Source organism: Enhydra lutris, unplaced genomic scaffold, assembly GCF_002288905.1.
Source record: "Enhydra lutris kenyoni isolate GAN:26980312 unplaced genomic scaffold, ASM228890v2 scaffoldscaffold35, whole genome shotgun sequence".
NCBI lineage: Eukaryota > Metazoa > Chordata > Mammalia > Carnivora > Mustelidae > Enhydra > Enhydra lutris.
The window spans coordinates 477,959-622,137 of NW_019154119.1; the positions used below are offsets into that span (position 1 = coordinate 477,959).

At 36.5% G+C, this 144,179-nt stretch overlaps 1 protein-coding gene across 2 annotated transcripts; it reads left to right on the plus strand.

The window, feature by feature from the left end:
- Window positions 1-2,638: 2,638 nt before the first annotated feature.
- LOC111154137 (mediator of cell motility 1) lies at window positions 2,639-112,413 on the plus strand. Of its 2 annotated transcripts, XM_022513547.1 has the most exons (9): window positions 2,639-3,039; window positions 52,024-52,105; window positions 68,244-68,312; window positions 74,565-74,677; window positions 76,564-76,675; window positions 91,586-91,728; window positions 99,780-99,856; window positions 110,278-110,382; window positions 111,741-112,413. In XM_022513547.1, the coding sequence occupies exons 1-9, from the start codon at window positions 2,979-2,981 to the stop codon at window positions 111,870-111,872; spliced, it is 894 nt and encodes a 297-aa protein (XP_022369255.1). In that variant the 5' UTR covers window positions 2,639-2,978; the 3' UTR covers window positions 111,873-112,413. The 2 variants fall into 2 exon arrangements, with proteins under 2 accessions (XP_022369255.1, XP_022369256.1); XM_022513548.1 differs by lacking the exon at window positions 68,244-68,312.
- Window positions 112,414-144,179: the final 31,766 nt, after the last annotated feature.

Below are 144,179 nucleotides of genomic sequence, written 5' to 3' on the forward strand. Positions count from 1 at the left end.
AAGTGTGTGGGAATATATTTTTAAAGTATTTATTTTTACATGAATGGTAGCATACTTTATACATTGCTCTGCAATTTGCCTTTTCCTTTTTTTTTTTTTTAGCTCTCTATACCAGTATACAGCACCACCTTATTCTTTCTAATGGGTGGATACGTAACAAGTCTCATATTGATGGATATTGTGGTTGTGCTAGTTGTTTGCTAATACAGACTGATGCAGCGAATATAGAACATATGTTGGGTTCTAGGACTAGTGGTGCCTTATTAAAGTCTGCTTTATAAGGACTCTCTTATTGAGGAATTCCATCTTACCTTTTGCTAGGACTGTTTATGGAGTGTCAAACCCAAATCCCTGGTGGATATAATGGAAATTGTTAATAATATGGGAATTGTACATATTGCCAAACAGTTTGACTAGTAAGAATAATCCTTTGGGGAAAGAAGCCTCCAGCAGAACATTTTCATAGGGAGGAAGCTTAAATTTAAATTAGGTTACTAGTTTGGAATGAGTCCTAGGATTGTTGCTAGGAGCAGAGGATAATGATAAGAAACAAAGATCAGCTTATAAATTGTTTTCAGAATATTTTCATTTTAAGTAAAGTGAATTAAAATGATTTAAATAAAATGATTCTCACAGGAAGCTTGTGAGTCAGATATTGCTGTTTGCATTTGACAGATGAGAAGACTGAGGCTTGAAAAGGTTACATTACTAGATGCCCATGATCACAGCTGGTGAGGAACAGAGTCATGACTCAAATCTGATTTTCTAGTTTGACCAGCCTGAAATATGAAGCTTTCTTAGTTCATTGTATCCAGTGTCCCTTCCACTCCTTGTTTTGGGTCATAGAAACAGAATAAGGAATCATTAACTTCAAGAGCTATCACTGCTTATCAATGCCATGTCAACCATATCGACCATTTTCCTTTCCTTGAATTTATGATGAAAGTTTACTAGTTTACCATGCCATCATTTACCACTGATTTTTGGTGCTCCGGGAAAAGTATGGTGGAATTACAGCTGCAACCAGCCTTTTTGTTATCTTTAAATCGGCTATTTGGCACATCCTTTTTGTCTTTTTCTGCATTACATGTTGCTGTTTTGGCAGGTTAGTGGCGAAGTGAGAGGGTTAAAAATTCAGTAAAGAAATACATATCGGTGGAGATTTAATCTAATAACTGTAGAAAAGGTGTGAAAGTCAGAAATGTTCCAGTAACTGATGAGGCTTTTAGGCCTGGGACCTCACACAAGATCCTTGGGGCTTAAAGTTGAAAAAATGGGAGGAGGGGTGGGAACAGGACAATAAATTAAAAATAAATATATTATGGCGCTAGGGAAACTTGAATATTAGGCAGCCAGATATTTGCTTTGAACTCTACCAACCATCTGTTTAGTATGAAATTCAGATATAACAATTTTATGGTTTTAACCCAAATCTTTCATTAAAGACATGCAAATTTCATTTATTTTCTTCCCAATTTTGGAATGATCTACTTCATAACACTTCCTCCGAGGTCCAAGATACCCCACTTTCCTGTGATTCTTCTGTAATTTTAAAGGAATTCTTTATTCCTGACACTTATGTGAAATACTGGGATTTATAAGAGAAGGAAGGGTTGTTAATAATGTTTGTTGTATGCATACTGTGTCAGGCTCTACATTTATTAACTCTTGTAATCCTAGGGACAGCTCTCGAATGAATATATTATCCCCTCTTCATAGATGAGAATAACAGGCTAGCTATATCACGCTTGAATCTAATTAGAGAGTTAAGGCATGCACCTACATCCGTATAAAATGAAACAAGATAAATGTTTACAGTGTCAAAGCCAAGATTAGGTGGTAAGGGTGGCCCCGTGAAGCAAAAACTAGCATTTGCAGAGACCACAGGCACACTACCATGTGCCTGCTTCTACAAATGAACTTCCCAGCGTGGCCACACGCTTGCATCCCTAGGATTGAGACCTTGGGGGTGTGAATCCACTGAAGATTCGTGTGTATGAGGAGGTGGGGGGGGAGGAGGAGACGGACTGTCCTCTTGGAAAGCCGCAACGGCGAGCCCTAGGTGCTCTTCATTTAAGGAAGTTGGCTGGGGGAGGGGGCTTGCCCTGCGGCTGCGTCCTGCCTACCCCCCCCCCCTCCGCCCGCAGCTCCCCCCTCTCAGCCGCTGCTGCCGCTAAACCCCGGAGAGCGGAGCGCGCACGTTGAGATTCCTCGGCGGGCCTGGCCGCGGCTGCTGGGCATGCTCAGTGGGCAGGACCCGTTAGAGTGGCGAGTAAGGAAGCGTTGGCTCTTCTCTGGGTCTGCCTTCCCCGGTTCAGGCCCCGGCCCTGGGCTTTTGTGTGCGCAGAGCTGCAGCCGCCGCTGCCTCCTCGCGGGGCCGCCCGACCCCAGATGCCGTCTGGCCTGTCCGGTTTCCGCCGTTAACCTCGCCGCGCGGCTGGAGGAGGAGCGGGGCGGGGCGGGGCCCGCGGGCCGGCGGCCGGGCGGGCAGGAGGGCCCTGCCGGGGGTGGGGTTGGGTGCGGGGAGTCCCGCGGGGGGTGGGGGGAGGGGGCGGGCGCGGAGTCACGGGGGTGGGGTCACCGGCGGTGGCTCGGGGAGGCCAGCTGGGAGGGGAGGGGGCCGTGGGGGCGGCTCGGCGGAACCAGCCGCGGCTGGGGAGCAGCGGCGAGTCCGGGGGCCGGGGCCGGGGCTTTCCGGGCTTCGGTGAAGCCGCCGCGGGCCCCATCTTCCGGCGGTCGCCGGAGTTTGTGGTGATTGTTGCTGCCGCCGCCACCGCCCCGGCTGCCATCTCCTCCTCCTGGGCCGCCGCCTCCTCCTCCTCTTCCTCCTCCTCCTGGGCCGGGCTGATCCCCTCCCCGCTGCCGCCTCCTCCTGGGCTGGGCCCGTGGTGTCTCGTCCCCTCGCGGAGCCGCTCCTGCCGCCGCCGCCGCCGCCTCCTCATTCATCCTCGTGCACCATAGGCGGCACAGGCACCAAGATGTCCAACCGAGTGGTCTGCCGGGAAGCCAGTCACGCCGGGAGCTGGTACACAGCCTCAGGTAGGGCCCCAGGCCGGCCGGCCCGTCTGCCCGCCGCCGCCGCCTGGCCCGGCGCCCGGCCGCCCGAGGTCGGCGGCCCGGCTCCGCGCGGCGGCGGGAGGACCGCGTGGGGAGGGAGCGGCCCGGAGGCCGGCCTCGCCGCCTCCCCCACCCGGGTGGCATCCCGCCGGGCAGCCCGGGGCCGGACGCCCTCTCGCTCACCCCGGAGTTGGGCGAGAGGGAGAGTCGCCGCCTTGGCAGCCTGCGCCCTCCCTCGGGACCGGGCTCGAGGCAAGAATGTGCTCCCGGAGCTCCCGGACCCGAACCTACTTGTCGCCTCCTGGGGCTCCGGGGAAGCGGGCGGCCGAGCGCTGCCACCCCCGGGAGGACGGTTCGCCCGGCGCCCGAGCCCGGCTTCCCCCACCCGGAGCCGAGGGAGGGACGCGCGTTCCTGCGCTCGCGGTTGCTCCCCGCCGGCGGTGCGAGAGGCGCCCGCGACCCGGGCGGTTCTCTGGGTCTGGCCGTGTGCGCCACGGGCTCCGCTCACCCGTCTCCTGCGAGGAAGTCTTCTCCTTCTTCCGCCGGCGGTTCGGAGACGGGCAGCGTTCCCCTCACCTTTCAGGTGCTCGGCTGTCTGGAAAGGAGTGCCGGGTAGTACTTTTTCACGTTGCCAGACGAGAGACGAGGTCTCCGCCTGCGAGATCTGGTAGAGGAGGGCCTTTTCTGGGCTGTGCAGCTCCTGTGTGTTGGGGGTAGGGTAGAAGTATTGCCAAGCAGTGGCTTGGGGTGGCCTCTCAGCTCTTTTGTCAGTGTTTTCATTGTTACTGTCATTCGCGGAAAGGGGCAGCTGGAGATGGCATCAGCACTTTGCTCAGCAGCCTCGCCAGTCTAGTCGCTCACCACCGAGCAGGTGCTGGAACTACCTAGCGAATTAGATTAGGGTCTGCGCGAATTTAGCCTTCTGTCGACACTGTCTGCAAACATTTCAGACGTCTTTATGTAAGAAAGCCTAGGGACTTTCCCTTTAACGAACGTCTTGTTAGGACGACTGTTTCCTGGGATTACTTTCAGGAGTCACATTTCTGGTAAGTTAACAAAGAAAGTTCCACTGTGATTCCTAATAGTGTTCAGTCATTTGCTATTGGCTTGTCAGTAGACTAGAGCTAACTTTAATGTGGATCGCATCATGCTTCCTTTTGCATATAGTTGGGTTGGGTAGTGCCATGGCTTGTGAGACAACAAAGATTTGGAAGAAAATCCTTTCTCTGAAGTTGCTAAACGGACTCACATATACATGCACTTTACTGACTCACTGAAGATTTGCTGTGTTAAGTAGACACAAAAGAATCCTAATGATTGGATTTGCAAGCCTAACAGGTAGCTGTATTTTTGTACTAAGCAAGTGACATTTGGCTTCCCTTCATGATCCTAAAGTACTTCATAAACGTTTAATCAATTCCCACAGTCTGAGAATGTCAGTTAAGCTTTTCTTGTTCTACATATGGGGATGTGCCCAAGACTCGGTAGGAGCCAGTGGCGGTACAGAAATTGAGAAATAGAAGAGTCCCTGGCTCCTGGGCTTGTCCTCCATTAAGTGCATTATTAGTATTCAATTTATCAATGCATAATTGTCTTTTCTGGGTTCCAAGTCAGTAAGCTGCTTTCTTCAATGTGTTTTCAAGTCTCAGTTTTCACTTTCATGGCCATCTTTTGATTTACTTCTTTTGGTTCTGTTTTCTATATCTTTCTATAAGTGTTTTATACTTTTTAATGTAGTTTGCCTTGAAATTTGGGCAAATTGATTCTGGAGGAATTTTTATAGATTCTTGAATATTCTTTGGGTAGTAAAATAAAGTATGGCTCACACTTTGGACTGAAAAGACTTCGTCAGTAATCTCAGTTATAAGAAGAATCCTTTAATCCAGCTCAAAACATTCTCTGATCATAGCTATTTATCAGTAGTGAATGAAAATGAACTATTTTCTTTCTCTTCTTACTTTTTTTTATGGTGTTACATTAGTTTTAGCTATAAAATATAGTGATTCAACAATTCCTAAAATGGACTATTTTCTTAAAAATTTGAAATGTAATCTTCTTTCCCTAAATTCTCAATGAAATCAATAATGCCATTTTGATAATGTGAATTGTCCTAGAGAAACTTATTGTTAAAAAATTCAAAGCATGTGGGGCACATGTGTGTGTGTGTCTATGTGTGATTTTAAACTTAAGTAATAATAAAGGGTGAATTTAAAGCAATGTAGTTGTTAAAGCTTATTTTATATTTTAAAAATAATAATAAATAATAAAAATAAATGAAGTAAAAATAGTTAAGTAAACTTTGACTTGGTCTAGTAACTTACTTAACAGTATCGCATTGTGCCTATGTTGGCAACATTGACCAATGGAAAACTTTTACTTGTGTTATTATTGTTTCCCTAGTGAACTTGCTGTGAAAACTTGAGTAATAGGAGAGACAGATGTGATTGTGGATTGTCATTCTATCCTTCCTACAGCATTCAGATCATGTCCATAGAATTAAAGTTTTTAGTTACTGTTATAAGTAAGGGTGAAATCACATTTGCTTCAGTTACATAGCTAGCTCAGAGGGAAAAAAAAGAGAGTGTGTGTGTAAGTATATGTTATGTATGTATACACATATATGCTTTCATTTTTATTTCTCTCTTGTTAATATACTAGCCCTTTGATAGAAGTATAAATTATTCTTTGTTCTCAAAGAATTTACAGTTTATTTGAAGTAGGTCTTAAGATAGCAGATAAACTTTGGATCCATTGAGGTAGTGCTTTTAGGAGTTCTGAGGATTATGGAATCACTTCAAAGTAGGATTTGAATTGTGATTTGAAGGAATGGTGTTTAGTTCTGTTAGAGAGGAGAAAAGAACATTGGGGAAAACTACAAAATACAGAGGCAAATAATGTAAGGAGGTCAATTTAATAAGAATGTAAGATTCGTACTGGAGTATATAGTTCTTGAGCCTGGAGTAGTAGGTTGGTGCTAGAGTATGGATGCCTGTGAGTGCTGTGCAGCATAGTGATTTGACTTACTCAGTAGGCAGTCAGGACCTAGGGAGAAGTTTCTGAGTAGGGAACTAATATGGAAGTAGCATTTTAGGAAAATTAATCTCCTGGGAAGGTTAATCCTCACTTCTTTACTCTTGTATAGCAGGGATCAGCAAACTATGCCCGCAGCCCAGATCCAGCCTACAGCCTTTATCTTGGTCAAGTCTACTAGCTAAGAACGGTTTGTAATTTTCAAAGGGTTTAAAAACAAACATAAACCAAGAAGTGTAGTAGAAACTGCCTGTGGCCCATAAAGCCTAAAATATTTATTATTTGGCCCTTTAGAGAAAAATATGCCAACCTGTAGTGTAGATTAGTGGTTTTCAAAGTGCTTTCTCTAGACCAGCAGCATAATGTGTCTGAACTCTGTATTTTCTCTATATTTTGTATAGCTTTTATTTTATTTCAGGCTCTTACTATCTTCTGTCAAGACAGTTATAACTGCCTCTTAACCAGTCTTCTTTCTCCTAGCCTTATCCTCCTTCAGTTCATCCTCTGCATCACTCCCTGAATAATCTGTCTGACCACATAATTCCTTTGCATAAATCTTACTGACCCATCTTGCCTGTTGGAAAGGTCTAAGTTTCTTCATGACTTGGCATCCTCCTATCTCTTGGGCCACTCCTTCTCACCCCATCCCAGTCCTTGTTTTTACCACCCTTAGGCAACATGTAGCAGCTGCAGTTGTTTCTTTAAGTACGCTGTGCTTTTACACAAGCTCTTTGCTCTGTTGGAATGCACTTTGCCTGGATGATTCCCACTCCTTTAAAGACTCAGGTGTTCATACCCCCACGAAGGCTGTCCTAATGCCTGACCTCTCCCAGGATGTTTTTGTTGTTCCTTTGTACTTCCATAATGTCCTGTGTGTATCTCTGTACATTTATTTGGTTTTCTTTATGTGTGGTTGTCTTCTTCTTCTTTCTTTCTTTTTTTTTAAAGATTTATTTATTTTAGAGAAAGAGGGAGAGAGTGAGGGGAGGGACAGAGGGACAGAATCTCAAGCAGACTTCCTGCTCATGACCCATGAAATCATGACCTGAACCAAAACCAAGAGTTGGATGCTGGACTGACTGAGCCACCCAGGTGCCCCCGTGTGTGTGGTCTTCTATAAGGTTAGGAACTCCTCAAAGCTAGGAACATTGTCTTGCTCTTTTTTTGTATCTTAAGTACTCAGCACAGTAGGTGCATAGTAGGTATTCAGTAAGTATTTGAATGAATGAATGAATGTTAAAGTGCTTGGCATAAAGTAACTATGGACAAAGATATTGATTGTTTCAATCCTGAAGAGCAGTGGGGGTGATAAAGGACTACTGCTGGTTAAGTCTCTGAGTATGGTATCGGTGAAGAATGTTGCTGGTGGGAAAGGATTAGAAATCCTGATTCACCAGTTGGATCCCCATTTTATCTAAGATTTTCAGAGAATCGTGACATACATATAGAAAAATGTACAACTAGATGAATTTTCACAAAATAAGCACATTTATTTAATCAGCACCTAGCTCAAGAAACATATCAGTACTGGAATCCCCAACCCTTACTGTGTTCCTGCTAACAGTAGAAAAGTTTTGTCTGGTTTTGAAATCTACATAAAATAGAATCATAAAGTATATCTTATTTGAGCTTCTTCTGTACGATATTAAATTTAGGAGATTAACGCTTGTTGTGGTTTGTTTCTTCTCATTGCTGTATTCTGTTATGTGAGTATACCATAGCTTATCCATTCTACTGTTGGTGGATGTTTGGTTGTTTTGCCGCAATGAGTTTATTTATGTATGTATGCAGGCTCCATACCTAGTGCGGGCGTGGAGCCCAGTGCAGGGCTTGAGCTCACGACCCTGAGATCCAGACCTGAGCTGAGATCAAGAGTTGGATGCTTAACTGGCTGAGCTACCCAGATGCCCCTGCAATGAACATTTTTGTACTTTTTTTTTCCTGATGAATATGTGTATGCATTTTTTTTTTAAAATTTTTTCATTTATTTGACAGAGATCGCAAGTAGGCAGAGAGGCAGGCAGAGAGAGAGGAGGAAGCAGGCTCCCTGCTGAGCAGAGAGCCCGATGCTCTCCCAGGACCCTGGGATCATGACCTGAGCCAAAGGCAGAGGCTTTAACCCACTGAGCCACCCAGGCGTCCCTGTATGTGCATTTTTATTGGTTATGTACCTTAGAGTAGAATTATTAAGTCATGGTTATGGTATGGTCATTTTTAGTAGATTCTGCTAAAGTTCTGGAAAGTGTTTTTACACATTTACACTCCCACTACCAATGTATGAGAGTTCTAGTTGTTCTGTATCTTTGTCAGCACTTATTATTGTCAGACTTTTTATTTTTAGTTATTCTGGACTGGTGCGTAATGGTATTGCATATAGTTTTAATTTTATTTTCCTGATGACTAATGAGATTGAGTGCCTTTTCATATTTGGGACCCCATGTTATTGGCCATTTGGATTTCTGCTTTTGTGAAGTATCTGTTAAGCCTTTTGCCCTTTTTCTGTTAGGCTGTTTATTTTTTCCATATTGATTTGTAGTTCTTAACATATTCTGGTTACTGTCTTGTTGGTTATGTGCATTGCAGGTGTATTCAACTCTAACTAGCTCTTCTAGGATCTTGGTGTTTTGGTGAATCTAAGTGCTTGATTTTAAAGTCTTGTTTATCAATTGGTTAGTGCTTTTTTGTTTGCATTTATGAAATTTCTGCTTGTGTCAATGTCATGAAGTTACTTTTCTGTGTTTTCTTTTAAAAGCTTTATCTTTTTGACCTTTCATATTTAGATCAAGAATTCATTCAATTGATAGCTGTATGTGTATGGAGTAGGTACATTACATAAATTTTTTTGTTGAACTAAATGTAGATACAGGAAAAATACACAAATCAAGTGTACAGTGTGATAAATGTACACAAGTTCAACATACTCTAACCTGCCCTTTAGATCCAGAAATAGAACATTTTCAGCATCCCAAAAGGATACATTACATTTTAATGTTCTTGAAATTGGTATATCTACGTCAGCTATTTGTATCCAAGTATGTGTTTAATGTGGGGACTCTCCCCCCACCCCCCGCACCTCCCCATGAAAATGGTTGTTATATTGGTGGTACCTCTTACAATTACTGGTGTCCTAGAAAGTGAAATGCTTTCAAAGAACATTCTTGAAATGTTTGTATGATCTATATCTTAATTGCAGTTTTACTTTTTGAGTTGTTTTCATTCATTTTGCCATATTTCTGAACATTTAATAAAATATATCTTGGTTCTGTAGTTAGAAAACCACAATTGTTTTATTTTTTTGATATGTGCCTTGAGTTTCGAGTGTCAAAATACATATTGGTGTGTAAAAAATTAAAGAACTAATAAAAATGTTCTTCTTTGAAGAAAAGAAGATATTTAGATTAAATATATTTAATATATTTATTATTTTATAGTAATATAAATATTTAGATTAAATATATTTAGATTAAAAATTAACTTTTTTGGATTACTAAATGTGGTGTTTTGTATGCTGATTTTTCTTTGCATTTCATCCTGCTGTTTTACTTGGAGAAGGGCAAGACAAAGAAAGAACAAACTTAATAGGCAAACTGTTGAGATTATTACTCTATTACCTCTGACTCTTTCTCACTTTCCTTCTTTTTTCTTATATAATTTCCAAATAAAAATCATCTTCTTTCCTAATTCCATGGTGTAGTTTGTATTTATCTGTTTTTGGGGTTTTGTCCTTTTGAAAGACAAAGATGAATAACAAAAGTGTCTTTCATTAAGCTTATTCCATAGGTGCATTACATATATTTGTATATAAGCTGTAATCCTCAAAAGGATCTTCCAAGGTTGGTATTATCTCCATTTATGGATGTGGAAACAATGACTCAGAGAGGTTGAGTAACTTGTTTAAGGTGTAGAAAGTGGAAGAGGGACTCTAGGGAGCAGTCTGTCTCCAGAGAGGTATGGTGAGATATGCTCTCCCAAACATTGACTTTTTCTGTTCCATTTCAGGTTTTTCTCAAACTTTTGATGTTTACCTATACTTGTATATGATTTATGGTTTATAAAGCATATTCTCATATATTTTTGATTTTCACAATAATCCTGTGATTAGGTATAGGATAGGTAAGGCAGGTAGGGCTTTAATCTACCCCCTCCTTGCTATCTTTGATGAGGAACTAAGACTTGGAGGAGGCTAAAACTGCCTGAGTCATACTACTGATAAATGTTGAGCTAAGATTTGAACAAAGGACTTCTGGCTGAAGTCTGCCGTTTTTTCTATTGTAGTGATGCTGGAGTAAGAGAGAAGTCGAATTGTTTGGAATCAGTAAGCATCTCTATAATTGTTAGGTAAATATCTTAGTTTATAGAATAATGAAAGTGTGACTAGAAACACTTAGGAATATTGGATATTATTCATGGAATATAAATACTGACACAGGATTTTTTTTTTTTTTTTAATTAGGCTAGTCCCAGAATTTGATTTGGGCCTAGCAAAACTTTTTTTTTTCTTAAGATTTTATTTATTTATTAGAGAGAGAGAGGGCGCAGAGCATGAGTGGAGGGGGTGTGGGGGGTAGGGGGAGAAGCAGACCCTGAGTGGGGAGCCTGATGTGGGGCTTAATCATGAGATCATGACCTGAGCTGAAGGCAGATGCTTAACCGACTGAGCTACCCAGGTGCCCTGGGCCTAGCAAAACTTGACATTTCTGGAGAGGCTTTACTTAACATTCAGTGATTCAATATTGAATAAACCGAGTTCTTTGTGAAAGGTACTGCTCTAGGGACTAGTTTTGTAACGGGAGATGAAACATAAAAATCCCTAGAGAGTGTGTTCTATTTGGAGGAGACAGACAATAAGGTAAATAAGTAAAATATATAGTATATTAGATACAGGAAAGTATATAATATTTGCTTTATAATAAAGCAAATAAAGCAGAGCTTGCTGGTATGTAAAGAGTTTTAAGGATGGCAGAGAAGTTTGCAATTTTTTAAATAACATTGAAAGGAAAGACTACACTTGAATGACATTTGAGTGAAGACTTGAAGTGGATGAGAGAGCGAGCCTTGCATTCTAGATGATTTTAGGGGCTGGAATAATTTTAGGCTGAGGGTCCTGCAAGTTTAAAGGTCGTGAGGCTAAAGCAGGCTTGGAGTGTTTGAGGAACAGTGAGGAGTCCTTGGCAACTGGCACGAAGTGACCTGGGACAGAGCAATGTGGGACAGAGCAAAGTAGAGGTTCAAAGTAAGTGGCTGGAGCAGAGGCACGGAAGTGTTGTGGTCGGGTGAGTCTTGAAGACCACTGTAAGGGCTTTCGTTGAGGAACTTTTGGAAGGTTTTGAGCAGGTGATGACATGATCTAATTCAGATTTACTAGAACCACTTGACTGCTGTTTTGGTCCTTGGGGAGTGGTGAAGGCTGTGGTAAGAGCAGAACTGGAGAGACCAGTTGAGGGAAAAGCTCTAGTCCAATTGGACTGAGTAAAGCAGGGGAGGTGGGTAAGAAGTGGTTGGTTACTGGATAGATTTTGAAGGTAGAGCTGAAAGGATTTGCTGCCATACTTGAAAGTGGGCTGTGAGAGGAAGACAAGAGTCATGGGTATTTCTTAAGGTTTATCCCTTAGCAGTTGCAGGAGTGGAGTAGCTACCATCTGAGGTAGGGAGGACTTAGAAAAAAATGGGGGGGAGGCATTAAAAAACGGCATTTTTTAATGCCTCCCCCCCCATTAATGTTAAGGATGTCAATTTTGGTTTGTTAAATTTTAAGATGTTTACTATACAATCACCTGGCTACATGAGCCTGGAGTTTAGGGGAGAGACCTAGACTGGAGATGTAAAATTGGGAATTATCATTATATAGATGGGTGGTTTTAAAGCCAAGTGTCTGGGTGAAATCACCACAAGAATGAGAATAGCTAGAAAAAAGGTTCATTACCTAAGCCTTAAAACATTTCCAGCCTGAACAGGTTGGGGAGATGAAGGAGATCACTTAACGAAGGCAGATTAAGCATCTCAGTAGGTGGAGAATGAGATATCCTGGGAGCCAGGTAAAGAAAATGCTTAAAGACATCTCAGCACAGTTTTCTTTACAGAAAAAACTGGGCGTTTTTTCTTTGACATACACATTTAAGTCTGGTCTAAGCTGCTGTAGTCTTTGACATCGTTTATAGTTTCCAGAGCTTCCTAACTGGTTGCCTAGTTTCCATTCTGTTCTTTACACCGCAGAGAGAGGGAGATCTTTTATTTTTTTTTCATTTTTAATTAATTAATTTTTTAAATTAATGTATAATGTATTATTTATTTCAGGGTACAGGTCGGTGATTCATCAGTCTTAACACCCAGCGCTCACTACAACATGTACACTCCCCAGTGTCCATCAGTCAGTCACCCTATTCCCCCCTCATCCCCACCCACCAACAACCTTCAGTTTGTTTCCTAAGAGTCTTGTATGGTTTGTTTCCCTCTCTGGTTTCATCTTGTTTCACTTTTTGAGAGGGATATCTTTTAAATATATGAATGAGATAATATTCTTTTCTCACAGCCCTCCCCTCATACTTAAAATCACATTCACAATTTTTACTGACGTTTAGAATGTCTTACATGCTCTGACCTCTGCTGCATAAGTTTCTGATTTCATCTCCTAGCACTTATCCTTTATGCTGTTCCGGCTGTTCTGGCCCCTTAACTATTTCCCAAATATGTCAGGCTTATTCCTGCTTTAGGACTTTTGCAGGTACTTCATAAGATTGGCTAGTTCTAGCTGAGTAGCCAAGGAAAGGATCTTTTTATTGATTCCCTTATTTTGCTAGTTACAACTAGGAGGAGAAATAGGAAGAGGTGAAAACGGGTGGGATAGCTTTTCCCAAAGTGTTCTGAGAAACAGTAGTCCCTGGAGATGCCTTTGCAGAAAGGCTTTATGGTCAAATAAGTTTAGGAAATGTTGCATCTGTTTTTCTCCCTTGGGCCCAGACAACTAACAATAGACTTGTTTTATGGCTCATTACATGGTCTATCTTGGTGAATGTTCTGTGTTCATTTGAAAATAATGTATGTTTTCTGTAGTTGTGGGGTGGAATGCTTCCTAAATGTTAATTAGGTTAAGTTGGGTTATTGTATTTAAATCTTTTATGTTCCTGTTGATTTTCCTTATTTTATTATTTATGTTAATTCCTGAGAGCTGTGATGAAATTGCCAACTATAATTCTGGATTTGTGTATTGTTGCTTTTAGTTTTGTTGATTTGTTGTTTCCTGTAGTTTGAATCTCTGTTATTTGATTTACATGTTTGGGATTGTTTCTTGAATTGACTGTTATTATGTATGTTCCTCTTTGTATCTGGTAGTAATTCTTGTTCTGAAGTATTCCTTGTTTTATATTATAAAGCCAGGCCAGCTTTCTTATGGTTAATATTTGCATGGTACATGCTTTTCTCTCTGGGTCATGGGTCACCGAGACTACCTTCAGGTTTGATGATTCCTTAGAAGGACTCAAAGAACTCAGAAATATATTTACAAGTATGGTTTATTACAGAGAAAGGGTGCAGATTAAAATCGAGGAAAGGAGAAGGTGCGTACAGTGGAATAGAGGAGAAAACAAGTGTAAGGGTCTAGTTGTCCTCTCAGTGGATTGCTCTGACAGTGTTTAATTCTTTCTTCAGTGATGCATGACAACAAAATGAAGTCCTGCCAACTGGGGAAGCTCATCTGGGCTTTGGTATCCAGGGTTTTTATGTGGTGGTGGTGGTGGGGGCCGTGGGGGGGGTACTATTGGGGAACAGTTGGGGGGGCAGTCTTGTAGGCATGAAGCACTGTTGTGACTTACCTCAACTAATCAGTTTTCAGCCCTTCTGTCTTTTGCAGAGCTCATAGTGATACAATGTGGTCCAGGGTACCAGGAAAACAAAAATAGGCATTTACCATAAATCACATTGTTAGTGTGAACTATCTATCTAGCAAGGCCTTAGGTATACAAAGACACATTTTTTTTTTATTGTGGTAAAATAAACATAGCACAAAATTGTCTATTTTATTAATTTTTAAGTGTACACTTCTGTGGCATTAAGTGCATTCATACAATTTGCAACTATCACCAACATCCATCTCTAGTATGTTTTCCCCAACTGAAAGTCTGTACCCATTAAACCCTAACTGCCCATTGACTCCTCTCCTCATCTCCTGGCAACCACCATTCTACTTTATCTGTGAATTGCCTATCCTAGGTGCCTGCCTCAGTTAAGTAGACTTATATAGTATTTGTCCTTTTGTCTGGCTTACTTCACTTAGCATGTTTTCAAGGTTAATTCATAGCATAGCATGTATCAGAATGTTATTTCTTATTTCTTTTTTTTTTTTTTAATTTTATTTTTCATAAACATATAATATCTTTTTATCCCCAGGGGTACAGGTCTTTGAATCGCCAGGTTTACACACTTCACAGCACTCACCATAGCACATACCCTCCCCAATGTCCATAATCCCACCCCCGCCTCCCAACCCCCCTCCCCCCATCAACCCTCAGTTTGTTTTGTGAGATTAAGAGTCACTTATGGTTTGTCTCCCTCCCAATCCCATCTTGTTTCATTTACTCTTCTCCTACCCCCTTAACCCCCCATTTTGCATCTCCTCTCATTTCTTTTTTTTTTTTAAAGATTTTGTTTATTTGACAGAGAGAGATCAGAAGTAGGCAGAGAGGAAGGCAGAGAAAGAGAGAGAGAGAGAGGGAAGCAAGCTCCCCACTGAGCGGAGAGCCCGATCCCAGGACCCTGGGATCATGACCTGAAGTGAAGGCAGAGGCTTAACCCACTGAGCCACCCAGGTACCCCTCATTCACTTATTGATAGATAGTTGGGTTGTTTGTACCTTTTGGCTTTGGGAATAGTATTGCTATAAATGTTGGTGTACAAGTATCTGCTTGAGTCCCTGCTTTCATTTGTTTTGGGTATCTATCTAGGAGTGGAATTGCTGGGTCATATGGTAATTCCATGTTTAGCTCTTTGGGGAATTAGCAAACTGATATTAACAGCAGCTGCACTATTCTACATTCTTACCAACAATGCTCAAGGATTCTACTTCCTTCACATCCTTGTGGACACTTGTTTTTTCCTTTTAATAATAGCCATCCTAATGAGTGTGAAGTTCTATAATTATGGTTTTAATTTGCATTTCTCTAATGACTAATTTATTTTTTTTTGAAGATTTTCTTATTTATTTGAGAGAAGAGAGAGTACACATGTGCAGGAGGGAGAAGGGGAGAGAGAGAGAGAATCTCAAGCAGATTCCTCCTGAGTGGGGAGTCCATTGAGGGGCTGAGATCATGACCTGAGTAAAAATCAAGACTTGGATGCTCTACTGACTGAGCCACCCAGGTGCCTGACATTATTTCTTTTAGCACTTTATAAATATTCCATTGAATTTTGGCTTGCACAGCTTCTGAGAATTCTGTGAGATTTTAAAAAAATATTTGTTTCTTTCAACAGAGTAGATTTTTTCTTTTCTTGTGGTTGTGTTAAGATTTTTTTTTTTTAACTTACTACCATTTTCTTGCTATTTTATCATCGTGTATGTGCCTTTGAGTAATCTCTGAGTTTATCCTTTTTGGAATTTGCCAAGTTCCTTGGATCCATGGGTTATAGTTTGCAGCAAATTTAGAAAAATTGTCATTTTAGTCATTATTACCTCAAATATTTTTTCTTTTTACCCCCTTTGTTTTCTAGACTCCAGTTAAAAGTATGTTAAATAGCTTGATACTGTCCTCTAGTTAATTGGGAATTATTTTTTTTCCTTTTTTTCTCTCTGTGCTTCCTTTTAGATAAATTTTTTTTAAAGATTTTGTTTATTTAGGGCACCTGGGTGGCTCAGTTGGTTGGGTGACTGCCTTCAGCTCAGGTCATGATCCCAGGGTCCTAGGATTGAACCCCACATGGGGCTCCCAGCTCCATGAGGAGTCTGCTTCTCCCTCTGACCCTCTCCCCTCATGCTTTTTCTCACTCTCTCTCTCACATGGATAAATAAAATCTTAAAAAAAAAAGATTTTATTTATTTATTTGACAGAGAGCAAGGGAGGGAACATACTCAGGGGAAGTGGGAGAGGGAGAAGCAGGTTTCCCTGCAGAGCAGGGAGCCCAATGTGGGGGGAGGGGGCTCGATCCCAGGACCCTGGGGTCATGACCTGAGCCTAAGGCAGATGCTTAACGACTGAGCCACCCAGGTGCCACGGATAATTTTTATTTTACTTTGTTTTCATGTTCACTGATTTTTTTGTCATGTGCAATATCTGAATTTGCATTTAATTCCATCAGTGACATCTTCTAAGTATAAAAAAGTTAATAAAATAACTGCTAGTTTCACCTGAATATTTTCTTATTATTTATTGCTGTTTTGGCTTTTTCAGCTGGTAAATTTATTTATAGGTTTAAAAAACATTTCTGTATTGTGTCCTAGAAATCAGATTGACCAGTGCTTATTCTTCTGGGATAAGTTTTTCGTGGTGAATAATACTGTTTTGCTTCAGAGCTAATAAAAAGAGTCAGCTTTCCCCCCTCTCCCTCCCTGAGATTAGGGCAACCTAGAAATTGAAAATACATGTGAATTGTAGCTTAATATTGGTTTAGGATTATTTTCTTTTAAATGGGATTATAAATTTAAAAATATTGTGAATACATTCAGACATTTTAAAAATTAAGGGATTAATTAAGAGGCTCATTCCTTTGTCACCCCTATATGTTTCATATTCCCCTTTTCTTAAATAGGTATGTGTTTTTATCAATTTCTTGAGCATCCATTGTTTTGTTAAGCATATACAAGCACATATGAATATATTGTCATTTCCTATACCTTTTCAGCAAATAGTAGTGTAGCATATTGTATAATTGTTCTGTACTTTTTGTACTTAACAAATTGAATAATTGAAGTTATTTTTGTGTTGTAACATGGAGAGTCATTCTACCTATCACACCCTCCTTTTTGGTTATTGCTTATTCTCATTCTTCAAAAGAAGATTGTTATGGTGTATTCAGTAAGGCGACCCAGAGTTGAATAGCTAAATAGCTAAATAATGTATTATTAGATCTCCAACGGTTATTTTCAGACTTTTCAGGCTGAGAGTCCCTTTACACTCCTCAAAATGACTGATTACCTCAAACAGTTTTAAAAAAAAAAACACGAATTATATCTATCAATATTTGCCAAATTAGAAACTAAAACTGAACTTTAAAAACATTTACTTAAAATATTTTAAAAATAAAAACCCATTACATGTTAATATTAATAGCATTTTTAATGAAAGTAAATTTATTTTCCAAAACAAGGAAGATATGAAAGATTGGCATTTGTTACATTTTTGCAAATATCTTTAATGTCTAGCTTAATAGAAAACAGCTGGAGTCTCATATCTGTTACTGCATTCATTTTGTTGTGATATATTTTTAACCTAAACCATATCAAGAAAATCTGGCCTCATGCAGATATGAATTGGAAAAAGGCAGAGTATTTTAGTGGACTTTTCAGATAATTATGGATATCCTTTTATGATGTTACACTAAAACTAAAGTTGTGGTTTCTAAAAATTGTTTTATTGAAATACAGTTGACATGGGATGAATTATACATATTTAATATACCTGTGAGATTGTCAGCATCAGAGTGGTGTGCTTCTAAAGGCAGTTTTAGAAAGATTAATTCCAATCTGGAATTTGAAAACCTAGCAATAAAAATTGTTTTTTTTTTAAGATTTTGTTTATTTGAGAGAGAGTGAGAGAGTAGAGACCGAACAAGTGGAAGGGGCAGAGGGAGAAGGAGAGAGAATCTCAAGCAGACTCTGCACTGAGTGTGGAGCCCAACACAGGACTCAGTCTCACAACCCGGAGACCACACCTGAGCCAGAATGAGGAGTCAGACACTTAATTGACTGTGCCATCCAGGTGCCCCAGTATTGAAGTTTTTCTACTGTTTTCATTAAGATCTGTCTATCTTCCACTTAAAGTGGATCTATATCTGTGCAGAATTTTTATAACACATGCATTAGTCATTTGGAAAATATTTGTTCCTTGGTTTATGCCGATCTTGCAAGTGTTACACATGTTATCATTCATCGTTAAAGAATCACATTTGTTAGTATCACCATTCTTATCAGAAAAGTCTCGTTGACTTGGGAAGCTTTTAAGCCCATAATGGTAGAAACAAATTTTGCAGAATTTCAGTTTTCTCAAAGCTTGAATTCGTAGTCAGCAATATATACTGACAGTTGTTTTCCTTGATGTGATAGGCTCACTGTTGATTTTCAAGGAAATTCTGCTAAATGCCCAAGATTAAGTAACCATTATTTGTCAGTCATTCTTTCAAGAAAAATGTTGTTCCATAATAAAGTGGCTAGGTCAGCTTACAACTCAGTCATGTCAGTGCTTTCCATTTCAGCACACAGAATATTGAAAAGTGTGTACTCAAGGCTTGAGATATAATAAAATGTGTCATATTTATAGCTATAGTTCATCAAAGACATCCCTAAATGAAACTGGCTTTTTTTTTTTTTTTTTAAGTTTGTTATGTGTGTGGTGGCGAAGAATGTAATGGCTGCTAATATTGTCTAGTACCCTTGCTAATAAGAGGCTTAACAGTTGGGGCGCCTGGGTGGCGCAGTCATTTGAGTGTCTGCGTTTAGATCAGGTCATGATCAATCGCTTCTCGGCCTTTTGGCTAAGATCAAGTGTAGATCAGGTCATGATCCTTGTGTCCTGGAATCGAACCTCATATGGGGCTCCCTGCTTGGCTGGGAGCCTGCTTCTCCCTCTTCCTCTACCCACCTGCTCATGCTTCTCTCTCTCAAATAAATAAAATAAAAAAAAAAGATGCTTAGCAGTTTTACCTACTTTTGAACCATCAGAGCAAATGTCAATACAGTGAAAGAAGCAAATAATATTTTTAGTATTATTTTGAAAATGATTTTAACTTCTGAAAAGGTCTCAGAGATCCCCAGGAATCTGCAGATGTTACTTTGAGAACTGCTGGGTTATAGAAATCCTTGCTTTTCCTTGGCATTTATATTAACCCTCCTACACCCCCCCCAAGTTCTCTATTGTAGTGACTGTCAATCTGTTTATCTTCATATACACTCCCCACCCCTCCAAAGTATATCCTGTACTATATTATATACTGCTTTTGTCGCTCATTTTGACCTGATTTTCAAGAGGACAATGATATACGTGATTCTGATATACTTCTTTCACCTCTGTGGTGAGGGATTATTGGAAACCTGCTGAATTAGAATTGCTGTTAAGTGGGACCCAGATATCTGCATTTTTACCATACACCAAAGATGGTTCTAATACACAACATAGAGAACTACTGCTTTGAGCCTTTAGGAAGAAAAGTGGGTTGCTCAGTGTAGAAGAAGGTATTACCATCATCAGTTTTGTATTTACTGTTCAGAGTAGATGACATCACCATTACCAGTTTTGTATTTATTGCTTAGAGTGAAAGGTGATATCACTGCTGTCATCTTTGTATTTCTAGCACCCAAAGCAGCATCTGGCACACAGCAGGAGCTCACTAAATGCTCATGACTCTTGTTATGTTATTTGTCTAACACTGACTTGCCAAATATATGATGATAAAGTTAGCTCTAAATTAAGTATTTAATTGTATTTCTTAGTGTGCTGTGAGAGTATGTTTTGGAACTTACAAACCAAGGAAATCAATGTGACTGTACTGCTTTAATGATTCCTGCTTCAATGATTTTTTTTTTTTTTTTTTTTTTTTTGGTATTTGTATTTAAGCTTCTGATTATAGGTAGCCTACATGATTTGGCTTATTCCTGCCTATTGTACATTATCTTTTGTCATCTCCCCCTTGTTTACTAGGATTCGTGGAACTGGTTATTTTTTCTTCCTGATTCATTTAACATGGTGAACTCTCTACTCAGGGCTATTTTACTCGCTATTCTCTCTTCCTAGAAATTTCTACCCCCAAGTCTTTTTTTTTTTTTTTTTAAGTTTTTATTTAATTGAACAAGAGAATGAGAGAGACCATGAGATGGGGGAGGGTCAGAGGGAGAAGCAGACTCCCTGCTAAGCAGGGAGCCCGACTGAGATTTGATCCTGGGACTCCAGGAGCATGGAGTATGACCCAAGCTGAATGCAGTTGCTCAACCAACTGAGCCACCCAGGTGCCCTCCACCCCCACTTGGCTCTTCTTACTCCACAGGTCTCAGTTCAGTTGTTAGATACTTGAGGTGCCTTCCCTGCCTTTTTTTTTTTTTTTTTTAAACTTTTGTCTTCTCCGGGTATCTGGGTGGTTCAGTCGGTTAGGTGTCTGCCTTTGGCTCAGATGATAATCCCAGAGTCCTGGATTTGAGCCCCATGTCAGACTCTTTGCTCATTGGGGAGTCTGCTTCTCGCTCTCCCTCTGCACCCCCCACTAGTACTCTCTCTCTCTCTCTCTCTCTCTCAAATAAATAAACAAAATCTTTAAACTCTGTCTTCTCTACTAGACAGAGTGGCTACAAAGTAATAGTTCTGTTTGATAGCATTGATCGAAATTTGAAGTTACTTTGTTTACCTATTTACTGTCTGCCTCCATTCTCTATAATACACGCTCCCTGAGAACACAGACCTGCCTTTCCTATTGTTGTCGCCCCAGTGTCAGAAATAGTCTTGGTGTGAAATAGGACTATTTTGTAAACTTCATTAAGTAAATAAATGAATTAATAAGTGAAGAGATTATTTGGAAGAAAATTATTTTGGTTATTCAGTATATATCTTAAACTGAATAGAAAAGGTAATGGCCTATTTGTTTATTTGTTTGTTTATTTATGAGAGAGAAAGAGAGAGAGAATCTTAAGCAAGCTTCATGTTCAGTGTGTCCTGACATAGGGCTTGATCTCATGACCCTGAGATCATGCCTGGGGGTGAAATCAGGAGTTGCTTGCTTAACCAACTGAGCCACCCAGGCACCCTATGTATTTGTTAATAATTAAGGACTTTATGTGAATAACTTTGTTCAGTTAGATTAAGTGAAATATCACATATGTATTTGGGTTTTCTGGTTTATAAAATTGCTTGTGGAGTAGATGGTGTAGAATTTTTTAACTGAGTTAAGACAGTTTGTGTTTTAGATTTCTATATAGTCTATTACCATTTTGTCCATCCGGCAGTAATGAATGGTTGTTTTGTACATTTAGTTAATCAGGAAGTATTCACTAAATACATGGTAGTGTTTTACTAAAAATCTGGGAAGTAGAAGATAAGTACAAATGAACCCTCACCCAGGTTCAGATGCTCCATATGATGGGGCTTCGGGATTCTCTTGAATGATTATAGCCAGCATATATTGAGTCTTTGCTGTATGTCAGGCATTTGCACTTGCATTTCTCTTTTAGTACAACAGCCCATGAAAATGATTAGATTATTCAGCCACAGTGTTGGTGCTAGTGTTCCAACCAGCTCGATCCACAGTTGGAGCTCTTAAGTACCACTCCATATTGCATCCCATACAAGGCTTTTAGTAAATTAACATCTTAGATAATTAAACATATATATTTCTTTGAAAATAAAATGTTAGGGAATCATTTAACTTGTAAAACATTCTGTTTTGTGGAGTTTCATGGCATAAGATCGATAAAGGCAAGATAATCATAAAAAAACTCCCAAATATGTAAAGTTCTTAACCCTGTATGTTGTATAAATTATATAGTGCACAATCTTTTAATATGCTGTCTTGTAATTAAAACACATTTTCAAGCGTACGAATTTTCAGTCGCTATCCATTGTCTATATGGGAAATAAGCAAACTTAAAAAAAATTTTTTTAGGATAATAATACTTACTATCTCACAGTTTCTGTGGGTCAAGAATCCATGTGTGGCTTAGCTGGCTCCTCTTGCTAAGGGTCTTCAAGCAAACTCCTTAATGTCAGCTTAAGGGGTTACTTTTTCTAGCTCCCCCTTCTCAACTATGCGGGCTTTTGTTTCATGCAACTGAGATGGTCATTTCCACATTTGTGCTTTTGTTTATTGCTTCCTTTTGTTTGGAAATACCCTGCCATCTTCTGCTTTTCTGGTTCTACCTTAAGACCTGAGTTAATTTATTTTTCTTCCTGACACTTTTCTTTCATCTGAACTCTTAAATCCCTCATTAGGCACTGTATTTTTAGCCTATCTTGTTTTATATAGCTATTTCCCCAACTGGATAAACCTCTTGATGGAAATGGCTGTCACTGGTATCTTTTTGTAGTTTGCGTCTTACACACAAGGAATTCAGTAACTGCTTGCTAGTGGAAAAGATAATAAAAAGCCATGTATGTAATGTCAGGAATGTTTTTAAATAAACATTTCATTTTGTTCATCTTGTCTCATTATAAATCTTAAGTTTAAAATCTGAAAATTTATATTATTGTAGAAGATTTTAGTGTTTAATTTTGTGAAGAAATGAAATGTTGGCACTCTAAATGGGAAAAAAAAGTATGTTATATGTCAGTCTGTATAAATAACAGGACTATGATCATAGTAATTAATATTTTGAGCATTTTTTTCTTTTTCTTTTCTCTTTTTTTTAAAGCAGGCTCCACTCCCAGTGTGGGGCTCAAACTCATGACCCTGAGGTTAAGAGTCGCGTGGTCCACTAATTGAGCCAGCCAGGCACCCCAATATTTTGAGTTTGTAGAAATGGGTATTTCTTTGACACTTAATATATGTATATATATATTTAAAGATTTTACTTTTTATTTATTTGACAGAGAGAGAGAGAGAGAGAGATACAGTGAGAGAGGGAGCACAAGCAGGGAGCCTGATGTGGGGCTCGATCCCAGGATCCTGGGATCATGACCTGAGCTGAAGGCAGATGCCTAAGGACTGAGCCACCCAGGCGGCCTGACACATTATATATTTAATTAATAATCAAAACAGTTTTCTCGTATACTCTAAATTGGCTTGAAAACATTCTTAATAAATGTGACTTATATTTATTTTTTTTAAAAAAATATATTATTTATTTGACAGAGAGAGTGCAGCTCGCCTGGTGAATTCAGTCTGTGAAAATAATGTGAAATATACATTCTAAGGACATAGCATTAGGGGTCACTAACAAGCCAAATTTCTAAAATGCACTAAAAAATATGTGCCCTTTGATTAAAAATATATGAAGGTAATTTAAAAAGAGCCCACCATGTCCAAAACATTGGATTGTACCTTCAAACCACTTTGGCCATGTGATGTAGACTCACTTTAAAACCACGTGGTTTTGGAGCGCCTGGGTGGCTCATTGGGTTAAAGCCTCTGCCCTTAGCTCAGGTCATGATCCCGGAGTCCTGGGATAGAGGCCCACATCAGGTTCTCTGCTTGGCGGGGAGCTTCCCCACTCTCTCTGCCTGCCTCTCTCCCTACTTGTGATCTCTGTCTAATAAATAAAAAAATCTTAAAAAAAAAAACACCCAAACAAAACAAAACACGTGGTTTTAACTCCGTTGGTTAAGGGTCTGCATTCAGTTGGAGTCATGATTCCAGTGGTGCAGGGCATCAGACTTCCCGTTGGGCGGGAAGCCTGCTTCTCCCTCTCTTTTTCTGGGGAGCCAGGAGCCCCTGACTTAAATTTCTTTCTAAATCTGGAGCGTACATGGAGAAAGCTTTTAAATTCAACTTGTTTATATTCTTCATTAGTGTTTTTCTACTTTCAACTCTATTTAAACATTTTAAATTTCCTGTGAGAATTTGCTTCCTTATTTGCCACTTTATCTTTACCCTACTCAGTGTTTTCTTGAGGAACACTAATTTCAGGAGCCACATTTATTGAAAGTAATTAAAATTAACTATAGTAAGAGTCTAGAATGAACTTAAACTTATCTTGTTCACATTTTATGGGCCACTTGAAGAGAAAGTGTTTTGAAAGTACAATCCAATGTTTTGGACATGGTGGTTTTTTTTTAAATTACCTTCATATATTTTTAATCTAGGGGCACATATTTTTTAGTACATTTTAGAAATTTGGCTTGTTAGTGACCCCTAATGCTATGTCCTTATAATGTATATATTTCACATTATTTTCAGCATTAAACATTGTTTTATTATTATTATTTTTAAGATTACTTGGCCATGCAACTAATTACTAACATAGTCCTGATCAGTGTTTTCATTCTAGGGCTCTGTTCACAAGATTTTTTTCCCTGAGACAGGCTAGCTTTTTATACTATTGGATTGACATTCTTCATAACCTTTGGAAATTCACGTGGATAAAATGATATTGATTGTGGACCCTGAGTGAATATTTCTGTTATGGCAAAAAACATTAAGTATTAGATACTACACACATTTTTTATATATTAAACGAAGGACTGATGCATTAGATTTTTTTCCTCTCCTGTATTTTTTTTAAAGAATTTATTTATTTATTTGAGTTAGGGAGAGAGTGAGCACACAAGCACAAGTGGGGTATGGGGTAGGAAGAAGCAGGCTCCCTGCTCACCTGATGTGGGCCTCAATCCCAGGACCCTGAGATCATGACCTGAGCTGAAGGCAGATGCTTAACCTACTAAGCTACCCAGATGCCCCTCTCCTATTGTATTTTTTGAGAAATGTTTGAGGAGGATTTACGTAATTTCAGCTGTCTTAATTTTGCCATATTTGAATGTGTTTAGAGTCTAGACTCATTTCTCAGCTCACCATTGCTGTGTACTTTTTCCTTTCTTTTCCTTTCAGTCTGTCTAGAGACTGTTTCTAGGCAAAGATACTTTGTTTTTTAGTACTCTGCCCACATATGGGGGGGAGGGGGAAGAAATTAAACTAGGACATTACTGCCATTTTCTAGATACCCACTAGGATGTGTAAACTAAGTACTGGTGAGATCTCTAGGTGGCATCTTCTCTGTCTATGCGGCAGGGCATGGATTTAGGAGTGTAGGCATTCACTTAATTGGAGGAGCGGCAGGCAAGGGAGAATCAGGCTCCCCAGTGAGCTCGATGTGGGACTCTGTTCCAGGACCCTAGGATCATAATCTGAGCCAAAGGCAGACGCTTAACTGATGGAGCCACCCAGGCATCCCTAAATTGTCTCTTTTGGTTTGTTTTATTGAGGTGAAATTCAGATAATACAAAATTAGCCATTTTAAAATGTGTGTTTCATGGGCATTTAGTATATTCACAGTGTTGTACAACTACCACCTGTATTAAATTTCAAAACATTCTTATTACCCCGAAAGAAATTTATTAAGCAGTTAACCTCTTAAGCCTATTAAGTTGCTCCCCATTCCCATGTACCTATAGTTGCTGTCAGCCATCAAATCTGCTTTCTGTCTTTATGGATTTACCTATTTGGGATATTTCATATAAATGGGACCATACAATATGTGACTTTTTTTTTTTAAGATTTTTTTTTATTTGAGAGAGAGAGAGTGATTGAATGAGCACACAAGCAAGGACAAGGGCACAGGGAGAGGGAGAAATAGACTTCCTCTCTTTCCTTCTCTTCTCTTCTCTTTTTTCCTTTTCTTTTCTTCCATTCTTCCTTCCTCCTTCCCTCATTCCTCTTCTTTTCTCTTCCCTCCCCTCCCTTCCCCTTCCTTCCTCTCCTTTCCCCTCTCTTCCCCTCCCCTCCCCTCCCCATCTCCTCCCTGTCCCCTCTACTCTCCTTTGTCTTTTCTCTTCTCTATGTCCAATGTGGGGCTTGAACTTACAACCCTTTATGGTCAGCCAGGTGCCCCACCTTCTATTTCTTCTTTTTTAAATAGCCATCCTAATGAGTTTGAAATGGTGTCTCAATGTAGATTGATTAGCATTTTCTAATTACTAATGATTTCAAACATCTTTTCAGGTGTTTATTGGCCATTTGTATATTTTATTTGGAAAAATGTTTATTCAGATCTTTTGCACATTTCAAAATTGGGTTGTTTGTCCTTTTGTTGTTGGGTTATAAGATGCATATATTCTAGGTATTAATTCTTTATCAGATATCAGTATTTTCAAGTATTTGCAAGTATTTTCTCCTTTAAGGTTGTTCTTTTCATTTTCCTGACAGTATCTTTTCATGTGTGGAAGTTTTTCATTTTGATGAAGTCCAGTTTTATCTATTTGTTTCTTTTGTTTGCTCATACTTTTGGTGTTCTATCTAATAATAAACTGTTAGCAAATCCAAGATCTTGATGATTTGTCCCCGCGTTTTCTTCTGAGAGATTTATAGTTTTGTTCTATTTAGGTTATTGGTCCACTTTGAGTTAAATTTTGTATATGGAGTGAGGTAGGGGTCCAGCTTTATTCTTTTGTGAATGTGAATGTCCAGTTGTCTCAGGGTTTAAGAGGTTCATCTTTCCTCATTGAATTTTCCATAGGTGTTTGGGTTTATTGCTGGACTTACAGTTCTATCCCATAGATATTTAGGTTTATTTCTGGATTTTCAGTTCTGTCCCATTGGTCTGTCCTTAGGCCAGTACCACACTATTTGGTCACTGTAGTTTTGTAGTAAGTTTTGAAATTGGGAATGTGTGTCTTCTACCTTTGTTCTTTTTCAAGATTATTTTGGCTATTCAGGGCCCTTTGAAGTTCCAAATGAATTTGAGGATCAGCTTTTCCATTTCTGCAAAAAAGGCAGTTGAGATTTTGATAGAGATTGCATTGGATCTGTAGATTTCTTTGGGGAGTATTGCCATTTTAACAGTATTAAGTCAGTATATACACAGGATGTCTTTATTTAGGTCTTTATTTCAGTATTATTTATAGTTTTAGTAGATATGTCTTTTACATCCTTGGTTAAATTTATTGCTAAGTATTCTTTTGAGTCTATCATATATGGACTTGTTTTCTAAATTTTCTTTTTGGGTTCATCATCACTAATGAATAGAAATACAGTTGATTTTTTTTTTTTTTGGTTGATTTTGTATCCTTCAACACTCCTGAATTCCTTTATTAGCTTTAATAGTTTTAATGTGGATTCTTTAGAATTTTTTTTATTCTTTAGAATTTTTTTTTTAAGATTTTATTTATTTATTTGACAGACAGAGATTACAAGTAGGCAGAGAGGCAGGCAGAGAGAGAGGAGGAAGCAGGCTCCCTGCTGAGCAGAGAGCCCGATGTGGGGCTCGATCCCAGGACTCTGAGATCATGACCTGAGCCAAAGGCAGAGGCTTTAACCCACTGAGCCACCCAGGCGCCCCAGATTCTTTAGAATTTTTTAATGTAAAATATCATGTCATCTGTGAGTAGGGGTAATTTTACATTTTCCTTTCTAATTTGGATGCCTTTTATTTCTTTTTCTTGCCCAATTACTTAGCTGGGAACTTCTAGTATAAAATTGAAAAGAAATGGCAAAAGTGGGCATTCTTGTCTTATTCCTCGTTTTCGGGGGAATGCTTTTATTTTTTTGCTGTTGAGTATATTAGCTGTGGATTTTCTCATAAATGTCCCTTTCTTAGGTCAAGGAAGTTTCCTTCTATTCCAGGTCTTTTTTTGTTTGTTTGTTTAATTTTATTTATTTATTTGAGAGAGAGAGTACACAAGCAAGGTGAGGGGCAGAGGGAGAAGCAGACTCCCCGCTGAGCAGGGAGCCTGATACAAGGCAGGATCCTGGGACTCCAGGATCATGACCTAAGCCAAAGGCAGATGCTTAACTCACTGAGCCACCTGGGTTGACCCTCCAAGTCTGTTTTTATCATGAAAGGGTGTTGGGTTTTGTGAAATGCTTTTTCTATACCAATTGAGATGATCATGTTTTTTTTTTTTTTCCTTTAATTTTATTAATGTGGTGTATTGCATTGCTTGGTTTCAATATATTGAACTGCCCTTGTAGTCTTGGGATAAATTCCACTTAATTGAGGTATATAATTCTTTTACTGTGTTGCTGGATTTCATTTGCTAGTATGTCATTGAGTACTTCTTTATATTCACAAAGGATATTGGTGTGTAGTTTTCTTGTGATGTCTTTGTGTAGCTTTATAATCAGGGTAGCCTCATAAAGTGAGGTAAGAAGTGTTCTGTACTCTTCTGTTTTGAGGGAGAGTTTGGGAATAATTGGCATTAATTCTACTTTGTATATTTGGTAGGATTCACTAGTAAAACCATTTGGTCCTGGACTTTTCTTTGTTGGGATGTTTTAATTACCAACTCAGTCTCTTTGCTTGTTATACATATGTTCCAATTTTCTATTCTTGAGTCCATTTGGATAGTTTGTGTGTTTCTGGGAATTTATCCATTTCATCTAGGTTATCTAATTTGTTGGTGTGCAGTTGTTCATAGTGTTCTCTTATAATTCTTTTCATTTCTGTAAGGTTGTTAGTATTGTCTCCTTTATATTGGTTTTTAAATAAAGCTTTTACTTTTTATTTTGTTAGTTTTTTTCTTGATTCGGTATGTTTCTAACTCAGCCCGGTTTGTTTCCCACACTTTAAAGGTGGAGGAGTGGGAAACATGACAAGTACAGCATCCAGAAGTGGCTGTATACTGGTGTTACTGTGCATCATTACAAGTAGAGTTAAGTTCATTAGACTCCCAGACCACATCCCAGCATTTGCATGAAAGATCATTAACAAGAAAGCATATCACACATGTAATTGTGTGCTATTACTAGTTTGTTTTTTTCTGAATCTGATAATAAGACTTTGTATTATTGACTCTTCTTCATGCTTCGTTTTAGTTGTATTTCAAAACAGAAAGTTTATTCTTCCAAACATTTTTCTGCATAAATGTGTCAGTCTTATGTTTATATCCAAGAAAGAAGGGTCTAGAGTCTTTATAGTTTAACAGAATACTCTCATCTTTTGCAGGATGTTATTAGCATCCATATGAACATATCAGTGTTAAGAATCTGAAAATATAAAAAAAGCAAGCAAAATTTTTAGATGGGGTGTAGCGAGAGTAAAGTCTGGTCTAGTTGATGCATTACTATATGAAGGAACTTTTCAACCTGAGATGTTGCTTCAGTTTGGTTAGGGTGTTAGTGGTGGCAGTAAAAGGTATTTTGCTCGTGTATCTACAGTGTTTTTTGTTGTTATTGTTGTTTTAAACTTTAAAATTTTTTAAAAGATTTTATTTATTTATTTGATAGAGAGAGAAAGATCACCAGTAGGCAGAGAGGCAGGCAGAGAGAGGGGGGGAAGCAGGCTCCCCATTGAGCAGAGAGCCCAATGCGGGGCTCCATCCCAGGACTCTGAGATCATGACCTGAGCTGAAGGCAGAGGCTTAACCCACTGAACCACCCAGGTGCCCCTCTACAGTATTTTTTTAATTGATCCCCACAGGGATGATAGTGCTTTCTGAGCATGAATGAGAACTATGTATGCTATTTGGTCAAGAAACATGTTAATAGATAGTTACCTCAAGACCCTCAAGCCGGGCTATGACAGTGCCCAGCAGTGAATGGGTATTTAATAAAATGTTTGATTATGTGGAGGAATCAACAAAACAAATGTAACAGTAAAATTGCCGAGTAGTTGTCTGAAATATGACAGAGGGTGAGATTAATTAAACTAACATTAACTGGAAGTTCAGCATATGCAACTTTCTGTTAAAATATTGGAGATTAGGAATCCTCCCAGAAAGTTTCTTGTGGAATTAATATAGTCTTAAATGGGTAAGTGGATGTAGTAACTAGCGTTTTCTATGTAAGAACCAGTATTGAATTATTTATGACACTTACCTAAAATAAACATTATTAGTAAATATTAATAAAAATATATTACCTATATAAGATCAAATAAAAATGTCTGGTATTTTAAACATTTTAGTAGTTCATCAGCCAACATTTCTCTACCATTTTTAGTTAACATTTTAAAGTTTTGTTTTTATAAGTATGCTGTAACCTGAAATGGGACTCTAGTATTTTCTAAATTCTGAGGAAAGGTTAAAAACTTGGAATGGTATTCTTATTAGAGAATGTATTTACTATCTCAAATTCTATCTATAGTGGATAGCATTAACTATAAAATTAAGATTTAAAAAAACCCCATAAACGTTGAATTGCAAAACTAGAATGTTCTTAGTTTATATGTTAAGAATTTGGGGGAAGTTATGGAGTTGAAGTGGAGGGATATGAAATATGGAGTGTAGTTTTGTTATCAAGGGGATAAAAAGTAAGAGAGAAGGAAGCCTCTTTGGTAATTAATCTGAAGCACTTCTTGGAAGATTTATCACTCTACAATTTGGTCACTAACAGGACACTGTCCAATTTAGTCATTAATAGAAGAAATAAACTAGGTTTACTGCTAGGAGAGGGAAACCTGCTAACACTCTTAGGAGTTGCAGGTAGTGCAAGATTCAGAGACTTCTAGGTTGGAAGATTAGGTTGAGGGGGTCCCTGGGTGGCTCATTTGGGTATGTGTCTGACTTTTGGTTTTGGCCCAGGTCAGGATCTCCAGGTTGTGAGACAGATTCCTGTGTCTGCCTGGCACTTAACACAGAGTCCCCTTGAGATTCTTTTCTCCTCCCCCTCAGCTTCTCAGCTTCTCGTCCTCCTCTTGTGGATGCCCTCTCTCTCAAGTAAATATATAAAATCTTAAAAAAACAAAACAAAAGAAGATCAGCATGAAAGCTCCTGAGCAAAGTTGTTAATGCCAGGATGGAAGCTGTTAGCAGTCAGTCCTGCCTAGGCACAGGCAGCTCTGGGTCTCTTGGTGTTCACTGCAGCCGGAAGGCTTTCAGGTCTGTGGATGTATCCTGTTGGCAAGAGAGACATTTTCAGATACCAGGATCATTTCACAAGATGAGATACTTGGAATTATTTAATTAATGTGAGATGGTTTCATAGGTTGGGGAAGCTATTTAAGGTTTTAGGAAGCAAATAAAAGATTCTTTGGTGAAGTGCTGTTATGTGACATAATTTCATTTATACTCTGATTCAGTCTTTTTGGGTTAGGCTTTGGGGAGCAGGGGCTGGTTTTTTATTAAGCACACCAACTGATTTTCTTGAATGTGGTTCTTGAACCACAGACTGAGACATACAGGCAGGACTCCTTACTCTTGGTTAGGACTTGTAAGTTTTAATTTCTGTTGTCTATGCATCCTGGTCAATCCCCCATTCCTCTGAGGCCTCAGATAGCTCTCCAGGATAATATATGAGAATAGATGTCAGAACAGTAATTTTATAGTAACTATTTTTGGAACTGTGTTTAACTACATAAATGTCAACTCAAAATTGTAAAAGTTTCCACTAAATACAAACATGAAAAATCTATCAAGTTCTGTTAAAAGATTATACTTCTATTAAAAACAGTTAGAATTAATCGACTGCCAAATGATTGGGACCTATTAACATCTCTTACATAGCACTTCTCATTTAATGAAGTTATGTCAATAACTACAAAACAATTCAGTGTTCATTATTGTTTCCATGTTCCTTTATAGAATTAAGTCCTCTATTATCCTATATTTATACAAAGCTTTTTTTCCATCATAAAAATACTTGGTTACTATAGAAAAATTCAGAATGTATAGAGTTGACCAAATAAGTATCCAGAATTTGACACCTCAAAATAACCATTAAAACCATTTACAGGGGCTCCCTGCTCATCAGGGAGTCCGCTTCTCCCTCTCTCTCCCCACTGTCTGCCCTGCTTGTGCTCTCTCACTCTGTCAAATAAATAAATAAAATTAAAAAAAAAAGTTTACAAATGTTGCAACATCTACTAAGTTAGGTTGCTTTTGCCTAAATACATTATTATTTTCAAAGATATTTAACTTAAAAGAGTTGAGAAAAGAAATTTTTCATAAATTTTAATTAAAACGTACGTGAGATTCTTGAAATCCATAAAGAACTAGCATCAGGTGATTTAGCTTTCTCTGGGACATGAATATCAGGCCTAGTTTTAATGGCAAACACTGATTAAGCTATTATTTAATCGCAAAAGTAGTAAGTATCACCTGTTATTCACAAGAATGGTGTCTGTTTGGAACTCTAATTATAAATCACCAAGTAATGGGTAGAAGTAGCTAACACTAGCTGATGAATGGTAAGTGTAAAATTCTTTTTATCTTAAAGTAAGTCACCATTTAGGCATGGTGAATATGTAAAGTATTTTCTGAATAAAACTGGGAATATAGTGTATAAACTGGGAATAAAAGGATGGTTTTAGGAAATAGGAGCCAACTGCATGTAGACTTTTGAGGATTTACTTTATTTTTCTCACTTTTCAAATGAGGTTAGGCCAGTTGAGTTAGTATTTGTTTAGAACTTTAGGAAAGGGTGAAAGAGTTGAGTTTTAGGAAATACGTGTTTTTTTTCTCTCCTTCAAATTTTTATTTAAATTCTAGGTAGTTGACATATAGTACAATAATGGTTTCAGGAGTAGAATTTAGTAATTCATCACTTAACAATACAACATCCAGTGTTCATTATGACAAGTGCCCTCCTTAATACCCATCTCCCATCTAGCCCATTCCCCACCCACCTCTTTTCATCAACCCTGTTTATTCACTCTCTTGGTTTTTTTTTTTTTTTTTTTAAACATTTTATTTATTTATTTGACAGAGAAAGACACAGTGAAAGAGGGAACACAAGCAGGGGGAGGGCAGCGAGCCCCATGCGAGGCTAGATCCCAGGACGCTGGGGTCATGACCTGAGCCGAAGGCAGACGCTTAAGGATTGAGCCACCCAGGTGCCCCTATTCTCTATCTTTTAAGTGTCTCTTACGGTTTGTTTCCCTCTTTTCCCCCCGTCCCCTATGTCCATCTGTTTTGTTTCTCAAAATACACGTAGGAGTGAAATCATATGGTATTTTTCTCTGACTGACTGACTTTGTTTAGCATAATATATTTAAGCTCTATCCACGTTGTTGCAAATGACAAGATTTCATTTTTAAAGATTTTATTTATTTATTTGACAGAGATCACAAGTAGGCAGAAAAGCAGGCAGAGAGAGAGAGGAGGAAGCAGGCTCCCTGCCCAGCAGAGAGCCTGATGCGGGGCTCGATCCCAGGTCCCTGGGATCACGATCTGAGCTGAAGGCAGAGGCTTTAACCCACTGAGCCACCCAGGCGCCCCAAGATTTCATTCTTTTTGATGACTGAGTAATATTCTGGTATGTAAATATACCACATCTTTATCCATTCATCAGTCGATGGACATTTGGGCTCTTTTCATAGATGGGCTGTTATTGATAATGCTACTATAAACATCAGAGTCCATGTACCTCTTCGAATCAATATTTTTGTACCTTTGGGTGAATACCTAGTAGTGCAATAGCTGGATTGTAGGGTAGTTCTATTTTTAACTTTTTGAGGAATCTCCATACTGTTTTCCAGAGTGGCTGCACTAGTTCTCATTCCCACCAGCAGTACAGGAGGTTCCCCTTTCTCCACATCCTTGCCAATATCTCGTTTCCTGAGTTGTTAATTTTAGTCCTTCTGGCAGGCATGAGGTGATATCTCATTGTGGTTTTGATTTGGGAAATACATGTGTTTGTATGTCTTATTCCATTTAATGCTAAGCCACCCTGTATAGGTACTTAGTGTTTTATACTTACTTTTATAGATGAGAAAACTGAAACTCAAAGTTTTTATTCAGGTGACAAACTTAGGTATTTTTGGCTTTGTTTCCATTTCTCTTACTCATGTTCACCATTGTCTGATAACTAAAGTTTGTTCCACCTGCTAAAACTCTGTGATTTTGCAGAAGTGGAGAGAATAGTGTAATGAATTCCCATTTACCTATTATAGAACTACAAAATGATTAGCCTACTGCCAATTTATTTTACCTGTATCCCCTTGCATTTGACCTCCCACATTATTTTTACCCCCATATTATTTTGACACAGAATATCATTTCATCTATAAACATTTCAGTATATAGCTCTAAAAGAAACTAAGTTTAAAAATTTTAAAACATAAATTACTAATATTATCACTGTAAAAAGTTACTAATTACTTCATATTCAGTTAATGCTCACATTTTCCTGATCGTCATAATTTCTTTTTAAACTCTTTTTAAGTTGGGATTCAGATGAGGCTCATATGTTGCAGTTAGTTAGTGTGTCTCATAAGTATTTAAAAAATGTTATTGTTTAAAAATTTTTTTAAAAATTTCTTTAGAGCAGTTTTAAGATTACAGCAAAATTGAGTAGAAGATACAGAGATTTACCATATAACCCCTTGATGTCTTCTTGTTCAGCCTCCATTTGTTGAAAAGAGTCTTCTCCATTTTATTACCTTAATTCTTTTGTCAAAGATCAGGTGACTGTATTTTTTGTGGGTCTATTTTTGGCTCTCTGTTTTGTTCCGTTGCTCTATTTATTTGTTCTTTTGCCAGTACCACTCTGTCTTAACTACTGTAGCTTTATAGTAAGTCTTAATGTTGGTAGTATCAGTTGCCCTCCACCTTTGTTCTCCTTCAGTATTATGTTGGCTTTTCTGGATCTTCTTCCTCTTCATATAATATTCAGAATCAGGTTGTTGGTCCCTGTAAGGTAACTTCCTGTGCTTTTGACTGGGATGCACTGAATCTTTACCTGAGATTGGCAAGAACTAATATCTTGATAATGTTGAGTCTTCCCATCCAGGAACATGGAGTATCTCTCCATTTATTTATTTAGTTCTTTGGTTTTCAGATTTGTAGTTTTCCTCATATAGGTTTCATACAATTTTATTAGCTTTATGCCCAAGTATTTCATCTTTTTTTGTACTAATATAAATGTGCACTGTGTTTTCATTTCACATTCTACTTGTTCATTGCTGGTGTATAGAAAAGCTTTTGTATTTTAACCTGTATCCCACATCTTTGCCATACTTGCTTATTTATTCCAGGAACTGTTGTTGTTGTTGATTCTTGTGGATTTTTTTACATAGATTATTGTGTCATTTGCTTAGATGGACAGCTTTTATTCTTCTTTCCCATCTGTATACTTTTTATTTCCTTTTCTTGTCTTAATGTATTAGCTGGGATTTCCAGTATGATATAAGAAAGCTGTGATAAGGAGAACTTTTTGCCTTGTTCCTGATGTTATATCTTTTGTTCAAATCTACACATTCCATTTCTATCTCACTTTTTTTAAAGATTTTATTTATTTATTTGACAGAGTTCACAAGTAGGCAGAGAGGCAGGCAGAGAGAGAGGAGGAAGCAGGCTCCCCGCCGAGCAGAGAACCCGATTCGAGGCTCGATCCCAGGACCCTGGGTTCATGACCTGGGCCGAAGGCAGAGGCTCAACTCACTGAGCCACCCAGGCGCCCCACCACTTTCTTCTTTTTCTTTTTCTTTTCTTTTTCTTGCAGTTTTGTTTTTGTTGTTGAAGAAACTAGGTCTTTTGATTTTTAGAGATTCCAGCAGCCTGGATCTTTGTGATTGGATCTCTGTCGTGGTGTTCAACATATTTTTGTCACATTTACTATATAAAAATAGTTGATTAGATCTAGAGCAGCATTGTCCAGTATAACGAAACCCATAAATTTGAGCCACGTATTGGTATTTTTCATGTATACACTTTAAAAAAATAAAAACAAACAGATGTGGGGTAACCAGCAAAAATTTTTTTTCAAGTGTCACTGTGAACTCGTGGACTTAAAAGATAGATACTCAAATTGTCCCATCTTTAGCCAGTGGGAACCTCTTTTTTTTTTTTTTTAAAGATTTTATTTATTTATTTGACAGACAGAGATCACAAGTAGGCAGAGAGGCAGGTAGAGAGAGAAGGAAGCAGACTCCCTGCTGGGCAGCGAGCCCAAAGCAGGCCTCCATCCCAGGACCCTGATATCATGATCTGAGTCGCAGGCAGAGGCTTAACCCACTGAGCTACTCAGGCGCCCCAGTGGGAGCCTCTTTAAGCTGGTTTTTGAGTCTAGACATGACCCTAATTGTCTTTGATAGCTTTCTTGCATTCTTGTCTATTCGTCTGTATTATCTAGGAAATCACACCAATGGAATATATACATTTATATAAAGAGATTCATTATAATGAATTTGTTTATGAATTTTAGAGGCTCACAACTTATCTGTCATGGGCAAGTTGGAGGCCTAGGAGCTAATGTAGTTCCAGTCCTCAAGACTCAGGAAGAGCCAGTGTTTAGGTTTGAGTCTGAGGGAACGAAGAAAAACAATGTACCAGCTTGAAGTCTGTCAGGAGGTGGAATTCCTTCTTATTTGTGAGAGGGTCCAGCTTTTTTGTTCAATTCTGACCTTCAGTTGATTGGATGGGGCTCATACCAACATCAGGGAGGGCTGGGAGGTATATGTTTTACTCAGCCTACAAATTCAAATGTTAATATCATCCAGAAACACCCTGACAGACACACCCAGAATAGTTTTTGAACAAATGTCTGGGCTCCCTGTGACTCAGTCAAGATGACATATAAAATTAACCATCAGATCTGGTATAAGATGTTCTATACTCATTTTACATGTTCTCCCCCAGATGTAGAATCAGCCATTTTTCCAAGGAGGCCCGGTCTTTACTGTCTTAAACAAAATCAAAGCATCAAAGTCTTATAAATAATGTTGGCAGTTAATAAATGACCTCTGATGATTCTTTTGATGATGAATATACATTGGGATTCATAATTTTCAAAGCTTTACTTTAAAATGCTTTGTTTTGGGATTTTTTTAAAATCAAGAAACTTGTAGTTTCTTAAAAGTCATTAAATTGTCTTATACAATACCCAATTTTCTTATTTCTTTTTTTACTTTTGGGAAGGAGGTTCTTGGTGTCCGCTGTGTTACTCCTATGTTGATCTTCCCTCCATCCACCCCTTCCTTCCTTCCTTCCTTCCTTCCTTCCTTCATTCCTTCCTTCTTTCCTTCCTTTATGTTCAATATGGGACGTGAACTCACGATCTGAGATTAGGAGTTGCCTACTGTGCTGACTGGGCCAGCCAGGTGCCCTCTATGTTGATCTTTCTTTCTTTCTTTCTTTCTTTTTAAGATTTTATTTATTTATTTGACAGAGATCACAAGTAGGCAGAGAGGCAGGCGGGGCGGGGGGGGGGGGAGCAGGCTCCCCACTGAGCAGAGAGAGCCTGATATGGGGCTCGATCCCAGGACCCTGAGATCATGACCTGAGCCGAAGGCAGAGGCTTTAACCCACTGAGCCACCCAGGCGCCTCATATGTTGATCTTTCTTAAATTTCTGATACAACACTCAAGGAAGGCATAGAATGAAAGGTGATATACCCCATAGCTATACCTAGTAAAGTGAATACAAGTGATTGGTAAGTATCTTTAAGCATCAATCTACATAATTCTAGGGGTGCCTGGGTGATTCAGTTGGTAACCGGACATGTGACTCTTGATCTCAGGATTATGAGTTTGAGTCCCATATGGAGTGGAGATTACTTAAAAATAAAATCTTAAAAAATATAATTCTACCTGTTGTTATATTACAGTAACCTAGAATTATAGACACAATTGAGTTTACCCTCTTCATTTTGTAGAAGGGGAAATTGAAGCCTAGATCTATAGGAATGTTCGTACTGTAACCTGGATCACTTGCTTTTTAGAGTAGGCAGTGTACTGAATAGGACAACTTCACAGCTCAGACACAGACTGGTGTGGCTCAAAATCTTGGCATTGCCATTTACTGGCTATATGAACTTGAGGAAACTGATTTTCTTATTTATTTGTAAGCTAGAAATAATAATAACTATATCATGGGATTGCTATGACAGTTAACCAAGAATAACATTTTAAGGAACCCAGTACTGTTCCTGTCATATTGTAGATACACTGTACATCCTGGCTATTCCTAGAGCACCTGGGTAGCTCAGTTGGTTAAGTGGCTGCCTTTGGCTCAGGTCATGATCTCAGGGTTTTGGGATTGAGCCCCACGTGGGGCTTCTGGCTCAGCAGGGAGCCTGCTTCTCCCTCTTCCTCTGCCTGCCACTCCCCTTGCTTGTGCTCTCTGTCAAAAGAAAAAGAAAAAGAAAAATCTTTAAATTCTGGCTGTTCCTGTCCTCGAGTTTGCAGTTCTTTTTGCCATATCATTACCTACTTTTAAAATTGAACATCAAGTATATCTAAAATAGCTGAAAACAGTACTTTTGTTGTATTTTTTACTGTGTTCATGTTATTAATTTAGCAGATTTTTTTAAATAGAATTTAAAAAATCTGGTCCCTCTCTGAATTTTTCTGGATGACAGTTAATGAAGTTCAAATTGAGATTTTACTTTTTATTCGAAGTACTTATCCAGAATAACTTTTGTTGTTATATCTCTATCATAATTGTTGAATATTAAACACAAATGTTTTAAATAATATTTTGTGTCATCAAGGTAAAATGTAATCATGTTCATGCTTGTATTCTGCTGCAGCAAACAGGGTAGTTTAGAAAGGCTATAATTAATAGATGTTTAAAAGTTGCTTTGATGTTCTTAGATGAAAGCTTGGCTACAATACCCAATGCTAGCATTTTAAATTATCACTGTCTTCTTTAACATGAACTATTGGCTTGAGTTCTATAGAACTAGCTACAGGATTGTTAATGTGTAGAGCATATTTAATGTAAAAGTGTAGAGAAAATCTTAGAGACTATTTATTTCCAAAAAACACACTCTCATATTCATGTTGGTTTTTATCTATTTGGATACAATTCCAAAAGCGTACTTGAATGTTGACTTTCTCATGATAGTAGTAGTTGACTTTCTTCATTGGGAGGTATAAAAATGTGATTGGTGATGCCTAAAGTTTTATTTCATAAAGTTAGTGAATTGTTGTATTTGAAATGTTGGGGACTTCAGATTGGGAGACCTAGAGACCTTTTTTTTTTTTTTTTTTAAATAAAAAGAGATAATGATAGTGCTGCTTTCAGCTCTTCTTGGAGTGTTTTCATTTGCCGTTTTCATTTTCTTATAATTTCTCTGGTCTCTCATACTTGTAAATTTATTTTCTACTTCTGGTACTGAAAACTAATTGCTCTCAGGTTTCTGATTTCTCATAATCATCAAATACATTGATTAGCATTTTCTCTTTTCTCATTGTGTTCATTCATTGCAGTGCATGAAAGTCTGTTAATCTTGAAGATTTTATCTCTTTGCTTCCCTTCTACTGTATTTTCCCTGTTTCTTGAGCTTTACCTCCTTTCCCTCCCTCACTGACTCAACTTCTTACTTGTGTGCTGAAGTGTCTGCATCTGAAGACACACTTTGAACAGTCGTGCTGTCATCATCATTCTGTGTGCACTCAGATGGCTCAGCCATTCTCCTTTCTCACCACTAATTAAATGACTCTGAAATCTGTGTTTCTGTCATTCACCCCTTTTCTGCACTTAAGGCTCTTACTTTTTAACAGTTCGACATCTTACATAGCTGCCTTACTGTCTCCTAAAACTTGCAGTGTGTCCAAATCAAAGTCTTCATTTTAGAACAAATTTCATGGTCTTCCCTAATTGTCATTGGTCTTGCCCCCAAGTTTAGTCATCACTGACTTTCACTCACCCCCTCCAGTTTATTTTGGTACAAAGTTCTACAAATCTGAATTTTGCTTAAAATACTTGGGGAAATGCTGGCTTGTAGCAAGTTAAGGTTGAGTGTTTATCTACCTATGTGTCTGTCAAATTGGCCTCAGTGTAGAGGGGTTTGGGAAGGAGTTTTTATTTCTTTAGTAGAATTTTTCTGGTGCTGTGGCTTAAAAGAATGTGCCAGTGACATTGTTTAAGACCTCTTAAAGATACTAGTTCTTGAGCATGGCCGAGGCTTTCAAAACTTGTCTGGTATGATCTTCTGGGAATGGGAGAGGTCCCACCTGGGTTTAAACCCAAGTATTTATTCTTCCATCTGGGAAGCTTTTACATTAAAGCCTTTGCTTTTGTGATAGTTCAGTGAAGACAGTCCAGAGGGTTTGGCAGAGTAGTAGATGCACACATATAACTCAACTTCCATGTTTAGCCACGTTCCTTAATCTTCAAACTTGGTTTTCCTCCTAAATTATCCATCTGTGAACTCCTTGGAAATCCTTTTATCTTAGTAGCTGTTAAGCCTGACTACCTTTTTCTTTTCTGTATATTTGATACCTGGCATGCCCATCTCAGTCCACATTAGGCGTGTTTTCTTGGCTAGTTATCAAAGAATAACTTGCTGAGATTCTTTTTGTTTACATCTTATGATTGCAAAATCAGAAACATAATTCTTAGATGGATGAGCAGGCACATGCATTACCAATGCTTAGTGAAAAGAAAACAGGCCTCAAACATGCCACAACAAAAGCATAAAAACAAAAATTGCATTCGATTATAGTTAATTACTTCAAAAAGCAAATTGGCTTCTCTGTATTATTTGGTAAATGATTGCTGAAAAAGTCAAGAGTGGAGAATTACTTGTCCCTGGGTGGGCAAGTGAAACAAAACAAAAGAAAACTGTTGAAACTATTACATTTTACATATTACATAAAGAAAGATACTAATAAGGTGTTTAATGTCCTCTTTTCCAGGTCATTCTTGTCTAGAATGTTTTCTTGTCCTCTGATTATATCCACCAGAAATTTGGTGATGGACATCATACTTAGGCAGCTGAAGTAAGAAAGGGGAACTTCCTTTTGCTAGTAGGGAAATCTTGTCAGATTGGTCTGTATCTTAATACTTTAATGTATATTCTATTGGTCAAATAGCAATTTTCAACAGTTGGGTTTTGGGTAACTTAGATTATTAATATAGGTATTGTCTTAGGTCTAACAATGATTTGTTAGCTGGGTTTAGCATTTGGAGGCTCTTTTTCCCATGTCAATTAAAGGGATGTCTGCAGCATCCCTCCCGCCCCCTTTTTTTAAAGCAGTCTCCATGCCCAATCTGGGGCTCAGACCTACAATCCCAAGACCAAGAGTTGCATGCTCCACTGACTGAACCAGCCAGGTGCCACATGCAGCATTATTTAAAAAAAACAAACAAACTTCTAATTGAAGTGTAGTTGACATATAATACTAGCTCTAGGTATACAACATAGTGGTTCAACAGTTATATACATCATAAAATGCTTTCTACAAAAAGTGTATGACAATAATATTGACTATATTCCCTATGCTGTATGTTTCATCCTCGTCACTTCTTTATTTGTAATTGGAAGTTTGTACTGTTGGGTCCATGGTCAAAGGAGTGAGACTGATACAAAGCGAAGGTCAAGCAAAACTTAATTTCGCGCCAAGCATCGAGAATCAAACTGACCTGCCAGGGCTGTCTCTTGCAAAGAGGTGACCACTCTCTGCCTTACAGACTAGCTTTTAAGGGCAAAGGCCATGTGGTTGGTCACACACAGGTGGCCAATGAGATTGTAACACACAGAGAAAGCTGCACAGTCATGCTAGGTCACACATAAGTGACCAATTGAATTACAATTTACCCTATAGTAGATATTTGAACTAGCCTATCGCCTTGGTCAGAATTGGCACCCAAAGGGCACCCAAAGGGCGGGCCCATACTCCTTATGCGCCCCCACTGATTGGATACCTCCACCTGGCCTGACCTACCCTTGTATTTGGGCTTTGTTACCTGGGACTGGTTTCCAGGGCTTGTTTTTAAGTAAGTTCCCTGAGGGCGGGTGGGGCAGGGTCAGGACGGAGCTGCTCTGGCTAAATAGGCCCTTTTATAGTACCTCTGTAAATAATTTTTTAAAAGATTTTATTTATTTGAGAGAGACAGTGAGAGAGAGAGAGGGCAAGAGCAGGGGGAGGGGCAGAGGGAGAAGCAGGCTTCCTGCTGAGCAAAGAGTCCGATATGGCACTGGATCCCAGGACCCCGGGATCATGACCTGAGCCAAAGGCAGATGCCCAATGACTGAGCTCCTTAGGTGTCCGGGAAGTTTGTACCTCTAATCCCCTCCACCCATTTTGCCCATCCCTTCACCTCTCTCCCCTATAGCAACACCAGTTTGTTCTCTATATTTATGAGTCTGTTTCTCTGTTGTTATTGCTGTCTGTTCATTTGTTTTTGTTTTTTAGATTCTAAATATAAGGGAAATGATAAGGTCTGGAGTATTTCATATAGTGTAATACCATCTAGATATATCATGCTGGCCGTGAATGTCAAGATTTCGTTCTTTTTTAAAAAAAGATGTATTTTTAAATTTTTGATTGAGACAGAGAGAGAGAGGGAGAGAGAGGATGAGGGAGCAGAGAAGTTTTAAGCCAACTCCATGCTAAGTGGGGACACCAACTTGGGGCTCGGTCTCACGACCCTGAAATCACAACCTGAGCTGAAACCAAAAGTCAGATGCTTAACTGACTGTGCCACTCAGGTATCCCATTTCATTTTTTTAAATGGCTGAGTATTATTCCACTGTGTATACATACCACATTTTTTCTCTCTCTCTCTTTTTTTAAATGTCCTCTCTGTGAGGGCATTTAATTAATTAATTAATTAATTTTCTAAAGATTATTTATTTAGGGGCACCTGGGTGGCTCGGTGGGTTAAGTCTCTCTCTGCCTTCGGCTCAGGTCATGATCTCAGGGTCTTGGGATCGAGCCCTGTATCAGGCTCTCTGCTCAGCAGGGAGCCTGCTTCCCCCTCTCTGCCTGTTTTGTCTACTTGTGATCTCTCTTGTCAAATAAATAAAAATCTTTAAAAAAATTATTTATTTACTTACTTGACAGAGACACAGAAAGAGGGGGAAACAAGCAGGGGCAGAGGGAGAGGGAGAAGCAGGCTTCCCACTGAGCAGGGAGCCCAATGTGGAGCTTGATCCCAGGGCCCCGGGATCATGACCTGAGTTGAAGGCAGATGCTTAGCGGACTGAACCACCTAGGCACCCCCACATTTTCTTTATCCATTCAGTGGTTAATGAACTTATGTTGCTTCTGTATCTTAGTGCAGCATCATCGTTTATGACTTCATGGTATTATATGACTGCACCATGTTCTTAATACTTAATATTTGGGTAGATAGTATATATATATATAGTACAAAGTATGAAAGATACAAAAAAGTACAGAGTGAAAAGTGAAGTTTCCCTGTACTCCTAGTTTCCTTGTCAGGATACAGTCACTGTTATCCATTTCTTTTATGTTGGTCCAGAGATATTTTACATAAATATAAACCAGTACATAATCTGTATATGCACATACAAGATGACAGCATATTGTACCTTCTATTCTATACAGTGCTTTCTTTTTCTTCCTCATTAGGAGATCTCCCTTATGGTTTCATAAAAATTTCCATCAGTGTTTAACATTGTTTAATCTTCTACTCTACGGATCTACTATAATTTATTTAACCAGGCTTTTTTTGGGGAATTGACACTTAGATTGTTTCACATCTGTTGTTCTATCAGTTCATAGATATGCAGTCACAGTATACATTTCATTTTGTGTAGACCACTGGGCCCAATCACTTTCTGGTTAAATTTTGTAAGTGAAAGCCTTTATAGAAGACCTGTATTACACAGAATAAGGTGAGAATGTGGTAATGTCCGTAAATCTGTTTTGTGGTAGAAATATATGGAAAGTGAAAATTCTAATTTTTATCTTAAGAAACTTTTATTTTTTTTAGTGAAAGAAATATTGCCTTGTGTGGGAAGTGTAATTTATCTTAGTCCTGATTTTGTCCAATAAGGCAGACTTGTTTTATTTTTCCACAGATTATGTTTTTAGATTTGATATCAAAATACTCAGATTTACTAGTATCAACTGTTTGTAACCCAAAGAAACATTTAAAAAAAGGGAAAAGAAACACACTAGCTGCAATTGGAAGAAAATGATTCCTGGTTAGATATGCATGGAGGAAGTATTGTGGACCCAATGTTAAGCATTTGTATCATTTAGGTGGTTGCCTTTTTATGATTCAGGTTCATATTTCCTCACTAGAGTATTTGACTCTGTGTTAGAGGATAAACGTGGTGTATTTTTCCCCCGAAGCCTCCATTTAAATTGCAAATAGGAGCATGGGAGTTTTGAGATTATAGTCATTATTGTATTGTCAGTCTATTACATCCTCATGAATTTTTGGATTAAAACAGAAGATTTAAAAGAGAATTTGAATTTGTGTACCAACCTGTTTTCTAAGAATCTGAGTTTACTTTGTCATCATGGTTGTCTGAGGGGAAAAGCTGGAGAGGCATTGATCCTAATGGGAAGCTACAGATACCATTAAAAATAAACTTATGGAAACTTTAAGCAATGAAAGTCACTTAAGGCTTCAAAGTAGTTTGGAGATAAAAGTTTATGCATTTACGTATTGTTCATTTGTAGATTATGTGATTTTTTTTTTTTTTTTAAATGGCATTGAAAAATCTCAGTTCTAAACCTTCCAAGAGCCTGTTAGCTACATTCATTCATGTAGCATGGGCAAATAAACTCCTTTATGGCAGTGGCCTTCACATTTTTTTTTTTCCTTATTTTTTGAAGTTAACATATAATGTATTTTTTGTTTCAGGAGTACAGGTCTGTGATTCATCAGTCTTATATAACACCCAGTGCTCATTATAACACATACCCTCCCCAGTGTCCATTACCCAGTTACCCCATCTGCCTTCCTCCCTTCCCTCCAGCTACCCTCAGTTTGTTTCCTAAGATTAAGAGTCTCTTAAGGTTTGTCTCCTCCTCTGGCTTAATCTTGTTTCATTTTCCCCTTCTCTTCCCCTATGATTCTCTGCCTTGTTTCTTAAATTCCAGGTATCAGTGAGATCATATGATAATTATTTTTCTCTGATTGACTTACTTCATTTAGCATAATAGCCTCTAGTTCCATCCATGTCCACATTTTAATATTAATATCAGAGTCACCTGGAGAGCTTGATAAAAGCTTGTTTTTGAAAAATGGTTGCCATCCCCAGAGATTGTTGTGACAGTAGCTCTGTGGTAAGACCTAGAGATCTCTTTAAATAAATACATCAGATGATTCTGGTCTGCAGACCTCTTTTTTGACTATTGTTGGAGGACCCCCATTAGTTAAAAATCTAATTATAGGAGCATATCAAAATCTCTAGGATTATAATTTAAAATAGCAGCATGATGCAGCAGAATAGGCTTGATTTTGAATTTGACTTGTCTTCTATAAAGACCTGTGGTTAGTAGTTGTTTGCTAAACACTGGTAATGGGAAATTTGTGGCTGGTAAGAATCAGATTGCTATTCCATGGTCCAAGTAGAAAATAAATATCTCAGAAGCCAAAAATATATTTTTCTTAGAAGTTAAATTGCTCTGGTTCAAGAAATAAAATATTTGGTTTTTCAAATGCTAGATATAAGGACATTAGGTTTTAATTTTTATCAAGTAGGGTAATGGGTTAAATTACTTTCTCTTTCAGAACATTTTTTTGATGAGAATGTTGAGGTTATGGTGCAACAGTCATTGTCATACATGGTGAATAATTATGAATGGATGCAATTTTGGATAGCATTTTGAATATATGTATGGAAATCTTAAAACAGCTCATACTGATTTACATAGTAATTCCATTTTCCGAGAAATTCAAAAATAAAAAAAATTTAAATATGAAATAGAGACACATACTACAGAATTTTTTATAATAGTACAGAAAAATTGCAAACAACCTAAACATCTTATAGTGGAAAAATATTTAAGGACGAAGTGATCCATTCATGCAATGAAATGCTATTTAGCCATAAAATGTCTTTAAGGAGTTCATCATATAGTGAAATGCTTATGCTATAATGTTATTATGTAAATAAAAGCAGGGTACAGAATTGTAGATAATTTTAAAGATTTATGAGGAAATGTGGAAAATACTAATTTTCAGATTTTTATCATTGTGGGATTGTTGGTTTTTACCCCATAATATGTATTCCCCCAATTTTCTATACCAAACATATTTTTTACAATAAAAAATAGCAAACAGAATCAATATTTTGATCCTAAAAAAAGAGTTTACATAAGATACTACAGCCAGACACTATCAAGGGATTTAGTCACATCATTTTGTAGGGATAAGGAATTTGTTTATCAACAGAAAATAGGAGTAGGAATAGATAATTCAAATTAATGGACTATTAATGGGATCACTGTTAAGCCTGTTTTCAGACTACAGTTTTATGTGACTTGAAGGGAGAAATAACACTGTGATCCTCCAAATTTGAACCCTTTTAGGTAGGAAATGCTAGTGGGGCTGCTATTAACTTTGTCAAAATTTTGAGAAACTATATGAGCGGGCTGAAGAGTGGTCAGTGATTTCCAGTTGGACAAATATAAGAGTTGGTTGATTTACGTTAAAGGTTATTCATTGGAGGAGTAATTGCCCTTATGCAGCTGTATTCTGAACTACAGAATTTAACTAAAAAATATAAATAAATTCTTAAAATGTTTAAATAAATTGGTCGGTAACAAGGAATCCAAGATATTTGGATTTGGCCTAACCTTTGAGATTTTTGTCAAGGAGAACAATCAATGTTCTTCACAGCAAAGGTTTTTTGGGAGGGTTGATACAGTAATGCTCTAGACAGTTTTGGGTTAGATTCAGTGTGACAATTCTTGTGGTTTCAAGAGCATGTTGTTTTCTTTGTGAATAGTCCTATCACAGATACATAAAAACAAATAGTATCCCTTGAGATGTATCTAAAAATAAGATACTAGGTTTTGTTAATAGCATAGGAATAAATTTTAGGTATGTGATCATAGTACAGCATCAATAATGAGAGAAAGAATTTGGGGAGAACTGCAGAAATGTTACTTTTAAAATTAAATGAGATTATTGTACTTGGTAAGGCTTCTGAGAAATACTTTTCATTGTAGAGAGACCAGTGTGGGCCTTGATCCCAGGACCTTGAAATCATGACCTGAGCCTGCCTAACCCACTGAGCCACCCAGTTGTCCCCCCATCTTATTATTTTGACTACAGGTTAATTTTTCTAGTTTCAGTAGGTTTCACAGAATGAATGCCGGTAAAATACTAGGTGCTGACAGTGTGCTTTCGTTTGGTTATATATTTTTTGCTTCTGTTTTGTCCCTTGTTACTTTACCTTAACAAATCCCCTAGAATTAAGTTTACTCTATCAATAGTCAGGGACCACCTAAAGAAGAATGGTATAAAAAATTTTATGACTGTTGGTCATTCTTTATGTAGGATACTTTGAGCCACACTAGAAGGCTCTTCTAACCAAAAATGTCTTTTTTTTTAGCTTGCCCTGGTGTCTGAAGTTTTTAACTTTCAGCCATTCTTTGTGTTTGAGACACTGACAGAAGCTCCATGAAGGCAGACATTGCATCTGTCTTTTTTTATTGCTATAACTATAGCATCCATTCCACTTCTTGGCACATAAATAGGTGTCCAATAAACATTTATTCAATTAAAAAATGAAGGCAAATATTATTTGTGACATTAAAACATTGTTAGTCATAGTTAAGACCATGATGTGCTAATTTATTTAATAGAAGAGACGAGCTTATAGAACACATGACTTCTGTTCAGAATGAGCAGGCCACTAAAATTTTTTGTTTGCAAAGAAGAATAGGAAGAGCAAACCAATCAGAAAAGTGTAGAAAACCATTTTTGGCTTACTTCATTACATGTCTTAGAATGGTTCTGTTAACAAGTTGCATAGGAAAAGCAGGGCTGAGGAGGGGTGTGTTTATATGTGTATGTGTATGTATGTTTAATATCTCTATAGTTTTGTCACCATGAGAATACATTTCCTTGTGAAATTGTCCAACTCAAGTAGGATAGAAGCAGAAGTGTTGTTAATTTGCATCACAGTAAATACAGCCCATTATTTATTGTCTGTTTCCTAAGGAAGTACCTGAAGCATTGATCCTCTGGGAACCTACTTTTAATATCTTTCCAAAGAAGTAAATACCCATTTATCCTTCTCAGGGCAAAATGACATAGCCATTAGTTTTGCTAGGATTTAACAATATTTCTGATTTTTCTACTCATCAGTGTGCCTTCAAAACCAGTGATATTTGAAACACAAACCATATTTTGTTCATCATCTTCATGTGTTAAGGATACCATATTGCCAAGTATCAGTCTCTCTGGAAGAACTCAAATTCATTTTTTTACTTGATATTTTATAGATCAGCAGTTAAGCAACCATAATAAATAGATATGCTCAGTTGTCTTATTCAAAGACAATTAAGAAACTTGGAGTTTAGCTTTTACCTTAGGAACCTTTTAAGGAAATTGGTCCTTTTATAGAAGGACTACTAAAAGACCTTAATTTAATGCTTAAAAATCAGTGAATTTGGTGGCAATAGAGTGGCTAAATTGGGAGATAATATGTTCTTTGCTTTTATCCATTATTCAGTTTCCGTTTTGTAAACTTCCTGTATGTGGAGATATTTAGAGCAATACTTCTTTTAAGTTAACACAGAGTTTATTTGGCAGCTAAAACTTTACATTGAAAATCTGAACTTTTTTCCTTGAGTTACTAATGAGGTTATGTAACATAATGGTTTTTGGAATTGTTCTTAATTTTAAGTTATTAAAATAAATTACATTGTTTGCTGAAATCGGAACTTTTTTGTACTTTGGCATTTTATAGATGGGCTGTTCATTATAAACTTGACTTGTTTCTGTATTTAGTCCTAAATATATCCAGAGGGATAACCAAGTCAGTAGATGTTTAATGACAGTGGATATCAGGGAAAAACAAATCAGAAGAAATAAAGGGATATTATTTCATACCTATCATTTTGCCAAAAAAATTAAAAATTCTGTCAGTATCAAATATTGATAAGGATGAGGGGAAATGGGAAATTTTAACCATTGCTGATGTTGGAGAAATATAATTTAAACCAAAACCTCCATTTCAGAAAAACCTCTCTTCAGAGGCAGAAGAGAAAGAAAATAAGCATTGAGCCAGAATGTGAAGCACATCACAGTCAATCTGCTAAGAGATTTCAGAGATCTAAAGAGAGCTCACCCTTTTATATGGCCAGATACAACCTATTACATACATGTTCTCAAGATAAATTGTAAGTAGTGCTCAAGTCAGAGGACTTGAGAGCAACATTTCTCACACATAGTTCATTCTAAATCAGTTGGTAATTGTGGTGACCATATGTATTTGTAACTGGCTAAAAATAAACTTGTGTTCTTATGATAGGAGGTAATTTTGCAACTTGGAAGTAGATGGTCAGCTAGTTAGGTTCCTGTCTTCCCACAAAAACTGGCAGAAAGGGGCACCTGGGTGGCTCAGTCATTAAGCGTCTGCCTTAGGCTCAGGTCAGGAACCTGGGGTCCTGGGATTGAGCCCTTCCCTGCTCAGCGGGAAGCCTACTTCTTCTTCTCCCACTGCCCCTGCTTGTGTTCTCTCTCTCTATCAAATAAATAAATAAATAAATAAATAAATAAATAAAAATCTTAAAAAAAAAAAAACTGGCAGAAAGAGGGTGCTGTCTTCTTTGGCGCGAATCACATTTCAGAGAGTCCTGGGTTGCTGGTTAGAAGCTTGCTTGCTTGCTTGCTTGCTTTATTTATTATTTAAAGTAAGCTGTGTACCCAACATGGGGCTTGAACTCAGGATCCCGAGATCAAGAGTCACACGATCTACTGAATGAGCCAGCTCGGATCCCTAGAAGCTTATGTAGCTTTTAAAAACATTTACATATATTTCAAGAGATAGAGAAAGAATTTACGATTGCAAGTTTTCTAGAGAAAGTGCTCTAAAACGAATGTGTTCTAAGACAAATCTCTTCCCTTTTAAATTTTATTTTAAGTAGGTATCATGTCCAACGTGGACCTCAAACTTATAACCCTGAGATCCAGAGTGTCATGTTCCACTGACTGAGCCAGCCAGGACCCCCATTTTCCCCTAATTTTTAACAGGAAGACTTCTCATTTTTATGCCCTTACACTGATGGGTAAATTGATCTGGCCACTTTAGTGGGCAATTTGCAGTGTTCTGGTGATCCAGTACTTTTATTCGTGGTTAAACCCTAGAAAAACTCTTAAAACATTTTTTATTTATTCATTTGAGAGCAAGAGAGAGGGAAAGCAAGTGAGTGTGGTTGGGAGGAGCAGAAGGAGAGGGAGAGAGAGAATCCTTAGCAGACTCCCCACTGAGCATGGAGCCTGACAGGCTCTATCCCACGATCCTGAGATCCTGACCTGAGTGGAAATCTGGAGTTAGTTGCCGAACCGACTGAGCCAAGCAGGCTGCCCCCAGAAAAACTCTTTTTTTAAAAAGATTTTATTTATTTATTTGACAGAGAGAGAGAGATCACAAGTAGGCAGAGAGACAGAGGTGGGAGGGGAAGCAGGCTCCCTGCTGAGCAGAGAGCCCGATGTGGGACTCGATCCCAGGACTCTGGGATCATGACCTGAGCTGAAGGCAGAGGCTTAACCCGCTGAGCCACCCAGGCGCCCCAGAAAAACTCTTAATACATGTTTATAAGACACTTGTAACATTGCATATTAGCAGTGAAACAGTGGAAACAACCAAGTGTCTGTGAAGAGAATGAATAGATAAATTTTGGTGTATTTACACAGTATAATACTGCATTAAAGTGAGTGAACTAGAGTTACACAATCAGCATGAGTACCTGTTATCAGTAATGTTGTGTACTAAATCAAATTATGGAGGAACATGCACAGTATATTTATGTAGTATTTAAAAACATTCAGAACAATATGTATGCAGAACAATGCATATTTTTATGGGTATATACATTAGTAAAAATATAATGCAATGATAATCACCAAAATCAGAAAGTGATTTTGATTTCCCTCTGAGGAGGAAAATGTATAATGGGATCAGCAAGGTTTTCAAGTGTGTCTGTAATATTTTATTTCTCATTAAGGAAGATCTTAAGAATATCAAAATTTAATTTTTTGGGGTACTGGGTACATGGATGTTTGTTTTATTATTATCTAGATTCTTCTGTAACATTTAAATATTTTACGATTAAATGCTTAAAAAAAGAGAGCCAGAGGAAAAATGCTAATGGTAAGGATCTAGTAAAAAGGGACAAGTTTGTGCAGGAGACTAGGACAATTAGAGGAGCAGAGTCCTTGAGAAGACAAACAATGGGACCCAGTGGAGAAGGAATTTGTTTGACTTTTGATAGGAGTAAGGTCAATGTGTTGACACAGGAGAGAAGGCAGAATAAATGGTAGGAAGAGGAAGTAGTTCTCTTTTGAATTTAGGGTGACTAATGTCCAGGTTTGCCTGCAACTAAGAGGTTTCCCTAGATGTAGGACTTTCAGTGCTAACACTGGGAAAGTCCTTGGCAAACCAGGGTGGTTGGCTATCTTCTGATTTTCCTTGACAAAATGAAAAACCATGATCATCTGCTGGGAGTGAGAGGGGAATGAGGCTTTAAGGTAAAATGAGAAGCTATATGAAGAAATTATCTTAAGGCTGGGAGAGCAAGTTCACGAGGTTAATGTGGTATGATTTCTGAGCTTTGCTAAGGGTCTGCAATTTATGGGTATAATTTTAAAGTTCATATGGTTGTGTCTGTCATCTCATTCAGCTGAACAAGTGAAGATACTGTGTTTGACTATGGGGGAGAAAGAGGAGCAAGAGTGAGGGCACAGGTAAAGAAATGATTCAGAGTGATGGAGCAAGTCTCAGGCTGGGTAAGAGGGGAAGAAGAAAGGAGAGGAAGGATAGTGGGGAAAGTAACTCAGAATCTGTTAGCAATCAACAGATTTCTAGAAGTGAACTGGGAAGATAGGCAGTGAGGAGAGTGGGATGCTTGAAATTGGGATTTTTGACATGGCATAGTCACTGGTTATCAATGTGATCATCAGAGTAGGGGCTGGACTGGATAGAAGGAAAGGTTTTGGGTATGGGAGTGATCACTCCATGGATGTGATTTTAGTGATTAAGGCAAGTTTTGGTGCTCTGTAAACAGTCACTCAGGTGTTTTCTTTTCATATGCCTAGAGTCTTTTGTTTCTTGTTTTATTTTGTTTAAACAGTGCTTCAAATTATAGATCATATTGTTCTGGAATGAAGATGGTTGTCAGTAAGTAAATGGATAAAAGCAAATTTTGTTTAATCGGTACATGGCCTTCTCTATGGCTTGCTTAGTAGTTGGTTAAGTATCAAACATTAACGTACAAACTAATGATCCCAGTGCCCATTAAGCCATTTTAGTCCCAAATAGGTTTAATAAGGATTTTGTGTCATGTATGGTTATATATAGTACATTTCTCTGCTAACTCCAATTTCCTTCTTTCTCTTTTTATAGGACCGCAGCTGAATGCACAACTAGAAGGCTGGCTCTCACAAGTACAGTCTACAAAAAGACCTGCTAGAGCCATTATTGCACCGTAAGTTTTAAGGGTCTTTACCATGATGTTTCATATATTAATTATTAATGTAGAATAGTATCTACAGATGGCTCTAAAAATTTAATAAATGCTGTATTTTGAGCTGAAGAAATTATATTTAGTCGTTTTCATGATTCCTTTCGCTTTCACTTTAACTCAATAAAGGAATTGGCTATTTTCTCAGGTGCAGTAATTTTAAAATTTATTTTTTGCTAATAAAACTGACTTAAAACAGAAGGTAATTTGCAGTGTATAAACTTGGTGATTTCAGATTGATATAAATGACTAAGTTCTGTTTTAAATAGTAAAAAGATCCACTTTAATTCAGCTAACTTTTTCCTTATAATGAAAATTATAAATTATTAATTATAGCCTGGGTGGCTCAGTTGGTTGAGTGACTGCTTTCGGCTTAGGTCATGATCTTGGAGTCCTGGGATCGAGTACCACATCGGGCTCCCATCTCCATGGGGAACCTGCTTCTCCCTCTGACCTTCTCCCCTCTCATGCTCTCTCTCACTCTCAGATAAATAAATAAAACCTTAAAAAAAAAAATGAAAAAGATACGTTAAACAATACCATGCAATATGGAGTAGCGACCAGATATTTGGAGAAGGGGTAGCTTTTTTTTTTTTTTTTTTTAAAGATTTTATTTATTTATTTGACAGACAGAGATCACAAGTAGGCAGAGAGGCAGACAGAGAGAGGAGGAAGCAGGCTCCCTGCTGAGCAGAGAGCCTGATGTGGGGCTTGATCCCGGACTCTGGGATCATGACCTGAGCTGAAGGCAGAGGCCTAACCCACTGAGCCACCCAGGTGCCCCTTTTGTTTTGTTTTTAATGAAGAAAATCTGTGACTGTTTTGTCTTTGAATCTTAGAAGGCATTCTAGAACTACAGGCTAACAAATACAATTAACAATGTGTCTGTAAGTGATAGGAATTCAGTTCATTTTGATTTGGTTTTCAGTGCTAACTTTCAAAACACATTTCTTTAAGCACATGTTAACTGTTTTCCGAGAAGAGTAAAGGTTGGAGTTTGTCCCATTTCTTTCACAGCAGTGTCTTTTGTGTAACTTCTGTTGAATTAGGTTTGGTGCCCTGATAAATAAAAAATAGTGAAAATAAAAGCATTTACTTATTGAAGAATATGAGAATTAAATAAGTAAATACACACAAAGAGCCTACATTGATGTCTGTCACATAACAAGTATTCATAAGTGTTAGGTAATTTAATGTGCCAGATGTTTTGTTAAGTGGTCCATTTGTGTGATCTGACTTGATCTCATGTAATAGATATAGGAGGCTGACTGTACCACTTATATGATATGTGACATACAAGTAACTTAATCTCTTATGCCTTTGTCTCATTGGTAAAATTGGAGTATTAATAATACCTCCATGTAGTTTTTTGATGATTAAATGAGTTAATCTTTATTAACTTACAGCATAGTAACTTAAGCTATTATTTATTTAGTCATTCAGCAAATATGTACCCAGCTAAATGCCAGGTGTTCTTAATGCTACTTTTTGTTTCATTGAGGTTTTTGGGGGAGGTTTTATCTTGTTCTTTTTTGGGGGGACATTTTCCTGTTTTCTCAGTTTGCTTGACTCTGTGTTTGTTTCTATGCATGAGTATTCAAAGAGTGGCCTCCTGTAGCAGATGAACCTTATCTTTCAACCTTGCCCTAGCTCTTGGTTTTCTCTGAAACCTTTGTGACTGTCTAAGCAGCCTGATTTATTCCTGATAAGTCCCAGTTGTTGAGAGTGTGCCAAGACTTGTCAATGTTCTGGGGGGTGGATCTCAAGCAACCCCCAGTTATAGGCTGATTGGAAGCCAGACCCTCAGGCAGCAGGTTTTAAAATGTGTAGGCATATATAGTCCTGTAGGGCTGTAGTTGTACACCCTGTTGGCCTCCAGACCAGGTGATCTAAAGGTGTCCTCTGGGCGACAGTGACAAAAACCAGGGCTTTAGATGAGTGTATAAGCTCCTTTTTGGAGGTCTTGGCGAAACGTAGTGAGGCTTAGGGAGAGTGTAAAGATGGTGTCCCCTGGCTCCCTTTCCCTGAAAGCACCTCCACAGCCTCCAGATGTGTAGCTGATGTGAAGTGTGGTGCTCAGGCTGAAGCTCTGGGACAAGTAAATAGGCCTATTTCACAGAAAGACTAGGGATGTGTTTCAAACTACTGTCACTGTAGTGAATTGTCTCTCTGATTGTTACAGCGCTTTTGGACCCAGTAACGCAGGCCCCCCGGCCACCAGAGTAGGCGATCAGAGTGCCCCCTGTGTAGACTGCATATGCCTGCCAGCTTTAGCAGGCCCATAGGAGAGCGCATGGCTCGTGCAGACACAGTTTTCACACGGGCATGGGGGAGCACAGGGGTGGATTACCCTGTTGGTGCTCTCAAGGCAGAGGGAGAGAACCAAAAGTCCCTGCCAGTGCCTCTGTCCCTGGAGAAAGGTCCACCAGGCCCCTGCCCCTCTGACAGATGCTGTAGGATTAGCCAGTGAAACTCCTTCATGTGTAGTCTGGGTGCTTTTCAAATTGCTGCTTTTGTGCTGGTTTCCAGGGTAACTAAGTCTGCATGTGAGCCCTTTAAAAGAAGTATCTCTGTTTCCTACAGCCCTTTGGGTCTCCTGGATGTGAGCCCTGTTGGTGTTCAAAGCCAGATGTTTTGGGGGTTCATCTCTCTGTTACAGTTCCCAAGGATTGGGGTACTTGATGTGGGGTATGAACCCTTAAGTCCTCAGGAAAAAAACTGCATTTGTGAGATTCCTCCTGATTGTGGGTCCCCGTGCCAGGGGTGGGATTTTGAGGAGACTGCATCTTGCTTCTCCTTCCCAGCTTGATGTGGCCCTTTTACCATTTGTTGCAAAATGTTCAGCTAGTTTTCAGGTCTTTTCCAGAGGGGATTGTTCGATTTGTAGCAGTAGATTTGGTGTGTCCATTGGGTGTGAGTTTAGCATCTTCCTCTGCTGCCATCTTGGACTACCTTCCAGTGCTGCATTTTGCATAAACTAAAATTGCTACTTTCATGGTGCTTACATTTTAGTACATGGGAAAACAGACAGTAAACAAATAATTATAGGCATATATCAAAGATAGTGTGGGTTTGGTTCCAGACCACTGCAATTAAATGAATATTGCAATAAAATGAGTCAAATGAATTTGTTTCCCAGTATGTAAAAGTTATGTGTATACTGTAATGTATTCTATTAAGTGTACAATAGCATTATGTCTAAGAAAACAGTGTATATACCTTAATTAGAAAATACTTATTACTAAAAAACATTACCAGTGAGTTATAATCACTAACAACAGATAGCCATAACAAATAATAGTAATAATAATAACAAAGTTTAGACTCTTGCAGGAATTACCAAAATGTGATACAGAGACAAGAAGTGAGCAAATATTGGAAAAATGGTGCCGATGAACTTGCTGATTCAAGGTTGCCACAAACCTTCACAGCTTGTGAAAAACAACAACAATGCAGAATCTGTGAAGCCCAGTACAGCAAAGCACAATAAAATGAGGCGTGCCTGTATGTTCTGTATCAGGAGCTAATGGATGCTGAGAATAATAAAGCTGATGAGAGGATTGAGAGTGAGTGTGGGTAGAGAGGTGCTGGTTTATATAGGATAGTAAAAAAATGTGTGATAAGGTAACATTTGAGCCTAAATAATAAAAGAGAGAGGTTCTGCCGATATCCAGGGAAAGGGTTTTCGGGTTGAGGAATAGCAAGTACAAAGGCTCTGCAGCAGGATATGCTTAGTGTAGAGGAAAAGCAAGGAGGACAGTGTAGCTGCAGTGACTTGTACAAAGGGAATAGGAGTGGATGAGGTTGGCTAGATCATGAGGAGGCTTTGTAGGCTATTGCAAAAACCTTGGTTTTTATTCTAAGTGATAAAAGTCATGAGAAATTTTGAGCAGAAAAGTGACATGACTTGACTTAGGTTTGAGAAAGATTGTTCTTGCTATTGTATGGATGGTCTGTTTTGTGGAAACAGAGTCTAGGAGGCTTACTATAATAGTACAAGAGAGAGATGACAGTGGCTTTGGTTGGGGGCTAGTGGTGGAGGTGATGAGAAGCAGTGTACTATGGATATTTTACAAAGTAGGATCAGTAAAGTAAAATAAGAGTCAGGAATGACTCTTGAGTTTTGGCCCATGAAACTGGAAATATGGAATTGGTTTTATACTGATAAGGGGACAGATGGGGTAGAGGTGGGAAGTAGACTTTAAGGTGTTTATGTAGAATTTAGGATTGTATTTTGAATTTGGTAAATGTTGAGATGCATATTTACATATCTGTAAGTGGAGATTTCAAATGGGCAGCTAGGTATATGAATCTGGAGTACAGAGAAGAAGGGCCAGACTGTGCTGATAAATATATATGGTATATATGGGGTATATATTTAGGTGTATACATATAGATATATATATAGGTATATATGGGGGTATATGTGTGTGTGTGTGTGTGTGTGTGTGTGTGTGTATGAATGATACTTAAAGTCTAAACAGGCTGTGGTTGCTTAGTGAAGAAAATTTGGACAAGAGAAGAGGTTCAAAGACTTAAGCCCTTAGACAAACTAATTTTATTTAGAGATCAGGGTGAAGATGAGCATTTGCAAAGGAGGTGCTAAAGGAGGACCAGTGGGACAGGAGGAAAACTAAGAGTGAGTGGTGTCTGTAGGAGGCAAAAGGATGAAAATTTTTTCCTCAGTGAGGAGAGAATTAATTAACTGTGTCAGGTTCTGCCAATAGGTCAAATAAGATGAGGATTGAGAATTGAAGATTGGATTTGGCAATATGGAGATCACTGGTGGCCTTGATACAAACGATTTCTGTGGAGATGAAAGCGCAATTGCAGTGGGTTCGAGAATCAGAGAGGGAAATAAAGTGAGGATAGGTTTTTTTTTATTGTTTTGTTTTAAGATTTTATTTATTTGAGAGAAAGAGAGCAGGAGCAGGATGAGGGAAGGAGGGAAAGGGAGCGAGAATCTCAAGCCGACTCTGTGCTGAGCCGTGGAGCTTGACACAGGACTTGATCTTATGACCCTGAGATCATGACCTGAGCCAAAATCAAGAATCCAACACTTAACTGAGTCACCCAGGAGTCCTGAGGGTAATTTTTTTTTTTAAAGATTTTATTTATTTGAGAGAGAGAAAGGGGAGGGGCATGAGCATAAGCGGTGAGGAGGCAGAGGGGGAAGCAGACTCCCCGCTGAGCAAGGAGCCTGATGTGGGACTTGATCCCAGGACCCTGCGATCATGACCTGAGCTGAAGGCAGACACTTAACTGACTGAGCCACCCAGGTGCCCCAGGGTAATTTTTTTTTTTTTTAAATGAACTTTTCTGTAAATCAAGGGAATGGGGCACAGGGAATATGTTGTCAGGTGAGAAATTTTACTTAAGGTGGGAGATATTAAAGTGTTTATAATATAGATGAAATGATCCAGTAGGGAAAGAAAAATTGATGCAGGAATAAAGGGGAAAGTTTGCTTAATCCTTGGTTGGGTGAGAAACAATGGGTTAATAATCATCTCTTTATAGTAACTCATGACATAGGGTCTATGTCATTCTCATCACTTCGCTGGTTATGTGACCTTCCTAGTTAGAACTTGTTTCAAATGTGGGAGATGTGCTAAATCAACATATAATTAAGTCAAGGTTAGTTATTCAGGAAAATGTAGCTAGACTTGTTTCCTTTTTATAGTTAGCTCTAAGTTGAAATTGGCAGTGGCCTGGGAAATGAAATGTTTGAGTCTAAGTTACAAATACATTGATTTGTAAAGGATTTCCAAGTTACCTTAAGTTTTAAAATGAGTATTTGAAAATAGTTTTAGGTTTGGTGTGCATGTTTCTGTTATATAGTGACTTTGTAGTTATGTTTATGCATATATAATGCAATTTCCATTTTGTTAACATATGAAAACTTTAAATATAGTCAAGTTTATCTTAGTATGTGGTTTTCAGAAGTAATTATTTTCCTTTCCAGAGGAGGGTTTTTTTTTTTTTTTTTTTTGCTTTGGTAGAAAAGCAACAACAAATACCTTATTGTTCTGTAGGCACAAAAGGGTCTTTGTTAAGAACATGCTTATTTAGTAATTAGAAAACTTAAAATTTTAAGATTCTACTTTTATTTCAAATAAACATTTTTTTTTTTGAAAGATTGTATTGTTAAGTGATCTCTACACCCAACACAGGACTCAAACATACAACCCTGAGATCAAGAGTTACATGCTCTAGTGTCTGAGCCAGCCAGGCACGCCTGAAAAACATTCTTTAACTTTTATAAAATTTAGCTCTCTTGGACCAGCTTTTCTTAAGATTTTTGCCTTCATAGGCATAAATCATGTAAAGGGAGCCTTAAATAGCAAACAACTCAGAACCTGGAGAGCGTACTTTTATTTATTTATTTTTTTTTTAAAGATTTTATTTATTTATTTGTCAGAGAGAGAGAGGGAGAGAGAGAGAGCGAGCACAGGCAGACAGAATGGCAGGCAGAGGCAGAGGGAGAAGCAGGCTACCTGACGAGCAAGGAGCCCGATGTGGGACTCGATCCCAGGACGCTGGGATCATGACCTGAGCCAAAGGCAGCTGCTTAACCAACTGAGCCACCCAGGCGTCCCATGGATAGCGTACTTTTAAAAGTGCTTAAACAGGGGCGCCTGAGTGGCTCAGTGGTTAAGCCTCTGCCTTCGGCTCAGGTCATGATCTCGGGGTCCTGGGATCAAGTCCCGCATCGGGCTCTCTGCTCAGCGGGGAGCCTGCTTCCCCTTCTCTCTCTGCCTGCCTCACTGCCTACTTATGATCTCCCTCTCTCTGTCAAATAAATAAAAAAATTAAAAAAAAAAAAAGTGCTTAAACAGATTGCTTATTTGTATATAGATATAGATTAAATAGAATAATGTCATTAAAGAATAAATATTGACCCATAAACCATCTATTGATCAATCTTAATGATTCTAATCTATATGGCATATAGGCAGGTGTAGTTGGGAGATTGAAAAGAATTTAATTTGATTTAAAAATGTCCTTTGGTTGAATTTAGGACTTTACTGGTCTTGAGGTATCGGAATCAGTATGTTGCCCAGGGATATATATTGAAATAATTTCATGAACTGGAAGTTCCAGAAGCCTTCCTACCATGACTGTCAGACACCTTCATGCCAAAATTGTTGTTTATCTTGCAGTATGCAGGAATAACTCAGCAGCCCTTAGAATGGAGCTGGACATTAAGTATGTATCACTTAAGAGACCTCTTATTGAATATAAAAATATAATCAGATAATTAGGGGGGGCTTACTTATACCATAAAGCAGATACTATGGATATTGTAGCTGTCCTCATACATTTAAACTAGAGTTTGATTTTTTTTTTTAGTAGTGAACCTAGTAGAAGTAGTATAAAGGATACTTTCACTTTTCATTGTGTACCTTTCTCTATTATTTGACTTTTTTATACTGTGTGCAATTATTACTTTGAACATAAAAAATTATTTTAAAAAAATTAAAAGCTAGGAAACATTTATATGGAAGACCATTTTACATATAGTGAAGTACACCAGTTCAGCTCTATTGATGTATATGGTGAAACAATGAATCTTTATAAATCATGTAGTTAATTTAAGTTACTGGAGATGTGTAACTTGTTTATTTCTAGTCCTTCTTTATTTTAAGCAGTAGATTATTCATGGCAGTATCTCAGGTCCTGCATATTCTAGCAGTAAAACAATCTAGATGTGCAACATTGTGGTTAGTTTATTCTTACTTGACTTGAATAACTTTAATAACTTTCCTTAGTTCATAGTATTGTTCACTTAATATTTGTGAGATTCATTTTGTAAAAATAAAATATTCTGCATAATGACTTTCTAACCTGAACATTTCGGGGGAATATAATCATCTAATATTTTTTTATGAAGCAGAAATCTTGAGGGCCCCCAAGGAATGCCTATGAAAATAAAAGAACAAAAGACGAGGTGCAGTGAAACAGAATGGAGAGTGTCAGTGTGAGGCTCCTGCTTCTGGAAACTGCTTAGAGCCATTGTTGTTCAGGTGGATCCCATATGCTCACAAGTGTTTTCAAATTTAGTTTCTAGCTTTCTAGATCATAGCTTACCTTAGGTAGATCTTGTAGACTTATTGCTGCAGGAGAGAATTTCATCTGGTCCAGTCTTCTCATTTCATCTACTTCAATCTTTTTATTTTGCATTTTTGCTGCTATTAAGAACTAGGACTATGAGAACCTGATTTTGTTGAATCCAGGTTTTTGGTTTTTTTTTTTTTTTTAAGTTGTTCTCCATATCCTCTTTGATGAAAAGTCTCTCGTAGAACGAATGGTAGACTTTTGGCATTCACACTTTATGCTATTCACCTGTAATCTTGAAGGTTTCAGGATGAACAAGTGAAAGTCCATGTCATATAGTAATTGATAATTTTCCTGACATAGGAATTTAAATTATACCCACACTGCAAGGTTGCTGTGTGGGAAACTGTCCTTTAACCAGCAAATGACCATGGGTGATGCCTTGCATCCTCATTTGATTGCATTTCTCTGTGGGGCACAGAAATTTTTGAAAATTAGGAGCTGGACTTTGTGATATAAAGTCTGCTGTGAAGGAGTAAAGGGAGAAGCAGAATTACCCTGTGTTACAAGAAGGATCAGTTTTTAGAGGCATGGTTTTAGTCTAATGAGAAAGTGATAGATATTAAAGTATAATTTTGAGTTTGCCTTCATTGAGGTTACTTCATTGAGGTTACACTGGGAACCAGAGTGACCTGGAAAAGCTAGCAGGAATGACTTTGCATTAAGGTTTTAAGAGCCCGTGAAATACTGATTGGGATACACTTTTACAATGTATATTCAATTATCTGTAGAGCTCACATTTTCATTGCTCTTCTAACTATAATGCATAAAACAAAGAAACCTTAGATGTTCCCTTAGTGAAGCCTCTTTTATTATGCGTGATCCCTTAATGAAACCTTGTTTCCACATGTATTTAGAATCATAGATTCTGTTAGCAAGAGAGAAGGGTTTAGGAGCAGAGGATCAGTGGAGAGATTTGATGATTATTAAAATGGCTCTGTTCATTACCATGTATCTGGGCCAGAATAAAGTATAGTAGTAGAAATTCTTTCCTTTGGCTATGAGCTTGGTCCTTTCATGAAGTAGAGTTTCTCATGATGTGGGTAAAGAAGGATGGTACACTTAATGATTTAAAAAAAAAAAACTCTGCACTATATATATATATATTTTTAGTGCTATCTAAATAGATGTTTTATTCTGTATTTTTTAAATTAAATTTTTTTTTCAGTGTTCCAAATTTCATCATTTATGCACCACACCCAGTGCTCCATGCAATACGTGCCCTCCTTAATACCCACCACCAGGCTCACCCAACACTCCCACTCCTCCCCTCCAAAACCCTCAGTTAACCCTCAAGTTAAGACTCTCCCTCTCTTTTTGCAACTATTTTGTCTTTACTTCAAGCAGACTTTTAGGCCCTCAAATTCAGAAAGGACTGAAATATTGAAATCTGAGTTCTATTATAAAACATATTTACATCAGTTAATCATGGTTTCAAAACCACCCATCTTCCTACAGTCTTATAGGATATAAGGTATTCTTCCAGTTTTTAGGGTTGTTGATTTTCCTACTGCATGGAGACCTTCCCTTCTTCCTTAAAATGTATAGAGGTCTCTTATGGTGTTTAAGAATGGATTCTGGAGCTGTACTACCTACCTTTAAGTCCTGCTGTGACCACTTACTATTTGTGTGACCTTGAGCAAATGTCTTAACCTTTCTGCTTTAGTTTCTTCATCTATAAAAGAAAAATAATAATTCCTATCTCAAAGAGTTGGTGTGAGGATTAAATAAGTTACTGCTTTGAATTACATGGATGAGTGACACAGAGGAAGCTGTCAGTAAATGTTAGTTATTACCATTATCGTAATTATCCTCTTTCTTCTCTTCTTCATTCACTCTGTACCTACTTGGTCACCAAGATATGTCGGTTTTTCTTTTTAGATTATAGAACATTCATGTTTCATTTCCCACTGGCAGTGGGACCTTTCTAGAACATGACATTTTGTTACCTCAGGCCACGGTTTCCAAGAGAAACATTTGCTACCTCAGGCCACGGTTTCCAAGAGAGCATCATTTAACACCTCCTGCTTCTGATCTCATGTTTTTCAGTACTAGACTAATAACAGTTTTGTGCTGTCACTACCCTGCTCTGGAGTGTATAGCAGTTTTTCAGTAACTTGTTTTATCAAGCCCAGACTTCTCTGTCTGACTATGGTTTAACCCTACTTCTTGTTCCACTCAGGCCAGTCTCCTGTTTTCTCAATTACATCAGTCACTTGATCATTTGCTCATGTTCTTCTTCAACTTTTATGCCCTTCCTTTGTGCCTTTACCTTTCTACTCTTAGTATTTCTATTCTATCTATACTTTAAGAATGCAGTGTTTCATTTTTCTATTTTTTTTCTCTGATTTTATTTATTTGAGAGAGAGGGAGTGAGCCAAGAGAGGAAGAGAGGGAGCAGGGGGATGGGAGAGAGAGAGGGACGAGCAGACTTCCCACTGAGAAGGGAGCCCGACTTGGAGCTCAATCCCATGACTTGAGCCAAAGGCAGATGTCTACCGACTGAGCCACCCAGGCATCCCAAGAACCCATTGTTTCTAAGATGACTTTCTGGCTTTTAAGAACTACACGTGGGTAGGAACAGGATTGGTAAAACTGGGAGATAGTCATGCTGCAAGACTGATTGAGAGATCAGAGTATGGACTGAGGGTCAGGGCCTTTAAATTCAAGAACAGCAAACAAGAATTAAAGTCTGAGAAGCAGATCTAAGATGGAAGGACCAGCTTAAACTGTAAGGTTGGGACGTGGAGGCGTGGGATATGAGAGACAACTGAGAACGAAGCAGTATTGAAAACATGAGATGTTATTCAGGTTTTAGACCAGGACAGGTCCTGATGGATCAAAGAATTTCTAAGGTCCACATGACTGGGCAAGGTAGCATATTTCTGAAATGAGAAGGGGAGCCAGTTATGTTAAGATTAGGAACAGCTGTTAGGAATCTGAAGTAGTCAGTTTTGGGGTGTTGGGCACTGGAAGACTTGGGACATAACTGGAAAAAATTGAGCCCCCTGGTTAGGCTAGAATATCAAGATGAGGAAAACTGAATGTGCTGAGCCATACAACAACTTACATTTCTTCTGGCTAAGATTAGAACTGGATTGTGAGAATATTGCTATACTGAAGCAACGTGATAGGCTCTCTTGCCGGAGGGATATGGATAGGGTGACTACCATTAATCCAACCAATAAGGCCTTCGGTGACTTCAGGTGCTTAGTGTAGGTGCCACATTACTTAACTCTTGATTAAGCATCCTGCTATCCTGTATTGCTATGACTGACTTAGGTGAATCTCTTTTTCTCCATTCATAGTTTAAGCTAGACCAAATGATGACCCTTTTAAAAACAGAGCTCTATTTTGCTAGGATTAACATACAGCTGCCTATATTTAAAGGTACAGAGGGATACATTTGAAATATGTATATACCTGTGAAACCATAACAATTAAGGTAATAAACATATTCATCATCCTCAAGTTTCCTTGCGCCCTTTTGTAACTCTTCCCTTCTGTACCTCTCTGTCTCTTCTTTCTACCCACATGCATTGACTTACTCTGTGTTGCTACATGCTAGTTTTTATTTGAATTAGTAGGATTATACAGTATGAACTCTTTTTGTCTGGCTTTTCTCAGCATATTTCTTTCTTACCATCTTTTTTTTGCATAATTATTTTTGAGTTTATCAGTAGTTCATTCCTGTCTCTTGCTGAAGAGTATTCCACTGTAGGACTAACTCCTCAAATTGTTTATCCATTCACCTTTGGAGGAACATTTGGTTGTTTCCGGTTTTTGACTGTTGCAAATGAAGCTGGGGTGAACATTTGTGTACAAATCTTTGTGGTTATAATGCTTCCAGTTTTCTTAGGAGTGGAAAGCTGGGTCATATGGTAGGAGTATATTTAACTTCTTAAGAAATTGCCAAACTGTTTTCAAAAGTGGTTGTAACAGTGTAGCCTGGGTTTCAATTCTACATCCTGAGCATACTTGGTATGGTTACTCTTTTCAATTTTAGCTATTCTGCTGGGAGTTTAGTGGTAGCTTTTTGTAGTTTTAATTTGCCTTTCCCTAAATGATATTGAACATTCTTTTTGTGTGCTTATTTGCCATCCCAGTATATTCTATGTTGAAGTATTTCTTCAAAGCTTTTCCTATTTAAAAAAATGTAGTAAAATATACATAACGTAAAACGTACCATCTTAGGCATCTTTATTTTTTATTTTTTTCAAAAAGATTTTATGTACTTGAGAGGGACAGTGAGAGAGAGAGATTGTGAGAGCAGGAGAAGAGGGAGGGTCAGAGGGAGAAGCAGACTCCCCATTGAGCAGAGAGCCTGATACAGGGCTTGATCACAGGACTCCAGGATCATGAGTTGAGCTGAAGGGAGATGTTTAACTGACTGAGCCACCCAGGTACCCCAACATTTTTATTTTTATTGTTTTTAAAGATTTATTTAGGGGCATGTGGGTGTTTCAGTGGGTTAAAGCCTCTGCCTTCAGCTTGGGTCATGGTCCTGGGGTCCTGGGATCGAGCCTCGCATCAGGCTCTCTGCTTGGCAGGGAGCCTGCTTCCCCCCACTCTCTGCCTATCTCTCTGCCTACTGTGATCTCTGTCTGTCAAATAAATAAATGAAATCTAAAAAAAAAAAAAAAAAAGATTTATTTATTTATTAGAGAGATAGAGAAAGAGCACATGAGTGTATATGTGGGGTGGGGCAGGGGAGAGAGAGAATCCTCAAGCAGACTCCCCACTGAGTGCAGAGCCTGACTTGGTGCTTGACCCCAGGACCCTGAAATCATTACCTGAGCTGAAATCAAGAGTCAGATGCTCAACTGACTGAGCCACCCAGGCACCCCCCCCCATCTTACAGTTTAGTAGCATTAAATATATTCTTGTTATTTTGCAACCAATTTTCAGAGCTATTCGCCTTACAAAATGGTTACCTGTTTTAAGTATTGGGTTTCTTTTAAAATTTCTTTACATATTCAGATATAAATCCTGTGTCAGATATATGTTTTACAGTTATTTTCTACCAGCCTGTGTTTTGTCTTTTCAGTTTATTGTACATTTTGTAATCAGTTATGGCAGGAATGAATTACTCCACATTAATTGGCAAGTTGCTATAAATCAGGGCTTGATTTACCTTTTGTTGATTGTTTGTACTTAAGAAATGGGGAAAGTGTTAATAATGCAGATTAAACTGAAAAGTATGTTGTGTCTGAAGCTCTTACGTTATAAAAAGTGTAAGAAAGTAATGAAGGAAATGTTCTAATATTTGAAAACTGTTATCTAATCAGCAGAGAATCATTCAGGTCAGACGTATGTCTTCATTGTTCCATCGCTTGGGTATGGATATGAGAATTCAGCAAAAATCAGTGGAAGTCTTCTGTGACAATCAGTTGACTGTGGAATTGGCGATAAAGAGATTTATATTTTTTTCATTATTTGTAAATTGTGTGGTGCATATCTTTTTAACTCAGTAGAGTTTATAGTAAGCTTATGTACACATATGTACATTTTTTTTTTTCCTGTAGAGACAGTTGTTAAATATTTCCCAGCATACCACTGGCCACACACTAATAAGTAAGCACCAGGAAAATGTGTTAAACTCATGTAACTTGAATGAGTCAAGAAAAAAAAATGAGGTCAGGAAACAAAGTCATTCCATAGGTGATAAGAGAACCAAATATAATTCTGAAACCAAAAGATGAAAGGGATGAATAGTAGGGGGAGAAAATGAAAGGCGTAATACACAGAAAATCAAGTCAGTTCTCTTATTACTAAAGACATAGAAGAAGTGAGTTATTTTCTTCTAGGAGTTTTATGATTTCAGGTCTCACAGTTCTTCAATCCATTTGGAGTTTTTGTATATGGGTATAAAAACATGGTCCATTTTCATTCTTCTGCCTGTAGCTGTGCAGTTTTCCCAATACCATTTGCTGAAGAGACTGTTCTTCCCTATTGTAAATCCTTGCCTCCTTTGTCATAGATTAATTGACCATATGAGCATGGACTTATTTCTAGGCCCCTATTCTGTTCCATTGATCTGTCTGTTTTTGTTCCAATACCATACTCTTTTAATTACTACAGCTTTATGATGTATCTTGAAATTTGGGATTGTGATACCTTCAGCTTTGCTCCTCTTTCTCAAGATTGCTTGGCTGTTTGGGGTCTTCTGTGGTTCCATACAAATTTTAGTACTATTTGTTCTAGTTCTTTGAAAAATACTGTTTGTATTTTGTTAGAGATTGCTTGGGATGTAGAAATATTTTTCTAGATATCTTTTCAGGCAAGGGAACAAAAGCAAAAATTAAACTATTGGGACTACACCAAAATAAAAAGCTTTTGTACAGTCAAAGAAACCATCAACAAAACAAAAAGTCGGCCTATTGAATGAGAGAAGATATTTGCAAATGATGTATCTTATAAGGAGTTAATATCTAAAATATATGAAGAATGTCTACAACTCAGTAACAACAACAACAAAAACAAATAATCTGATAAAAATGGGCAGAGGACTTGAGTAGACATTTTTCCAAAGAAGACATACAGATGGGCAGTAGAAATATTGGGAAGATGCTTAATCACTCATCATCAGGGAAATGCAAATCAAAACCACACTGAGAAATCACCTCATCTCTGTTAGAGTAGCTAGAATCAAAAAGCCAAGAAATAAGTGTTGGTGAGGATGTGGAGAAAAAGGAACCCTCTTGCACTGTTGGTGCAAATTGTTGCAGCCACTGTGGAAAACAGGTTGGAGGTTTCTCAAAAAATTGAAAGTAGAGGAGCACCTTGGTGGCTCAGTTGGTTAAGTGTGCCTTTGGCTGAGGTCATGATTTCAGGGTCCTGGGATTGAGCTCCTCTTTTGGGCTCCCTCCCTGCCCTGTGGGGAATCTGTTAACCCTATGCCCATCTCTCTGTTTGTGCACACTTTCTCTCTTGAATAAAAAAATAAATAAAATCTTTAAAAAAATTAAAAGTAGAATTGCCACATGATCCAGTAATTCCACTACTTGGTATTTACCCAATGAAAACAAAAACACTGACTTGAAAAGATACATGCATCCCTGTTTATTGTAGCATTATTCACAATAGCCAAGATACGGAAGCAACTCAAGTGTCCATTGGTATAGATGAATGGATAAAGATGTGATATATACACACCCACACATGCATGCATGCATGTGCACACATATACAATGGAATATTAGCCATAAAAAGAATGAGATCTTGCCATTTGTGACAACATGGATGGACTTAGAGGTTATAAATGCCTAGTGAAATAGGTCGGAGAAAGATAAATATGATTTCACTCATAAGTAAGATGTAAAAAAAAATGAACAAGGAAAAAAAAGAGATAGAAAACCAGACTATTAAATACTGAGAATAAACGCGTGGCTGCCAGAGAGGGGGAGGTTAGGGGGATGATGGGTAAAATAGATAAAAGATTAGGAGTGTACTCGATGAACACAGAGAAATGTATAGAATTCTTGAATCACATATTGTATACGTGAAACTAACATAACACTGTATGTTAATTATAATTCAATTTTTAAAAAGTATAAATAAAAAGAAAATAGAAAAAGAAAGTGAGTTGCTATTGTAGGATATTTGTTTTGGTCTGATTTGATTTGCTCTGGGTCTCATTGCTATGTAATAATCTGCTAATAATATCGAAGAGGAATGTTAAAAACTCACGTATTATTAGTATTACATAGCAACTTCCAGTAAGCCTGGAGTATCTAAATTTAATTGTTTTTAAGACCAAAAAAATTACAAAATACTTTTTAAAATTTAAAATTAGAACATAGAACTATTACATGTTCTCTGTTGTGTGCTAGAGTTTGCATCATTAGCTACATTGCTTTTTTATCTATACACTTAATTCTGTAATGTTTACCATAGTTACTATATTTCTTTCAAGAGGTTTTTTTCTTTTGAGAATATCTTGATTTCGAATCTGATGATTAAGTTTAAAAAATATTTTGTTTTGTAGCCACGCAGGATATACATACTGTGGGTCTTGTGCTGCTCATGCTTACAAACAAGTGGACCCATCTATTACGTAAGTAATACACAGTTTTGTTTAAGTGAGAGGGAATTATAACCACTTTGTCACAGAAGTAATTTGTTTTGGCATGCTTATTGTTATATACTCGATTTCATTAAGAATTTAACTTTTTATATATTTATTATACCTTATATAGGTTATGAAAAGCTTTTATACTGTTTTTCATGGTCTGAACATTTAGTTTTTACTTTTCCTTTTGTTGGTAATATGTTTAGTTCTGGAAGTGTTAGAAGGTTAAATGTTTTGGTTTAAAAAATTTTTTTTTTGAAATCGGGAGATGAACATCTTTAAGAATGGACAGCACTTTGTTCTGTTAATCATTTTGTAATTTAAAATTGTTTATTCTGCTTGTTAAATTGTGGTTAATGAAAGAAAATAATTTCTTATTGGCTTAATGAGGTAGCTGAATTATTTTAGAATCTGACAGTGAATGTAATATGGTGTTTGAAGCATGTTAGCTCTTAATTCAATAAAAGCTCTGAGATTAGCTTTAAAATTTTTTTCTGGCAGATTGAGACTTATTAAGTAATATACGACTCTCTAAGAAATTTGTGAACTTTGAAAAACTTCTGCTAGAAATAGCCACCTAAATTACTTAATTTGCTGACCAGCATTTTATCTAAATATTTAATTCACAAATGTGAACAAGTATCAGGCACCAGTCTGTACGCCAGTTATTACACACTGTACGAATAGGTAAAATCAGCCATCTTAATTCTGTCAAATGTTGATTGTTAGGTTAGACTTGTGTTAGTAGAGGTGGAGCATAATCCTTCAAAAGAAGTTTTTTGGTAGTGTGCTCTGCATATTATATCATACCTTTGTTGGAAATTATTTTTAGTAAGTTTTTAATAATAAAATGATAATGTTGCCAAATTGATGAGGTTTTGGTTAGCCCGGCCTCATTTATGATGTCTTGAGGAGTGTCTTTAACAAGTACTTCTTAATACATATTTATTATACAATTTCAGCTAATTTATTTCATGAGTAAGAAAAAAAATAGAGTGGGAAGATTTCCAAAAGTTTCCGTCATTTTAGCCTAAAAAGCTATAATCAAAGTTAGTGAATATGATAGCCTTTTCAAAACCTATTTGATGATGTTATTTTCTAGAAGGGTAGTCTTGAATTAAATTTGGCTTAGTAATATGTAGAGAGATATAGAAACTATGTTGGTAGATGCAGAAAGCATGTATTAAATAAGTTGATAGAAAGTGTGAATGGAGTGAAGAAGAGTAAATGGAAGAGAGTCAAGGACTAAGATGATGATAGAGGAGGTGAGTAATAAGAGAGGCAAATGATGCATGAAGATGTGATCAGCTTATTTCTATAATTAGTATGTAATAATTGAATTTTGAACAAGTAAATCTGAAGGTCCAAGGGTTAAAAACGATTGGCAGTTATTGACAGTATCCTCTTAAACGTGGCCCTCCTTAAGATTGGCAATGTTTCAGAGTCCTTTGAGAAAAATAGAAGAACGTCTTTCTGGGAACTATGAGAAGTTTAGAGAAAAAACAACAGTCCAACACAGAAGATTAAATTCTCTGCCATTAGCTTCCATTCTTACCTTCCACACTAATCCATTCCCTACATGTCAACTAAGATCATCTTTTGTACTCTCTTGTACTTTGAATGGATTTTTTTTTTTAAGATTTTATTTATTTATTTGACAGAGATCACAAGTAGGCAGAGAGGCAGGCAGAGAGGAAGGGAAGCAGGCTCCCCACTGAGCAGAGAGCCCTATGCGGGGCTCGATCCCAGGACCCTGGGATCATGACCTGAGCCGAAGGCAGAGGCTTAACCCACTGAGCCACCCAGGCGCCCCTGGAAATATCTTTAATTATTGGGAAGCTGTCCATCTCACAGTGATAGAAGTTTTGCAAGAGGCTGATTTTCACTTAAAAGCTTCAGTTATGTCTTGGGCAATGTTTTCTTTGAAGTGGCAGGCCTATTTTGTTCATTTTCTAGGAAGTTTCTGCCAAATACCTAAATTGGAATAACTGTAATTTGTCTACAGTCACTTTTTGAAGTAAAAATTGTGTTCCATGAAAAAAAAAGTTTGGTTTAGATCACACTCATAATCACACAAATGTTTTCCACATGACATCATTTAGTATATTGCAGAAGTGCTTTGTGCATTTATCACCACCAATTTAATACATTTTGTTGTATAGAATATTTTTATAAAACTGTACTAAGAGTTCAAGATTTAATGAAAGTAAGTGAAACTGGCCTAAAAAAACAAACAAAACCCAGCAAACTTTGGTGTGGGTGAAGGTAAAGAACACATGACTAGATGTACATTTTGATTCCATTACCGTGATCACAGTTCTGAGGTGCCAGTGGTTTACCCAGACTCATTTTTGTACCCTAAGTACAAATGTCAACACAGTGGAAAAGGCAAATAAATTCCTGATTATTATGAAAATAGTTTTGATTTTGTGGACTCCTTGAAAGGGTCTTACGGAATCTGCAGTTCACAATTTGAGAAGTGCTGTGATACAGGGTGATTGGATTTAGTTTATGGGCTGCGGAAGGAGCACAAGGTGATTGGATTTAGATCATGGGTGTTGGGGAGGGCATTTCTGAGGAAATGATTTTTAAGCCCGATCAGAAGGAACAGTAGCACTTGTGAAGGCTTTGAAGTAGGCTGAGTTGTGTTCCAGTCATCAAGGAACTGCAAGATCAGTATCTGCAAACTATTGTGATCAGGGATGGCGGTGGGGGGGGGGGGGGTCATGCAAGATGGGGCCAGTGCATTTGAGACTTCAGAACCCATTGTAAGGAGTTTACATTTTATCCTCTGATTAGGAGAAGTCATTGAAAGACCTTTTAAGCGGGGGAGTGATGGGATCTGATTTATATTTAAAGGAGTACCTTGGTTGTTTAAGGAATTTAAAAAATGGTATATTTAAGTAAGTTCCTTCTCATATTTACTGTTGCAATGTCTTTTCCTATTACTAAAACTTTAATTGAAAACCTGGAACTTAGGATGTACTTATTAGATAGTAACTTGATTTTGATTCATCTTTCAGAAAGCCTTTCAGGGTAGAAAAAAGAGCAAAAGGGATCTTCTTTGGGGCCAACTGACATTTAGTTTAGTTAAAATATCTCTACTTGCCAAGAAATATCTTTAAAAAATTACTTGTTTTCCATTATTTAGAATAAATAGTTGAATATTTATGAGGGTAGATACTTAGGTAGCTTGTTAATGGGTTGCACAGGCTATACTTCTCATAGTAACTATACAAATGTGAATTCTCTGGAGGTATTATACATAAACTACATTTATTTCTAAGAGAATACTTCGTTACTTTTTCCTTTTTTTTTCATATTAAGGGTTTTTTTTTACATGTGTGACAACATGACAACAGTGATGATATGCTAAATTTATCAGTTACTCATTTAAAGACCAAGTACTTTGTAATTAATTGGAGGGAGAGAAAGTAGCATTGCTTCCAATGCCTATATTACTCATTTTTCTCCAAAATATTCCTGAGGCCTTGATGTTAATGGATCTAGCAATCTAGCTCCCCTCAAAAGAAAATGCATTATTATTTTTTTAAGATTTTATTTATTTATTTGAGGGAGAGAGAGTGAGAGAGAACATGAGAGAGGAGAAGGTCACAGGGAGAAGCAGACTCCCTGTGGAGCTAGGAGCCCAATGCGGGACTTGATCCCGGGACTCCAGGATCATCACCTGAGTTGAAAGCAGTCGGTTAACTGACTGAGCCACCCAGGTGCCCGAAAATGGATTATTTTTTATTTACATTATTAATTTTCTTTTTACATTATTAATTTTCTTTTCTAACAAAGAGAAATTTTGAAATTACTACTAATAGGTGCTCCCCCCACCCTTCTTTTCAATGATGTCTAGCCTATTTTTGGGTTTATCACTTATGAAGATTTCATATTGTTATGACCTAAACCTCTTTTTCCTTGTGTTGCATATGAGTGAGTTTCTGTTAGGATGGAAAGAATTGAGTACACAATTGGCTAATTCAGATGGTGGGAGCTCTTTTCTCCACCAGTCTTACCTTTTCATGTGGGTTGGGTCTGGCAATAAAGGCCAACAAAGTAAATTGTCTGATATTGCAGGGGACAGTTAGGCTTTCCAGGCTGACCTTTGGTGTTTATTTCTGGAGTAGTGCTCATATTTTGGTCACTATTAGAACCTTGTTATACTTACCTAGAAATGTATCTGTGTCTTGAGTTTAAATTGATATTTTAAAAGTCATTTCATATTTTAATTATATATGCTGGATTTCCTAGGAGTGTTCTGATTTTAAATATTCTGTTCCTCTGTCTTGTCGTAGAAATGCTTTCCTCAATCATAAAAATGCCTTCTTTTCATACTTGATTCTTAGTTCATGTAATACTTTTCCTTAGACAAATCATCTAAACACAACCATTATCTGTGTCCCTCATTAGACTTTAATTTAAAAAATTGTGATGATGTTTATATACTCTTAAGACAGGAAAGCATAATGGTATCTCTTTTGTTCATTTAGGGATCTAAATTTGATTTAATCTTTTTTTTTCTTTTTTTTTGGAAATGGCTGTTGACTTTGTTCATAGTGGTGATGATAAGAAGTGAGTATTAGCAGTGGAGGAGGAAGGGGATGAGGAGAGATTATGGTCTTGACTAGGAATGGCCTGTGGATGAAGTCTTATGTTTGCGATCTGTGACATCTTGAGGAAGTTTTGGGACTCTAAACTGAGAATCTCTGTTTTCCTCATCCACATCTTCCTTACCGTCTCTTCCTCCACCACAGCAAGTAACATGTATCAACAGTGAGTTAATTTTCTTAACTGTAATTGAATTTTATGAAAATAAATATATCGCCTAAGTGCATTTCTTATCTTGTAAATTTTTGGTCTGAAAGAACTAGCTCATGTCTCAGTCTTTGTCCATTAATTGAAAAACGAGTATAATTAATTTTTTCTAGGTACATTTTTCTAGCTTATCGTTTCTTTTTCGTAGTTTTGGTTTTCAAATCTGTAAGTTTGTATGTGTGTGTTAGAGAAAGATTTTGTTCGATTGAATCTGAGAGAACAGAAAATGGGTTGTTTTGGAATTTAGATTGTAGTGATGTTTGAGATAAGAGGGGAAGTTAATTTTACCCTTGATGTCAAGATAAAGGGATTGTAAAGATTTAAGCTATAGTTTAGCCCAGTTCTTTTCTTTAGCTACAGTGCAAATAACACATAATCAAGTTTCTTTGTTTTTGAGAATGACTTCTGTCTACTTGAATGGGAACAGAGAAAGCTTATTATACAGAATTTTTTCTCAACAAGATTCCTTTTTTCTCTGCTATGGTAGAAATGTGGAAATAGCTTTATCAGAATGGTTCTTTGTAATGATATTTTATAGGGAGTTTTAGAAATTATACTATTATGTAGTTTTACTAAAGTGGTGGTGGATCTTATGAGGCAAGTTTAGAACGTGTTAGAATTTTGGGCTTTTATTTATAGCTGAAATGTTTAAATTCAATGAATATAGCTATTGAAAACCTTCTGTATCCTGGACATTATGAATACAGAGATGATTTTAAGTGTAGCAGTTGATTTACTGTAGTTCAACAAATCAGTAACTAGTATGCCCGGGTGTTGAAAATGGTTCTTTTCTTTTCTTCTTTTTTTAAATGGTTCTTTTAAAGCCTTTCAACAAAAAGACAAAGATAAGGAATTGAACTTAATTAACTGAGGAGCAAATCAGTTGCATTTATAGTAGTTTTCTGGCCCTCCTATAATAAACTGCCACTAATCCTAACTGAAAACAGAAATTTATTTTGTCTCAGTCTAGAGGTGGGCAGACCCAGAGGAGGGTGCTCTTAGGATTGGTTTCTCCTGAAGCCTTTCTTCTTGGTTTGCAGATGACTGTCTTCTTGATGCTTTTTTCCTCTCTGTGCATGTATGCCCCTGATATTTCTTCCTCTTCTTATAAGAACACCAGTCATTGGATTCAGGCCTTACCCGAATAGCCTCATTTTTACTTAATGATCTGTTCTAATACTTAAAATGGTTATATTTCTCCTAAAATGGTTATATTCTGAGGTACTGGCATGGAACTTCAACATAAATTCTAGGAGTACATAATTTAGCTCATACTAGTAAGTAATGAAATCAGTCAAGAAAGAAAATGGTGCCACATGTGATTTTTTAAAATTACTTATTTTTTCCCCTTTAATTTAATAAGGTTTGTGTAGAAGTACAATTGTTCTGTGCTTTTTGTTGTGTATCTCCTAGCCGGAGAATTTTCATCCTTGGGCCTTCTCATCATGTGCCCCTCTCTCGATGTGCACTTTCCAGTGTGGATATATATAGGACACCTCTGTATGACCTTCGTATTGACCAAAAGAGTAAGTATATAGACATCTTAGAGCTTTTAAAGGGCTAAAGAATTTTTTTTAAATAAGTTAATTTAAAAAATTAAAAATATGAATAGTATAAGTAAAATCTCAGTTTTAAAGATAAAATTGATTTCAACTTATCTGCATAAAGCAAAAACAAAGGTAGAAGATCTTCTGTATGCCTTAAAGACAACCAGAGTTTTTTTGCTAGCTGCAAAAATCTGTCAGGTCCACTAGTCTCCAGACTGTTCATATTACATGTGTATTCAGGGAAGTGTCTTGTACTCACTAAACCATGAAGACAAGCAATTAGTACCCACTACAACTTGAAGAAAGATTCTGGGCATGTTAGTCTGACTCTGTGTATATCACTTTCCTCATTGTAAATAGGTCATGGTGATAATGCCTTAATTTCTTCCCAGATGATTTTTATGGCCGGGGGGTGAAACACTTAAACAAAGGTGCTTCATAAATGTTAAGTGTATTTTATTTTTAAAACGTATCTCTTATTTTGTTATGTATCTTTTATTTAGTTCGTCTCATTTTATACATTGAATGTGAAAATTGAAATCTTTTTGCTTTATAATAGTATTTTTGGAATAGTGGGGAGCATCATTTTAAAAATGTAGAACTGTACAGAGAATAGCAAAACAAATATTCTTGTACTTACCATCCACAATTGACTCAGAGTTTTCCTCTTAACTGAACTCAATTTGCCTTCTCAAAAGCCATCTTCATGAGCTTGCTTTGTATTCCTCCAGTTCATCACATCAGATTTCAAGTATGTTGGGTGCTTATTGTTTCAAGAAATCTTGGAACAAATTCTTCTCTAGGATGAAAGAAGCCATTTGCAAAATTGACAGTCACCTCTTTTTCTTTATTTTTGGGGCCCAATTTTTCATAATTTGGGGTTTTAATTGTTACTATCAGTAATTTGTTGTTAGAATAATTTTTACAAATGAAGCTGGAGTATAACCAGCCTTATTACTCCCTGTGATGCTTTTAGGGAACATACTTTATTTTTAAAACCTTGTTGGGGCATTCAGAAAATTTTGGTTTTAGATAGCTTCCTAGTAAAGGAATGGGTGATTTTTAATCAGGCAAAACTGAGCAGAAAAAAAGTCATGCCATCATTTGTTTCTTTAATATTGGTAAACCCAATTAAGGATGTAGTTATAAAAATGGTTTTGTTCTATGACAAACAAAAATATTCTTATATCACTTTTTTACATATTAAATTTCATCTTCTTATTATATCATATCTATTTTTAAGTATAATTCATCAGAAGGGTCTGAATTACTAGATCATTTTAGAATTATTCATGGCATGGTATTATGGTGAATTTATGTTCTGGTCTGTCCCAGAAGCTTAATTTTTAATTTTGAAGGAAAATTAATAGGAGTTTTCTGTACTTTGTGTGGCAGGCATCTGAGATGGGAAATAATAATCCCACAGATTTTATAATAAAGTGAAACAAAACTTAAAAACTGTGTTATGAGCCTCACGAGTAGGTGGAGCAGGGGCTTTGCCATGTTTTACTAGGAGTTCTAATCAACTGTGTTCTTGTTGGCATGTGCTGATTGAAATCAAGGGAAAGCTTAGACCCAGAGGTGATTTTAGATGTAATAAAAGAACTGATGAACATTTTAAATGATTATTTTTATATAGCTGTGCAACATATGAAAATGCTGAGTAGCCATCACATGTATTATTGCTTTGTTTAGTTTGTAAAAAGCTAGTTTTTTTCTTTTTTAACGATAAAAATGAAGGAAAATAATTATGTGATTCTTCTGTCTCTTGCCAAAGCATGTAGTTTTTTGTTACTGGGTGGAGTCTCACAGAATAAGGATATACATTAATATATTTGTTTTACTATATTTTGAAATCTCTTTAGTTTACGGAGAACTATGGAAGACAGGAATGTTTGAACGCATGTCTCTGCAGACAGATGAAGATGAACACAGTATTGAAATGCATTTGCCTTATACAGCTAAAGCCATGGAAAGGTATATTGATTAATATAAGAAATCCCAGAGAAATCACAAGTATTAAGTTCTTTGGAATTATTTTCACTGGGTAAAATAATCATTAGGATAAAGAGATTTTAAAAATTTTTTGTTATTTGAGGGGTGGCTGGCTCAGTTGGTAGAGCCTACAGCTCTTCAATCTCAGAGTTGGAAGTTTGAGCCCTACACTGGTTCTAGAGATTACTAAAAAACAAAGAAATCTTAAAAAAATTTTACTATTTGAAATGATATAAAATTTTGAGATTGGATATTTCTAACGTTGATTGAAGTTGGTTTTGAGTAGTTTGCCTATGAAGGCTGAACATGTGAATTGACGTGGTTTTTTTATTAGGTGATAATGTTTTAAAAACCTGTGTGTGTGTTTATATGTGAGTGCAGGGGTATGTGTGTGTCTGCCTTTTATTTTATTCATTAGACATTTATCTCAGAATAACAAATTCTTTTATGCTATAAGTAAGTAATCAAAAATTTTAGATTTGGAAGTAACATTGGAGCTCATTTATTTCAGCTTTATGCAAAGTATGTGAATATTTTTTATGATAGACTTGACAAATTAGTATTTGGTACTTGCAAAAGGTCTTCCAGTGATAGGATGCCCATAAGACTATTAAGTAGGATGAGGACAGGGACAAAACCTATTTTATTCTCTACTTGTATCCCACTGCCTAGCATAATGCCCATTAGGTAGTAGTCAGTAATTTATTTTGTAAAATGAAAAAGTTTATTTATTTGTTTAATTTATTTAATATTTTAAAGCTTTTATTTGTCAGAGAGAGAGAAAGAGCAAGAGAGAGCACAAGCAGGGGCAGCGGCAGGCAGAGGGATAAGCCGGCTCTCTGCTGAGCAAGAAGCCCCATGTGGGACTCGATCCCAGGACCCTGGGATCATGACCTGAGCCACCCAGGCATCCCTGAAAGAATTTTTTAAAGAGCTTTTTTCTTTTAGGGCAATATTCAAATTAGAAAGTCTTCCTTTTATAGGTCACATTTGTTTAATTTTTTCAGCCATTTCCTTTACATGGACTTAATATTCCATATACAGTTTGACTAGTTCTTAATGTGGTGAGATTATTCCTTCTCTGGATCTTGTCATTTTATTCTCTTAGTTAAATACATGGTGTACTGTATAGGTTCACAGTAAATATTTGTTAATTAAATGTATTAATAAAGTCCAAGATCACATTAATATTTTTTGTGTCGATATGGCTTACTTGTTATTGAGTAATACCCTTGTGGCCAGCTAAAGCCCAAGTCTTTTTCCTGTAGTTAAGTTGGATTATTTTCTCTCTTGTACTTTTGTGGTTTCTTTTTAACTCTCAATTACTACTGTTTAATTTTTTCTTGTTGGTTTTAGTCTATTGTGGTAATCTTTTTGGATCATTTCCACTCTAAATTCTGTTAGGAAAAGGTTATTTAATTTCCATCTATTCACAGTGATAACTATGATGCATTGTGTAAACCTGAAGAAGTTTCCAGAAAATCAGTGTGATATTAAATTATAAGCAATAGAATTTTAGGTTAATTGTGTTTTACCACATTCTAATCCTTTAGAAATTGTTAAACCAATATATGCTGTTTATTTCCTGGAATGCTAGTACAATCAGAACATTCCATTCTTCAATTACATAGAATAATAGAAAACTTTTGTTATTTCTTGGAATGTTTGCATATTTTATCATGAGAAAATACATCTTAGACTTAATAAGGCCAACAATATCCTTAAGGAACTTTTAACAAAATAATATTTTTGTTGTTACTTCAAAAGTAAAACATGTAATGTTGAAAATTTAGGAAAACAGAAACTTAAAATCAACCAAAATTCTTATTCATAATTCCCCCTCTATTAAGTATTATTAAATAACCACTGTTAAGTATATCACTTCTCAAGAGATCTTCCCTCTCTCCCAGATTACATTTACATCTCTAATACTGACTCTTAGAAAATACCTAGTACTTTTCCTTTGTAGCCTTTGCTGTACTTGCTACCTGTATTAGTTGTCCATTACTGTGTGAAAGATTGCTTCAAAACTTAGTGGTTTAAAATCACAGCTATCATTCTATAAATTATTGCTCACAAATTTGGGGTCAGGAGTTTGGGCAGGGGATACCTTGCTTTGGTCCATGAGATGTTGACTTAGGTAACTTGAATGGGGCTAGTTGATCCAAAATGGTCTTGGTGCTAGCTTTTAGCTGAGGCACTTCATTTCTTCTCTAGGTGGTCTATTTGCTCATCAGCCAGGGCTTTTCTCTCTTCTTGGCTTCTATCTAGAAGAATAACCTGGATTTCTTTACATGGTGATTTAAGGTAACCAGAGAACAAAAGCAAAAGATCTCAGCCTCTTAAGGCCTCAGCCTGAAACTAGACAGCATTATTTTTTATCACATTCTCTTTTTCAAAGCAGAACACAACATTAGCCAAGATTTAAGGGATGTAGAAATAGATTCCACTTCCTGATGGGAGGAGTAGCATGTATAAAGTCAGGAATAGGAGGAATTGTTGGTAGCCGTCTTTGCAGATGGACTGTATCACAGTTGTTCTAATGGACAGTATGGTGTCTCTCCAACGTGCAGTACTGAGTCCTCTGAAGATGACCAGAAGTCTTGTTCAGTTAGGACCTCATTTTCAAAGTCTTTTACTTTATGATCTACATTAGGTCAGCATGTGGGTGAGGATTTCTGGGTACAGCTCCTCTTGATTTTGGATACCTGTGAACTAAGAAGACAAATTTTACCCCACCCCCACCCTCCATTCACTCCATATACAATTTTGAGACAGGAATTAAAAAAATTTTTTTTTAAAGATTTTATTTATTTGACAGAGACCGAGAGAGCATAGACAGGGGGAATGGCAGAGGGAGGGAGGGAGGGAGAGAGAGAGAAGCAAGCTCCCCACACAGCAGGGAGCCCCAACGAGGAGCTCAGCCCTAGCACCCTGGAATTATGACCTGAGCCAAAGGCAGACACTTAACCAACAGAGCCACCTAGGCACCCCAAGACAGGAATTCTTAACCACACAATAGATACTCCCAGTGGAGTGTGAAAGAATGGGAAGCATATAGCAGCCTCTGGTCCAAAGCAATTCCGAAATCTAATCAGGGAACAGAGAATGTTCTTTGATTAGGTCTTGGCTCTGACTTCTGGTAGTGCTTACATAATTCTTTACTTTTCTCAGCTCTTGGCTTGGTCTTTTGGGCTTTTGCCTCTACTTGCTGACTCATTTTTACTTCTCCATATGAAATGGGCCTTGTTTACACCTGAGTAGTCATTTTTGTCTGATTCATGTATGTGACAGTTTGAAAACTTAAAGGCCTCTTTTCATTTGGGACAATGTTTGTTTTAGTCTAAACATTGTGGGTTTTCTGTGTGTCAGATTATAAGTGCATTCCATTAGGCAATAGTCACATCCACAGTTCTGTGAGTGACAGGACTCTCTCTACTTTGGATCCCAATTTAGGGTCCTGTAAGGTTCTTAGAAGCCCTTTTGCCTACCCGAGAGAGAATGTAAGCCCTATCTTATTAAGTCTTTCAGTGGTCTTAATAAAGGATTTTATAGATGAGTTTTCGATTTGATGATTGTGAGCCCATGATTTATTGGCAGTGCTCTGGATTTGATCTTTGTCTTCATGTCATTTCTTTGACAGTCTTTTGCTATCTGTAAAGGCTAGTGATGAGAAGCAGTTAAAATTTTCCAACCAAGCAACTCCTGGTTAGAAATATTTCCTTTAAATTCTGCTTGTAATTCTTTAGCTCATGTTTTTCTTCTTTTACCTTTACATACTTGGCTATAAAGGAGCCAGTGACACTTTGAATATTTTACCTAGAGATCTTAGCTAGATCTATAGGTTCGCTAGGTTATTTTTAATGTTTTAAGTTATTTTTACTTTTGATCATAATGCTAATTGTTCTGCCAGTTTATAATATGGGCACCTCTTCTTCTGGCTTTGTAGAGCAGTTTCCTTACCACTCTAAGAGTACCCTGTCTCTTCTTGCCCTTCCAGCTTCTGCCTGTCTCAGTGTCCTCAAAGCCAGTGTTTCAGGTTTCTGTTCCAGTAGCACCCTTTCCAGGCACCACTTTTTATCTCACGTACCTATTGCAGTATAACAAATCACTTCAAAGTGCCTATGTTTTTTGCTTATGACTCTGTGAACTAGAAATTGGTCGGGGTGAGTGGTGCCAACTTGTCTCTGTTTCATCTGCTCCCAGGTGAAGCAGGCTGACTAGGCTGAAGGCTCGTCACTTCTTCACCTCACTTCTTGTCTGGGGCTGCGATGCTGGTTGTCTACTGAAACACCTTCGTTCTTGTGCTCTCCATTTCACCTGTTGTCATTGTCCTGCAGGGCCTCTCTCTTCACATGGTGTCCCTCTCCTCAGGTAGTCGTGGACTATCATGAAGTACATGGCAGTTCAGGGCAGCAAGAAAACAAAACTAGAAACTTTCAGATATCTTACTATGTGGGATTGGAATTGGCACAGTGTTACTTAGGCCACATTTTCCTCATCCAAGCAAATTGCAAGGCTACGTTCAAGGGGAGGGAAAAAGAGATTCTACTTTTGATGGGAGGGGTGACCTGGGCATTCAGAAGGGGGACGAATTTTCGGGGATTATACTTAAAGGCAGCTTGCTACTGTAGTTAAATAGCTCTTTTGGTGATTGCCTGCATATGGGCCCTTCCTTGATAGTTCCCTAATCTGTTCCCTGCCTGAGGACAGCTAGTCTTCACTGTACTTTCAGTGCCTAACACAGGACCTGGTACACAAAAGGATTCTCATAATTGTTAAATGGAGTAATAATGATCTTCCCATTATTAAATATTAAATATTTTTCCTAAAATGAGTTCAAATGTTCTTATTAACTCTGTTGCATATTATGAAGCTATTTCCATGTCATTTTTACTATTTATTGAGTACACATAGAACTTTCTAGAATGTCTATATAATACTTTCATCAGTTGACCATTTAATTTTCTAACTTTTCTTTCATTTTTTTCACTATAGTCATTACAGATTTTTAAATTAAATACCTAAGGTAGTCTTTATAATTCTCTGTGTTATCTTAAATAGATTTAAAAAATAAGATTCATTAGAACTTTTAAAAGAAATAATGAGTAGTATAAAGGTGAAAACATGAAATGACCCGTAATCTCCTTGCTTAGTTAACCCTATTGTCATTAAAAAAATACTTGTACAGTACGGTACGTGGCTTGAAAATGTAAACAGCATCAAGAAGTATAAAATGGAGAATTAAAGCCTCTCTGCCAGTGTTCCTTTGATAGTAAACCAGTGTTCACTAACCAGTGTTCATTTGATAGTAAAAATTGTTATGTATATACTAACATATATATGTACATATGTTTGTATTATCTGTGTAAGATTTATATATACACATACTTATTTGTGTAGATTAAAATATGTAAATAAGAGATCATATCTTGCATACTTTATTCTGATCCTGTTTTCCATATATTATCTTTACTACTGAAATGCATTGAATATTGAAATAATTTTGCATTGCTTGTAATTGTACTGAGAGAGTTAAGTTAGGATATGTAGAAACCATCTATCTTGAAAAAAAACTGGTTAACTCTGAATATTAATAGCACTGGATTAATAGCATTTTATACTTCTTTTTTCTTGTTTAATTACCTTTAACATCCCCCCACGTGTTCCTCTCTCTGTATCATTCCCATTCCTGTTTACTGTTTGTTTACAGTTTAAAATTTTAATGAATTGTTTTGGGTAATTTATAAGCAGTAAAATGTACTTTTTTTTTTAAGACTTTTTTTTTTTTAAATATTTTATTTATTTATTTGACAGGTAGAGATCACAAGTAGGCAGAGAGGCAGAGAGAGAGAGAGGGAGGGAAGCAGGCTCCCTGCTGAGCAGAAAGCCTGATGTGGGGCTCCATCTCAGGACCCTGGGAACATGACCTGAGCTGAAGGCAGAGACTTTAACCCACTGAGCCACCCAGGTGCCCCAAAATGGACTCTTTAAGGCATAGGAATTCTATGAGTATTGACAAATTCAGAGTTGTATATATTCATCACAGTCTAGATATAAAACAATTCCTTTCCCTCAACTTCACTACTTTTTGTTCAGAAAAACGTGCAGAGTAAATAAGATGCTTTAGTAACTTTGAAAGTGTTTCATTGAGAAATATGGCACTACAAAACTGTTCCTGTTCACTATGAAAGTATCATCATTATCTTCTTGGCCATTTAATACTTTTTGTTACTGCTAATAATTTGGAACTCAGACAACTTCAAAGTACGGTACAGTGTATTTAGATATGTTCCATCTTCTGCTTTAGGTTCTAGCCAATCTTAGAAATTCAGTGTGGTTAGGATTTGATGAGTCTTGGAGTACTTAGACTATTATTAAAAAAGAGCAACTTGATTTTATGCAGTTTACCCAGATTGATAAGCTGCAGTCTTGTAATTCTTATGTTTACCCATATTGATTGTATGTTTGACTTCCCTGAGTGAGAACACCACTATAAGATGGCTTCGTATGGTATCAATTATTATTAACTGAACAGTTTTTCCCTGTTCTTAACATCTTGTGTTAGTATGGTACATTTGTTATAGTTGATGAAGAAGCGTTGTTACATTATTAATAACTAGGTCCATAGTTTAATTAGGGTTCCCTTTTGGTGTTACATAGTTTATGGGTTTTACCAAATGCCTGAAGTATTTGTTATCTACCATTATAGTACCATACAGAATCATTTCACTATCCTAAAAAAATCCCCTGTACTTTTCCTGTTCATCCTCTCCCTCTTCATTCCTCCCAATCATTCCCTGGTACCCACTTCCTTTTCTACTCTCTCTGTAGTATACAGTAATATAGTTTCTGGAAAGTCATTTAATGGGAATCATATAGTATGCAGCCTTTTCAGGTTGGCTTCTTTAACTTAATAATATACTTTCAAGATTCTTCCATGCCTTTTTTTTGCTTGATAGCTTATTTCTCTTTATTGCTGAGGAATATTCTGTTTTATAGATGTATCACAGTTTATCCATTCACCTATTAAAGGGTTATTGATATAGTTGGATTAATATCTCTCATATTTGTTACTGCTTTCTACTTATTACCCTCATTCTTTATTTCTATTTTTTTTCTGTTATTCTGCCTTTTGTGGTTTTAATTGAGCATTTTATATGATTCCATTTTTTCCTCTCAACATATCAATTATATTATTTTTTTAAAAGATTTATTTATTTATTTGACAGATAGAGATCACAAGTAGGCAGAGAGGCAGGCAGAGAGAGAGAGAGGAGCAAACAGGCTCCCTGCTGGGCAGAGAGCCAGATGTGGGTCTTGATCCCAGGACCCCAGGACCATGACCCGAGCTGAAGGCAGAGGCTTTAACCCACTGAGCCACCCAGGTGCCCCAATTATAGTACTTTTTAAAAAACCTTTTATAGTGGTTAAATGGGTAGCAATCTGAGCAGATGGTGGGAGACTTTGGAAGGTTAGAGTCTGTAGAACTTGGTAAATGTTTCTGTGTGGGAGATTATCATGATTTTAAGGTCATGAAGAAGTGAAAGGCCTAATATGGCATTATCAGAGATGGTAAGGCCAGAAATAAGAGAATATAGGGCATGGAAATGTTGACTTGTTCCTAATAAAATATCAGAGTTTATTATTTTGACAGCAAGCTTAACCTATTTATAAGGTTATTTTGCTTCAGATGGTTGAGTGGTACCTGAAATACGCCGCCCTTGTATAAACCTTTTTTCTCAGTATTCTTACTCAGATGAAGATTAAGAAAGCTATCTAACCTTTGAAATTCATTTTGATAATCTGATTAGATTCACTTAACTGATGAAGCAGTGGAGACTTCTAATGACTTAAATCTTAATCTTAGTTGTTACTGACAGCTACCTTGCCTCTTCCTTTCCCTTCTCTCTTCCTCCTTCCCCAGTTCTTTGGTTCTGCCTGATGTTTTCTGGATCTTTTTAGTTTGTTCTTTCTTATAGTGAATCAGAGTATTCTATACAAAGTCTATGCTTGTCTCTGTGGTCTGAAAGTGAGTTTGATCAGGAAGAAAAGATGAAAAATTACTTTATATAAGGCTCCCCTAAAACTCTGCTGTTATGATTCCTTTATGCCACTTGGCCTTTACCACATGTTTCAGGGGTTCTACCACCAGCCTTACACTTGAAGACTTGTTAGAAGGACTCACACTTTATTCATGGTTATGGCTTACTGGAAGAGATAGGATACACAAGAGGACACACAGGCAGAGTCTGGAAGAATCCAGGTGCAGACCTCCAGCATTCCCCCTCTCATAGGATGGGTCGGATAGAATGTGCTTCCTCCACCAGTGTCACACAGGTACAGTTTTTCTGGCCAGGAAAGCCTGCGTTAAGATTAAGAATCCAGGATTTTGATTGGGGGCTGATCATGTAGGGACTCTCTGCCTGCCTAAGTAGCCTTAGCTACTGAAATTCTAGACTCTCAGAAGGAAAGTGGGTGTTTGCCATTATCATTTTGTTTACAATCCAGGCAAGCTGGTACCGTGTCCCAAGTGGGTAAAATAGCCTTAATCAGCATAAGGAGGGAACATTGTAAAAGCCAAGGGCTAGTCTTTACAAGCAGCTCCTGCTAAAAATTGCTACAACAGACCTGTTAGGTTAACTTTCCTGCAAGATTCCCTATCTTCTTTTCCTAATAGGAAAGCCTGCCATAAGTTTCTGACTCAATTAAATGGCGTTCTAACACTTCTTAAATCTTGGGTTTGTATTAGATCTTAAAATTCTACTTTTCTTTCTGAGTGTGGCCTCAGTCAATGTCCTTGGATACTAGAATGTAGATTTTTAGTGCTCTATACCTTCAAGACTATGGGTGACACAGTGATATTATTTGTTTTTAGAGCAAGTGCTCCTCTCAGGGTTCTGGGATTTCAGTTCTTCTTAGTCTGTTACACATCTTGGATATATTAATTTTCTGCAGTATGGTTTAAGGTATAGGATAGAAAAAGAGCTAAAACTTTCCTCTACATTACTAAAGTGCTCATAAGAGCCTTGTAAGTAAGGTAAGTATTATTAACTCTTTTTACTGATGACCAGATTGAGGCTTAGGGCAGTTGTAGGTAACCTGCTGCAGGTAGCACAGCTTGCAAGGGGCAAGGATGGATTTTTTTTTTTTTTCTTTTAACAGCTCTATTGAAGTATGATTTACATCCTATAAAATTCACTCACATGAGTACAACTCCGCAATTCTTAGTAGTAGAGTTGTGCGATCATTCTCATCATCTAGTTTGAGAATATTTTCATTACACAAAAAAGAAGCCCTGTGTGTATTTGAGGGCAGTTGTGGCTCTGACTCTCAATCTTTTTTTTTTTTTTTAAAGATTTTATTTTTTTGAAAGAGGAAGAGAGAGAGAGAGAGAGAGCGCGTGTAAGTGAGCAAGCATGAGCTGGGGGAGGGGCAGATGGAGAGGGAGATGCTGGCTCCCTGCTGAGCAGGGAGCCTGATGTGGGGCTCCATTCCAGGACCCTGGATCATGACCTGAGCCAAAAGCAGAAGCTTAATCTACTGAGCCACTCAGGTGCCCCTCCGGCTCTGAATCTTAAGCAACCATTTATCTGCTTTCTGTCTCTATACATTGTATTTTCTGGAAATTTCACATAAGTGGAATCCTATGAAATGTTTTTCATATCTGTCCTTTTTCACTTTAGCATACTGTTTTTGAGCTTCATGCATATTATGGTATATGTCAATAGTTCATTCCTTTTTATTGCCAAATAGTTATTACATTATGTGAATATACCATATTTTGTTTATCCATTCACCCGTAGATGGACATTTAGATCACTTCCATTTTTGGCTATTAGGAATAATGTTACAAAGATTCTTGTACAAGTCTTTATGTGAACACATGTTTTCATTTCTCTTGAATTGATACTTAGGAATGATATGTCTGGTCATATGAGTCTATGTTTTAACTTTCAGAAACTGCCAGACTATTTTCTAAAGCGATGGCCCCATTTTATATTCCAGAAGCAATGTGTGAGAGGGTTCTAGTGTCTCCCATTCTGGCCAATACCTGTTATAGTCAGCCCTTCTGATAGATGTATATAGTGTAACCTCATTTGGTGTTAATTCTCATCTTCCCAGTGACTCATGATGTTGAGCAACTTTTCAGTGTGGTTTTTAGTCATTTGTATGTCTTCTCTTGTGAAATATCTGTTCATATATTTTGCCCCAGTTTAAATTTGATAATTTGTCTTCTTACTGAGTTGTAAGAGATTTTACATATTCTAGATACAGGTCATTTTGCTTTGTTGAAGAGCAAAAGTTTTTGATGAATTCATTTTATCTTTTTTTTTTCTTGTGTGGATTTAGCTTTTGATATCTTATTTAAAAAATCTTTGTCTAATTCAGGGTCACAGATATTTTCTGTTCTTGAACAGGAATCAGCAAACTATAGTCTGCAGACCACATCTGGCCCACCACTTGTTATTGTAAATGTTTCATTAAGCTATAGCCATCCATACCCACTCATTTACATATCATCTGTGGCTGCTTTCTCTTTATAGTGACAGTTAAGTAATTAGGGAGATTGTATGTCCCCCAAAACCTAAAATATTTACTATTTACTTTATGGACTCTTTAAAAAGATTGTTGCTATTCCAGAAGAGTTATTCTTTTAGCTCTTATAGTTATGTCTGTTACTGAATTTGAGTTAATTCTTGTGTGTGGTATGAGGTAAAGGTCTAAGTTCACTTTTTAAAATATGGATATTCAGTTATTCCAGTACCATTTATTGAAAACACTATCCTGTAAATAATGGGTCATTTTCTTTGCTGCTTTTAAGATTTTCTCCTTGTCTTTGGTTTTCATCAGTTTCATTATAGTGTATCTAGATGGGGATCTCTTTGTGCTTATCCTGCTGTGGATTGTTGAATCTCTTAGAACTGTAGATTAATATTTTTCATGAAATTTGGAATGTTTTCAACCATTATTTCTTTTTTTAGTTATCATATATTTTTGTTTCAGGGGTGCAGGTCTGTGATTCATTAGTCTTATACAATTCACAGCACTCACCATAGCACGTACCCTCCCCAGTGTCCATCACCCAGCCTCCCCATCCCTCCCACCCCCCTCCCCTCCAGCAACCCTCATTTTGTTTCCTGAGATTGAGAGTGTCTTATGACTTGTCTCCCTCTCTGGTTTCATCTTGTTTCATTTTTCCCTCCCTTCCCCTATGATTCTCTGTCTAGTTGCTCACATTCCTCATATTAGCAAAATCATATGATGCTTGTCTTTCTCTGATTGACTTATTTTGCTTAGCATAATACCCTCTAGTTCCATCCATGTTGTTGCAAATGGCAAAATTTCATTTTTTTTGATCAGCCATTATTTCTTCTTACAGTTTTACTGTACCTTTTTTTGGAACTCCCGTTGTACACATCCTAGTATGTTTGATGTTGTCTTCCAAGTGTCCAGTGCTCTGTTCATTTTTCTTCAGTCCCTTTTTTTTCTCTCTACAAGTTGGATGATTTATCTTATCTTTAATTTCACAGATTCTTTTTGTAATATTTTTAGACCATCTAGCAAATTTCATTTGCTCTACTTTTTAACTCTAAAATTTCCATTTAGTTCTTTTTAATAGCTTGCATATCTTTGTTGATATTTACTATTATTTAGTCATTGCCATATTTTAACTTTTTAAATCATAGTTTTCCTTGATTTTTTTGAACATATAATTATTTTGAAGTTTTTGCTATATCTGGTCCCACATGGATACAGCTTCTATTGGCTACTTTTTTTTTTTCTTTTTCCCCTGAGAATGTTTTATACTTTCCTGTTTTTGTAGCTCATAATTTTTTCTTAAAACTGACTTCTAAAAATTTGTATTATAGCAACTTGATTCTGGTTTTATTAAAATTTTCTGCAGGTAGTAGTGGTGGTGGTAGTTGTTCCATTTGTTCATTCATTCATTCATTTACTTTTTTCTTTTTTTTAAGTAACTTTGTTGCCCTTATTTGCAGAATTTCTCTCTCCCCAAATTGTGGCTACTGATGTATCTTCTCAGCTTTTAAAAATTTCTTATAATTTGGCTTTCTAGAGTTTACCTCTGTGTCTGCATTACTTAGTGCTTCAGTAATGATTGGTTGGAGGTTGTGACTGAACACTGTGAGCCAGTAAGGCTTTCATCCTCTGCTGGTGGATTGGGTATAGTTTGGGGAGCATATTAAAAATTTGGGCCATTTTCTAGCTTGCCTCCTTTCATTTCTGTTGGGTCTTTTCCGGTCACTCTGAGTGTGCATGTGGATTTCCAGACAGCCTGGGATGTGTGATGTTGCTCTCAGGTCTCCACTTTCCCTTGGGCATGCTCTCACCCTCCTGATTAGCTGGCATTTTGGGGGAGCTTGGAACCTTATGGATTTCCCCGGCACATATGTGCTTTTCCCTTCTAGTCAGAAGGAGTTATATGGAGGACATCAATCATCTTCTTGGAATATGTGAAATTATTGGGTCCTTCTGTGGCTGTCTCCTTTGCAGAATTTCCATGTTAAATTTCTAGGTAGTCCTCAGGTTTGTGGCTTGCCTCCACTGGTATGGTAATCTTAGGCTATGAGAGCTATAGGCTTTTCTGTTTCTTGCTGGTTGTGAGTTTTCTGCTCTCTGCTCCAAATCAAAGTCAGCTTTCTTCGGCAAGTAAAGCTGCTGGCTTTCACAGCCAACCCCACCATGCTGGTGGAGTGGGGCAGGGGGATAGAGAATGCTCCTGGTAAGATGCCAGACTCCCACTGTTCTTCCTAAGAAGGTCACTTATTTTACATGAATAAACTATTCTTGTTGTGTTTTTTGTCTTTGGTTAATTTCTAGAGCACAAAATGGTTTTTTTTTTTTTTTTTTTTTGACAATTTTATAATTATTTTTTGAGGGTGAGATTTTGTACACCTTCTATTGGGGAAGTCCAACCTGACAACTTGAATTCTAAAATCTAGGAATATTACATTTCAAAGCCAAATGCTCTTTTTTCTAATTCATAGTTTGTGGAAATACAGAACCAGAAGTAGATTTTTTTTTTTTTTTAAAGAAATGACAAGGAGGTTGATAGATCTTGATTCAAAGCTTAGATTTCTAAGTAGTATGAGCTTTTTACCTCTGTGTAGACAGATTTGCAGGCTGAGGCTGAGGGTAAGGGAATGCTGGTGGCTCTGTAGAATAGTAGACACGTATTATTTATTTAGGGTGAGCCACCAATTGTTGACAAAGTATTTTCCAGTAGTGTTTCTCACTTTGTAGCAATTTTAGAAAATAGATATTGTAATTATGATCATTTTACAGATAAGAAAATACATTTTTAAGTATTTAGTAATTTACCCACCCTCTCAACTTTTATTATGTGATGGAGATGGTACTTGAACCGATTTCCTCTGACTTCTTTTTTATACTCTTATGTAACTGCATCCCTACCATGTCATAATTACTTACATACTCCTTGATGATCTTAGTTTATTTATTTATATAGATAGTATTTGAAGTTAGAACAAGTCATAGCAGTCTTCTTGAATTTTTACTAGAGCCCAGATTCTTGCCTTTTGAATGATAATCACTCTTAACTTATTGAGGAGCCCCTGTTCATTCATGCAGTTGTTCAGCAAACTGGTAAAAGAGTCAGAGAAGGAGATATTCCATGGCAGCTTCCTCTGCCAGCTTCCTCTTTTTTTCTTACTCCATAGATGCAGATTCTGCCCAAGAAGCCCCTGCATTGCAGAGGGACTGGAGATCTGTATGATCTGTTTATTTCGCAATTGACAAGGGTAAGGGGGTCTTTCTGGGGGAGGTGCTTGGGTGCCCTGGCTGTAGCTCTATGAAGCTGGGCTAACACTTATCTTGGGAATAAACTTAAATTTAGTATTTTTAAAAACCTTTTTATGAATTCTGTTTGTCCTACATCAGTTAAGTGTCAGATTAACATATTAAAAAGCATTTATTATAATGGTGATTTTTTTTTTTTTTTTTTTAAAGTCCTGTTCAGCACAAGTCAGACAAAAATGACTCACGCTTCTAAAATTCCAATCTGGGATCATTTAGAATATAAATAGTATTGAATATATGTAAGTAAAATTTCACTGCAATGAAAATTTTAAAAGGTTTTGGATGAACGTCTATGTCTATAGCCCATGATAGTTATTCTTTATTAATCTGCTCTGTTCCTTTTCCATAAATCTGTCAATCTGTAGAGTGAAAAAGGGACTTGTGGAAATGTCATAAACATTGTGGGTGGGTTTGGTGTCTTTTTCTTGCTGCTAGAAATTAATACCTACTTCCTTGAATTCTATGTCCACCCAAGATGCCAGTGAAATTTGAGTGGTATCGTCAGGCTGTCCTGTATCTGTGTATTAGTGTAGGTTTAAGGTGCAGTTGGTGTATCTTATGGGAGCCAAGATTAAGTTTGTAGGTCTCACTTGGCAGGTTTATAAAGTGCCAGAAGTGGTGGTATTTGTAACAGATAAGATTAAAATATTGAGGAAGAGTTTAATGCTCTTTTAAAATTGTGGAAGGATTAGGCAGATGATTGTAGCTTTGATGGGTAGTCGAGAAGACTTGTCTTGGTGACCGTCTGATGGGGTTATTTTTATATTGGAGGACATTATTATACCTGCTAGTAAAATAGCTTTGTTTACCTAAAGAAATATTGTACATTTCTGTAATTTAAATAGATATTTTTAGTATTCTGTATCTCTCTTATTTTAAAGTGGTCTTCTTTAAACATTTCATTTATAGATTAAAAAATTCAACAGTATGTATCTTATCCTTACCCTTTTTAATAAATGTTCCACTTTTTAGTGCCAGCACATTGGAAAACTACTTTTATTCTTATACTTCTTAAATGACTTTTTTTTTTTTTTTTCTGTTTTCTTTAAGCCATAAGGATGAGTTTACCATTATTCCTGTACTGGTTGGAGCTCTGAGTGAGTCAAAAGAACAGGAATTCGGAAAACTCTTCAGTAAATATCTAGCGGATCCTAGTAATCTCTTTGTGGTTTCTTCTGATTTCTGCCATTGGGGTAAGTTCTAGATTTTAACATATCATGGTAGATAATATATACTTGTGGTTAATGGTATCTTTTCACTCTAAGTTCGGATTTTCAGTTCCTTATCACTTCCCTCGGAAAGTTTTACTTTTAGCTGCAACGGTTTAAAAGTGAATAAAAAAGTCTTTTAAAAAGGATCAGATTATGATAGATTATGGATACATTTCCAAAGGCGACTGGTATAATTGGATTCACACTGTGAGGGCATCCTTGCTTAGCCACTTATATTAGTGGGAGTTAAGATCTTTTAACCCTATTTCCAACTTGAGTTGTGTAGTAGATTCTCTGAAGTTAGTTTTTTCATAGATAAAACAAATGTTCTTCTTTAGAAGGTAAAAGAGCACTGTGTGCTATGCCAGTCCTTTTCCACATTTCCTTTTCTGTAATTAGTGTTTTTTTTCTTTCTACTTTTCCTTTGGTACTTAATTTTTGCCATCAGTTTAGAGCTACCCTCCCAGAATGTAACATGTGGGCTATTAGCATTGTGGTCTTCATTGGTAATGGTTTATAAGGGTGAGGACTCTTAGGTGATTTTTGTTATTTTGTGAATAAAAAGAGAAAGGAAACTTCACAGTGAACCGATGATAAAGAAAGACATTTGTGAACGCCTCTTTGAATAAATTTTATATTTTGATTCTTTGAATACAGTTTGCTCTCCCTTATCCATGGCTGTTCTAGAATATTTTTGAATCCTGTTCCTTTTAGGACTTCTCTCATTGGCCGGAGGATGCCAATACCTGTTCATCCTTCAGTTATTTCTTTGATTATAGAGAAAATGTAAGGCACAAGACTATAAATTTTAAGATAGAGTACTAGAATGGTCAGAAAAACATCCTCAATGAGATATAGGGACCCCTGGCTTTTATGTGTCTTAAGCATTGATTACCAGAGTTGACTCTATATTTATCTATTGTGGTTAGGCTGGTATTTTCTCTTCCATTGCTCTGTGAATGGTGTTGAGACCATCTTAAGAGAGCCATCCTCCTTTATAGATAAGTATTTTGGTTTAAGGCACTAATTTCTCATCTGAGGCTGATTATCTTATGAAGGGACATTTGGAAATGCCTGGAGACATTTTTGGTCATTACAGTGGGGTGGGGGTTGGAAGTGGGAATGCTTTAGGCATCTACTTAGTGGAGTCCAGAAAAGCTGCTAAATAAACATCCTCTAGTACACAGGACAGCTCTCTTCATCAAAGAATTATCCTGCCCAAAATACCTAGTGCTGAGGTTGGGAAGTCCTGGTTTAGAATATGCAGGTAGCTATGTGACCTTGCCAAACTCCCTAAGAGGGTTCTCAGGGTTCTTTAATAATCAATTCTATTGGCTAGTTGGTTTGTTACCTTTGGCAGAAGTTATTTTTTATGGATTATAAGTATATTACTTAAATGTGAGGACTAGGTAGATTCTTGGAAATTCTGATATTTAGTCATAGTTGATCTTAAAAACTAAGAAGTATCATTGTTGAAAAAAGGGTATTTTTCTTAGTATTGTGAATTTATGTTGGTAATAAAGCATATATCCATATGTTTTAGAATTAAAAATTCTTGAAGCATGTGTCTCGTCCCTCTTCATTTTTAAGGCTTTTATGAATCACTTCAAATTGCTTTTAGATTTAAATAATTAGTTCCTCTGATATTGTTCTTTAGAATCTGGGTTCTCCCTCAAGATGGGGTACCATGTGCAATCACAGCATAAATCACACAAAAATCCGTAGATGCTTTAAAATTGCTCTTGTCTGTTGAATCATTTTTTTTGTTTCATGAATGAATTCTAAAGCAAATAAGCCCTAATCCAAGTACTGTATTTAAGTACAATATTGAGAGAGAAAGATGAATTTTGTTTTGTATTCTGCCTAGGTTCTTGGAAAGTTATTTAGGCCTTTGGATCTCCTGTGCTGTAGAAAAATTTGGCATTTAAATTATAAGCTAGGATTTCCTGGTGACAATTAGAAATAAGAACTCAAAATTTCCAGAGATTGGTAGGTGTTAGTTAAGAGAATTGTTCAGAGCCTAAAACATATTTTTATTTACATTTGGTGGTTAAGTAATAGAACTTTTCCAGGTGTTTATTTTTTTAGTATCACTCTCACTAACAATACTCATTAGGTGCTTACTTTGCACTTATGAAAAGCACTGTACTGATTCTTGTTAGGAAATTTGATGAAGATCTGGGGATAAGTGGAAGGTGTTGCATGGATGCTATTCCAAGATTGGTAGTTTCCCTTTACAATAGCAATAATAACCATCATTCTTGTAAAGTAGGATTCATTTTCTATTTTATATGCCTAACTGAAGTAATACGAATTTTTGACTAGTTATAGGTTAAAATAAAATGTCTTAGAAATTTTTGTATTTTTCAAGTTTCATGCTCTGGTGGCATTGGTCATCTTTTCTAAATTTTAATGAATGTTATACTCCATTTCAAAAATCAAGCTTTTTCTTGTGAGGGTATTTCTTAATAGTTCTTTTTCTTCTTCTTCTTCTTCATCTGCTTCTGCTGCTTCTGCTGTTTCTTCTTTTTTGGTAAAGATACTGTATAGATTGATTTTACCATATCAAAGTAATGATAACACTGAATTCTAAATCATTTCACAGGAAGAATTCAGTTACTCAAATACTCAGAGATCTTAAAAAAAGTTTCATTGAGTTGAGCTGTCAACATCCTTTACATTTCTAAATAGCTGATTTTTGGAGAAAAATCACTTACTTGATTATGGTACAGTTGACAGATTGCTCAGATGCCTACAGTGGAATTTGTTTTATTGAATAACAGAGTACTAGCAGTGACAACATTTTTCATTTCTAGTCATTATTTCTATTATGTCCGGGTTCTGTTAAAAATAAGGCAAGAGATTTGGTGATAGAGACAGTGATTGGAAGGGTTTTGCCTGGTTGATTTTACTTATTAACCAGTGTCCATTACAAGAATGACTTTTTTTTAAGTGTACTTTGCTTTAAAGATTTTCATCTTTCAGATCCCATTTAAATTTTATGTGGACTTGAAAAAGACATTAGAGAGAGAAAAAGTAGAAAGATTAAAATATTCTCAAATTTTCTTTTTGGGTTGGGAAAGCTAAGGGAGAATGGGTACCTAGATTCTATTATGCCCCTTCTTTCTGTCCCTTCATTTGAATACCCCACCCTGACAGAAAAAAAATCTTCACCATTTCAATTCCTGTCTTTTATTTTATCATTAGTCTAATCCACATGAAAATTCATTAGTCAGCTCAATAGGGTGATGTTTCCTAGTAACACTTTATGAACTAACTACCTCATTTTGCCCTTCCTGCTACTACCAGGGCTTGTGGTGTAAGTGAAGGACATTTGCTGCTAGTATTTGATTTTTACTGTGGTTAGGTAATGTTGTGTCCATACTTTTCCTGACCAAGTTTTTTTTCCTCTAAGATGGCTCCATATAAGAGAATTTTTATTGGGCCTATTTTAGTTTTTCTAATTGTAGAATTTTCATTCTGTTTTCCTTTCATCTTTGCTCTTCTCCACATATATAATATATAATATTAATATTTGTACTTTCCTGATCTCCTTGAAATTTATATTTTCACATTTAGATCATTGACAGCTTTCATTAACATAATTTCTGATTAACTTCTAAGAAGTTTCTAAATGAAACTGCATCTAACAGAAGTTGATTTTTTTAAAGTTGATTCATTCTACTTAATTTTCTTTTTATGGTGGTTTTAAGTACAAATTGACTTCAGTAAATTTACTTGGTAAATGTTAATGATAAATTATTTTATTAAATACGAATAAATTTTACTGCACTCAATTCAGCAGTTTTGGATTTTTACATAGGAACTTTTATTTATATAGGTTTATATAATTTCTTCTTTTATTCACCTATCAAAAGTAGCATTCCCCAGAATATTTATGAATTTATATCTTTATTCAGATTTCTAGTTTAATTTTCCATAACAAGTGATTATGCATGCCTGCTCTTTTTTCCTTTCTGTTGCTAGTCTCTTAGGTACTAGGGTGTTATTATTTTCTAAATAATTTCAATTGGTTTGAGTATAAGTTAGCTAATTCCTGAAATACATCTCATCCAAGCTTTCATATTTGTCTTCTCAAATTTTATACATACTAATTACACATACTTAGGTTTTTGATCTTTTGAGGGAAGGCTAATACTTTTTTTTTCTTTTCTCATTATAACTAAGACTTTAGAATGAAAGGACTGTAGTTTTTCACGATTTCAATTATGAATGTCCTTAGTATGGAATGACTTAATAATCTATCTCATAGGTTGTTGTGAGGATTAACTCAAATAATTGAAAATGCTTTAACATATAAACATAACATAAAGTGATTAAGTGAATGTGTAACAGTACAATTTTTACTGGACATATGTCTGAAAGTCTGTTTTGTTCACTAATCTTTTTGGGGGCTTTAAAATCAACTTTCCAAGCTCATTGTTTATTTCTGCAAACCAGTGTATAGCTTAATGTTGAGGTATTTGCTATTTTTTTTAATTTTTTGTTTTGAGGCACTTAAAAAGCAGTGTTGGTTCTTGTACCATTCATTGTTATGTTTGTCCTCATTAGTTTGATTGTTGTGTGTTGAACAGACATCCCTGGAGCTTACTCTCCACACTCTGTGAATCCACTCATTAATCACCAGTCACCTTTGGAGATGGGAAAATTACTTACCTGTATTTCTTTTTCTCAGAAAGCGTGCTCTGGAATGGATTCACAAATGAGCTACCCTCCTTCCCTCAAAGAGTAAGGTTTCTGCTTTACAGGATTTTTTTTCTTGGGTTATTTTTCCTCTCATCTTTTGAATTTGAAAAGAACTGAGGGAAGGCACCTGAAGAAACTACTGACATACTCACTAGGGGAGTTCCAAAGCTTGTGCTGCCCCTAGGGGCAGTGTCAATGGCTCTTAAAGCTAGAAAGCTCATACTTGGAGTTGAAACAGGGGCTCAAAGAATCCATTTTCCCAGTGTACCTTCTGAAAGGATAAGTTTCAGGTAAGTAATTTTCTCTTACTATGTGATATGCTTTATTCATACTTACAAAAGTATACAAGTCCAGTTCTCCAGGTACAGAGGCACCTGTGTTTGCTCACTTTAGATGCATAAGCTTTACTGAATGTTAGAAGTGTTATAAAACAAAATGTCTGCTTGTGAGTTAAACATGAAGTCACAATACATCAACAGTAAATATTTGATTAAAGGTGCATTTATGAACAGTGTATTGTGCTAGTGTTGTCATTTCTTTCATTTCTCATTAAATAAAATCTTGATAAACTTCTTTTTGATAATTAGATACAAAAGATTTTTTGCAAATTCCAAGAGGTGTGTAACTAAAGTGGTGTGTGTGTGTGCATGCGTGTGTGTGCACACACCTCCTATTTCCACCCCCACAGATAGGCTAGGATGATGGAAACTATTTACTTTGAAGTAGATGCTTTCTGTATGTGTATTGACCAGAGTGAATTACTCAGGTAATTTTTAAATGCTTGTATAATTTTTAAAAATTATTCTAAGTTGAGCTGTTTAAGTAAGATACTTTTTCAGTGTAGTAGCTCTATGTAGTGTGAATTTAGCTAATTAATTGATACATTATTTAGAGCTCATAAAATATTTCTATTTGATTCTTCAGCTACAAAATGCAAACACCTAAAGAGTAGCAAGAGGTAGATAGCAAAATGTTAAACATTTACTCATCGATTTCCTGTGCATTTTGTCATTCTTTTTAAATCACATGTTGATTTGGTATTTTAAAGTATTCAAAACATTTTATGTATTTTTTTCTTACTTCAGAATTAGTTTTTAAGTCAGAGTTACAGTGAAAATTGTCCGTATGAACATGGCAGCATTTCTAAGTATAGTTGTACTTTCCACTTGTGATTAAGGCAGCTTTGACCAACTTCAGTCATTTGAAACAGCAGCTCTGAACTTGGAAATAAGCAGAAAAGACTTGAGTAGAAATGGTTATCAAAAAGTACATGCATTTTTCTGTACACCTGAAGAATAGCAGTTTTCAAATTAGACAGTTACGTCCCAGTCACAGGGATTATTGATAGCTAAAACTAACAGCTATCTCCTGAAGCAAGAAAAAGAGAATGTATTAGTATAAACCTGAAGTAGTTGAGGTTCAAAAAATATTCATCTTGATTGCTTCCAAGGATATTACTCTTACTACAGTTGACAGTGAGTCAGAAGTTTCTTGTCTAAGATTAATAATTTGTTTGTTTATTTCACAAAAGATTTGGGGCAACTCTGTCAAAAGACCTTTGAAATCCAAGTAGAAATTTAGTACCGGTGAATTGAATCAAGAAGTTATTGCAACAGACTTTAGATTTGACTTTGAGCCTTCCAATAGCCATATGGCAAGTAGGAAAAATAGGGTTCAATTATATAGTTCTCACTATTAGGTAGGAGTAAGTGTGTACATTCTGTAAAGAAAAACAAAACTATACCTAACTCTAAATTTTGAAAGAAATGTCTGATGAGTTAATTAATATAAGGGCATTGAGTAATGAATTGTCACTGTTTAAGAATTTTTTTAGTGCAAGGATTGTAATTGATCTCATAGTTATGGTAACATGTAGTAATCCTCAGTGTTTATAAAAATGGTTGTTGTATTAAGAAAGCAGATAATTGTCTCAGAACCTTATTGCTTGATTCTAGGATATCATGAATTATAAGATGCAATACTGGTTTAATAGAAGCTCTTGAGGGAAAATAAGAACTGCTACATGAGTAATCATATGTATTAATGTGTGTACAAAGTTAAAATGTGAAAGTTAAGGAAATACAGTATAGTCTAGAAAGATGACCATCAAAGATGATCAAAATCAACAAGTAAAGGAAGTGTGGATAACTGTGATGTGTGCTTTTATCCAAAAGAGAACACCAAAAGAGTTTTGTTATTTTGCATCACTTATCATTTATAAGATGATCATTTTTTTTTTTAGTAAGATAAAGAGAGAACTTAAAAATCATAAGTATCCAGCCAAAGAAACCCATCTTCTCAGGTGTGAGGATAATAATTTTATATGTGAACTTTGCTCTAAAAATGAAGCACAAGACACAGAATGTGTGCATACATGACTGGTGTACTCACATACCTTTCAAATGTATTTTGGTGAATCTTTAAAAATAGCTAAATATAAAAGTAATGAGTTCTAAGAAATATAGGCATCACAGATATACAAATGTAGATGTGTCTGAAATACAACATAGTCTCTGGAATAACATACCACAATTATTTATGAATATGTTTAACTTTTGGTTTTTATACGACTATAATAGGGAGCCAGATTTATTACCTGAGCCTTTTGTTTTCTGTCTTCTTTTCAAGCTTCTTCCAGCTTACCCTCTGTTTCTTGGAGAAAAGCTAAATGTGAATGTTCTGTGTTTGTACTCTTATTGAGATTTTATTTAGAGCAGGACAATTGTATTTATCCTTTTGTGCCTCCTATTTTAAGGCACTTGTATCGATCTTTTTTCAAGTAGAGAGTTTTGTAAAAATGAGATAATTTTTTTATTGATGTCATAAAAATCACATGAGCCACAATATATCTCTGACCTACACATTTTTTTTCTGTAATAGAGATCAAATCTTTGCATTTATACAGCAAAAGCTAAGCTTTCATTGATTTAATTGATTTGTTACACTGAGATAGTTTCTTAAACCAGATTTCCTTGAATCATATTCTTTGGGTTTACCTTTCATTACAGAGTGATATAATATGTTTAACAATGCTTCTAACTTTTAAGCTGTTTTGTTTCCTTAGTCTTTTGTATTGCTTGTGACTTTAAGGTTCTACAGTTTGAAGTAGTTTTTAACATCATAAAACACTGGTGATATATCATTTCTTTATTACTTCCCAAATATGCCTTTTATTTTTATGTACAAGGGCTCTTGGGAATGATTCTCTCAGAGGCTTAAGCTGTGCTTTGCCTTCCATGAGAACTGAAATTATTTGGTAAGCGCTTGCTTTCTTTTTAGCTTCTAATTTTTCCCTATTTTATTTTGTACATGATATTTGTTTCAAGGTCAAAGGTTCCGTTACAGTTACTATGATGAATCCCAGGGGGAGATTTATAGATCCATTGAACATCTAGATAAAATGGTAAGTCTTTCAGGTGTGGGGTTTTAATGCTCTAAGGTATTTTATTTGATTTTAGATTAGTGATTCAAGACTTAATATGTTGAAATATATAGTGGACTAATAATTCTTTCCCTATCTTTATTTAATTAAATGTGCAAAATATAATTTACAATCATATGAATATTGATTATAAAAATAATCCCTTTTCTATTAGTTGAAATTTCCTTTATCTTAATTTTATTTGATTAGTAAGACAAAGAATAATATATAGATTTTTAGATGCTATTTGGGGGAGTGTTTCAGGTTTAGGGATGACAGGATACTAATGCCATTACTTATTTTTAAGCAGAAACAACCGTAGCAAATTCTAAGTTTATTTTATTATTTTATTTTTTGGCCATTTGGATTTTCTTAAATGGTATTTCATTTTGTTGTTTAAGTAGAGAATTTAAAAATATGATTGTATTCTTATCTGGCCCGGTAGTACAACAGACACTGAATCCTGCTGTCATTTTCCTTAAAATAGTATGGTAGTTGGAGTAATTGTTTTCATATTTGATAAGTCATGCAGATCATTTTGTGTTTTTAAACTTATAAACAGAATATTAAATATAGGAGGTTTATCACTTATTGGCTTTGACTTTTGACAGATCATTTCAGTTCTCTAGTCCTCAATTTGTCATCTCAAAGATGAGACTTGAAATAGGTGGTCTCTAAATTGTCTTTAAATCTGTCAGACTTTAAGTCTGTGATATTTTGAAATCAACTTTACCACTGTTTGAAAAGTTTATGCATATGTTTTAGTACAAGACTATTTAGTCTAAAGTAGATAAAACATTTTAGTGAGGAATCTGGATCTAAAACCATAGGTAGGTTATACCTTGTATATTTTATTAAAAGCCAAATGGAATGAACACAAATTTAGTTACTCAGGAGATTTTATTATATGTAGATTTTATCATATTTAAATTTATCTTGTTACTTAGATCCAATTATAGCCTAATACTTTTACCTTTCAAATTTTGTTTGGACTTAATCTACTGACTTTTCTTTTGGATTTATGATGTCACATCAGTCATTTAATCCTTTCCTGGCTTCTAGTTCTCATCTTATTTTTCTGAGGCGTAATTCTCAGTCGCGTCAGAAAACTTTTCTGATTATGTCATCATTTATTTTCTTCCTGTAGCAAGTGGTTAATGGGTGTCTCCTGTGTGTCTGGTACTTTGTGAAGTATTGAAGACATTAAGAAGATAAAACATTGTCTTTCACTTAATGGAACTTTCAGTGCAGTCGTTGAACAGACTTAGAAGCTATTCCTATACGGAGCTGTAAGAGTTACTTAGGGCACATACTCTCCTTGTTGTCCTGTGAGGATGATATAGATGTGCCTACCTTAGGGCTTTAGCCCTTTTTGTATTTGACTGTGTGACTTTGTGGCTTTGCTCAGCTTTACCTTCCCAGCAAGACGCACTGACTACCCAGTTTAATTTTGCATCATACACTCCACCTTCTTAGCATTCCCAACGTACCTTACTGTGCTGCAGTTTTTCTTTCAACAAACTAAATATTCTACTTATTTATTATAGTTTTGTTAGTCAGGATATTTATTTTGTTCTCCAGTGTATCCACAGTGCTTAGAATAGTGATTAGAACATTAGTAGGTGCTCAGTATATACTTTTCAAGTGAATGAAATAATGAATATAATCTTCCTATATACATAATTAAATTAAGTGAATACCCTAAGTGTAATATGAGAAAGAAATAAGGAGAAAGTAATTTATGATAAACTAATAAATTTTTAATACTGTAAGGGCCCGAATTCTAACTATATTAGAAGACACTATGAAGTAGATGCTTACACATTGTATCATTACTATAACAGCTATTAATCCAAACCTAAACAGGTATGTTTGTGACTCATATTACTAAGGTGCATTGCTGGGTGACTTGATTTTCCAAAATGGTGAGCAATTCCTAGTAAAGTTGTAAACTAAATAAAGTACAGCCTTCCCTTACTTTATATGAATATGGCCATTCCTTGGAAATCTGTATATTAAAACCATGTAAAACTTATTAGTATTTATGTATAAAACAGAGTTAAGGGTCTAGATAATTATTAGCAGGTTTTTTTTTTTTTAAGATTTTATTTATTTGACAGAGAGAGAGATCACAAGTGCCGAGAGGCAGGCAGAGAGAGAGGGAGAAGCAGGCTCCCCATTGAGCAGAGAGTCTAATGTGGGGCTCGATCCCAGGACCCTTATATCGTGACCTGAGCCAAAGGCAGAGGCTTAACCCACTGAGCCACCCACACGCCCCGGTTTTTCACCAATGTAGACATATCAAGAGTGTTATGGGATGAGAATAATTATTTGTGTGTGGGACTATCTTGTATTATAGGACAATCAGCATGCCTGGATACCATCCACTAGTATCTTTTAATTATTGGGACAACCCAAAAATGTACCCATAGTTTTCCATTATGCCCCTACAGTAAACAGTTGTTCCATGACCTTACCCTACTTAAGTTTTCTTCTCAGTATTAATTACTGTGTGACTTATTATCTGTTGATTTGTTTGGTGATAATCTCTCCTATTAGACTGTAAGCTTCATGAGATCAGGATCTTTGTCCATTTTGTATCACCCTTTCATTGGGTACTCAATATATGCAATTGTTGAGTGGATTGGTGGATGAATGGGCTGGGGGTAGTGGTGAGAAATGAAGCTAGAGATCTAGAACAGGCTGTTTATTTTATTTATATTAAGGGTTTTATTTTATTTTTTATTAGAGAAAGAGAGCGTGTGCAGGTACAAGCAGTGGGAGGGAGTGGCAGGCAGAGGGGAGAAGCAGGATCTCCGCTGAGTAAGGGGCTTGATGCGGTAATCCCAGGACCCTGGGATCACGACCTGAGCTAAAGATAAACGCTTAACTGATTGAGCCACCCAGGCATCCCTGTTTTTTTGAAGATTTTATTTTTATTTATTAGAGAGAGTGTGAGCACAAGCAGGACAGAGGGAGGGGGAGACACACGAGCAGGGAGCCCTACACGGGGCTTAATTCCAGGACCCTGAGATTGTGACCGGAACCCAAAACAGACACTTAACTGACTGAACCACCCAGGCATTCCTAGAACAGGCTGTTTAAAGGATATTACATAGGAAAATGGTAAGATCAGATTGTATTTGAATAGCTCATACAGCTGCGGTGCCACAGGTGGCGGACCACAGGAGGGAGGTCAAAGGAAAAATGGGTGGACCATTTTGGTGATCCGGGTGACAAACGGTAATTCAGACAGTGGATGGGGTGGTGATGGTGGAAGAGAGGGACATAGTGGATATAATCAGTACATATAAGAGACAAATTGATGATGGGACTTGGAGATTGATTGAACTTGCTGGGAAAGGAAGTATCAAGAATAACTCCTAATGTCTGGCTTATGCTGCTGGTTGGGTATTGGTACTGTTCACTTAGATTTAAAGCCCAAGAAGATAGGACTGATATTTTAGGAGGTAGGGAAATCATAAATCACATTAAGGATATGTTATATTTGCTGTTGCCTTTAAGATATCCAAGTGGAGATGTCAAGTTGGCATTTGGATTTTCATTTTGCCAATTATTTTTTAGTGCATTTATAGTTCTAGGCACCATTGGAGTTAGGGCAGTAAACACACACACTTACTCTTACTTATACTTACTTACAGAACTTTTATTCTAACAGGAGGAGATACATTTAAAAAAAAAAGAGTAAGGATATATATGTATATACATATATATCCTTACTCGTTAAAAACAAGTAACATATATTTATAAATCTATATATATACACATATATATGTGTGTGTATATATATATATGTTAGTTTCCAAAAGTGATGTGTGCTGTACAGAAAATATTGAAAGGATTTTGAAATAGTAAATGATTCAAGTGATTGGTGGTTAAGTGGTTGGAGGAAGACTGCCCTGAGGAGAAACATTAAACTGAGATAGAGATAAGAAGGACCAAACCAAGTAAAGATCAGAGGAAAGAGCATTCCGGACAGAAGGACCTGCCTGTGCGAAGTCCTTACGATAGGAAAGAGGCTGGGTGTGAAGGGGAAAAAAAAAAAAAAAGGCCAGTGTTGCAAGAGTATGGTAGATAAGGATAAGAGTGGTACCAGCTGTGGCAAGAGGGATAGGCAGAGGCCGGATAATGTAGGGCTTTATATTCCAGGGTAAGAAATGCATGTAAGTACAAAGAAGTGATGTAGTTACATTATTTTATTTTATTTTTTAAAAGATTTTATTTATTTTTGAGAGAGAAAGAGCACAAGATTGGGGGGGACAGAGGAAGAGGGAGAAGCAGACTGAGCTACCCGGGCACCCCTAGTTACATTACTTTGGAGGTCATTCAGAAGGGCTCTGCTACAGAATTGACTGTATTGGTTGTAAGCCTGGGGAAGAGGTCTGGAATAAGTTCAAGAGGTCTGGAGTTAAGTAACAAACATGTAGATGGTCAGAGAGATTGTCTACTTATAGTAATGCTTAACTTTGTCTTTACAATTTCAGTCACCCATGGGACTTTTTCAAAGTAGACTTGCCCATAGTGCCCCTGGAGATGTGCCTTCTGGTAGTGTGAAAAGAGTCCCAACATCTTTTTATTCCTAAATTTGTTTTGTAGGTGAATTTGCACTGTCCTGCTATGGCCCCTAATCTGTTGAGTAGAAGAAATTTCCTATTTATCTCCTCTTGCTTTCTGTTCAGCTCTTTAAATCATTTGCCAACTTTAATTAGGCAGCATTTAATTTTGCACACGTAAAAATTTGTAAATCCGTGAATTAATGCTTTTAGCACAGAGAGGTGTTTTCTCTAAAGTATTAGTTTACCTGGTACTCTGAAGTCACTGAACATAATAGCATCCTTTGGAACTCCTTAGAACTGTGGGCACATTTAAACACTTTAGTATTATTTTACTAATTATTCTATGTGTTATATATAAACATCCATACTTAACTATTCTTTTAGCCTTTCTTCTAATGCTATATTGATAGCTTATATTAAGAGGACTAGCTTTACTTACCTTTCTTGAGGTATATTTTTATTAGACAGATAGGCCTTGGTTTCCTACTTTGGGGCAGAGCAAAAAGGGTAACAATTACCCATTGGCATGATTCTCATAATTCTATAGTTATTGCCTTTTTTGGTAGCTTCTAAGTCTTTGAAATTAGAAATTTTTGCTCAAAAAGTGTACACAGAACCAGTAAGTTTAATATTGACTTCTAAATCTGCATCTGATTTACCTTACTTTAGATGTTCAAAATCGGGGCATAATTTTTAAATTTTTATTTAGTCTGGAATATAATTTCTGAATATTAAGTATTTGCTTCTTGTTAACACATTTGAATTTAATATTTGATATAATATTTGACTTGGAGTCAGATTTTTGTGGTCCCTTTCTGTTTATATATAGAATTTTCAAATGGTTCGTAAGTATTCTGTTCTTTTATTAGCATGTTGTTAATTCAAGTTGTAAGTCACTTCTGGGGGTTAAAGTGGATTAAAATAATAAGAGTGGATAGGTCTATACATATAGTCATGTATGTATGTTTATATATATGTGTGTTTTTATATATATATGTACACTCACTATTAAGCTCTTATATAACGTGTTTTCTTAATTGATTAGTATAAACAAATGGTGACTACCCCTCTGTATATTCCTTTTCTAAAGTGCCATTTTATGTTATAAATAATTTCATTCGAGAACCAGTATCTTAGTTTCTATATGCAATCTTTTCAGAGCAAATATAATTGGAAGTGTTCTCTGTATAAAGTATTAAAACATGTTATCAGTTCTGAATTGTAATCATTACACATTTTGAAAGTTTGATAGGATGAAAAATTATTTAGGTATAAAATCTTAGGTATAGTCTTTTCAAAATTAGTATGTTAATTAGTTTTAGCTCTTTTTTTGTTATCAGAAAAGTCTTATTAAATAGAGTTACTAAAATAAGTAAAAGTGTTTCTAGGTTCCAAAGCAAAATAAAAATAGCTGTTCCTCTTATTATAAAATAATTATGTCTCTAGCATTTGACGATCTTGGAATCGAGTTATGTGAAAAAAATATGTAAAGAAAAATATATAGGAAAATAAACTGGATCTTCCAAATGTTGTAAGTGGGGAAAAAAGTAACTAGTTACAGGAGATTCTAAAAGTGTTATATTAGTATTGGCTGCTGATCATGTTTTTGGTAATTAGAACTTTGTAATTTCAGTAATTACAAAGCAGAACATATTTTAAGACATTCATTTTTGTGAACTTTTGATATTACATACTGGAAACATTAACCGTACATAAGTACATACATATATGTTTTATATATATATCACATAATCATGTTTTTTTTTTTTTCCCGGGCCACTTTTGATATAGACCAATATTTCATTATGGACATTGCCAAATTATTTATGATTTGGCAAAGAGAGTCTGAAAATGTCATTGTAGTTAGCCTTACAATATGTTTTCCTTCCAAATTTATTAGTAGTCACTTCATTTAATTTGAACTTCAGCTACCGTTTTTTCTTTCAACTCTTTTGAAAGTGAAATTGTTCAGATTTGTGTACTTATACTTCTTTCTTGAACTCAAGTCAATAGTTTCTTTAGTAGTCTTTGGTATAAGGTTTTATAATATCATCTTTTAAGATAGCTACTTATTAGTATATTGCTTCTTAGCACTGCTATCTTTAGGGTGATTTTTTTTTTCCCATAAAATTTCTTTGACTGTAAGATTTTCTCTTGATGCCTCTTACCGAAAGCAGAGTATTTCCTTTTCCCACCTTGTTCACCTAAATGTACATCCATCTCTCCAACATAAATATATATCCTTACTTTAAAAAATGAGGCCTACTCACAAGATAATATGGTGATTAATTAAGTGTTCATAAAAAAAAGACCTATGGTTCTAGTTCTAATTTCTTAAAGTCCTCTAAAATAGTTTTGTTTCTTTTTTGTGTTTGTTACTATAGATGGAGATTGCTTCTGGTGATAGTATTTAAAATTAAATTTAAATTAAATATTTTATAATGTACGAACTTTTAAAAATTTTTTAGAAGATTTTATTTATTTATTTGAGAGAAAGAGAGAGCATAGAGGGGAAGTGAGAGGGAGAAACAGACTCCCTGCTGAACAGGAAGCCCCAAATCAGGCTTGATTCCAGGATCCTAAGATCATAACCTGAGCTGAAGGCAGATGCTTCACCAACTGAGTCACCCAGGTGTCCCTATATATATACTTTTTTAAAAGGGAAGATCTTTGTTGTCTTATCAGAGTCCTGAATTTGCAGCTCTATCAGTTAAAATTGTTCAGTTTAGAATTGTCCCTTGGAATTTAACATTACAAGCTTTCACTCGTTGCTTAGAGAGTCAGCATAATGATGGATTCCCTCTGCTCTTGTTCCCCCTCACAGTACGGAATTAGCTTTCAATCTGAGGATTTCTTGCTGAAGCCCCTAAATTTCTCAGAAACCCAAATCATGATGGATATTGGCTTTTGGTGTTTATGATATCTGCTTTTTATCTTAGATCTTCACTGCTTCATATTGGATTTAAATTCATGTGAACAGATTCTCAATATGCTAGGCCGTAGGTAAGATTTTCACCACCTGGACTTCAGATTCATTGATCAAGTATTTTAAGTAATAGAAGAGTTAACTAAGCTTAGTGGGGAAGTACTTTGTTTCTTCATCTTGGAATTTTGGCTGTTGGCAGTAGTATCAAATTAACATTTTCATCTTCTTGAAATTTTGGTAACTATGATTTAAAAGTTGTTAATATTAAGATATAAATATATACAAAAGTATATTTGCTAGTGTTCTGTATTACTTAATAGATGCCCTGTCTCTCATTATGATTATTGCTATTGTTTGCATACTTTGTGAATTTTCCAATTGGAGAATTTCACTCTTGAGAAAAGCCTTTTTTTTCTCTATATCCCTTCTTTATAAAACTGCATACTTGTTCATTATCTTTATTTGTCAGAGAATGATTGTAGTGGAATTGATTCTTGCCCTAGTAGGTACATAATACACTTTAGGCGATTAAATATTTAAATTTTATCCCTTAATTTCCATCATCTCAATTTTTTCTTTCCCCCATTGTCATTTAACCATTATATCTTAATTTCAAACACTTTATTTAGTAGTGTCTTCTCTACATTCATAACTTTATTTTATATCTTTCTATATGAAATTTCTTGAATTCTTTGTTTTTAACAAATTTGATCATTAGTTTTCCTGTCTTTGAATTCTTCATGTCAGCATATGAATGTGGTAAGTTTGTTCAAAATGTACTTTAAGATTTTAACATTAACACGTACCTCAGAACCTCAGTGTCACATAATATATTAATGAGTAGAGTTCTATTTAAGGTAAGCTGTCCTAGACTTCATCCAAGAACATTAAAAGTTCTCTTAAAATGTGTGCACCAATTATAGCTGTGAGAGTATTTAAAGAATTGTTAGTATGTCTCTTATGCTGCATGAAGCAGACTAGTGAGTGAGAAAGAACCTCAGATTAGAAATTCAGAGGCAAGCTTTTAACCTTATTTATGCCTTAGTTCCTTCATTTTTAGGGAGTTATATCTTGATTATCCATATGTGTGGAAGAGATTTGTGTAACTCCATCTCTGCCTTACTGCTTGGTTTAGAAATATATTTTGTGATATTCTTTGAACCAGAATTATGGTACTAATTATTTATCTTAGGTTTAATTTTTAAGTTTGTTCATATTTCTCTGAATTTGCACCAAATGTCACTGGAGACTGTTGACTTGGAAGTCTCCTAGTTTGCAGAGGGAAACAGCTTAGCATTAAACACTGATTGTGGACAAGTCTAGAGTGGCTAATTGATGTGCAGTCAATTGAAAGTTGATTACATGCACAGACCTGTCTTTTCCTGTTTGCAGGAAAGTATGATGATGTTTATGAATGACTTGAATGCTCTGAAAACAGGTTCTTTATAAAATTAAATTTTGATGCCACCACTGCAGTATTTTTATATCACCTACTGATTACTATCATTTTTCAGATGAGTGTTCATCTGATTACTCTAGATGCTTTTCCACTGCGGTTGTTTTAAAACATATTGAAATATAATTTAAAAACCACACAAAATTTATCAGTTGATTCCCTAGTTAAACCACCATTTACATTTCTCTCAGAATATGTTAATCTGGTTTATAGAACACAAATGTAAAACATTTTACCTGAATAAGAAACAAGGTAAGATAATTGGTGAATGAAAGAGTGAGAATCATTGATTTATCTGCTTGATTAAAATTGCTCTATATTACTGTATTATGAACACATTATTTGAATGCATTTGCAGGGTATGGAATTTAGTATGAATAAATATCCAAGTCATAGTGGTTGTTTTAATAGTAGTCCTAAAATTTTTTGATCCTGAATTAAAATCTTAAAGCATTCCAATTGAAAGTATAAAGAGATAAAAAGGTTTCTTTCTTTCTTCTTCTTCTTTTTTTTTTTTTAAAGATTTCTTTACTTATTTGAGAGAGAGCATGAGCGGGAAGGGAGGGCGGGAAAGGGACAGAGGAAGAGGATCTCAAGCAGACTTCCTGCTGAGTGCAGAGCCCATGGCCAGGCCCATTTCCGGGACTCTGAGATCATGACCTGAGCCAAAACTAAGAGACGCTCAGCTGACTGAGCCACCCAAGCACCCCAAGAGATAAAAAGCTTTTAAGATAATTTGGCTTTCCATTATTTTGCTTACATGAATAAAGCTATTTGTTACTGGGAGACAGGCCAATACTTTATTTTAAAAAGTTCATAAAAGGCCTATTTTGCTTAAGCATTTATCTTTTATGAGCTTTAAGTTAATTAAAACTATGTTAACATTTTTCTTAGTGGTATCTTCTTTTTATCATGTACTGATAATTCAGAATGCCTTGCACACTGTTATTTAAGTGTATGTTATGGAATTAGCTCAGTTGCAGTAAACTCTTAACTATTTATGCCAGTGGTAGGAGGAATATGATGGTTATGAGAAAAAAACCCTGCCATATAGCAAAGTTAATTTTTGCAATAGATTTACTTTTGTAAATACATTTATAGAAGAAAAATGTAAAATTGTGAAATGTTAAGGGTTGTGAGCTAAGTGGTAATTGGTGATGGTGGTGTAGAAACATAGCAGGAGGTCAGAAAAAACTAAACAGGGTTGAAAGTTTTCTGTTAATCAAGTGTACGTATTGTTGAGAGCTAAGCATAATGAGATTACTTTTGATGAATGAGTTTGATATTTCACAAAGATTATTTAATGTATTTTCTTTACTTCTTTACTTTTACTTATTTTAATGGAAAAATTATGTTTAGCTCTAAGTAACAGTTTTAAAATGTAATTAGGAAATAATAAATTGTGTACTTTTTCTTTCATTTTCTTTTTCTCTTCTTTTTTTAGGGTATGAGTATTATAGAACAACTAGACCCTGTATCTTTTAGCAATTACTTGAAGAAATACCATAATACTATATGTGGAAGACATCCCATTGGGGTGTTATTAAATGTGAGTATCCTTAGGAAATCTTGATTTCTAGCATTTGATCCTGTGATGTTGCAAAATGTCTTAATTGTTATCATCTGTGATACCTTATAATGAACATTGCTTTTAGGTAACTTTTTTTTCCTAGTATCTTTAAGATAATTTAGCTTTCTGTTATTTTGCTCACAGGAATAAAGTTATTTGTTACTGGGAGATAGGTCGGTACTTTCTTTTAAATACAGAAAAATTATTTAGAATAGAAACCTACTTTTTCTCTTGACTCACAGCCAGTTCCAATATGTTCTTTACAAATATAAATCAAACCCACCCTTGGTAATAAGTAACCTTATTAATTTTTTGGTTTTATTTAATGTTCTCGACTTTATTAAAAATAAACGGAAAATTCTGTTCTTGAACTTCAGATATTCATAATTTAGTAACATGAGACAGATCGTGTATTATATTTTTCTCTTTACAACAAAAACAGTATTTCATGTAAATGATAGTAAGAGGCAGAAGTTTTGGGTAGCTGGATTTTTGAAAGAGATAATATTCATTTTTCCTGTAATAAACAAAACAGTATGGCTTTCCTAAAAGAAAATGTGAGACTTTTTAATAGAGAAGAAAGTGTGTGTATATTCAGGAATGGGAGGAGGAAGTAATAATGCCTTCATTGTTTGGGGAGGCAGAGAAATAATGGAGAAGGTAATGATAGTCTAGAATAGTGCAGGGTAGGAACCTACCCTACAGTGTTAGTTCAGTATAATTTGAAAGATAGTACATTGTGGATTTTTAGGAATGATTTCTTTTAAGCAGTATTGACTGGAAGTAAAGCCTGTTCAGGGCTGAAACTAATTCTTAAAATTTAAACTAGGTAAGCTACACTAATTTCCTAAATTAGAAATTTAGATTGGATCAAATAAAATTTTAATAAAATAAATGATGAACCAATCTACAAATAAAGTAAAAATTGTGGTTTACCCCTTAGATCTGGAAATTAATTTATATATATTTCATATTTAGTCAAAGTTAGACAAAGAAGAGACCAGGATTTCATGACAGAAGTGGCTATGATTTGGTTTAGAGAAAAGAGAGAAAGGTCCATGTTTCTTGAAGTGGCTTTGTTAAGTATAACAAGGGTAGGGTGGGAGATAACTGATACTTATCAAGAAGTCAGATTAGGGGAAATTCTTTGAGAGAATAAAGTAAGGAACTCCTTTTTCCTGTTTAATAATGTGTAAAAAGAAGCTCAAGAAACAAATCAAGAGAAGAGTAAAAAATCTAGGCTTCAGCTGTGAAGTGGACAAAGTTAAGACACCAACACAGAGGTATTTACTTTTTATATGAGGTCTATCGTAACCAGTTTTTTTTTCCCCCCCTAGGCTATCACAGAGCTCCAGAAGAATGGAATGAATATGAGCTTTTCCTTTTTGAATTATGCCCAGTCAAGCCAGTGTAGAAACTGGCAAGACAGCTCAGTGAGTTATGCAGCGGGAGCACTCACGGTCCACTGAAGCTCTGAATCCTCAGGGATGCCACCTGCACATACTCATTCTCTGTCTGGGGTCCCCGCCTAGCCCTTACCAAGATACTGGTCCTGGTTTGGGGGGATTCTGAAACCTCAAACTAATAGAACTTTCTTCTCTTCTTTTCTAGTAGGTGTAGTCCTTCCTTAATTTCAACTCATTAAAAAATGCTTTATAGTTTAGGGCAGTGGAAGGAAGGCTGGCATCAAAATATTTTGATCAAAAAAGACGGCAATGTAAAGGCCCAGTTGTGGCAGACAGTTTTTTGAAAGTAACTTGTAAAGCATTTACCATATCCTAAATTTGCACTCTTTGCAGACTTGTGCACATATATTCCGCTTTCAGAATAGTTTTGCAAATTGTACACAAACAAACAAAAAAAGGGTGGAAGCTTTTTAATAAAGAAATTGCATTTATAAATGATCTGTATTAGAATATAATAAATCTCCAGTTATAGTCAATTACTACCCGTGTTGTACAACAGATACCTTCTATTTTAGTTGCTAATAAAGGGCTACACAACTCAAAATAGTCTGATTTAAACTTATTGCTCTGTGGTACCTAGAAAATTGTTTTTTTATTAATTCCATCTCAGAATTTTTATGTTAAAAGTGGTAAACTTCAGCTCATGTAAAAACTATGTTAGGATGTATTTTATATTTTACATATTTATGTGATTTTTTTATCACAGACATTAGAATCATATTTTGAAGTTAGCTTTTAAAATTACATACAGTTTGGCTTTTTGTGTGTGACATCACTTTGTGTCATTACTATATTATAATAGAATATAAATTCAAGATTGGTAAAAGAACAGATATAGTCCTTTCCTTCAAAGATCGTGTTTGATAGGCAGTAGTCTGCAAATGAGGAAATATTGAAGAGTGTTCTTAGTGATTTTCAAATCATTGCAGACTGTATACTACTGCTGTGCTTTTTTAGTGCTTTAAACAATTTGACTCTCTTACTTAAATTTTTAGCAAGAAGTCATTAACAGTAACCAAAACAAAACAAAAAACCACTGGATTTTCTTACAGTTCTACAAAGTTTTTGTCATGATTTTTGGTGCGGCTCTTCCAACTAAAATAATGGTATGGTGTTGTATTTCTTTTTTTAGCATAGATCATTTCTAGTCACTTTGGGGGGAAAATATATATATAATCTGATTAGGTAATTATTGGCCACCATGCATGTAGTAGGTTATATCTATTTCAGTCTAACATTGGATATCTACGTTACATTGGAGAGCATTTGTATCTTCAGTGTGATGCCGGAATAGCACAATTTTTAGATGCCTTGCACCAATTTTATTTAAAGATTTGCATTTCTTGTTTACTAAATATCAACTTTCTATACTCAAGAATTGAGAAAAAATAAAAAATAATGTTATCTTTTGGATTCAAAATTATCCACTTATACATGTGTAGAAATTATACTCTTACATATTAATGATTTATTTCCCATCACTTAGGTATACTTTTGAGTACTATAAATATTTATTCCTTATTTATTATATAGACTATAAAAATTTCAAAATTGACTACAGTGAATTTTTATTATTTTCTGAGTATAAAACTGATACATGATTATAATAGAAAATTTAGAAAATACTGAAAAGGATAAAGAAGAGAAAAAAATCTGCAATTTCACTATCCAGAGATAACACTGTTAATATTTTTTGTATTTCCTCTCAGTCTTTGTCTATGCTATTTATATGTATGAGTGTGTATATGTGTTTGTGTGTGTGCATAATAACAAATTGAGATTATACTGACCATATAGTTGTACACCCTACTTTTTATAACTTCCTAAGTACTTCCCATGTCTTTAAAAATGTGATTTAAAAAAAAATGGTTGCCTAATATTTTATTGTATGAATACATACACCATGACTGAACCAGTTCTTTCTTTGGATATTAGATTGTTTCTAATATTTCACAATTATAAATAATAGTGGGATGGACATCTTCATAAAATTGTAAAATTTGAACTCTATAATAGATTAGTTCTTTAGGTTATATTCCTGGGAATGGGATAATTGGTTTCGATGGTGAGAACTTTTTAGGCACTTTAAAATATGGCCAAATTACCCTTCAGAAGGTTTGTACCAAATTGGCAATACGTGAGTATCCATCATACTGCCCCTTCTCCACTGTTGATTATTATTTTTTTAAATTTTTGACCATTTGTTAAGGATATAATTGGCGGTTCTTTTTCATCATTCTGATAAGTGGCTTTACCATCAATCAGTTTTTTTCCTTCTGTGATTTTGTAGTTGATTGATTAGTAAAAAACACAAGAGGGTTGCTTAGGCTGAGTGGGCTATATGCCCCTGTGAATATGTTTACTGTACACTTAAAACTCTAGACTATTTCAACATCAGTCCACCCTTTTCTAGAATATGAGCATGTCTTTCATACGCAATCATGAAGTAGAAAGAGTTCCAAAGTGAGAGTTGAGTACTGAGTTCTAGTTCTATCTGTGCCAATAATTAGTTCTCTTACATAAATACTTCATGTTTTATTGAGACATTGTCATCTGTAAAATGTGGGGTGATCTTTTAAGCACATTCTATAATGTTAAAAAACTACATGATGAAATTAGATTTGATGTTTTATCTTGATTTCAACTCTACAAATATAAAAATGAAAGTCTTTTTTTAACACAAAAGGGAAATTAATTTGCATTATTTAATGCAGTTAATATTACCTAAATTGTTGAACTTAAGCTTTTCTACTTTTCAGTGCCTTAAAAGTGTTTTGTATTTGAAATCTAAAATGTAAAGGAAATTATCCTGTGGTTCTGTACAGTTTCTTCTTTATTACATGCATTCGAGTTACTTGCAGCAACTTTTTTTTTAACCGTAGATTGCACAGAGCAGTATGTTCATGGATTCTTCACTATTCTACTAGTGAGTCCTTGACACATGTATGTTAAAGATTAGCTCAGTGAGCAGGTAAGTGAATGCTTTGTCTTGGGTGGGCAACAAATCTTCATACAGAGTAGGATAAAGGACTATTCAGATATTCCAATATTCATATTTAGATATTCCAGTATGGGTGGTCGGTCCTGAGTTAGTCACTGATTATTGTTGCAGGTCACAAAGTTTTCTTTAGTAGTCAGTAGTTCATTGCTCTAGATAAGAGGTTGGCCAGTGTTTTTTGTGAAAGACCAGATACTAAATATTTTGGGTTTTTTAGGCCATATGGTCTCTGTTTCAACTATTCACCTTTGCCATTGTAACACAGAAGCAGCCACAGGCAATGGGTACACAGATGGGTGTGGCTGTTGTTTGACTGAACCGTCAAACTCTGTTTACACAAAAAGACAGCCGGATATGGTCCATGGGCCATGGTTTACTGTCCCCTGTCCTAGATGGTATAGTTTACTTATAGTTCAAATTATTGTCTAGCAATTTAAACTGCAACAAATGATTGTAAGTTTCTACTTTTCTAACCCTCTCTTAATTTGATGTAGTCTACTTGGCTGTGTTTGAATGTTATTTAAAATCATAAAGGGAAATGGGAAGTGGGTAAAGAAAAATAGGAAGTCTTAGGAACTAGTGTTTAAAGCACTTTGAAGCCCTTTTATTTGCTGAATCCCACTGGGAGGTTTGCTTTGCTGCTATAAATTAATCAAAGGAGTGATGAAATTGTGATTAGTTGTTTCAAATTATAGAAATTATTCTAAGCACTTGGCTACCTACACAGTACTAGAGGATGGATGAGATTAACCTTTGTCCTTGAGTATTCTTGGACATAAACCAGTGATTTAATAGAATCTGTGAAATGCGAGACTCTCTTTTGCCATGTAAAGACTTTGGAAAAATAACTACCATCTTCCATCACTGTCCCTTAATATTTAGCCCTGTAGCCCCAATCCCCAATATTTAGGAAGGACATAAACTGAGAACAAAAGAGTTATTTAGCTTGAACAACTTTAAGTTGATGGAAAAGTTACTACACTCTTCTGTTCTCATTTACTCTGGGTCAGTTGGGAAGTACTATGGTATGGTTGCTGAAAGATGTAATGTGGTTAGGGAACTATTACTGATTGGCAGGCATGCACTCTGACATTCGGGCTAAAGCTTTAATATTATTGTGTTAAATTCTAAGGGCCACATATTAAGAGGGACATGATGAACTATAGTGTTCATAGGGAGGCATCTGGAATGATGAAAGGCCTGAGTGCTAGGAGAGTGGGATGCAATCAAAGAAATTGGTAATACTCATTTTGGAGAAGATATATCTAAAGAGAGGGAGTGTTTTGTTTTGTTTTCAAATATTTGGGTGACTGCCATGTGTAGGAAGGAATAGAATTGTTCTGTGTTGTTCTAGATGGAAAAATTAAGAAATGGAAGTTTCCGGTTCTACATTTGATGTTCTATATGAGAATTTCCAAATGCAGATAAGCTGTGTCCTTAAAAAACATTGGAAGTCCTCAAAAGCTAGATCAGTGGTTTTTAGAGTAGTATCCTGTGCTGTCAGCATCAGCATCACCTGGGTATATTATTGGTGTTATCTAAAATTATGGAACACCAAGCTGAAAATGGAATTTATTTCATGTGTATAAAACTATTAATGCCAATAATTTTTAAATAAAAATCAATTTGATCATTTAACTCTAACTTTCAACATAGATTATAAATTGATGATTGTTACTTGTTAGTGGTGGAACAGTGGACCTTTAGAATAAAAATATACTTTTGTTTTAGTTAAAACATTTAAATACAAGCTAGAAGTTTCTATTTACTAAAATGAATTTAAGTTGGTCTTCAAATCAGTGACTTTACTTTCTTAAACAGGTGCTTCTTGAACATCAAAACAGAGCCATATCTGTAGCAGAAAAGTGTATTAAAGGAGCTTGCTATTTTTTACCTGTTAATGTCAGAATATTAGGAAGGGAACCAAGAGGGGCTGGCAGATACATTCTGCCTTCTATCTCTTTTACCTTGTAAATACAACTGAGTGGAGTGTCACACTGTGATCACTGACTGTGCTCTACATTTGGTAATACCGGTAACTGAGACTTCTGCCTTTTCAAAGTCACTGTTGTGGATGGAATTTGTTTGCCTATCTGAGTTTATTGATACATGCTGCTCCTTGGGGTACTATGTGAATAATTTTAGAGTTTTAGATTTGTCATTTATTTAAAGGTTCTCTGGGAATTTCAGAGTGGCTTGTGCCCAAGATGTATCACATTAATTATATATGTGTGTGTGTTTAATTCTAATAGAAGGTTTTGGCCTTCATACTATAAAATAATAGAAAAAACTTTAAAAGCCAGTTCTTCTGATTTTGAAAGCCATAATATAATATAGTTGGCTTTTCATTATAAATTGTAAGTTATGTTCAAATGTATATTTCATACTGTATAGTGAGGTTGTAACTTTACTAGTTGTAGTCCTGTTTCTTTCCTGTCATCCTAATAATGAAACCAAAGAGCATATAAATACCATTATTAAGCTATTGAAGGTCAAGTGTACTTGGCTATGAGCAAGACCTGAGTTCTGGTCTTTACAATCTGCCAGTGCAGCTTTTGGAAAATATTTTAATTTTTCTGATCATAATATTCTCTGAATGTGATGTTATCTACATTTAAGTAAAAAGTACTAAAATATGAAAACTAAAAAACCTAGAATAATATACGAATGGCATGAATGACAGTTTGGTGAGTTTTTTAAATTAAATGCTTAGACTGTTGAACTAGACTTTAATAAAAGCATTTTTAGCTTAACAATTTTATAAATGGAAATTTTTTTTCTAAGAAGTTTTCTTTCCATTTAAAGTTTATCCATTCAAAGCTAACATAGTAGATGTTCAGCTGTATTTATTCCAATTTTGATGAATTTTAAAGCAAGGAGAACAAAAGGCAATCTTCAGATGGAGTGTTTTCTTAAGGCCAAGAAAGCATAAACCTTTTAATTGGAAACACTGTTTTAATTGGCTTTTTCCATTTTCAGTTTTCAATTGTGGAAACCAGCTTCCTTACTAATTTTAAAAGATGGTAGAATTTAATATTCCTAGGCTCTTTGTAGGGCCAGATGAAATGAATGCTAGTGTAAGTGATCCATCCCATGGTTCTCAGCTCATATTTTGCAGGATCTTTTGATGTTTACTGGCATTTAAAAATGGTATAAAGTTTTAAAAACAATTAATTAAAATCAGTTTTAGCTGATTCTTGCCTGAGTGACATATTCAGCTAACTCTCAAGTAGAAAGATACTGTGAACTCTTTTTCACTGGAATTCATTTTCAGATTTGCCGGTAAGTTACCATTGATTTCCTGGAACAAGTCACTCTTCTTTCCTAGAGCAGAGTTTATTTCCTTATTAACATGGGTTAGAATTGAATAATATAACTCCTTTCCACCTTTGATTTTTTTGTGAAAATAGTAAGATACCTTATTTAATGTATTGTACTTTTAATTTTTAAAAAGTTTCACAACTTTTTTCTTTCCTCTTAATCTCAACAATAAGTAGGCCAGACATTATTGCCTTATTTTTACTGGTAGAGAACCTGAGGCAGGCCCATACAAATAATATGACTTAACCTAAGTTTGTGTGGCTAGTCAGTATCAAAGCGAGGACAAAAATTCGGGTTCTTTAATTTTCAGTCTGTTACAGATGCTATACCGTATTATTACTCCTGTGTTTTGTTTTTGGTGCTGACTAAGGTATGTTGAATTCAAATAGTGATGGGATTTTGCAACTTCAGTAAAAATGGGAATCATTCTTGTACATGTCTACTTTGATTAATTTAGGTAAAAACAGACCTCTTTTGGTGGATTAAAGTACTCCATACTTTTATTAATTCTGAAGATGTCTATTTTCTTTTCTTGGAAGGGCTAAACATTCTTTTCTGTTGCTTATATAAAATGCACTGCTGCTTTGTAATGGGACATTGACAAAATGAAATTTAAGATATTATTTGGTATGTGAGTTACTGATAGTGAGTCTTTGCAGCAGACACTTGGCTCTCACCCTTCCAGTCCATGCATTAAGTGTCCTGCAAGCACCTGCGACTCTGCCGTGGATTTTCTTACCTACACACAGAGCAGATTGGAAGTGCTAGGAAGATAATGCCTGGGGAGCAGCCCTCAGCCAGTGATGGATGGGAGTTGGAGGATAATTACTCTAGCTTCCTTGCCCTTCTGGTGATACTCTGAGGCATGTTTCACATTGTCTCCTAGAGTTTCCAGTGGGAAAGGACTTCATTGCCCACAGCAGAAAACTGTTAAAATATGTATTATTTTCTTCTTCCTCTTCACTGTCTCACTAACATTACTTTATCAGTGCTCCCTGGGATTACCTCCCAAATGAGCTTCTTGTCTTAGAATCCTGTCTCAGACTCTGTTACAGAGACCACCTGAAATACTTTTGACTTTGGGAATAAGTCATTACTAGCATTTCTAGATACGAAAGATTTTGCTTAAAAAGAAAATTATTTTGAACAAGATCTAAAACAGGTATTTTAGTATTCTGTTTTAGCTTGTCTTGTAATTACATCCATGTTCAATTTAATTTCCTTCGCCTCATTTCATGGCAAAGGAAAGATTCAAAGTAAAAAATCTTAGGTAGAAATGCAAGCTAAGTATCTTCAGTGAAACTTCTTCTACTGGATCTGTTCGTTCTTTCTTTCTAAAAAAATATAGACTGATTATCCAAATGACTTAAGAAATCATAGTGGGTTATCTGTTTTGGTAGAAATTAAACAGAATTTGGTTCAGCCAAAATTATGGGTTATTTTCTACTTGGATTCTACTTTTTCATTTCTTACCAGAACCTGCTTATTTATAATCAGGGACCAGGATTAGCCTTGACTAACACTGATTGTACAGATAATTTCCCCAAAGATTTTTCTGTGATTATTGTTAAAACTTGAGGGGCATTTGGCTGGCTCAGCTGGTAGAGCATCTGACTCTTCTTGATCTCGGGGTTGTGAGTTCAAGCCCGATGTTGGGTGTTGAGCTTACTTAATTTAAAAAAAGAAATAACTTTTTTTGTGATCTTTTAAGGATTAAGGACTATGGAGTTTATAATTTGAATAAACTCTACATTAAATTTAGTACATGATAAGTTTATCTTTTATAAATCTTTGATATCTTTTTTTAATTAGGAACACTGGGTTTTATATGTTTTTAATAAAACAGTGAGGGAGACATTCATTTTAGGCATATGTTAATTATCAGTCTTCTTTCTTTTCTCTTTAAAAATTGTGATGTATGTGTCTGAAATATACACTCTATTCATGTGGTCTGTGAAATGGAACAGAGGTGAATTTAACCAGGTTTGTAGTTCTGTTTATAGGGCTCTTCTAATATTAGCATGCACAAATATTTTCCTATAGGAAAAACAGAACACTTGAGGAATATATTTTAATTAGCTATTCTGATTATAAAATAACATCTTAAAACACCTCTGTATTTTTTTAAGCAGAAATAGCAGAGAGTATATACGTAGTGTTTTCCCTCAATGTAATTGCCTTGTGGTGCCTTCAGATTCTGCTATGTTTTTGAGTACATGACGGGACATTTCTTGACCTTTGAGGTTGTATTTGTCTTTTAGACGTTGTCAAAACTCAGCTGGGTGATTAGACTGGATGATATGGTTTAGAGGGAAGAATGTTAGTTATGAAAGAATAAGTCTACCTTTCTCCTGGGATACCTTAAACTGCTCTAAAGTGGAAACTCTCTTTCCAGAATCTCCACAGTGGCATATTGGAATAAGCTTAGAGTCTGTTAAAGTGCATTTGTTTGTAAATGTAAGTTTTATTACTTCAAAAAATTAATCTTAATACTTTTTAGATGTGCTACATCCATACAACTATCTAATTTATTACTAAATGTGGACAAGGCTTTTGGGATTTCAAATATCTCAACATGATTGATTGAAATCTGGTGTAAGAAAGAAGCAGAAATGATTTTTTAAATGTGTAAGAAAGCTGGCCCGGTTCCTGAACACTGAATGTTGAAGTGATTAAAAATGGGGAAAATCTTTTTATAAAGTCCTTACTGGAAGCTGACTTCTTGTGTTAAATGTGAACAATTTCATGATAACTTGATGTAAATAAAACAAGCTTAAAAAATTGTCTCTTTTCAAAAGTTTACATATCTTCTGTCACCAGTAGGCCAGTTATACATACTTCTGATATCAAGTATTTAAATAGAACCTGGCCTTTTTAAGGTTTATAAAGTGCTCTCTGCCTTCCATTAATGTGAAGTACTTGTATTTGAGAATGTTGTATTTCTGGATGCTTGTTAATTTGATGAATCTTGGAGGGTAAGTCTTTTCCTGAAAGTTCTGGTTGGTACAGTTGTCAGAGAAAATTAACTTGGATAAAACAATGATGCAGTTTTAACAGTTAAAAATTTTTAAAAATTTCTATTTAAAATCAGATTTCCATAATTGCCACAGCTGATTTTGTAATTTTTGTTCTCAGAATTGTTTGTATGTTGGGAAAATATTGTACCTTATCATACCTGGTTTGCCGTTTTTTTTTTTTTTTCCTGTTTAAAAAATCCTCACTTTTATTATCTCTTAAAAATAATTTTTAAATAAATGTTTACATTTTGAATGCAAAAAATTAAACCAATTATTAGTACTAAAACAAGCTGAAATTTAGGTTTGGCATTTTGGATAGAGTTCAGATTGAATATCTAAAGGCTATCAGTTTCTACTCAAGTATTTATAATAGAGATAACGTTGGACTCAAAATTGCTTGATTGTAACTTCTATTTTAAGCATAGTGTGGAGACTTTTCATTAACAAATGTTTTTTTAATTTCCACATTCATATATGATTATTTTTTAAATGGAGGTTTAAATTCTTTTTTTGTAATAGAAATATAGGTAAATAAGTATTGTATTTAAATCATTGCTACTTTATTACTTGAAAGGAACTTTGGTTCTGTGCGTGAAATTTGACTTCTAAAGAGCTAAATTTAGCTGGGGAGATGTCTGTCCATAATAGCTTCAGGTTTCTGTGCCCAACTCATATGACTGAAGTTACTGTTACTGTAAATTGGCTTAGAGTGATATTTTTTAGAGTAATTTCAATACTACATGATAATGAAAAGCTTTCTGCTTAGAATCTTTAGCTTTTCTTGCTAGTTTCTACCCTATCATCCCCCCTCCCCCCACCTTTTTAATGTCTACATTGTTGGCCTTTTCTCTACAATTTTAGGAAAACTAGGTATTTGAAAAAGGAGTTATTTTCACTGAGTTTTCATTTTTCTGCCCAAGATGAACAGTACTGTGACTAAGGGGATATACTTTACTTCCCTCTTTTATAACAGATCTTATATCACTTAATATTCTTAAAAAAATAAGATTTTTTTTGGACTTTCCAAGTTTTGGACTCATTTGCAGATCAGCCTAGGAACACCCTCAAGAAAGTAACAGATGGATTGTGTAGTAAAATAGAGATACTGAGATTTTTGAGCGTGTGGATTTTTGTCATGTTCAGTGAAGAAAATGTTCTTTAGAATGAAGATAATGAGGCTTATAATGCAAAATATGGGACAAAAACCATGAATAGTCAAGACTGGTTTTAAAAATCTAAGCTCTGTTGAAAACAAATAGGTTATTCCTAAAAAAAAGATACTGTATATTTTAATTATCTTCTATCTGTGTAGGCACTAAAGCGGTAAAAGCCAAGATTGATCTGTTTCTCTTCCCGTTTTTAGTTAATTGACACAGGTAATTCACTTGTGTTACTGGCTTAATTCTGTAATGCTTGTTATTTCTTAACATTTAAGAAGACATTTCCTCTAAGATAAAAGAGAGAAAAGATATTGATCTGTGTCCTTTCCTCTTTGTTGTATTTTTTTCTTTGTATATTAGAAACAACAACAACAAAAATAGCAAAAGCCTGCTTTTAAAGTTCTGAAAAGACTGCCCTTACCTGAGAGAAACGTCCTCCTTCAAGGTAGTTCTAAACCGGTAGCTTCTTGGAGAGGTAATCTGTTCATACTCTGGTATCCTTGGCCGGTAACTGTATTTAACGGAGACTGGGTCTGCGAAGAGAGAACACCCTTGCAGCAGAGCCGTGCTTGCTTGGACACACGACGTTGGGCTCATTCTCCCTCTGTCATAGTGTTCTCCGCTACTCCGGCTCCTCCTCCCCGAAATAACAGCTCTCCCCTCCCCCCAACGAACCTCCTTCTTACTCTTTCTCCCTCTCACTCTTTGCTATTCCTTTTCCTCTTCCTCCTGGAGAGTAAGACCCTCTAAGTATGGAATTACTATATTTCATATTCTTAATTGCCACTCATAACTTTCGTGCCATCTCCTAACAGGGCAGTCCTACCATCAACCACACTGCTTTAGTTCATCGTTCTTCTAAAGTTCTGTGTCAGTTTACGTAGCCTCTAAGTGTATAGAAGATATGACCGTTTCTAAAGGTGCTGGCTTTCATTGCTTTTGGTAAATAATGTTCTAATCTTTTGCCAAATGAAAAATATATCTTTTCAAAGGAAAGGAAAAATCTTTTTATGCAAATGTTTGTAAACATGTATGTAATATGTTGTTTCTCTTTCCCTCAAAAAACTATTAATAAAAATGGATTTTTAGTTTCTTCTTGAATGGGGTTCCTTTGTGTATAATAGAGCAAATTGTGCAAGCCTAAAGCAACACAGAAGTCTGAATTTTTTTAAATCACATCACATCAGAAGGGGTACAGCTTTTTTTCCCTATTTGTCATTTTTTAAACAATATTATCCCTCTTTATTTAAGAAAACAATGTCATTGATTTTTTCTTTTTTTTTTTTAAATTGAGGTGTAATTGACATGTAACATTAATTTTAGGTATGGTTGAATATTTGTACATACTATGAAGTGATCACCACAATAAATCTAGTTAACATCTGTTACCATACATAGTTACAAATTTTTGTGTGTGATGAGAAATTTAAGACTTACTGTTTTAGCGACTTTCAAATATGCAATACAGTATTATTAACTATAGCCACTGTCCTGTACATTACATCACCATGACTTACCTATTTCATATCTGAAAGTTTGTACCTTTTCACCGCCATCACCCATTTTGCCCATCCACTGCCACCACCTCTGGCAACCACCAGTCTGTTCTCTCTGTGAACTTACTAGTGTTTTTAGATTCTATAAGTATATAAGATCATATGGTATTTGTCTTTCTCTGACTTATTTCACTTAGCATACTGCCCTCAACTTCCATTCATAGTATCACAAATGCAAGATTTCATTTTATTTTTTATAGCTGAGTAATATTCTAGTGTGTGTTTGTATGTGTGTGTACACATGCACAGACACCAGATTTTCTTTATTCATTCATCTGTTGATGAACATGTCTTGGCAATTGTAAATAATGGTGCAGTGAACATGAGAGTGCATATATCTTTTTGAGCCAGTGTTTTCATTTTCTTCAGGTAAATACCCAAAAGTGGAATTGCTCGATTATATGGTAGCACTGGTTTTGATTTCTTGAGGAACGTCTGTACTGTTTTCATAGTGGCAATACCAATTTAACATTCCTACCAGTAGTGTATGAGGGTTCCTTTTTCTCCACATCCCACCAACACTTGTTACAACTTGTCTTTTTGTTAATAGCCGTTCTAACAGGTGGGAGTTAATACCTCATTGTGGATTTGATTTGTACATATCCCTGATTAAGTGATGTTGCAATCCATTTGTTTTTGGAAAAAAGTCTATACAGATCTTCTGCCCATTTAAAAAATCTGATGGTTGGTTCTTTTACTATTGAGTTGTGTGAGTTCTTTATATATTTTGGATATTAATCCCCTATCAGATATATGATTTACAATATTTTCGTCCATTCAGTAGGTTTTCGTTTCATCTTGTTGGTGATTTCCATTGCTCTGCAGAAGCTTTTTAGTTTGATAGATTCCTACTTGTTTATTTTTGCTTTTGTTGCCTTTGCTTTTGAAGTTTTATCTAAAAGTTGCTGCATCAAATTCTTACTCACCTATTTTCTTTTAGAAGTTTTATGGTTTCAGGTCGTGCATTCAAGTTTTTAATCCACTTGGAGTTAGTTTTGTGTATGTAAGATAGTGATCCAATTTTATTTCTGTGTTGGTTTTTGTACATTAGGTGAAATAGCCACCTCTCCTAGTCTTGAAGAAGTGGACTTGTTTAGGGAGATGAACTTTGCTATTCAGCCCTGCTCTAGCTCTTGGTTGCTTCTCTAACCTTTGTGGTTGTCCAAGCAGCCTATTTTATTTTTAAGAGCTCCCAGTAGTTGAGAGTGTGCAGGGACCTGTCCGTGTTCTAAGAGGAGTCTTTTGGTCGGCACATAGATTCAGGCTGATTGGTAGCCAGAATCTCATCTCATTCGGCAGCTTTTAAATTATGCAAATATATACAGTTCTGTTAGACCACAAGCATAAGCCCTGCTGGCCACCAGAGCCAGCTGATGTGGGGGTTACAGTCACAAATATTGGGACTCCAGCTCAGTGTATAAGCTCCTTTCTGGAAGATACTGGTGAGCTGTAGCAAGGCAGAAGGAAAGCATAAAGATGACATCTCCTGGCCTATATTCCCAAGAGCAGTTCTGTGGGCCTCTAGATGTGTGCTAAACCTGAAGTCTGCCCCTTGGGCTAAAGCTCCAGCACAAGCAAATAGGTTTTTCCTCGGAAAGACTGGGTGTGTCTCCTGTCTTTGCAGTGCTCTGAGACTGGAAGTCTGCCAGGAACTGTTGTGACAGTCCTGTAGGACCCAGGAATGCAAGTCCCCCTCTCCACCAGAGCCAGGTGATCAAGAGGCATTCCCTGGTTGGCACCCACAAAACTGGGGCACTGGATGCATGTAAAAGCTTCCCTCTGGGTTTTTCTGGTGCTGGAGCTCAGCAGAGGGAGAGTGTAAAGATGGTGCCCATTGAGAAAGAAAAAAAAGATGGTGCCTCCAGTGTTTGCCAGGCAGAGGAAGAGCGCAATGATGGTACCCACCAGCCTCTGTCCTAGAGAGTATCGCAACAGGCCCTACATTCTGGCTGATACTTTAAGATTAGTGAGTGGATCTCTTACATGTAAATTCTGAGCACTTTTCAGATGGCTCTTTTTGCCCTGGGTGCTGGGGTAAGTGATCCCTGTGTGAGCCCTTTAAGAGCTGCTTCTCAGTTCACTACAGCTCTATAGGTCTCATGGATATGAGCCCCATTGGTTTTCAAAGTCACATGTTTTTGAGGCTCATCTCCCAGGTGCAAGTCTTAACAGTTGGGGTGCCTATTGGGTTTGTGAGTTCCCTCCTAATTATGAGTCACTGAACCGAGAGTGAGCTTTATAGTGAGGTATTGTGTGTTGACCTCTCCTACGTTTCTTCTGTGTAGCCTTGTTTGTTTGCATGATGTGAAGGATTTGCTCAGCTAGTTTTCAGTGGAAATTGTTCGACATGTAGCCGTGGATTTGGTGTGTATCTGGAAGAAGTTGAGTTCAGGATCTTTTTGTGTCACCATCTTGAAGTGCTTCTCATGGCTTTCTAGGTGTCTGAATTATTTTGGAATGAATTAGGTCTCTAGACTGGTTGATCAATAGCACTTATTAAACTATTGAAAAAGTAATGTTGGGTTAGACATCTCTTCTGTGATGTACTTCATTTATGAAAATCAAGGACTTTCAAAAAGAGAAAACTCTTTGGAAATAGCAATTTTGCTTATTGTACTCTACTCAGTATATGACATCATATGTACACGAGAAGAAAAATGGCCGTTTAAACACGGTGATTTGCAGAGTCCTCACAAATTATATAAACATTTGTAAGAGTTTTGTGCTTAATTTTGGACTCCACACATGGAAAGAGGAGAAAAAAATTCAAAGGTAAGTGGCACACATGATGATTTGAGGAAACAAGATTTGGATGAAGAATTAAAAATGTTTGAATATTGGGCACCCGGGTGGCTCAGTTGGTTAAGCGGCTGCCTTCGGCTCGGGTCATGATTCCAGGGTCCTGGGATCGAGCCCCACATTGGGCTCCCTGCTCAGCGGAGAGCCTGCTTCTCTCTCTCCCCCTCTCCCTGCCGCTCTGCTTACTTGTGCTCTCTCTCTAGCTCTCTGTCAAATAAACAAAACAAAACAAAACAAAATGTTTGAATAGTGAAATGGAGAGATCAAGATTGACTGAATTTGAGATATGAGAAGGAACATAGGTGATGGTGAGGATCTCCTTTTTACTTTAGTCAATAATTAGTTTTAAACTGTCATAAGTGATACTGTACTCTGGAAAAACTTTACTCATGAAGCCTGAGGAGCATAATGGCACACAGTCATGGGAAAGTTTGGCAAAGAAAAGGGGAAATAACTTGTGTCAGTAATGGTTTAGGTGAGGTTCTGCCTAGGAAGAGTTTCAAAGATGAGTGACCTTTAAATTTTTTTTCACTTCATGGTGAATCTACAGAATTCATTTTTAAGGGTGATGCCATGAGCCCTTTTGGGTGCTGTGTGTGTGCATCTGTAATAAGGCGGGGGAAGCAAGAAAGAATACACTTTGAAAGTTTTAGAATTGTTGCTTCGTCTTAAATTTAAATCCATAAACAGGATGGTCAAGGTTTTAACTTGTTGGACGGCCATTAGGCCATGTAACAATACAAATTATTTGAACACTTAGAGATTATGTATATGAAACTTGCAGACATTTCAGTGAAAATAGTTAAGTGATGTGAAAATACAGCTGTTGAAAATGCAGAAGTTTAAAGTGAGTTGTTTACAACTAAATCCCTTAGAACCACTCTGAAATTTGGTGAGATCTGAATTAGTGATTTTTGACATAGAAAAGTCTTACTCTGGGGTGCCTGGGTGGTTCAGCTGGTTAAGCATCGCTTTGGCTCAGTTCATGATCCCAGGGTCCTGGGATCTAGTCCCTTGTCAGTAGAGCAGGGGCTCAGTAGAGCAGGGAGCCTGCTTCTCCCTCTCCCCCTGCTGCTCCCCTTGCTTGTGCTCTCTCTCAATCTCTCTGTCAAATAAATAAATAAAAGTCTTAAAAAAAAAAAAGGAAAAATCTTACTTCTATAAAATTTAAAAGAGATGTTTGAATTGAAATAGTTCAGTTTACTGTTTTGGTAATGAATTGATGTTTGTTTGTTTAAGTAGGCTCCACACCCAGGTGGAGCCCAGTGCAGGGCTGGAAATCACCATGGGGAGACCAAGACCTGTTCCGAGATCAGGAGTCAACAATTTGAGCCATCCAGGCACCCCATGAACTGGTGTTTTTTTTGTTTTGTTTTGTTTTGTTTTGTTTTTTGTTTCTTTAAATCTGGTGTAGAAATCAAGGCATGTCACTTTAAAAACTGTTAGTTGTGGGGCGCCCAGGTGGCTCAGTTGGTTAAGCGGCTGCCTTCGGCTCGGGTCATGATTCCAGGGTCCTGGGATCGAGCCCTGCATCGGGCTCCCTGTTCAGCAGAGAGTCTGCTTCTCTCTCTCCCCCTCTCCCTGCCGCTCTGCTTACTTGTGCTCTCTCTCTAGCTCTCTGTCAAATAAACAAATAAAATATTAAAAAAATAAATAAAAACTGTTAGTTGTGCTTTTATAATAGCAGTATATTTGAAAAATTTTTCTTTTCTTTTTTTTTTTGGCAATACCCCTTAACAATTTCTTTTAAAAGTTACGTAACATTTAAAAATTTGTTGTTGAGGGCGCCTGGGTGGCTCAGTGGGTTAAGCCGCTGCCTTCGGCTCAGGTCATGATCTCAGGGTCCTGGGATCGAGGCCCACATCGGGCTCTCTGCTCAGCAGGGAGCCTGCTTCCCTCTCTCTCTCTCTGCCTGCCTCTCCGTCTACTTGTGATCTCTCTCTGTCAAATAAATAAATAAAATCTTTAAAAAAAAATTTGTTGAAAAAGCATATAATGAGCACTGTGAGCATACTATATAGCTGGTAATTGAAAATGATACTTAGTATTGTTGGGATGCCTGGGTGGCTCAGTCCGTTAAGCATTTGACTCTTGATTTCAGCTCAGGTTATGATCTCAGTGTGGTGAGACTGAGCCCTGTGTCAGCCTCTGTGTTGGGCATGGAACCTGCTTGAGATTCTCTCTCTCTAAAAGAAAAAAAAAAAAAGTAAAGGTTTGAATCTTAAAAAAAAAAAAAAAAAAGGAAATGATACCTAACATTATAATATTCAGGCAATTTGTAGGCTATAATACAGGTCAAATCTCATTGAAAGTACTGTTTAAAATCTGTGTAGCAACACAATTCAAGCAACATACAAACAGTAGACTTTCAGTAAAAGAGAGTTGGGATACTCTTTGATGAGTAAGCTATGTCTACCAATAAAGAGACCTTTGTCTTCTACCACCTTACCAGAATCGTGTGTACAGATAGCTGCTGTCCTTGTGGCAATACCTTTTCTGGCTGACCGCCTGTTTAGCACTTGGGCACTTTCTATGACTGTTTCACAGGTTGCAGGATATTCTTTTGATTATTCTCAGTGATTACAGGTCAAGGACAGGAAACATGTTGGAATATTTAAGAAATTACTGTAGGCTCTTGGGGCGCCTGGGTGGCTTAGCCAGTTAAACTTACAACTTTTTTTTTTTTAAGATTTTATTTATTTATTCGACAGACAGAGATCACAAGCAGACAGAGAAATAGGCAGAGAGAGAGAGGAGGAAGCAGGCTCCCTGCCGAGCAGAGAGCCCGACGTGGGGCTCGATCCCAGAACCCTGGGACCATGACCTGAGCCAAAGGCAGAGGTTTTAACCCACTGAGCCACCCAGGTGCCCCAAACTTCCAACTCTTGGTTTCAGCTCAGGTTATGATCTCAGGGTCGTGAGATTGAGCCCCTTGCTGGGCTTTATGCTGGGTGTGGACCCCACCTTAAATTCTCTCCTCTGGCCACCCCCCTGTTAAGAAAAAAAAATTAGTGTAGACTCCTGTCAGATCGCCTATACCTATGAAATCTGATTTTTGTTTAATTTTTTAAAAATAGACTTTTAAAGAGCAGTTTTAGGTTCATAGAAAAATTGAGCAGAAAGTAGATTTCCCATATATCCTCTTCTCCCACATATGAACAGGCTTTTTCACTATCAATAGCCTGAACCAGAGTGATAAGTTTGTTCAAATCCATGAACCTATACTGACATATCATTATAACTCGAAGTCCACAGTTTGCATTAGGGCTCACTCATGACTTTAACATTCTGTGGGTTTTGGCAAATGCGTAATGACATGTATCCACCATTATAGTATCAATACAGAATAGTTCCACTGCTCTCAAAATCTTTTGTGGTCTGCCTTTTCCTCCTTCCTTGGTGCTCTGGCAACCACTGATCTTTTTACTGTCCCCATAGTTTTGCCTTTTCCAAAATGTCGTATACTTGGAATCCTATAGTATGCAGCCTTTTCAGGTTGGCTTATTTCACTTACTGATATGCATTTAAAGTTCCTTCATGTCATTTTCTGGCTTGATAGGTCATAATTCTTCAGCACTGATATTCCATTCTCGGGGTATACACAGTTCATTTATCCATTCACCTGTTGAAGGGGATCTTGGTTCTTTCTAAGTTTTGGCAGTTGTGAATAAAGCTGTCATAAGCTTTTTGTGCAGGGTGTGTGTGTGTGTGTGTGTGTGTGTGTGTGTGTGTGTATATGTGTGTGTGTGTACATAAGTTTTCAGCTCATTTGCATAAATACCAAATAGTGCTATTGCTGGGTCATAAAGTAAGAGTACAATTAGTTTTATAAGAAATTGCCAAATTGTCTACCAAGTGTCTATACTGTTTTGCATTTTTAGCAATGAAATGAGAGTTCCTGTAACTCCATATCCTCCTCATTAGCTTTTAGTGTTGTCATTTTTTTGGATTTTAGCCTCTTAACTAGTTTCTGGTTTTTTCACAAATGGAATTTATCCATGAATTTTTGAATTGGTATGTTCTTTTGGGGAAGGAAGGTCCAGGGTTTCCTCTTCTTCTTTTTAAATATTTTATTTATTTATTTGAGAGAGAGAGAGTATGAGCTGGGGAGGGGCAGAGAGAGAAGCAGACTCCCCACTGAGCAGGACCCCTGACATGGGGCTCCATTCCAGGACCCTGAGATCATGATCTGGGCTAAAGGCAGAAGTCTAACCAACTGAGCTACCCAGGCACCCCCAGGGATTCCTGTTCTGTCATCTTAGTGACATTACTCTCCTTTTATGTCATGACCCCAATCAAAGGAATAATTGGCCAGGGGGGGGGGAAGATTTAAAAAACACTGAAAAGTTAATTTCTTCATTTATTTATAAACTCAATTCTGAAGAATTCAAGTCCTTTGTGTGAGATGTATCTAGAATGCAACTGTTAACCTGGAATCAAACTCTGTAAAAAAACCAAAGAACCCAACCTCACCATAGTATTTGTTTCCATGTCCCCTTTCTCTATTCTCAAGGCCTCTCCCAACTCCTCAAAAAAGTGACACAAGTTCTGGTTCTGGTTCTGCAAACTCTGGCTGCAATGGTTTGATTTGAGAAAAGCTCAGTCTTTTAAAGCTACCTGAGATGATTTAGAACAGTTATGAGGTAATGCCTCTGTTGGCCCCCTGGCACAGGGTATTGCATGACATTTTGCACTTGATCTTAGCCAAAAGGCCAAGAAACGATTGCATGACATTTTGAATCGATAAAGGTTGAATGGTGACCATTTACTCACAAGTTTTCCTGAGTACCTTTCTGGCAGAGATTTAACTTGAGAGTGAAAATAAAGATATTTTGAAATTTAAGTTCATATTATATCTATATATAGTATTTCTAGGGTTTCCTAAGATATTTGTCGCTCTGTATAACCAAAATTACAGCAGCAGTAATAAAAGTGGTAGTTAACTACTCCTGTGGATAGGCATGACTATATCTGCTAACCCATAATTTCAGTCTACATTAGCAACAAGATCTGTGGCTATACTTCTGTGCTGCTTCCCATATTTTTGCCAAGTCAGAGGATTCAGACGTGTGACATCACTGTTTTGTGGGGTTTTGGAATGATGTGTAGATTCTGGAAGCATAGAACTAAACTGGGGTATAGAGAATATGATTCAGAAGTACTGCAGCCATGACCTAATATGTGAAGGAAAACAGTTAAGGTATGAAAACAGTTGCCACGGTCTGATCATTTTCTTGATATTTTGATGGTAATATCTTTAAAGGTGCATTGTTACCTCAATTCCAAATTTTAAGAAATCTATGGAATTTGAATATTCTTTATTATTCCCACTTTCTTGAGGATGTCTTTTGATCCCATAGCATCACTTGCTATTGGAAGAGTATTGGAAAATAAATATTAAATGTGTCTCAAAGATTTCCTCACTACAGAAGTGAATATAATAGTCAATACTTTTCAAGTGCTGATGTATAAATTGTTCTATAAACACAGGCTGACTGCTGAGGTCTGCTCAATTGTGTATTGTCTTCAGAATGGTAGGGGATTCTCTCTTTAATGGCCATCACAACATTTCTAAGTATAGAACCTAGACTTTGAGAGGTCAGCTTGCTGATTGCCTTGGCTTTAAAGCAGTAATGATCTCAGGCCTGTTGTCTTTCTTGAAGATCTCCAGGGGAAACCTCATAACTTAACCAATTCATTCTTGTCCTTGAATCTTTCTTTAGTGCCTCTTTTCATTTAGTCATTTTCAGTGCTGTTTTCTGTGCTATTTATCACCTTTTGATAATAGGAACATAGTGTTATAGTGAAGTCCTGGGCCAGGTTCCTTTTTCATCTTCTGCCTTCTACTTCCGAAAGTAAGATAAGACCACTATTATCAGGTTGTCATCATAGTAGAGTAACAATTTCTTCTCACTAGAATGCTTGACTGTCCTGGTTTATAGTCAGTTGCTGTTTATTAGGAAATTGAATGTTCTATGCCATTGTGTTTATGCAAGGTAATCCTGCTAGTACTACTTACCTATTGCTGCATAACAAACCATAACAAAAGTAGTGGTTTAAACCCACACATTTATTACCTAACAGTTTCTGTGGGTTAGGAATCCATATGTAGCTTCGCTGGCTGTCTGCCTCATGGACGTCTCCTCTGGTTTCAAAGGTCAGCCAGGGCTGAAGTCTCATCTAAAGGCTTGGCTGGAGAAGGTTCTGCTTCCATGTTTGCTTATGTGATTGTTAGCTTGACTCACTTCTTTTTGGGTTGTTGGGCTAAGGTCTCACGTCTTTGGCTGGCTCCTAGCTGGAGGTTGCTCTCAGTTCCTTGCCATTTGGGCTTCCCAACATGGCAGTTTGATCAAGCCAGCAAGGGAGAGAGCCTGCTAGCAACACAGAAGTCAGAATCTTTTGTAGTCTAATCATGGAAGTGATGCCCTCTCAGTGTTGGTTAGAAGCAAGTTACTCAAGGGGAAGGACTATATAACATAATAAATAACAAGAAGCAGAGATCATTGGAGGTCATTTTAGAGGATGTCTATCACATATTATTTAAGGTACATCTTTTTATAACTCCTAAATAGACTGATTATTCGTGGTGGGCTGAGGGTACCTAGACCATTTCATGTGTTGGCCCTGCAAAAATATAGGGACAAGGGGCGCCTGGGTGGCTCAGTCGGTTGAGCATCTGCCTTTGGCTCAGGTCATGATCTCAGGGTCCTGTGATAGAGCCCTGCATGGGGCTCCCTGCTCAGCTGGGAGCCTGCTTCTCCCTCTCCCTTTGCGGCTCCCCCCTGCTTGTTCTCTTTCTCTGTTAAATAAATCTATAAAATCTTTAAAAAATATATAGGGATGATCCTAGAATGGGGCTTCAGTTCAGGTTTATCAGTCTTAAATTTCTAGAAATGCACCCTTTTCTACTTTAAAAATATGGAATAGTATTTACCGATTTCTGGTCTTTTGTCACCTCTTCTGCTTTACATGATTTTTTAAGAAATAATACCAATAATACCAACTCTCACATTTTACATACAATTGGTTCATCATCTGTATATAATAACCATTTGTTAAATGTTTTCAGAACACTTTCACATATACTGTCATTTGCTCATGTGACAGTACCCTAAGTAAAATAGGCAAGGGCAGGTATCATTGTCCACATCTTATAGATAAGACTTTTGTAATAGGCTTTTCACAAGTCTTCCTGCTTTGAGTTTCTTCCTATTTTCAATCCTTCATTCACACCAGCACCAGAGTTTTCTAGTGGGAAAATTCCATTGTGTTTCTCCTCTGTTTAAGTTCTTTAATGCTGTTTCATTATCATTGAGATAAAACCTAAATTCCTTTAAAGACTCTTAAATAAGAGTTTTCTTGTTTAGCCTTACCTCTGACCTCTTCCATTCTCTTTTCTAATCATCCAGAGTTATACTTCAGCACTTCCATAACGTTACTTTTGCTGTTCATGAGGCCTTCAACACCCTCTCGAAGTCTGGCTGCATGTTCCTTGTCTTGTTAATCTTGGCTCAAAAGCATACCAGGGGATGAATGGCATCGAAGGGCCAGGATTCCTCGCGTGTCATTTTTCTTTCATCACTCACTGCTAGGCACACTAAAGTGACAAGATGTTTTCTTGTAATGTCCTCAAATTTTTTTCAGTGCTTTTTCTATAATTCTATAATATAATTTTCTATAATTCGGTGTTCTCTTTAGTTTGAACAGCATTATTTTGAGAAAAAGTTTCTGGTACTCTTGGACAGATAGATATGGATGTGTGTGTGTGTGTGTGTTGTATTACATGTGGTCTCTAATGTACACATAACAATATATCTAAATATATGTTATCGTAACTATATGACATTATGCATACAAAGTATAAACCAATTCTTTCAAACTTAAGGTCTGTGCCTTTTGTTTTTCTGCTTCCTGTGATCATAGTTATGAGAACCTATTTTGTTGACCTCTGAATTTTTCTCAGATTTTATTTACTCACTTTTATGGTTTTTTTTTTTTTTTTTTACTTTTATCAACTGTGTTTATTTAACTGATCTATCCAGGAATGTCTTCTTCGGTTGGCCATCTGATTTTAGTAAATACAAGTACAGAGCAACTACAGGCAGGTTGTCTGAGCTTCAGGAGGGTAAAAACATGACGAGTCTTTTGTCTCCGGTTTTAGTTTATAATGGGTTTCACCTTCATGATTCCTTTGTCATTGCTTTGTGTCATATATTCCTTACAAATCTTAATACTAGCTGCAATCTACTGATAACCTACTTTGTACCAGAGTGTTTTAATCCTTATAGTAATTATAAAAAGTAGATAGGTATCCTCATTTTACACTTTAGCTTGGTAACTAATTTGAGGCCATTCAGCTAGTAAGTAGGTGAACTGGGACATGAATTCAGACCTGTAAATACTGTGCAGAAAATACATTATCCTCTGGTCAGATTCTTCTATTTAAGTTTATTTTGTTCAGAAATAAGGCAATGTCATTCAACACATTTATTGCATATCTACTGCATGACAGATTCTATAGTTTATTGGCGATATGAAGTTCTGATAATCAGCCATATTTTATGGTACTAAAATTGCAATTTTGTGTTTTTCAACGTTGTATTTTGTAATATTTTTCATAATCATCCCTGTTTATGAAACAGGGATGTTTCATAAACATCCCTGGTGTTTCCCCAGGTTAGAAAACAGTTTCATGGGGAGTAAGCTTATTCAAGGCCGCTCATGTATAGGGAGCAGTGTTGGATTTGATCTCAGGCCTGTCTGGCCACAAAGCCAGTGCTGTTTTAGATGATACCTGTCTTCCTCTGAACGTATTGGAATTTGTTCTATTTTTTTCATTAATTCCTTTTATTAATGTATACTGTATTATTTGCCCCAGGGATACAGGTCTGTGAATCGTCAGGCTTACACACTTCACAGCACTCACCATATCACATACCCTCCCCAGTGTCTATAACCCAGCCACCATCTCCATCCCCCCAGCAACTCTCAGTTTGTTTTGTGAGATTAAGAATCTCTTATGGTTTGTCTCCCTCCTGATCCCATCTTGTTTCATTTTTTCCTTCCCTACACCCAACACCCCCACTCTGCCTCTCAAATTCCTCATATCAGGGAGATCATATGATAATTGTGTTTCTCTGATTGACTTATTTTGTTCAGCATAATACCCTCTAGTTCCAACCACATCGTCAAAAATGGCAAGATTTCATTTCTTTTGATGGCTGCATAATATTGCATTGTGTATATATACCACATCTTCTTTATCCATTCATCTGTTGATGGGACATCTAGGTTCTTTCCATAGTTTGGCTATTGTGGACATTGCTGTTAGAAACATTTGGGTGCACCTGTCCCTTTGGATCACTACATTTGTATCTTTAGGGTAGATTGCATTAAATGTGTAGATTGCTTTAGGTAGCATAGCCATTTTCACCATATTTGTTCTTCCAATCCATGAGCATGGAACATTTTTCCATTTCTTTGTGTCTTCCTCCATTTCTTTCGTAAGTACTTCATAGTTTTCTGAGTACAGATTCTTTTCCTCTTTGTTTAGGTTTATTCCTATTGTTTTGGGTGCAATTGTAAGTGGGAATTTCCGCATCTGTGTTCATCAAGGATATTGGTCTGTAATTCTCTTTTTTGATGGGGTATTTGTCTGGTTTTGGGATCAAGGTAATGCTAGCCTCAGAAAATGAGTTTGGAAGTTTTCCTTCCATTTCTATTTTTTGGAACAGTTTCAGGAAAATAAGTATTAATTCTTCTTTAGATGTTTGGTAGAATTCCCCTGGGAAGCCATCTGGCCCTGGGCTCTTGTTTGTTGGGAGATTTTTGATGACTGCTTTAATCTTCTTACTGGTTATGGGTCTCTTCAGGTTTTCTATTTCTTCCTGGTTTGGTTGTGGTCGTTTATATGTCTCTAGAAATGCATCCATTTCTTCCATATTGTCAAATTTGCTGACGTAGAGTTGCTCATAATATGTTCTTATAATTGTTTGTATTTCTTTGGTGTTGGTCATGATCTCTCCTCTTTCATTCATGATTTTATTTATTTGGGTCCTTTCTCTTTTCTTTTTGATAAGTCTGGCCAGGGATTTATCAATCTTATTAATTCTTTCAAAGAACCAGTTCCTAGTTTCATTGATTTGTTTTATATATATATATATATATATATATATATATATATATATATATATATTTTAAACATTTTTTATTTATTTATTTGAGAGAAGAGAGAGACAGTGAGAGAGAGCATGAGCGAGGAGAAGGTCAGAGGGAGAAGCAGACTCCGCGTGGAGCTGGGAGCCTGATGCGGGACTCGATCCCGGGACTCCAGGATCATGACCTGAGCTGAAGGCAGTTGCTTAACCAACTGAGCCACCCAGGCGCCCTGACTTGTTATATATTTTTTTTTTGGTTTCTATTTCATTGATTTCTCCTCTGATCTTTATTATTTCTCTTCTGCTGGGTTTAGGCCTTCTTTGCTGTTCTTTCTTCAGCTCCTTTAGGTGTAGAGTTAGGTTGAGTACTTAAGACCTTTCTTATTTCTTGAGAAATGCTTGTATGGCTGTATACTTTCCTCTCGGGACTGCCTTTGCTGTTTCCCCAGATTTTGAACAGTTGTGTTTTCATTATCATTTGTTTCCATGAATTTTCTCAATTCTTCTTTAATTTCCTGGTTGACCCATTCATTCTTTAGTTTCCATGTATTTGGGTTCTTTCCAAATTTTCTCTTGTAATTGAGTTCTAGGTTCAGAGCATTGTGGTCTGAAAATATGCAGGGAATGATCCCAATGTTTTGGTACTGGTTGAGACCTGATTTGCGACCCAGGATGTGATCTATTCTGGAGAATGTTCCATGTGCACTAGAGAAGAATGTGTATTCTGTTGCTTTGGGATGGAATGTTCTGAATAGATCTGTGATGTCCATCTAGTCCACTGTGTCATTTAAGGCCTTGATTTCTTTGTTGATCTTTTGCTTGGATGATCTGTCCATTTCAGTGAGGGGAGTGTTAAAGTGCCCTATTATTATTGTATTATTGTCGATGTGTTTCTTTGATTTTGTTATTAATTGGTTTATGTATTTGGCTGCTCCCATGTTAGGGGCATAGATATTTAAAATTGTTAGATCTTTTTGTTGGACAGACCCATTAAGTATGATATAGTGTCCTTCCCTATCTCTTATTATAGTCTTTGGCCTAAAATCTTATGATCTGATATAAGGATTGCCACCCCAGGTTTCTTTTGTTGTCCATTAGCATGGTAAATTGTTTTCCACCACCTCACTTTAAATATGGAGGTGCCTTTGGGTCTATAATGAGTTTCTTGCAGACAGCATATTGATGGGTTTTGTTTTTTTATCCATTCTGATACCCTGTGTCTTTTGATTGGGCCATTTAGCCCATTACATTCAGGGTAACTATTGATAGATATGAATTTAGTGCTAGTGTATGCCTGTAAGGTGATTGTTACTGTATATTATCTCTGTTCCTTTTTGGTCTATTACTTTTAGGCTTTCTCTCTGCTTAGAGGACCCCTTTCAATATTTTCTGTAGGGCTTGTTTGGTGTTGCAAATTCTTTTAATTTTTTTTTTGTCCTCGAAGTTTTTTTATGTCTTCTCCTATTTTCAGTGATAGCCTAGTTGGATATAGTATTTTTGGCACATATTTTTCTCATTTAGTGCCCTGAATATATCATGCTAGTTCTTTCTGGCCTTCTAGGTCTCTGTGGATAAGTCTGTTGGCAATCTAATATTTCTACCATTGTATGTTACAGACTTCTTGTCCCAAGCTGCTTTCAGGGTTTTCTCTTTGTCGCTTAGACGAGTAAGTTTTACTATTAGAGGACGAGTTTTGGACCTATTTTTATTGATTTTGAGTGGGGTTCTCTGTGCCAGCTGGATTTTGATGCTTGTTCCCTTTGCCATAATTAGGGAAATTCTCTATTATAATTTGCTCCAATATACCTTCTGCCCCCTCTCTCTTTTTCTTCTTCTGGAATCCCAGTTATTCTGATATTGTTTCATCTTATGGTATCACTTATCTCTTGAATTTCCCCTTGTGATCCAATAGTTGTTGTCTCTCTTTTGATTAGCTTCTTTATTCCCCGTCATTTGGTCTTCTATATCACTAATTCTCTCTTCTGCCTCATTTATCCTAGCAGTAGGAGCCTCCATTCTTGATTGCACCCTATTAATTCTTTTTTAATTTCAGCTTGGTTAGATTTTAGTTCTTTTATTTCTCCAGAAAGGGATTTTATTTCTCCAGACAGGGTTTCTCTAATATTTTCCATGCCTTTTCAAGCCCAGCTAGCACCTTGAGAATCGTCATTCTGAACTCTAGATCTGATGTATTACCAATGTCTGTATTGATCAGGTCCCTAGCCATTGGTACTGCCTCTTGTTCTTTTTTTTTTTTTTTTTTTTTTTTTTGTGGTGAGTTTTTCTGCCTTGTCATTTTATCCAGATAAGAATATATGAATGAGAGAATAAAAAAGGGTGGCAAAGACCCCAGAAACATGTACGCTAACTAAATCAGAAGAGACCCTGAACTGGGGAGGAGAAAAAGGGGGTAAAAAGAAATTAAAAAGAATATATATGTATATATTAGACTGGTGAATAGAACAGAGTCACCGACTTAATTTTGGGTGTATTTTGGTTTTTTAGAAGAAACTCCCAAAATTTTAAGGAATGAAAAATATATATATACAAAAATAAGGGTAAACATGATGATGGGATGGAATATGACTGTAAAGATGAAAAATTTTAAAAAATTCTAAGAAAGGAATTGATGACATAAGTTGGAACAAAAGAGGGAGAGAATGTGCTCAGGCTGGACACTAAAACAAAGTCCTGTGATAGATTTAGGGTATATTTTGATCTATTAGATGAAGTTGTATCCCACAATTTTTTAGAAAAAAAAAAAAAACCTATATGTATACAAAAAATAAGGTTAAATACAATGAAGGATAAAAAAATGAGTATAATAATGAAGGTTTAAAAAGGTTTTTTTTTTAGAAAGGTATTGTTAAGATAAATCAGTTTAAAAAGGTTAAAAGTGGAAAGAGGAAAAGTTAAAAAAAGTTAGAATAGGAAAAAAATGAAATAAAAAAAACTTAATTTAACTTTGCAAGACTAAAGGATGATGGGGAGAAAAGCCTGAATTCCATGCATTGCTTTCCCCTGTCTCTGGAATTCCGTTCTCCTTGATGGTTGAGCTTGGTCTTGGCTAGATGTTCTTGCTGATCTTCTGGGGAAGAGGGCTGTTGCCATGGTTCTCAAATGTGTTTGTCTGAGGCAGAATTCCAGTGCCCTTGCCAGGGGCCAGGATAAGTAATCTAATCAGGTTCGCTCTCGGGAGCTTTTGTTCCCTGACCGCTTTCCTTAGAGCACTGGAGGACGGGAATGAAAATGGTGGCTTCCCAATCTCCAGCTCAGAGGAGCCCAGAGCTTGGGTCCCTGCCCCTCAGTGCATACTCGGAGAAAAGCGCTCAATCACTCCCGTCTCCCTGGTGTCTGGCTGCGCTCCGAGCTCACCTGGCTTGTGACCGAGTGTTTGTCTCTGGCACACAGCCTGTTTGGAGTCTCCAACCCAGCAGATTCCTGCCTCCACAGGACAAAGGTGAGTATCTCTGGATCTGCCACTTGTGGGGTCACTGTTTGAAGAGCCATTGTCTGACTGTGCCACGGATCATGGTTTAAGGTAACCCCAAGCTGAGAGCTCACCCCTCGGCTCTGTCTCTAGTCAGTTTCCCTGCTCCAATACCTGGGAGCTCTGCCACACTCAGACACCCCTGATCTTTCAGTGACCCCGTGGGTCCTAAGACCCCACTGTCCCCACAAGGGCTCCACCCCCACTTAGCCTCTGGAGCAATGTCCCTCAGTGGAGCAGACCTCTAAAAGTTTGGATATTGTGCTCTGTTGCCCGGCCACTTGCCGGGTGCCGGCATCTCCCACTGTGGTCTATCTTCCCGTGGCCTCAGATTCACTTCTCCACATGTCCTACCTTTCAGAAAGTGGTCGATTTTCTGTTCCTAGAATTGCTGCTCCTCTCTCTTCGATCTCCTGTGGGTTGTAGGTGTTTGGAATGGTTTGATAACTATCTAGCTGAACTCCTGCGACCTGATGTCATTTCAGTCCTTTACTCCTCCACCATCTTGCCTCTCTCGAATTTGTTCTTTTTGAATCTGGTATAAATTTCTTCCTCAGTATTTTCTCACATTGCTATCCGGGAGGACAGGACATCACTTTTTCGTCCCTATTTTCCATCTGTACTGTTTTACATTTCCTGGAATGTGCAGTTTATTTGCCAACTGGTTGTCCTGTTCCCCTTTATGAACTCCTGTAGCACATTTCCCATGCAGTTTTAGCACTTGATTACTGTCTTTTTGTGTGTTATTTTTTAGCTACATTACAGAATTCCTGAGCACAGGGAGTTTAATGCTTCTGTAATTTCTCACAGTTCCTTGCCTTGAATGCAGTGTGGTAGAATCAGTGATTTTATGCTTTTTCCCAGGACATGGACTGAGCACAAAAATTATCCAAGAGGACTTACTCTGGAAGATTTTGGCTAAGTTTAGTGTCGTCTGATACTGGGTTCTTTGAAATGGTGACCCATGCAAGTCCCCCCAATACTTCTTTCCTTTTTGAGAATATAAACATCTGGCTATTCAATTCTGTATATCAATTTCAGCAAGATTTCTAAGACAGTAAGAAACTGCTTCCTTCCCTACCAGTCCAGCAAATGTTAGTTGGTGCTACAAGCTAAAGTTCCCTTTATCTACACCCTGGATATACCTGATCCATTAATTGAAGAACAAACAAACAAACAAACAAAAACAACAACAAACTTTTGCAGGGAGAAACCAAATCATACATACTTATTTTTAAAAGTGTGCATATAAATTAAAGGATAGAATAAAGAAGTCACTTATTGTATCATACTCCAAAGATTGTCACTATTAACATTTTTTCCACATATGTGTTTGTGCATTTCTGTCTTCTACATATTTTTAGAAAGTGGAATCCTGCTATATATGCAGTCTGCTTTTTTTCATTTAATATTTTGGGAAAATGTCCAGTTTATTAAAATTGTTCCAAAGTGTGTTCATGGCTGCATAATATTCCATTGAGTACATATAAGTCATACAGAAATATAATCGTTTCTATAACTCAGTTTTTATCTAGGGTTTCTGATGTTAGCTTATGACAGAAAAATAATATAGTCAATTCCAAGCTTTCTAAATCGGCTTGAGAAAATTTTCTTTCTTGATTCAGAGGGTTTTCCTTTTATTCTTTCTTCCTATGTGTTATCTGAGTACAAAAGTGATTTGAATGACAGTGTTATAATTATGTTTTATATAAGTTTCTGGCCACATCTGGAAAACTGGATAAAATATAACAGTTCTAGAGGTTGGACAACAATGAAAGACTGGGATTCATGAGTGAAGGGAAACAAACCAGGCCAACCATATGATTGTACCAGATTACTTCCTGGAGGCAGTTTCCACATCTCCTTGTGGTTCAAGGAACCCATACAGCACATAGATGATCAGAGTTCAAGGAAGCCAGATCAAGGTTTGGGAGAGCCAAGATGACTTGAATTCGTTGAGCCAAGTGCCAGAGAGCAGGTTTGCTTTACAGAGGAAGGGTTCTATGGACCTGCAGAGGGGTCCCATTCAGTCTTGAGAGGAAATGATTTGAGGCCAGGAAAAGAAGGACTGCAAAGTAGTAGGCATAAAGGTTTCTAGAGCTGACATGACTAGGAGTAGTGTGCTTCCATCAGCAAGAGTGGAAAGACATTATTATAATCTATGGGAGGAATCCTCAGAAAGATTAAATTAGTCCTAGACTAGGGTTCTGCTCTGTACCCATCTTTAATAAAAAGCTTAAGAGCAAGATTCAAAGAATATAGCTGATCCCAAATAACCATCATGAGAATAAAATCTGACCACCCTTAAGGGAATTTAACAAAAATCCAGTATTCATCACGCAAGATTCAGAATGTCCAGCATCTAGTTAAAAAAAAAAATCAGGTACACAGAAAGGCAGAATAATATGACTCACAACTTAAGGCTGTGTGGTGGAGAAAAGAAGAGACCCAGAAATGCCAGAGGTGATAGAAGTAGCAGACAAGGACATTAAAACTCACTGTCCCGTGTGGGCAAGAAGGCACAAGAAAACAGTTCTATGAGTGAAGTGGGAGATACGAAAAAGATCAAACTAAAACTTTTGGAAATGAAAAATAAAGTCCTTGAAATGAAAAATATACTAACTGGAATTAACACAAGATTAGGCACTAAATTAAAGACAGGACTATCCAGAATGAAACAAAAATAGAAGAGTCAGGGGAAAGGGAATAAATAGCATCAGAGATCTGTGGGGTAATAATAAGCAGTTTAATTTAACATAGGCATCATTGGAGTTTCAGAAAAAAGTGGGAGGGAAAGGGACAGAAAAAGTATTTGAAGAAATAATATTTGAAAAATTCCCAAATTTCATAAAAACTTTAAAAAGCACAGATTCAGGGCACCTGGGTGGGTCAGTGGCTTGAGGCTCTGCCTTTGGCTCAGGTCATGATCTCAGGGTCCTGGGATCGAGCCCCGCTTCGGGCTCTCTGCTCAGCAGGGAGCCTGCTTCCCCCCCTCTGCCTGCTGCTCTGCCTACGTGTGATCTCTCTCTGTGTAAAATAAATAAATAAAGTCTTAAAAAAATAAAAAGCACAAATTCAAGAAGTGAACAAAGAATAAACCTGGGGAAAATTGCAATAATGCATATTGTAATTGCTGAAAATCACTTATTAGGGCGGAATATTTTTCAAATATTCACTTGGATTTTTTTTATTTCTAATTGAAATTTTTTAAATGGGGTTCAAGGACCACTTGCTTCTGAATTACCTCGGGCGTTTATTAAAACTCTATGTTCTGGGGCACCTGGGTAGCTCAGTAATTTCATTAAGCGTCTGCCTTCAGCTCAGGTCATGATCTCAGAGTCCTGGGATGGAGCCCTGTCATGGGGTTGGCGGGGGCGGTTCTTGCTCAGCGAGAAGCCTGCTTTTCCTTCTCCCACTCCCCCTGCTTGTGTTCCCTCTCTTGCTGTGTCTCTCTGCTAAATAAGTAAATAAAATCTTTAAAACAACAATAACAACAAGAACTATGTTCCTAGACTCCATACCAGAGCCCTCAAATTACAATTCTCATGAGGATGGCCCGGGAATCTAAACTCTTAAGAATCTTTCCATGTGGATTTATACATTGAAGTGATAAAATGTATACAATTGGGGGAGTATGATGAAATTAATGCTACTCTATCAGATATTAGATACATCAATTTTCAGACAAAAGAATTTACTTGGAACAGAGTGTATGTCAGTGATACAATTGAATCTGATTGCCAAAGGGTGTAGAAAACAACAATGATTAGTCACATAAATTTTAATTTTGATCAATTTATTACATAGTTTCC

Excerpts from the sequence above, each read along its gene's own strand:
- LOC111154137 (XM_022513547.1), top strand. The coding sequence starts at position 2,979 with ATGTCCAACCGAGTGGTCTGCCGGGAAGCCAGTCACGCCGGGAGCTGG. Across the intron at positions 52,106-68,243 it reads GCTAGAGCCATTATTGCACC|CCACGCAGGATATACATACT; the intron begins GTAAGTTTTAAG and ends TTTGTTTTGTAG. Across the intron at positions 99,857-110,277 it reads TTGAACATCTAGATAAAATG|GGTATGAGTATTATAGAACA; the intron begins GTAAGTCTTTCA and ends TTCTTTTTTTAG.